The sequence below is a fragment of the Acomys minous genome (genome assembly GCF_964271855.1).
Source record: "Acomys minous genome assembly, chromosome: 17".
Classification (NCBI taxonomy): domain Eukaryota; kingdom Metazoa; phylum Chordata; class Mammalia; order Rodentia; family Muridae; genus Acomys; species Acomys minous.
In genome coordinates, this window is record NC_140500.1 from 23,103,956 (window position 1) to 23,219,588 (window position 115,633).

The 115,633-nt window shown below is 44.1% G+C and overlaps 2 protein-coding genes, 2 long non-coding RNA genes and 2 pseudogenes across 8 annotated transcripts; 3 read left to right on the plus strand and 3 right to left on the minus strand.

The window, feature by feature from the left end:
• Positions 1-2,091: 2,091 nt before the first annotated feature.
• On the minus strand, positions 2,092-17,624 carry MFAP5 (microfibril associated protein 5). Of its 2 annotated transcripts, XM_084766508.1 has the most exons (10): positions 17,474-17,624; positions 16,445-16,504; positions 15,525-15,560; positions 10,539-10,571; positions 9,989-10,021; positions 9,264-9,299; positions 6,297-6,326; positions 4,840-4,927; positions 4,031-4,104; positions 2,092-2,408 (listed from the first exon to the last, which is right to left on the minus strand). In XM_084766508.1, exons 2-10 carry the CDS (start codon positions 16,500-16,502, stop codon positions 2,296-2,298), a joined length of 501 nt encoding a protein of 166 aa, XP_084622634.1. In that variant the 5' UTR covers positions 16,503-16,504; positions 17,474-17,624; the 3' UTR covers positions 2,092-2,295. The 2 variants fall into 2 exon arrangements, with proteins under 2 accessions (XP_084622634.1, XP_084622635.1); XM_084766509.1 differs by lacking the exon at positions 9,264-9,299.
• A 9,345-nt stretch (positions 17,625-26,969) lies between these two features.
• LOC311588179 (large ribosomal subunit protein uL1-like) lies at positions 26,970-27,639 on the plus strand (annotated as a pseudogene). Its single transcript has one exon. The product of its transcript is annotated as a large ribosomal subunit protein uL1-like (transcript).
• Positions 27,640-57,491: 29,852 nt separating this feature from the next.
• RIMKLB (ribosomal modification protein rimK like family member B) lies at positions 57,492-95,252 on the plus strand. Of its 2 annotated transcripts, none has more exons than XM_084765966.1 (9): positions 57,492-57,628; positions 57,820-57,892; positions 67,722-67,935; positions 76,845-77,075; positions 80,624-80,710; positions 82,166-82,369; positions 84,492-88,693; positions 90,131-91,464; positions 95,090-95,252. In XM_084765966.1, the coding sequence occupies exons 3-7, from the start codon at positions 67,761-67,763 to the stop codon at positions 84,956-84,958; spliced, it is 1,164 nt and encodes a 387-aa protein (XP_084622092.1). In that variant the 5' UTR covers positions 57,492-57,628; positions 57,820-57,892; positions 67,722-67,760; the 3' UTR covers positions 84,959-88,693; positions 90,131-91,464; positions 95,090-95,252. The 2 variants fall into 2 exon arrangements, with proteins under 2 accessions (XP_084622092.1, XP_084622093.1); XM_084765967.1 differs by lacking the exon at positions 57,492-57,628 and having other exon boundaries at positions 57,672-57,892; positions 84,492-84,637; positions 88,485-88,693; positions 91,308-91,464.
• On the minus strand, positions 80,623-84,482 carry LOC311588410. Its single transcript, XR_014776191.1, has 2 exons — positions 83,644-84,482; positions 80,623-81,719 (listed from the first exon to the last, which is right to left on the minus strand). It is a non-coding gene; the product is annotated as an uncharacterized lncRNA (long non-coding RNA).
• LOC311588408 lies at positions 91,535-95,095 on the minus strand. Its single transcript, XR_014776189.1, has 2 exons — positions 92,307-95,095; positions 91,535-92,210 (listed from the first exon to the last, which is right to left on the minus strand). It is a non-coding gene; the product is annotated as an uncharacterized lncRNA (long non-coding RNA).
• Positions 95,253-107,316: 12,064 nt separating the features above from the next.
• LOC311588745 (dnaJ homolog subfamily B member 11-like) lies at positions 107,317-111,620 on the plus strand (annotated as a pseudogene). Its single transcript has 2 exons — positions 107,317-107,437; positions 110,573-111,620. The product of its transcript is annotated as a dnaJ homolog subfamily B member 11-like (transcript).
• Positions 111,621-115,633: the final 4,013 nt, after the last annotated feature.

A 115,633-nucleotide genomic window follows, 5' to 3' on the forward strand; every position in this document is an offset into this window, starting at 1 on the left:
CATTGCCCAGTTCTCATTAGAATTCCATTGGCTTTTGCAGAAACGTGTTGAGTTTTTCAGACAACAAGAGTTCATGGTATAGAATTAGTCACTTATTTAAGATGGGATTGGAGTGAGTATGACCCAGTAGTAGAGGTTGTGCCTAGCAGGCAGGGGGCTGTGGGCTTGGTCTTAGTGCCAGCAGAAAAACGGGGAAGCGTTTTGTTCTAGTATAACTGCGGGCTGCTGTCAATGTCTTGGATAAAGCAGACGGTTTATTATGATTTGGACTGCATCAATATCTAATATTCAAGAAATAGAAATAACGGGTTTCTATGCAGAGAACCGAAGAATCAGAACATCATACTAACTAACCGGCTTAAAGGTGAGGACGCTAACCCAAGACCTAAAAAGAAAAGGCGTTCTGTGAGAATACACAGCTGTCTCTAGAGTTAGGAGAAGAACATGGGTTGGAGACAGAGGAGGCAGCACACACCGGTAACCCCAGCACTCAGCAGGAGCTGAGGCAGGGGGACTGCTCAGAGCCAAGCTGCTCTGCATAATGAATTCCATGCCAGGCAGAGCTACATAGCATGGCAAGTGAGATAGATGAAGTGAAATAAAAACAAAGCCAGCAACACTAAGGAACGTGAGGTGTCTGGCTATGGTGCATCTGCCGCTGTCCACTTTAGCCACCAGCACGCAGTCAGCCTCCATGTCAAGGTTCAGCCATCTGTGCATTCGTTTGTACATCAAGTCGGGATATTCTAGGAGCCATCAGCACAACTCACTCTAATAACTAATAAACCAGATAAGTAAGGACAATGAGGGGAGCAGCAACTCCAGAATGCCCCCCCCAAAGGCCGTGGGGTCACATTAGGTTGTGTAGTTACTTTGTGGAGGTGGGCTGGCCCTTCTGCTGCCAGAGATGGGAGAGGAAACGAGTTTTATCTTCCATCACTACTTCCCAATTAGACAGCTCACCCAAGAAATCATATAGGAAAGTATGGGCCAAATTTCCTACCTGATATAGCTCTCTCATTTCTGCCCCAGAGTCTGAGCTTAGGAGAGGTGAGCATTTGGAATCTTTACGGATTGCCAGGTCCGAAGGCATAAATCTTAGTTCTGTTGGGGACTTTAAAAAAAAAAAAAAAGCCCATGACTTTTCTTTTTGCTTTTTAAAAATGATTTATTTTTGTGTGTATTTTCCACATGTATGTGTGTGTACCATATGCACTCAGTGCCCACAGAAGCCCGAAAAATATTTCAGGTCCCCCGGGGACAGCGTCTCTCCTTCCCCACCCGAGACCTTCTCGTCAAGAAGAGTAGGAAGCAAATTTTAGGATATTCCGTGTGGAATGGTGAAAGTGAGTGCAGAAGCGTATGCAAATGAGGAGTTAATGAGGAAGCTCCTAGAAAGATCTGTGGCTAGCCAAAATTGATGAAAGCCTCTTTCGGTTCCTATCTATGTCTGACATACTCAATGATTAAAATTATTAGCTGGGCGCGGTGGCACATGCCTTTAATCCCAGCACTCGGGAGGCAGAGGCAGGTGGATCGCTGTGAGTTCGAGGCCAGCCTGATCTACAAAGCGAGTCCAGGAGCGCCAAGGCTACACAGAGAAACCCTGTCTCAAAAAACCAAAACACACACACACACACACACACACACACACACACACACACACACAAAACAAGCAAACAAAAAAATTAACTTAGGAGATGAGGGGGGTAGCCTAGTAATAGAGCACTTTGATAGCACGTACAAGACCCTGATTTTGATCCACAGCACCATTAAAAAAAAAAAAAAAGAAACCCTAAAGAATATTAACCTAAAGTCTATTTACTTCTGAGCTTAAGGTCTCACACAGCCCATGCTGCCCTCAAAGGTGTAGCCAAAGACGAACTTAAAGTTCTCATCTTCCCTGGCCACCACGGGTTTTATACCATCAAACCCAGGGCTTCACAAGCCCTTGGTAAACTCTCTGCCGACATAGCCAAGGCACCCCGGCCCCTTTCTTCTGTTGGGGCTGAATGTAGATTGTTTGTACCTAAGTCCTGTGGCCGCCTTTTGTCCACCTTGTCTATGATACCGGAAATCATCAAAACAATGTAACAATTGAGACACTGTATTGTCAGTACTGCAAAATGAGACAAATGTTACCAGTTCCGGTGGAATTAGAGAGTAGGGTCAAAGCCGGGACATTGCAAAGGGCTTAGTTTAGCAATACATGTCTACGGGACAGATGACAGTGGTTGGAGGAGAAGGGATTTCTGACTCCTCTCACCCACACTTTTCTTTTTTCATCCTTGATGATCACAGACCGTTGGGTCTCTGCAAATTCATATTTTCACAGGGAGGAAGTCGGAAGTAGTTGGAGCGACGGAGTCGCCTCGGAGGCAGGCCTGCCATCTGCCGGCAAAGCTCATCTAGAGGGAAAACAGAGCATTATGGAGGCTGACATTGGAGGGGTGGGGGCGTGGGACGGAAGGCATGGTGGTGGACATGCCTTTAATCCCAGCACTTGGGAGGCAGAGGCAGGCGGATCGTTGTGAGTTCGAGGCCAGCCTGGTCTACAAAGCGAGTTCAAGACAGCCAAGGCTAACACAGAGAGAACCTGTCTCGAAAAACCAAAGTAAATAAATAAATGGGAGGCTGCCTGACGGTGACAAGGGCTCTTGTTTTTAGCACAGGAGAAGGCAATTCAGTGTGGTAGAATAAAGTCTAAGGAGGAAAAGACCTCAGCTTTGCTGCTTGCTGAGTCACTTACTAGAAAGTTTCCAGGCTTATACAAGCCTCATTGTCCCTTTCTGTAAGTAAGCATGAAGACCTGCCTCAGTGGTGTATTTGTGAGGACTGAAACGAAACGTGTGCAAAATTAGTTTCTTTTATGTACCCAGCTTCCATTTCTAATCATGGACCTACTGAACAGAAAGATGGAGTTCAGTCATTCAGCCTGCATTTAGTACGTGTTTACAACAGCTCGCTGCAGTAAATCCCCCTGAGGTACTTGAAAGTGCCTAGAGTCCCAAACACTGCAGTCACTACCAAGGTGGTTCCCTCCCAGGTGGCTTGCTCAGAGCCGATGGGGGCAAGCAGTAAGTTTCCTTCTGCGAAGTCAACTACAGCTCTTACTCACCGACCTAGCACAAAGCCGGCCGCTGAGTCAAAAGCGTCCCTGTCTGTGGTGTTGACACCAACCGCAGCGGCTGTTCGGGGCTGTCCATGGGAAAGGTGAGAAGTGTGTTTGTTCCCACCATGCACGGTCTACCGCCACACATTTTGGAGGCTTGAAAATTATGCTTTTAATGTCTCCCCACTTTCCTCTACCTTGGAGATCTCATGATAAGCAGTGTCAATGGGTTTTGGAATGGGTGGAGTGTTTATAATGTAGCCACTTGGTAAAGGTCTTACTTATTTTTTGTGGATCCTATCCATCCAAAGCCTACTGTCTCCAAACGTGTGTGCACATGTCTATATTCTCTTTAGAGCTGTGAACACACACGACTGATGGTCAACCTGGAGTCTATTATTTGTAATGATGACTTGCTATTCCCCAGAACTCCCAAAAGATGAGTTTTTAAATAGCCTGAGTGGGGATGGTTAAGAGCACAGGCTGCTCTTGCAGAGGACCTGGGTTCAGTTCCCAGCACCCACAGAATGGCTTACCACCACATGTGACTCCAGTTCCCTGGTCCTCAATGCCTTCCTCTGACCCCTATGGCTGTATGCATATGTGTACACACACATATGAGCAAAACACTCACACACAAAGGTCTTTTAGACTTAAAAAACAAAAGTTCTTTAAACAGCTTGAGCTTCAGAAAATTCTCTCTGTAGGAGAGTTGGGGGTTTGCAGTCTAGCTGGGGAGGGACTTGGTTAGGATGTAGACAGATTGTGATTTAAGTGTGGCTTCCAATAGAGGCTGATGGAAGACAAGAGAATTGCCCAGCACCCTCCTCAGACACCAGACCTTGGACCCAACAGCATGACGCTCTATTTACTTCTCATAACTGTTCCTGCCCACTGACCACCCAGACATCATCTTACCTTTCATAGCTTCATGTTCTTTACAGACAAGTCGGGAACAGATCTCATTATTGATGATGTACATGCGCCGTAAGCTGCCATGGTCCCAATGTCATGGTTAAGGAAGGAGACAGAAAAGGTGGTGAGTGGGTCTAGCCAGGGTCCCTCTTCAATTCCTGATTTCCTGCTGCCTTCACTTTGTCTAGATTTTTCTTAAGTATACAACTTTAAAAAACAAAACAAACAAACAAACAAAAAACCAAAAACCTTTCCTTCCGGGCGGTGGTGGCACATGCCTTTAATCCCAGCATTTGGGAGGCATAGGCAAGTGGATCTCCGTGAGTTCAAGGCCAGCCTGGACTACAACAGAGCAAGTTCCAAGACAGAGAAACCCTGCCTCGAAAAACCGAAAAAAAAAAATCTTTCCTTTGAGAACATAGGAGATAGAAATGGTTTTATTGATTAAAAACCAAAAAGAAATGGTACTAATTACTCTTCTTAGTGGCACTTTGCATATTTCACTTCTTAGCTTCAAGCCCTAACCCTCCTGCCCATTGTTTTCCACTTCAGAGCCGAGTCTTTGAGTCAGCTTTCAGTCAGCTGATGCTCTCATGATCGGCCTTCCGACAGCCCTCACCTCCACTGGTGTCTATTAGACTGCCAGACTCCGGGAGTTCCAGGCAGTACCTTCAGGAATAACTAAGAAGGCTAAGCTAACAACCTCTGCCCCATCAAAGGCTGCGGTGCTGTGGTGGGCGTTCATTAAAGAGTCCCCGACACAAACATGGCCATCATGGAATATGCTCTTTGGACATTTCGGCATCGCTCACCTGGTGAAGCAGACCTGATGAACACACTGTTTGACTGGCCGATGGACAGAATACAGTCTTGTGCAAGCAAATTTCTCGTACCGGCATTCTGCCCAACACACAAAAAATAGGGAATTGCAAAGAACAAAAGCATAAACAAAGGATTAAAGGGCTGAGGAGAAGGGAGACACAATGGAGGAAGATGGAGCAGTGTTTACCAAAAAAAAAAAAAAATCAAAGTTGTTTTTTTTTTGGGGTTGGGGGGTGGGGAACATGTCCTTCTTGCTTACCCAAAACAGAGTGAGAAGATACTGACTCAAATGAAATTTAGGTGCTTCCCTACCTGGAAGCAGAAGTAGGTAAAATAATCTCTGAGGACTCATCAAGGAAAAAAAAAATAAGTCTTTCTAGGACTATTCGTGTGGCGATGTGAACCATGACACTGAGATCTGACGGTCTGAAGAAGGAGAACTCCCAGGCACAGCTCACTTGCCCTGTTCTCAGCCACAGCTGCAGATCAGAGTTACCAGCAAGTTCCAAGAACCAACGTCTACCATCACATTCATGGTAACATGGAGTCTGTAGTCCAGCTGACCTGTCCTCTCATTCATTAGTCAAATAAAGTCCAAAAGGGGAGAGGGTGGTTTGAGGACCAGTCAATGGTGGCTGTTTCTTTTCCCTGTGGCTTTTAGGATAGAAGATCATTTGTTTATTTGTTTGTTTCGAGACAGGGTTTCTTTCCCTGTGTAGCTTTGGCTGTCCTGGAACTCACTCTGTAGACCAGGCTGGCCTCGAACTTACAGAGACCCACCTGCCTCTGCCTTCCAAATGCTGAGATTAAAGGCATAGGCCACTACGCCAGGCAGTTAGAAGATCATTTTTAAAATAAAGAAAATGGACTTGGGGCCAGTGAAGAGGCCTGAAACTACTCTTTGAATGAGAACTGGAAAGAAACTAGAACACAAAGCCCAATGGTCTTCAAAACACAAGGAGGTAAAGAATCTGTTGGAAGAAAAGCTTAAGAAAAGACATGTATAAAAATTATCATAGGGGGGCTGGAGAGATGGCTCAGTGGTTAAGAGCATTGGCTGCTCTTCCAGAGGACCTAAGATCAGTTCCCAGCAACAACATGGCAGCTCACAACTATCTATAGATGCAGTCCCATGGGATCGGATGTCCTCTTCTAATGTGCATGTAGACAAAATACCCATACACATAAAGGAGAGAGAGGGCGGGGGAGAGAGAGGGAGAGAGAGAGTTCACAAGACTGGAGAGATGGATCATTGGTTAAGAACACTGGCTGATCTTCCAGAAGACCCCAGACCTGTTCACAGCATCCACACTGTCTCCAACTCCAGGATCTGTCGCCATCTTCTGACCTTTAGCAGTACTGCATGCATGTGGTACACAACCTTACATGCAGACAAAGCACCCATACATCAATAAATAAGTAAACAAATAAATCATAATAGCCGTACCTGCAGTTGCATTCTTGTCACCAGCTGAGGCTGGAAGGCAGAAATTTTATTCCGTTACTAACAATTCTACAAGTCATCACCTCTGTAACTACCTTGTGGTTCACTCAGACCCAATCCGGACACTCAGAAATAAAGAACAAATACACTGAGGACCCTTAGTAATGTCTAGAAGGAAACCCACATCAGGCTGACTTCAGGCACACTAGCAAAGACCAGTAAGAATTAAGATGGAACCCTGGCTTTCACCATTCTCTCATGGAGGGTTAAGGAATTTGCTGAACTAAAAGTATCATTATACTAAGCAGGGCGTAGTAGCACACACTTTTAATCAAAGCACTCAGGAGGTAGAAACAAATGGATCTCTGTGAGTTCAAGGCCAGCCTGGTCTACAGAGTAAGTTCCAGGACAGCCAGGCCTACACAGAGAAATCTTCTTCAGAAACAAACAAAAAAACCTATTACTATATTCGTTAATTGGTGGAAAGAAATGATGGTGGTGTGTATCTAAATTTAACCCCAGCACTCAGAAGCAGATGGTGGGTCTCTGTGAGTTCAAGGTTAGCTTGATCTATATAGAGTTCCAAGTCGGTCAGGGCAACATAATGAAAGCCTGTCTTTTCCCTATGTAGCCCAGGTTGGTTTCAGTGCCCTGAGCTTAAGGGATTCTCCTGCCTCAGCCTCTCAGGTGGCTAAGATTACAAGCATGTGTGAACCTATTCAGCAGGAAGTAGCAGATTACTAGAAATGCAAGGCTAAAGGCCTTTTACCCAGAAGGCCTGCTTCCTAGAGCTGAGCAGGGGAGACCACTGCTGCCTGATAGTAGCTTTTCCCCAGACAAGGTCTCTTCCATGAGAGAGGTACATAATCACAGCCTCTGCAAGGAGAAGTTTGGGGTAAGGAAGGAGGGTCTGGCTCATAGCTCAAACTGACCTAGGTGTAAGTTTGTTTGATGTGCACTTAATTTTTTTTGTTTTGTTTGTTTGTTTTTTTTGTTTTTGTTTTCAGACAGAGTTTCTCTCTGTAACAGCCCTGGCTGTCCTGGGACTCGCTTTGTAGACCGGGCTGGCCTCGAACTCACAGAGATCCAATGTGTATTTAGTTAACAGGAAGGAGATAAAACATTAAGGAACCAGAGCATTAGGAGAGTCATCTGGGAGAGAGTCATTAGAGAGTTAATAGAAGGAGCAGGGGGCCGGGTGTGGTGGCGCACACCTTTAATCCCAGCACTTGGGAGGCAGAGGCAGGCAGATCACTGTGAGTTCGAGGCCAGCCTGGTCTACAAAGTGAGTCCAAGAAGGACAGCCAGGGCTACCCAGAGAAACCTTGTCTCAAAAACCAAAAAAAAAAAAAAAAAAAAAAAGAAGAAGAAGAAGAAGAAAGAAAGAAGGAAGGAAGGAAAAAAAGAAAGAGCAGGGAGAGGCTAGCTAACCTCATCTACTGCATGCTTTCTTTTTTTGTTTGAAAAAATGTAAACTCTACTTTATGTATATGGGTCCTCTGCCTGCATGACCCAATGTGTACAGGCCAGAGGAGGGCATTGTGTCCGTCCTGTTTCTCCCCTTAGCCCCCCACCCCGTCCCCCTGCAGGACTGGAGTTAGAGATGGTTGTTGTGGGGAAGCCATGCCAAATTCTGCCATGTCAGAAATCCTGTGCTTAGGCTGCACGCTGTGACCTTCGAGTTGCTGACCTTTACCTCATGAGGTCTTGTCTTCTAGGCTGTCCTAGGACTATTTACCTTTGAAAGAAGTAGGGAAGTCCCAACTTGGAACCACCCAGAGGATCTAGGAAGTTCTCACAGGGAACTACTCAGAGAACTAGGAAGTTCTACAGGGAGTGATTTAGGCTATTGTATTCTTGCCCGGGGGCTAGGGTGAGTGAGATTAGAATAGATCCTATTGACCTTGCTCTCTATATATTCTAACTAGTTGGGCATTAAAGTGAATCTTGATCAGAAATTTCCTGACTTGATCTGTTATTTCTTGTGTCTCTGTATCCTACTTTCAATCCCCACTTCCTCTTTCAGGTGAACCCTGATTCGATTTTTACCGTGAGCCATCATGTGCATGCTGAGAATAGAACCCATTTCCCGCCGGAAGAGCTCTCAATCACTGATCTCTCCAGCCCCTATTGCATGTTCTATTCATTTTTTTGGGGGGGGGGAGTGGTATTTGAGACAGGGTCTCTGTGTAGCTTTGACTGTCCTGGACTAGCTTTGTAGACCAGGCTGGCCCCGAACTCACAGAGATCTGCTTGCCTCTGCCTCCCCAGCGCTGGGATTCAAGACGTGCTCCACCACACCTGGCTCCCTACTGCATGCTTTCAGATGCGTTCCTGTGCAGATTGTTTCCCAATCCTGTGTTTCTAATTCAGACCTCATTCCCGAAGGTCTAACTGGTATCTTATGTGGGTTACTGTCTGTTTTCGAGAGTCTTCAAATTCAACAATCCATTACCAGTTGGAGCATGGCTGGGACCTGGCTGCTGTCATGGTCCCTGAGATGCTGCTGACATCTCACTTTCCCTTCCTTGGCCTTTGCCAGGCCATCTTTACTGGAACCACTGCTTCTCAGTTCCAGGCTGCTCCTGGTTAAGTTCCTTCACTTCCTGGACCCACAGGTTGGAAGCAGCAGTGGACTGGGGTAGTGCAAATGAGCGTGGAACACCCTCTTCCCAGTGCACAAAACTGACTAAGGCTGCACCCCCTTACCTAATGCTGCCCTTTAGGCTGCCCTCCCCACCCTAAGCTTTTTACACTCACCCTTGCCTTTCCTTGTAAGGGAGTCCCCTCCTACTCACTGGATTCCAAACTGCCATAAATTTAAATTAAATGGCTGGAAGGCTGCACCACACAAACTGGAGCCCTGTTTAGGACACTTCAGCAGGGCTCTGCGGGTGTTGCGGGGGGGGGGGGGCGGGGGAGAAGCCCAGAACAGCCCTAGTGGCCCTGTAACCCCAGATCTGAACTCACCCAAGTCATCTGTGGAAGGTGTGATATCAGCCAGAACTGAAAAGGCACAAAATAGTAGGTGTGAGAAGGGCCTGGAACTGCCAGGGGAAGAAGGAGCAGGACAGGGAGCGTGGCAGTCCCAGAGCTAGGACAAGGCTTATGTCAGGGGAAGAGAATTCATTGAAGTCCTCAGGAATTTTGTGAATGAATATTGGCGCTCTTAACATATGTATCTTGGATGTCTTTAATATACAGGGTTGTAGTGGTTTGTTTGTTTGTTTGTTTGTTTTTTAATGTGCATTAATGTTTTGCCTACATATGTGAAGGCATCAGATGCCCAGAAACTACAGATGGCTGTGAGCTGCCATGTGGTGTTGAGATTCGAACCCAGGTCCTCTGGAGGAACAGCCAGTGCTCTGAACTGCTGAGCCATCTCTCTGGCCCCATACAGGTCTTATTTTAGCTATTAATCCACATTGTTTCCTCTTTCTATTTTACATTTGTTTGTTTATTTTGTGTATGTTCATGCCCACATGTTACAGTATGTGTGTGTGTGTGCCGTCAGAGGACTAGCGAGTTTCTCTCTCCTTTTTTTTTTTTTTTTTTGTTGTTGTTGTTGTTTTTAATCATCACTGTCAGTCACTGAGGTTTTCCCAGGGCTGAAAATTTCAGGATTGAGTTGGGAGCTGAAATATTGTGAATATTCCAAGACCATGCCGTTTCTTAAGAACTTTGGTAAACATCACCTGTGTCATCTGTAGCAGGGTCATTCACCAGATCTGCAGAGACACAAAATGGGACAGAATGTGAAGGCAAGAGAAGAGCAGCAGGCTGTGGAGCTGGTTAGCTCAATGAGAGCAAAGGCACACACGGACTCAGGCAAACTAGCTGGAGGGACCATCGTTGAGGGAAATAAGAGGGGAGAGTGAGTGAGGCTGGGCGTGTTTGGAACGCCACTAAATCAGAAAGGTGCCGCATGAGTGCTTAGTGTCACCTCTTCTCTGGGCAGACATCACCTGCAACCCTTTTCTTTTCTTTTTTTTCTTTTTTTAAAAAGATTTTATTTATTTATTATTTATACAGTACTCTGCCCCCATGTGTGCCTGCATGCCAGAAGAGGGCATCAGATCTCATTATAGATGGTTGTAAGGCACCGTGTGGTTGCTGGGAATTGAACTCAGGAGCTTTGGAAGAACAGCCAGTGCTCTTAACCTCTGAGCCATCTCTCCAGCCCCACCCTCAACCCTTTTCATTCCCCAGTGGTAGTAAGTACACACCCAAGGCAGGCTGACTTACTAGGGTCTTCTGTGAATGATTCGGTCACATCATCTGGAAAATAAACAGAACAGAGGTTTTGGGCATTCCACATTCCACCCTTGCACTTCCGGCGAGTGAAGCTGGTTTGCCCAACACCAGATACCCAGTTCCAAAGACCCCGTGGCTGTCTTTCTCTGCCTGCCTGTAATCATTGAAGTGTGCTTTTAGTGCTGCCCAGCCTGGGAGATTTGCCTTGGCAAACTCAGCTGCAACGCAGTCCTGTCGGCCACTTCAGCCTTTTCCTCAAGCCTCTGAATAAAGTGTGGTTTATTCACAAATGAGTACAGGAGTAAAGAAAGTAAAATTAAAAACAAAGTAAAGTATTAAACAAAAATGTCTCAGCTGGGCCTGGTGGTGCATGCCTTTGGCAGAGGCAGGCAGATCTCTGTGAGTTCGAGCCTAGCCTGGCCTACAAAGTGAGTCCAGGACAGCCAAGGCTACACAGAGAAACCCTGTCTTGAAAAACAAAAACAAAAAGTCTCCAAATGACTAAGTCATTGATAACCTTTTTGCTTTTGTTTGCTTGCTTGGCTTTCCGAGACAGGGTTTCTCTGTGTATCCTTGGCTGACCTTGACTCACTTTGTAGACCAGACAGGCTGGTCTTGAACTCTGCCTCCTGAGTGCTGGGATTAAAGACTTCCTTTTTTTTTTTTTTTTCTTTTTTTGAGGGAGAGTCCCAGAGAGTCCAACTTGTTATGTAGCTGAGAATGGCCTTGAACTCCTAATCACCAAGTCTCTGACTCCTAAATGCTGGGATAATAAGCGCGTGCTACCACACCTAGTTATGTGGTGTTGGAGGTCAAACCCAGGGCTTTGCAAACTTGGTAACCACACTACCAGCTGAGCTACAATTCCAGCCCTGAAGTCTCTATTTAAAGCAAAAATATCAATGTATTATGCTTGCTTTTATTTTGAGACAGGGTCTTGCTTGGTAGCCCAAGGCTCACCTGAAATTCAAAATCCCCCCTTCTTAGTCTCCCCAATGCTAGGATTACAGGTGTGAATTTACTCAGGCTTGGCTGACTGGTAGTGTGAGTGCGTTAAGCTGTAGAGAAACCCAGAGCATCACACATGCTAAGCACATCCTCTGGCGTGCTAATGTGTATATTCCAATGTGTCCGGCTCAAAAAGTGTATATTTTTATTATCCATGTTTAAGATGTACAGCATGATGTTTTGACATACACATATAAAGTGAAATAATTACTGTAGCCAAGTAGTCACATAAATGTACTCATTTCCTCACATAGTTTTTTTTTTTAATGTGGGGGTAATAATGGTATTTAAATACTATATTCAGCAAATATTCCACTCGTAACTGTAGGCTATAGTTTAAAAAAAAAAAGATCCTATTTCCCCCACTAGAGGTCAGCAAATTCATGTAGTTTACTTTGGCTTTTTCTTTTTTTCTCTCTCTCGTTTTCTTTTGGGTTTTTTTGTTTGTTTGCTTTTTGTTTTTTGAGACAGGGTTTCTTTGTGTTATCTTAGTTATCGAGGCTGGCCGGGCTAGCCTCGAACACACAGTGACCCGTCTGCCTTTGCCTCCCAAAAGCTGGGATTAAAGGTTTTTTTTTTTTTTTCATTTTCTCATGATTCAGTTTCTAAATCAGATTTCCCCCCAGTCCTGAATATAGTAATAGTTCTATAGAAAATGTTCATTAAGCTAGACGTAGTAACACTCACTCAAAGATTGCATGGTAAAAACCTGTCACCCATCTTCCAGAATGTTCGTTGGTTGGCTGGTTGGTTGGTTTGGTTTGGTTTTTGAGCTCTAGCTGTCCTGGAACTCGCTATATAGACCAGGCAGGCTAGCCTAGAACTCCTACAGACATCCTCCTGCCTCTGCCTCCTGCAGGCTGGTATCAAAAAGGTGTGTGCCACTGAGCCTGCCTTCAGAATGCTTTTGAAAGGCAAAAGGTTACACTACTCCTAAAAAGGAAAAACCACACTTAAACACATTGTTTAGAGGCTGAAGCTAGCACAGCCATGCTGTTCTAGTCAGGCCCCATCTCAGAGCCAGAGTCATTTTCAGATGTAAAATCTGGCCCTGGCAAAGCCGTGTCAAGCCTTAGCACATTCCTTGGGAGCCAGCCCTGGACCCTGGGAGTTATGGAATGTTGCAGCTCTACCTGGCCCTTGTGGGACTCAGGCCTGTAATCTCAGCACTTGGGTGGTAGAGGCAGGAAGATCAGAGGTTCAAGGTCAGCTCACAGGAGACTTGTTGGTTAGGGGAGGGAGGGAGGGGGGGAGGGAGGGAGGGAGGGAGGGAGGGAGGCAAAAGACAATTACAGGCTGGAGAGATGGCTCAGGAGTTTCAAGCGCTTGCCTTCAGTTCCCAGCACACATATGGTAGCTCACAATCATTTGTACTCCAGTTTCAGGGCTCCACTGATTTTTGTTTTTTGCATTGCTGTTGTTTGTTCTTTCTGATCTCTGTGGGCCTGAGACACACCCTTGATACACAGACATACATACAGGATATGAATAAATCTGAAAAAAAAAAGTTGTAGGTAGGAAAGGTTAACTTATTTTAAATTATCTTATTTGTATGAGTGTTGGCCTGCATGTATGACTGTGTACCACACGTGTGCCCCATGCCAAGGAGGCCAGAAGAAAGCTTTGGATGCCCTGGAACTCAGTGTATCCCAGGCTTGCCTTGAACTCCTGCCCTGAGTCATCACACTCCGTTAAGAACAAATTTTGATAAAAAGGAGTCTATGTCTGCCCATTCCCAGAGGATGTTTAGGAAATCACAGACTGGGATGGTTGTAGTGGCCGTGTAGGGGAGGTAAGCCTTCCTGGGTCACCTCAATCTTTCCTTGTTCAGCCTCAAGAGGCTAGCACACATTCCAGTCTAGTGACGCCCTGAGGTCACAGGAGTGTCTGGCGGCTGCCTTTGGGGACTGCACAGCCAACTCCCCGGTGTTTGGATAAACCCCAGGTTGAAGAACTCTTCACAAACAGCCACCATCTAAATGTTCCCTTCAGGGCTGAAAAGTTCCTGAAAAGGAATCTCTGGACAGTTGCATCCAAACCTCTGCAGGACAGTCTACACAGGAGGGGTCCTTAGCTAGCCTGGAGGAGCCAGCTCGGTGTCAGTTTATCGTTTATTACTACCGAAATCTGTTGCTTCAGATACTCAGGTTTGAGTATAAAAGGAAAACAATGGGGAAAGAGTTTTAGTTCTTCTTCTTCCTCCTCCTTCTCCTCCTCCTCTTCCTCCTCCTCCTCCTTCTGACAAGATCTTACTACGTAATACTAGTACTGGCTTGGAACTTGCTTGCTTTGTAGACCAGGCTAGCCTCGAACTGAAAGATCTACCTCCCTTTACCACCTGAGTGCTGGGATTAAAGGCGTGCACCATCATGTCTATCTTTAGTTATTTTTTGTTTTGTTTTGTATTTACAACTGGCATTTTAAAAGTGAATTTAGAAGCTGGGTGTGGTGGCACACACCTTTAATCCCAGCACTTGGGAGGCAGAGACAGGTAGATCTCTGTGAGTTGGAGGCCAACCTGGTCTACAAAGTGAGTCCAGGACAGCCAGGGTTACACAACCAAAAAACAACAATAATAACAACAAAATGAATTCAGATAAATACATCAGAATATTCGTGTTTTTTTTTTTTTTGAGACAGGGTTTCTCTGTGTAGCCTTGGCTGTCCTGGACTCGCTTTGTAGACCAGGCTGGCTTCGAACTCACAGCGATCCACCTGCCTCTGCCTCCCGAGTGCTGGGATTAAAGGCGTGCGCCACCACGCCTGGCTTCAGAATGTTCTATTTTGCAAGTGTAAGGTATTATTTTATAATTTTGTTTCTGTTTTAAATACACCCTTAATATATGTATTTATTGTTGCTTGGTACTGGTACAAAAGATTAAAATATAGACATAAGATGTCTGTGATGGTGCACGCCTTTAATCCCAGCACTTAGAAGGCAGAGACAGGGGGATCTCTGTGAGTTCGCCAGCTGTAGCTCAGTTGGTAGAGTCTGTGCCTAACACATTTATAAAGCACTGGTTTCAAGTCTGTGTGTGTGTGTGTGTGTGTGTGTGTGTGTGTGTGTGTGTGTGTGTGTGAAGAAAAAGCCTGGGAGGACCTCCCACGCTGTCTTTACACTTTAGTTTTCTGTTGTTAGGTGGGTAGGAGAGTGCTATCTGGATGCTGAGTGGTGGGTCAGTGGTAGAGCGTCATCCTAGCGTTTGCTAGCTCTGGGTTTAATCCTCCGTATCACAAAAACTCACAAAGAAATAAAGCAGAGTCCCCTGGTCAGTAAGGAAAGAAATGGGTGTAGGGATGTAGTTCAGTTGTAAGGTACTTGCCTAATGTGTTAAAATCTGGGTTCAGTTTCCAAGATTACAGATAATAAACCAGGCATGGTGGTACACACCTTAAATCTCAGCCACTCCAGAGGAGGAGGCAGGCAAATCCCTGGGTTCAAGGTGAGGTTTTATGAATGGGACGATGAGACTGTGGGCACGGGTAAAGTTGATCCTACTTTTCATACCTTGGCAGTGTAGCTCTCTGTCCTAGAACTTTTTTTTTTTGTCTTTTTATTTGTTTTCATATAGCCCTGGCTGTCCTGGAACTCACTCTGTAGATCAGGCTAGCCATGAACTCAGAGATCCACCTACCTCTGCCTCCTGAGTGCTGGGACTAAAAGGCATGAGCCACTACCACCTGGAAAAATGTGTAGCCCAGGGCTGGCCTCAAACCCATGGGACCTCCTGCCCTCGCCTCCTTCAGCAAATCCTACCAAGTGTGTACCACCCCAACTGGGCTAGAACAGATGAGTCTCATTGTGTATCCCTGGCTGGCCTTGAACTCAGTTTGCTTGCTTCTACTCCCTAAGTGCTGGGACTAAGGTATGTGTCCCCCTTGCTTGACCCTAGAACAGATTCTCCGCTCCTGCTGTTGTTCTCCATTGACCAGAACCCCAACTAAACCAGTAAGAAAGACTTTACCTACCTCCACGTTGACCATGGACACCTAAGAGCAGCCAGTCTGTTCCAAAGGAAGAAAACAGATGTAACTTCGGCTTTCTTCCCTACACGCTTTTATGAGATGAGTTAGAATATAACGGAAACATTGTTGCATGCTATCTTTGTGGTTTTTTTCCCTATGTGTTTCCAACACAAGACAACTTCGGCTATGCACAAAGCTAATCCAACACTTAAAAAAAATCACCCCAGAAAGACACTTTCTCAAGAACAAAGCCCACTCTTGCTCTGCCCTGACTCAGTTTCCTCTCTTGCCCTCTTTCCCAATAAGGAAGGGCCATGATCCACAGAGGAATCCAGAAGCCCCTCCAGGCAAGGAGAACTGAGTCCTAGGTCTGCATCCGGCAGGGGAAGGGGAAATACAGTAACATTTCTTCAAAATCCCAGGCTGCGTTTTATGACCAATTCTTGAGCTGGATTCTATGCCACCTATGAAAAGTGCTTTTCTTTTGTGCATAGGTGCAGCAGGGGCTTCCCTCATGTATGTAAATATATTTGTGTGTCTGTCTAGGCACAGGTTAGGTGGTAAATGCATGGTTTTGCCACTTTGCTTCAAGGGTTTTAATGTGGTCCTGTTTCCTAATAGATTGTGTGTGTGTGTGTGTGTGTGTGTGTGTGTGTGTGTGTGTGTGTGTGTGTTACTCCTTTGAGATATGTTGAGTTATATGTCTATAGGCAACTCTTTTAGGCATTAGTAAGCACCTGTGTTTTAATTTCACATTAGCTTAAGTTCCCATCCCTAAGGCCACCTCTCACCACAGTCTGCACTTTGGTCTTTGACGTGAGCCCCTTCAGCCTCAGTACCCCTTGCTGTCTGACCCACAGCCCTGCGCACAGGGACTAAGGAACTGATGTGTTAGGGAGAAAAAAGTCAAAGCAGGGACTCACCAGCAGGGATGCCGAGTACCATGACAAGCAGCAGCACCTTGGCCCCAAAGATCGGCATGTCTAAGGGTGGGGCAGGGTGGGGCAGAGAAAGCATGATACTGAGAGACAGCAGCACCCCACTTCTGGGGAAACATGTCTCCTTGTCACCCCCAGAAACCTTGTTTTCTCTTTACAACTCAAACCCTTTCTTTCTTTCTTTCTTTTTTTTCTTTTTTCTTTTTTTCCCCCCCGAGACAGGGTTTCTCTGTGTAGCCTTGGCTGTCCTGGACTCCCTTTGTAGACCAGGCTGGCCTCGAACTCACAGCGATCCGCCTGCCTCTGCCTCCCGAGTGCTGGGATTAAAGGCGTGCGCCACCACGCCCGGCTTCAAACCCTTTCTTATCTTTCATCCAACATTCATTTCCCTCAAGTCGACTGAGCCACTCTTACTCTCACTACCATTCTCCTTTTTTTAAAAAAAATATATTTTATTAATTTATTCATAGTACACTCAATTGTTATCCCATCCCTTGTATCCTCCCATTCCTCCCTCCCATTTTCCCCTTACTCCTCTCCCCTATGACTGTGACTGAGGGGGACCTCCTCCCCCTGTATATGCTCATAGGGTATCAAGTCTCTTCTTGGTATCACTATTCTTCTAGAGAGAACTTTTTTTTTTTTAATATGAATCTCCTTATATTGCCCAGGCTGGTCTTGAACACCCGGGCTCAAGCCACCATCTCCTCCCCCCTTTCTCAACCCACTGGCTAGCTGGGAATACAGGCATGTAACTAGGAGGACTTTTGTGTTCTAATTAAGCCATACTCGGCTCTCCCCTGTAGCCTCTTTTATCCCCCCCCCCAATATCTAATCTTCCTTGTGTCTTTTAAAATATCATCTGCCATCTTGGTGCACCCTCTCTTTTGAATTCCATGTATAACTGGGAGGGGGCTCCATACTAAGTCATGGATGTTCTCCACCCTTGAGTGCACACATGCACACGCAGGCACACACACACATTCTTTCTCTATAGTTTGGTAAGCAACTCACTGTCTACAGTGTTCCACTCCGTCCACCGTATCCTCTGGCTGCTGCAACGTGTCTGCCCTTCTCACGCCTCTCCGCCGCCGTTCCACTTGGGCTGGGGAATAAGATGATGAACGCAGCCGCACCCTTGGAAAGACTTCAGATTTGGCCTATTCTGAAACAATGAGATGAGGGAGAGCAAGGAGGCGGGTGGGGGGGGTGGGGGGGGTGAGGGGTGGGGGTGGGGGGACACAAGCCAGGCCAGGGGCGTAGAAAGCAGTGTTACAATAAGGTTGGAATGAGAAGGGAGATGGGGATTTGCAGTCACTTCCACCCTCATTCCAAAGGTTATGACCACACTGGAGAGGGAGCTCACTGCTCCCTCGAAGGGCTGGCCCAGGCCCACATCTGCCCCCCTTCCGTCGGCCACTTTCCCTCACCGCCCTGCTTGGCCCAGCTTGCCCTCCTTCCTTGGGTTCCTGTTTATCTCCCACCCTTGGCGCTCTCTCCTGAATCTCGCCAGCCACACTCTGTTTCTAGCTCTCTGGCTTTCCTCCATATTTCAATTTCTCAAGTCTCCTCTCTTTTCTCCTCTCCCTTCTTGCCCCCTTCCTCCTCTTTCTCTCCTCTCCTTTGTCTGAGTCCAGGCTTTGCCCAGGTTGGCCAGGCTGGCCAGCGAACTCCCTACCCTCCCTGTTTGCTCCTGCCTCCACCTCCCTGGCCCAAGCTACTTCTGCCTAGTTTGTATAGTGCTGGGGATCAAACAGCAGGGCTTCACACAGGCTAGCCACTAGCATCCCATTGAGATCCATTGCCAGCCCCTGTCTTCCTGGCTGGCCTGGAACTTGTCATGTAGGCTAGGCCAGCCTCTGGCTTGTGGTTGCCCTTCCACCTGAGCCTTCCACGTGCTAGGATCACAGGCTCGCACTGCCTCGTCTGCTCCTTGTGTGTTTGATTTATAATTTTTTTAAATGCAGTACATATGTTTCCACTAATGCATCCTCGTGTTACAAAGATTAAGAATCTTCCTTTTCATATTTGAGTCATCCGAACACTAAACATCTTTTGAGAAGAAAAAAAAAACCTTTCACTTGGATAGCAGCAATGAGAAGACAAGTGAAACAAAACTTCCTTTTATACAGGTGGAGTGCAGGACCTAAGCCACTTTTCTTTTTTAAAGCCTCTGAAGACAGCAGGGTGGGGCGCCTTTAATCCCAGCACTGGGTGGGTGGGGGTGGGGGACAGAGACAGGTGAATCAATGACTTCAAGGCCACCGTGGTCTACAGAGTGAGTTCTAGGACAGACAGGACCACATAGAGAAACCCTGTCTTGGAAACAAACAAACAAACAAACAAAAAGGCTTCTGATGAAGGTGGCCATGGTGACAGGAGGCAGGAGGCAGAGGCAGGAGCATCCCTAGGAATCTGAGGCTCTCTTAGTCTGCACAGGGAGCTCCAGGACAGCCAGGACCACATAAAGAGGCATTGTCTAAAAACCTTAAAACAAACAAACAAACAAATGCCTCTGAAGTCAAAAGGCACCTTAAAATCCAATTAAGATGGATAAAATCATTGCTTACTAAACTAGTCTCTTGGTACCATTCTCTCGTTTCTTGTCTTGACATGGGCTCTTCTCTGTCTCTGCCCGTCTCTTGTTCTTTTCCTTGGTCCCATCACCGCCACATCTTTTTGTTTTGTTTTGTTTTTGGAGGCAGGGCTTCTCTGTGTAGCCTTGGCTGTCCTGGACTCGCTCTGTAGACCAGCCTGGCCTCAAGCTCACAGAGACAGGACTGCCTCTGCCTCCCAAGTGCTGGGATTGCAGATGTGTGCCACCTGGCCCGGCTTGTTCAGGGACTCCTGCTGGTCCGCTATGGATTTGTTTACCTGTTTCTTTCCCGTATTTCCTTTCCCCTCCTTGGTCCTCTGGCAAAGCCATCCCTTTCTCACTTCGCTGTGGTTTGAGAGAAGAGTGTAAATCTTCCGTATGTGTCTGGGCATCTAAATCACACGGAAACTTCAGTAAGCACCTTAGGGCTCCTTCAGGACATGTGAGCGTGGCGCTTTCTGACCTTGTCTTCCTTAGTGGTCTTGTGAAGTATAATTTAGCTTCCACTTCACTTTCTTTCCTCAAGGAGAATTATGAGGCTTATGTCTTTGTACTTCTGGCCAAGGGGTCTCTACAGACTTCTTTATAGAGTAGATACCATCAGACGCTGCAATTTATTTTATTTTTTTTTTTTTGAGACTGGGTCTCTCTAGTAACCCTGGCTATCCTGGAACTCTAATGTAGACCAGACTGTCTTTGAACTCACAGAGACCCGCCTGACTCTGCTTCCCAAGTATTTGGACCAAAGGCATGCACTCTAAAGGTAGCAGAGCAAATATTGGTCCAGTACTGCTCTGAGTAAAGTTCCTCTCATCTGAATATTTGGTATTTGACTTTTATCATCTAGTTGTCCTTTTATGTCATCAAAAGCTACATCAGTTGGAAAGCATTTAACATAAACATGGCTTTTATGCCATTTTTACGTCACTTTTACACTTGTCAGTCACTTCAGGGAGAGGTCTGCTTGGGGAGCTTCTGGTTTGGATTGTCTGCACTGACTTCATTGAGTTTTGTCTTGGATTTGCTCAGTGCTTTCTTGATTAAAGTCAATGTCATACCATACAGTCTGACCTCGTAACTTTATCATCATTTCCACAGGTACCCTCCTTCCTTCAGTTTGTTTTTTGTTTTTCCTGAGACAGGGTTTCTCTGTGTAGCCTTGGCTGTCCTAGACTCGCTCTATAGACTAGGCTGGCCTCGAACTCACAGCGATCCGCCTGCCTCTGCCTCCCGAGTGCTGGGATTAAAGGTGTGTGCCATCGCATCCGGCCCTCTTCCTCTAGTTTGATCTGTTCTTCCTTCCACCCCCACTATACCCCAACCCCCCCATCCCACCCCACCCCACCCCACCCCCAAGACCAGGTTTCTTTGTGTAGTCTTGGCTGTCCTAGACTCACTTTGTACACCAGGCTGGCCTCAGACTCACAAAGAACTGCCTGCCTCTGCCTCCCAAGTGCTGGGACTAAAGGCATGCGCCACCACCACCTGATCTGTTTGTTTGTTTTGATGGATAGGAGCATCTGTGGTTGCTGGGAATTGAACTCAGGACCTTTGGAAAGAGCAGCCAGTGCCCCTAACCTCTGAGTCATCTCTCCAGCCCTGTTTGTTTTGAGACAGGATCTCACAATGGTAACTCTGCTAGCCTGACACTCAATATGTAGACCAGGCTAGCCTTGAACTCGCTCAGATTGCTCCTATTTTGGTTTTCTTTATGCTTATGCTATGAATCTTGGATTTTGGAATGTCAATAACCAAATGTCACAGAAAGACCTCCAAAACTGAGAGGCAAGCCCAGTTTTCTTATTTTCTATCCATTTCCCCCCCACTGGTTTTGTGTTAGCTTGACACAAACTAGAGTCATTTGAAAATGAGGACTCTTACCTGAGAAAATGCCTCCATAAGATCCACCTGTAGACAAGTCTGGAGTGTATTTTCTTAATTCCTGATTGACGTGGAATCGGGCCACCCCAGGGCTGGTGGTCCCGGGTGCTGTAAGAAAGCATATTGGGCAAGCCAGTAAGCAGCATTCTGTCTGTTCTTGTCTCCAGGTGCCTCCCTTGCTTGAGTTCCTGCCCTGTCTTCCTTCAGTGGTGAACTATGTGTTACCTGAAATGTAACCTGGAAAAAAAAAAAACCCCTTTCCTCTCCCAGTTGCTTCTGGCCATTGCGTCTCATCACAGGAGTAGAAACGCTAACTAAGAACCTCCTTGTCATGGAGAAAATGCTTATCTGTGCACAGCTTGTGTCTATGTTGTGGACTTCCTTGATCAGCTAAATAGGAGATGAGTGCAGGGAGCAGAGAGATTAATGGACAGACAGGAGGAAGAAAGAATAAAGTGACAGAGGGGAGGGAAGGAGACTGGGTGGGTCAGCCTGGCTGGGGAAGACGGAAACCGTGGGAAAAGCCAGAAGGAAATGTTGATTGGACTTCACAAACCTTAAGACTCCAAGGGAGGGGGCTGGAGAGATGGCTCAGTGGTTGAGAGCACTGGCTGCTCTTCCAAAGGTCCTGAGTTCGATTCCCAGGAACCACATGGTGGCTCAGGACCATGAATGACGAGATCTGGTGCCTCTCCTGGTGTGCAGGCGTACATAAGTAGCATCCAGATTTAGTGCCTCGGGCAAACCTGACCGTCATGGACAGTTCTTGCTGGCGCCTCCGTCTAGGGTTCCCCTTTGCTCCTCTGTGGATGTGATTCTAGTCTGGGGAGAGTCAAGGAAGGAAAAGAAGGGTGTGAGAAAGAACCAGGAGTAAATGCGAAGCAGAATTCAGGCCAGGCATGGGGCAGGGGCGGCATGAAGTACGGCAATCCTGTTTTCCCTCAGACAGAGGAGAAAACTGAACCCGAGCCAATCGTCTGGCAGAGAGAGCGATGACCTCAATATGCTGGCCTACCCAGAGGCTACGGTTGAGGAAAGCCTCCCCAGACAGTAGGAGGGGGTGCTGTCCCCAGGTCCCTGAAGGAAGTCTGAGGCCCAGGCAGTGCAAACAAGAACAAAATGTTCAGAGCAAGGCTGTGGGAGAGGGCTCACAGAGGAGCACCTTAGAGGAGAGGAAAGGGAGAAAGGCAGAGACACAGGAGTAGAGATCTCCATGTGCTGTTGGGCTGTATAGACATTTGGAGACCCAGTCTATGGGCTGGTGAGAGGGCAGGGCACGTGCTGCCAAGCCTGAAGGCCCAAAGTAGAGTCTAGGACCCATGTCCTGAAAGCACAGAAACCACTCCCGAAAGCTCTGTTCTCACTTCTCATGATACATGAGATATACACACACACACACACACACACACACACACACACACACACACACACACTTCTGTGCTCCTGTACACACACACACACTTCTGTGCTCCTGCACACACACACTACTCATCACTATGTTCACCTAGATGTCTTGGAACTATATTGAAGTCCATGCTGACCTCAAGCTCACCAAGACCCACTGCCTCTGCCTACAGAGTTCTAGGATCAAAAGATTGGGCCACCATACACAACTCTAAAGATTTATTTATTTATTTTTATTTTTGGTTTTTGGAGACCAGGTTTCCCTGTGTAGCCTTGGTTGTCCTGGACTCGCTTTGTAGACCAGGCTTGGCTCAAACTCCTAGTGATCCACCTGCCTCTGCCTCCCAAGAGCTGGGGTTAAAGGCGTGCGCCACCACGCTCAGCTCTAAAGATTTTTTAAAAGTTCATTTTCTGTTGGACCATGCTTTTGATCTCAGCACTGAAGAGGCAAGGCAGGTGGGTCTGGGAGGGTCTGAGGCCATCATGGTGGTCTACATAGAGAGTTCCACGCTAGGGTAGCCAGGACTACACAGCGAGATCTTAACAACAAAAGAACAAAAATCCAGTTTTTTTTGCTTGGACTTCATAGCATGACCCTGTCTCAGTTGAAAAGCAAACCCAAAACAAACAAACTAACTAAAAATGTAAAAACCTAGTTTTAAGTTAGTTTGTTTAATTTCTTCCTGGTAACCCCCTTTTCCACACTTGTTTTCAAGGCCCAAGCTCCAATCTCTAGGTTTGGAGGGCATTAGATTTACCCTTCTGGGGCAGATGGGCCAGCTCTGTTTTATTATACTACCAACTTTACCATTTGATTACTTCAAGTCAGTTGCCTTTTTTTTTTCTTGTTTATTTTAATGTTTTGTTGTTGTTGTTGTTGTTATGTTCTTTTGGATAATTTTGCCTCTTGTTTTTTAGAGCTGAGGACTGAACCCTTGCTAGGCAAGAGACCCTACCACTGAGCTAAGTCCCCAACCTTCAGCTTCCTAAAGTCATAATTAGCAGCAATGATCAGAAATGAGCAAGAGGTCTCTAGGGATAGAAGCCCTAACCTTAGTTTTTGTTCTTCCTTTTAAAAATTAAAAATTATCTTATTTACTTAGTGTGTGTGTGCCTGTGAGCATAATGTGTGTGTGAGTGCAGGTACACTCATGACACAGTATGCGCGTGCATCTGGGAGTTAAAGGACAATTTTCAGGCATCTCCTTCTAGCCTATTCCAGGGATCAAAGTCAGATCCTGCGGCTTGCTCGGAACTGCCTCAACCCTCTGAGTCATGTCTCTGTGGCACGTCTCTTTCTTGTCTTAAAAATCCATGTTCTTAGCTGGGCGGTGGTGGCACACGCCTTTAATGCCAACACTCGGGAGGCAGAGGCAGGTGGATCACTGTGAGTTCGAGGCCAGACTGGTCTATACAGCTAGTCCAGGATAGTCAAGGCTACACAGAGAAACCTTGTCTTGAAAACCAAAAACAAACAAACAAACAAACAAAAACAAAAACAATCCATGTTCTTAGCTGAGGATAGAGTCACACCTGAGAGGCTGAGCCAGAAGGTTCGCCATGAATTTAAGGTCACCCTGGGCTGGGCTATGAAGTGAGACCTTGTCTTAAACTAACAGAGAAACCTACATTATTACAGAGGTGACCTTGGGTCTGGCCATAGGCTTCCCAGTAGCATTTCTGGTGGTGAGCACTAGGGGGCACTAGGGCCCTCTAAGCTTTTGAGTTGTGGAAGTGGGAAGTAGGGCAGCTCCCTTTGATTTCCTTCTTAGAGCTTCACACAGGCTAAAAAACCCTCTCTGCCGAGAAACAGAACTTGTACTGCTGTGTGGCTTAGTGACCTAGAGAGATGATTCACCTTGACAAGGCCTATTCTCAGGGGCAACCATAGCCTCCTTGCATCTGAAAAATCTGACTGCGTGGTTGGGTGTAGTGGGACTTGCACTATGTGGCTGCCAGCATGAGGCTACAGTTGAAATATGCTTTTTTGTTTGTTTGTTTTTGTTTTTTAAGACAGGGTTTCTCTGGGTAGCCTTGACTACCCTGGACTCGCTTTGTAGATTAAGTTTACTTCTAACTCAGAGATCCTCCTGCCTCTGCCTCCCAAGTGCTGGGATTGAAGGCATGTGCTACCACGCCCAGTTTTTTTTTTTTTTTAATCTTGAGGCTAAGTTTATTGACGAGCCCAGGTTAGCCTGGCGTTCAGGACCCTCCTGCCTCAGCTTCCCAAGTGCTAGGATCATTGGCACATGCTGCCACACCCTGTTTAAGCCTTGCTGCTCTGAGGTTCCCTTTGGCCCTGGGGAAGAGCTCCTTGGACACCAGACCATCCTTCCATCCCACACTGGCTGGCTCGCTGGCTGGGGAAAGAACATTTTCCAGTAAAATGACAACCCGCCTCCCTCCACCCCCTGCCCATGGATGGACTGGCCAGGGTAACAATGGCTTCATAGAGGCAATCAGGAAATTTGAGTCACTCAGGAAATGTTTCATTTTAAAGAAAGTACCACAAAGTATGGGTAAAAGGCAAAGAAAGAAAGAAAGAAAAAAAAAAAGGCAGAGGTGGGAGTTGGTCTACAAGCTGGCTTTATTCATTTGTTTATTGGCTTATAAAGAATACACCCATTAGCAGAGCCCCACTGGGCAAATGTACAGAAACATTACCACAGTCCAATCCAACGAAATGAAACCCAGGGGCTAAATACACAAAAAAAATTCCCTTAAAAGGCAGGACCAGACAGGAGAGCTGTATGAGGCGGGGTGGAGGGGAGGGAGAGGGAGTGATGTGTGTCCAGCAGTAGAGCAGCAGCCAAATGCAAAACTTGGAATTAGTTGCCAGCGCACATATGTCCTTAGAAAACCTGGGCTACAGACATATTTTGTTTGTCCGTCAAAACTCAGCCTAGATGCTGAACCGTCCCACAAACCATTCCTGCTCCTCCCTGTGTGTGTCTCTACCAAGCTAACTTTGTTTATATAACCTCCTCTGTTTCACTAAATTCTTTCCCATATCTCTAATCTCCATTAGGCTGAGGGTTTGTGGATGGCAAAGGCTGAGCCTTACTCATTACTGGCTGACATAATGGTTAGCACATGAGAGCTCGACCTTCGCTAAGTGAATTAGGTGGAGCTAGAGGCTGGAAACAGTAACTTCAAATACTCAGAGTCTTATTCACAGGCAGAGGGTGGGGGCTAGCGTTTTAGGGAAGCCAGTGATTTGTGAATATACAGGGGAGACCTCAAGCATAATAACTAGCTAACGAGTGCAGCGATGTGAGGCCAACAGAGCAGAAGCGAAGAGGTAAGACATCAGGCAAGAGCTACGACAGACGCAAAGGAACTGTGTCAGTGAGACTGCGGAAGCACTTCACGTAGAGCTTACGGTTTACCCCGATAACATTACAATCCGAGCACTCAGGACAATGACACAAGAAGATCACAGGTTCTAGGCCACTCGGGCCCAGTCTCAAACAAAACAACATAAAACTGATCAACCCACCAACCCAGCAAAAACTCTCAACAAGAAAAACACTTAAACCATTCTGACAAAAGTGGCAATATGCAAAACAGAATAAGTCCTAGAGAGCCCGGTTTCTGAAAGGGAAGCCTCCAGGGGTTGAAAAGATGGATCAGCACCTAAGATCACTAGTTGTTCTTCCTAAGGACCCAGGCTCGGTCCCCATCACTCACTGTTATGTTGGTGTGCAGGCAATTCAACTGGCCTGCCCTCGGGGGTCTTTAGGGTCCTGACAACGTCCTATGTCATCACTGTGCCAGGAGTGGAGGAGAAAAGAACCTGCCTGCCATGCCAGCTGCTCTCTGTCTCTCTCTGTCTATGTCTCTGTCTCTCTCTGTCTCTGTCTGTCTGTCTCTCTCTCTCTCTCTTCCTCTATCTGTCTGCCTGTCTGCCATAGGCGCCCTTTAATCTCTCTCCTCTTCTCCCATCCCGCACAATAAACCTCTTCATACCAGGCCTGTTGCATGGCATCCTCTATAATTGATATATTACAACACTCACTGTTATGTGAGTTCTGAATTGAGTTCAGGTATACAACCATCTATAGCTCCAACCCCAGAGGATCTGATGTTCTCTTCCTGGCTTTCAAGGGCACTGCGTACACACATGGAACACAGATACACATTCAGGCAAAACACTCAGACACATAAAATAAAAATCTCAAAAAAAAAAAAAAATGAGCCAGGCGGTGGTGGCGCACGCCTTTAGTCCCAGCACTCGGGAGGCAGAGGCAGGTGGATCACTGTGAGTTCGAGGCCAGCCTGGTCTACAAAGGGAGTCCAGGACAGCCAAGGCTACACAGAGAGACCCTGTCTCAAAAAAAAAAAAAGTCTTTAACAGAAGAAAGAAAGAAAGAAACTTCCAATTTCTTATTCCCAACTTCCCAGTGCTCAACTTAGAATGTAAAAATATGCATGAGTAGCCGGGTGGTGGTGGCGCACACCTTTAACCCCAGCACTCGGGAGGCAGAGGCAAGCAGATCATTGCGAGTTCGAGGCCAGCCTGGTCTACAAAGCGAGTCCAGGACAGCCAAGGCTACACAGAGAAACCTGTCTCAAAGGAAAAAAAAATGCATGAATCCTCTTTTTCTAGTTCTCAGGGCTGGAGCAGCCATGAGCAGCAAAGTCTCCTGCGGAGCTCTGTATGAGGCGGGCATGCGGGAAGCCCTGCAATGGGAACCAGAAGTTTCTGGAGATGGTGGAGTTACAGATCAGCCTGAAGAGCTACGAGCCTCAGAAGGTCAAACACTTCTCAGGCACCGCCAGGCTCAAGTCCACTCCTCGCCCCAAGTTCTCAGTGTGCATCCTGGGGGACCAGCAGCACTGTGATGAGGCCAAGGCTATGGATATACCCCCACATGGTTGTCGGGGCGCTGAGGAAATGTAATAAGAACAAGAAGTTGGTCAAAAAACTGGCAAAGAAGTATGATGCCTTTTTGGCCTGAGTCGTCTCTGATCAAGCAGATCCCACGGATCCTGGGCCCAGGCCTGAACAAGGCTGCCAAATTCCCTTCTCTGCTGACACACAGTGAAAACACGGTGGCCAAAGTTGATGAGGTGAAATCCACGATCAAGTTCCAGATGAAGAAGGTGCTGTGTCTGGCTGTTGCGGTTGGCCACGTGAAGATGACTGATGATGAGCTGGTCTACAACATCCATCTGGCTGTCAGTTTCTTGGTGTGCTTGCTCAAGAAGAACTGGCAAAACGTCCAGGTTTTGTACATTCAGAGCACCATGGGCAAGACCCAGCGCCTGTACTAGGATGCCCCAATAAACCTTAGTGCGACCACCTACCCCCCCCCCGAAAAAAAATGGGAGAAGGAAGAGAGGTGCTCAATGTATATAATCAATGCCAGCTATTATAATCAGTGATGTCATGGTATTTGTATAATTAATATGCAAATTGTATACGCACTAGGCAGCCTCTTAGATGGCACCCCAATGCTCCCCACCTCCCTCTTTCTTTGTGAAATTTTTTCCGTGGGAGTGTGGGCAGAGGGGCAGAGGCCACAGGGCATCCTAACCCCACTCTGGGCTACTGAAGGCTACTTTTATTTTTCTTTTCTGGCAATTAAAAAAAAAAATTACATGGTGTGGTGTGTGTGTGTGTGTGTGTGTGTGTGTGTGTGCGCTCGTGCCGCAGTGCATGTGTAGAGGTCAAAGGACAGCTTTCAGGTGTGGGGTTTCTCTGTCCATCATGATGGGTCCCTCCAGCTTTGTAGCAAGTGCCTTGACCCAACTGATCCATTTTGCTGATTTTCTTTTCTGAGAGTTTGAGGTAGGGTCATGCTGTGTAAGCCAGGCTGTCCTCAAGGCTGCAACTCTCCTGCCTCAGATTACTGCATCTTGGGGTTACAAGTGTGTGTTGCCGCACTCAGCTTGGTAGCCCGCCTTAAGAGTTTGCTCTGAGCCCAGGGGTCCCGCTCAAACTAAGGCACCAGCCAAGGACAATACAGGCCGTAAAACTTTAAACCCCTACTACCATCTAGCCAATGGTCAGAACATTCTCCACAGTAGAGTGGAGAGTGGGATATTACTTTCTCACGTACTCTGGTGCCTCACATTTGACCATGTCCCCTGGAGGGGGAGACCTGGTGGCACTCAGAGGAAGGATAGCAGGTTACCAAGAAGAGACTTGATACCTTATGAGCATATACAGGGGGAGGAAATTCCCCTCAGGAACAGTCATAGGAGGGGAATAAGGGGAAAATGGGAGGGAGGGAAGAATGGGAGGATACAAGGGATGGGATAACCATTGAGATGTAATATGAATAAATTAATAAAAAATTTAAAAAAAGTTTGCTCTGAGCAAAGCTAGCTGCTGCGCTGCGCTGTGAGCTCATCTGTACAGTGCCCGTGTGACTCTAGCCAACATCCAGGAACCTAAGGCCTTCCAAAAGTCACACAATCAAACTTGGAACTGGACCTACTGTTGCATAGGCCTTGAAATGTCCGTGGCCCAGACGATGCTTTTACAGACTTCATCAGAGATCCTGAGCCAGAGGTATATATGTTGGCTCTAGGCTGTAATCTAGAGAAACTGGGGGGAGGGGCAGGAAATAAATGTTTGTTGCTTTAAGAAGCTGAGTTCGAGCCAGGTGTGGTGCACACATCTTTGATTTCATCACTCAGGAGACCGAGGCAGGAAGATCTCTGAGTTCAAAGCCAGCTTGGCCTACATAGAGAGAGTTCCAGGAAAGCCAGAGGACTGCATAGAGACCCTGACTCAAAGGACAACAAAAAGCTAGGGTTTGGGGTAAATAAATAAATAGTATATTGAATAACTGTAGAACATAATTATTTCATTGACTACATGGGCATAATATTTATATCTTTGTAATTACATATAGTATATGATAAATGATAAATTATTATATATTAATGTAAAATGCTATATCCTGGATAAACTGGTTTGTGTCCGTAGTCCCAAGTGCCTAGGAGGCTGAGGCAGGAGGATTGCTTGGGTCTAGAAGTTAGAGGCCAGCTTAAGCAACCTATTGAGACTCCATCATTTTTGTTTGTTTGTTTTGTTTTTTCGAGACAGAGTTTCTCTGTGTAGCCTTGGCCATTCTGGACTTGCTTTGCAGACTAGGCTGGCCTTGAACTCGCATCACTCTACCTGCCTCTGCCGCTGGGATTAAAGGTGTGTACCACCACGCCCGGCTCTTTTTGTTTGTTTGTTTTGTTTTTTTCCAGACAAGGTTTCTCTGTGTAGTCCTGGCTGTCCTGGACTTGCTTTGTAGACCAGGTTGGTCTTGAACTCACAGCGATCCGATTCACCTGCTTCTGCCTCTCAAGTGCTGGGATAGGCATGTGCCACCCCGCCTGGCCTGTGAGACTTTGTCTTAAAAGAAATAACTGAGTGAAGCTGGAAAGACAGCTCAAAGGAAAGAGTGCTTGCTGTGCAAGCCTGGAAACTTGAGTTTGATACCCAGCACGCGAGGAAGGTGGAAGGGAGAGAGCTATTTCAGTTGTTCTCGGACCTCCCTCCACTCTGTGGCATGCCTTCCCACACGGACCACCTCCCACCCTTCTCCTCACAATAATAGATTTTAAAAATAATTGAGAGGCTGTAGGCACAGCAATTAAGAACATTTTCTATGGTTGCAGAGGGCCAGAGTTCACTTGTCAGCACCTACCCGAGGGCCTCACAACTGCAGATATTTAATTGTTTAATATTAATTAAGTTAATAAATACATATTTGCTTATATTAATAATAAATTAATATTAGTAATATCTGTATCGGTATCCTGCACCCCTCTTCTGGTCTTGGCAAGCACATGCATTCTCACGGGTACTCACAAACACACATGTACATATGTACAAATAAATGAATCTTTAAAATAATAATAATAATAATAATAATACTTAAGGGTCAGCAAGATGGCTCTGTGGGTAAAGATGTCAACCACCAAGGCTGATGATTTGAGTTCAGTCTCTGGGACTCACACGGTAGAAGGAGAGAACAGACTCCCCACAGGTGGCCCTCTGACTTGGCATGCCCCCCCCCAAAAAAAATAACCTAAACGTAATATGGATGAAAAAGAGAAATAAATAATTGAGTCGGATGTGGTGATATAAACCAATAATCTCAGTAGTTGGAAGACTGAGGCAGGAGGATCACAAGTTTAAGGCCAGGCTGGACCATAGTGAGACACTCTAAATAAATGAGTAAATTAAAGACAGATGGCTAACAAATGCTAAATACCACAAAGTGCTACTAAGATGTACTATTAATAAACGAGATTTTTAAAAAAAAGATTTGGCTAGGCATGAGGGTGCACACCTTTAATCCCAGCACTTGGGAGGCAGAGGCAGGTGAATCACTGTGAGTTCAAGGCCAGCCTGGTCTGTAAAGTGAGTCCAGGGCAGCCAAGGCTACACAGAGGAACCCTGTCTTGGAAAAACAAAACAAAAGAAAACCAAAAATAAATAAATAAATAAATAAAAGCAAGCTGGTGTTAAGCTGGGCGTGGTGGTGCACGCCTTTAATCCCAGCACTTGGGAGGCAGAGGCAGGCGGATAGCTGTGAGTTTGAGGCCAGCCTAGTCTACAAAGTGAGTCCAGAATGGCCAAGGCTACACAGAGAAACCCTGTCTCAAAAAATAAAAAACAAAAAACAAAAAACAAACAAACAAAAAAAGCTGGTGTTGAAGGTTTTTGTAGTGGTTGTTTTTTTGTTTTTTTTGTTTTTTTTACTTTATTAATTTATTCTTGTTACATCTCAATGGTTATCCCATCCCTTGTATCCTCCCATTCTTCCCTCCCTCCCATTTTCCCCTTATTCCCCTACCCTATGACCATTCCTGAGGGGGATTACCTCCCCCTGTAAATGTTCATAGGGTATCAAGTCTCTTCTTGGTAACCTGCTATCCTTCCTCTGAGTGCCACCAGGTCTCCCCCTCCAGGGGACATGGTCAAAGTTGAGGCACCAGAGTATGTGAGAAAGTAATATCCCACTCTCCACTCTACTGTGGAGAGTGTTCTGTCCATTGTCTAGATCTGGGTAGGGGTTTAAGGTTTACAGCCTGTATTGTCCTTGGCTGGTGCCTTAGTTTGAGCAGGACCCCTGTGCCCAAATCTGCCTATCATAATGTTCTACTTGTAGGCTTCTAGGACCCTCTGGATCCTTCTACTTTACCATTCTCCCATGCTTCTCTCATCTAGAGTCCCACTAGAATGTCCTCCCCTCTGTCTCAGTTTCCTGGTAAGTGAAGTCTTTCGTGGGACATGCCCCTTGGGCTAATATGCAGATATAAGTGAGTATATACCATTTGAGTCTTTCTGCTTCTGGCTTAACTCACTCATTATGATCATTTCTAGCTCAATCCATTTGTCCACAAATTTCGGGAATTCCTTGTTTTTAATAGCTGAGTAGTATTCCATAGTGTATATGTACCATAGTTTCTTTATCCATTCTTCTACTGATGGACACTTAGGCTGTTTCCATGTTCTGACTATTATAAATAAGGCTGCTATGAACATGGTTGAGCAAATTTTCTTGTTGTGTGCTGGAGCATCTTCTGGGTATATTCCAAGGAGTGGAATAGCTGGGTCTTGAGGAAGCCCTATTCCCATTTTTCTGAGATAGCACCAGATAGATTTCCAAAGTGGTTGTACTAGTTTGCATTCCCACCAACAATGAAGGAGTGTTCCTCTCTCCCCACATCCTCGCCAGCATGTGGTATCGCTTGAATTTTTGATCTTAGCCATTCTGATGGGTGTAAGATGGAATCTCAGAGTTGTTTTGATTTGCATTTCCCTGATGATTAAGGAGGTTGAGCATTTCTTTAAGTGTTTCTCAGCCATTTGATAGTCCTCTGTTGAGAATTCTCTGTTTAGTTCCAAGCCCCATTTCTCAATTGGGTTATTTGGTTTGGTGGTGTTTAATTTCTTGAGTTCTTTATATATTTTGGATATTAGACCTTTGTCAGATGTAGGGTTGGTGAAGATCTTTTCCCAGTCTGTAGGCTGTTGCTTTGTTCTCTTGACAGTGTCTCCTGCCTTACAGAAGCTTCTCAGCCTCATGAGGTACCATTTATTAATTGTTGACATTAATGTCTGGGCTGTTGGTGTTCTGTTCAGGAAGTTGTCTCCTGTGCCAATATGTTCCAGGCTCTTCCCCACTTTTTCTTCTAAGTGACTTAGTGTCTCTGGTTTTATGTTGAGGTCTTTAATCCACTTGGATTTGAGTTTTGTACAAGGAGACAAATAGGGGTCCAGTTTCATTTTTTTACACATAGACATCCAGTTAGACCAGCACCATTTGTTGAAGATGCTATCCCTTTTCCATCGAATGGAATTGGCTTCTTTGTCGAAAATCAAGTGACCATATGTGTGTGGATTCATATCTGGGTCTTCGATTCGATTCCACTGATCAACCAGCCTGTTGCTGTGCCAGTACCATGCTGTTTTAATTACTATTGCTTTATAGTACAGTTTGAGATCAGTAGTGGTTGTTTTTATGGTGTTGGGGATGGAGTTCTGGCAAACAGGCGCGCTCTCAGACCTGATGACAGGCAGGATTCATGGAGCATTTACCATATCCTGGTCATGCTAGTTGTAAACAGAGTTTCCAAGGGGTTGAATGAAAAGGGAGACACAGATAACAAGAAGGGGAAAAAATGAAGACTGTGGGGGAGCTTATTTACGAGTGAAGTTTATATGTTTGAGTAAGTTCCCAAATAATAACTGTGGATAATTAAAATTATGTTACTTGCCAGGCAGTGGTGGTGCACGCCTTTAATCCCAGCACTCTGGAGGCAGAGGCGGGTGGATCCCTGTGAGTTCGAGGCCAGCCTGGTCTACAAAGGGAGTCCAGGATAGCCAAGGCTACACAGAGAAATTCTGTCTCGAAATAACAAAAAACAAAACAAAACAAGACAAAATTATTTTTCTCACTTAATAAACAGGAGAATCTCTTAGACACTAGCCCTATTAGAATGTAGAAGAAATAATGCAAAGTCTTTTGCCTATATTGTTTGCAGTAAAAAAAAAAACACACTTTCATTTATTTGTTATTAGTGTGTGTGTGTGTGTGTGTGTGTGTGCGCGCGCGTGCGCGTGCGCACGCGCGCGCCACAGTTTGCTTGTTAAAATCAGAGGCACATTTTCAGTTAGTTCTTTCCTCTGCCTTTACTTGGATCATTGGGAATTGACTCAGGTTTTTAGGCTCATGGGCCAAGCACCTTTATACCCCACTGAGGCCATCTCTCTGTTCCCAACTCCCTTTAGACAGGACCCCACACATCCCAGTGTGGCCTTGATTTGGCTGTTTAGCTGAGGCTGACCTAGAACCGCTGATCCTCTTGCCTTAACCTACTTTGCAGTGGGATTGTAGGTGTGAGCACGCATGTCCAGCATTGCTTACATTTGCAATGAAAGAAGTGATTAATAAGGGCTAGGAGCTGAGACTTGCAGTTTAGCGCCACAAAAGCAAAACAAAAAGTTGGCATTGACCACCGTTCTAAAGAAATGCCAACTATGTCTCAAAAAACCAAAAAAAAAAAAAAAAAAAAAAAAAAAAAGCCAACTATTAGAGCTCCCCTGTGGACGATGGGCAGGAACGCTGCCCTTTCAAAGTCTGCTGGTTGCATAGCATGAATTTAGGCTTCTCTCCCTTCAAAGAGCCTTCTCTTCAGTTCCCTTAATGGGTATGTCCAATAAACGAGAGTGTGTTGGCTTGAATAGGCTTGGTCCCCACAGACTCATGTGTTCGAATGCTTGGCCATAGGGAGTAGAGCTTTGAGGAGGTACGGTCTTGGAGTGGGTGTGGCCTTGTTGGAGTGGGTGTGGCCTTGTCGGAGGATGTGTGTCACTGAGAGGGACCGGCTCTGCAGGTCTCATATACTCTCAAACTACACCCAGTGTGGCACACAGTCTCTTCCTGGCTCCTGATCCAGCACCATGTCTGTCTGGATGCTGCCACGCTGTAAGGCAGCCTCAGATGTTTTCTAAGAGTTGCCTTGATCATGGTGTCTCTTCCCAGCAATGAAACCCTCACTAAGACAGATGGCAAAGCATCCGTTTATTCTTTCCACCATTTTGTGTGGATGTGGCGGACTATGCTTTCCATGGCAGTAACAGGTCTGCAGGGAGAAAGAAAGGGTCAAAAGGCACAGTCACCGTTAGTCCACCAGAGAGCCTCTTAGCTTAAGTCGACTCTTTTCAACAGACTAGGGGCACGTGCCAAAAAGGAATATTTATATCTAGCCTCTTCCCTGAAACCAAAGTCACCTCTTTCTATACTTCTGAAGGAAACTGTTAACAGGGGGGCTCTTTGTTGTTCAATAAAAGGAACATTTCAGTATTATTTTCTTTAGTGTTAGGCACTGCTGGCTGCAACCCACATCTTTAAAAATAGCCTCTTTTCTTGACATCTATATTAATTATGTCTTGTTATAACAAATATACCTAGTAGCTTAAACTTCTTTTTTCTTTTTCTCTCCGCCTCTCCCTCCCTCCCTCTCCCTCCTCCCAGAGACAGTGTTTCCCTCTGTGTAGCTACTTTAGACCTCTCTGTGTAGACCAGGCTGGCCTTGAACTTCCAGAGAACTCCCTGAGCTCCTGGATCCAAGGCATGTGCCCTCATGCCCAGCTGGCATAAAGAATTTAATGGATGCTGGGTACGTTGGCCCCTGCCTTTAATCTCAGCACTCAAGTGACATGAGACATGTGGCTGTCTGTGAGTTCGAGGCCAGCCGAGTCTACATAGTGAATTCCTGGAGAACCAAGGCTGTTGCATAAAGAAACCCTGTCTTGGAAAAGCAAACAAAGAATTTAAAGGAGGGGACTTATTTTGTTCACCGTGTTAGAGGTATTTGCCCATCTTTAATGGAGAGGTGGGTAGAGGTGCTCCCTGCATGGTAGCCAGGAAATAAAGAAAAGATTACAGTGTAGATGCCTCTACTGCCTTCCTTCCTGCCACTTGGCCCCTCTGCCTACTTTCTAGAACCTGCCAATAATGTCATCTTCTTTGTTTCCAGACCTCCAACCATCACACTGAAGAATGTGGCACAAGCCTATCATTCTGGCACTCGGAAGGTGGAGGCTGGAAAATCAAAAGTTCAACGAGATCTATGAATTCTGAGACCAGCATGAGTGACAGGAGACCTTGCTTCAAAAAATAAATGGATAGGGCTGGAGGGGTAGCTCAGTAGTTAAGATCACTGGCTGCTGCTCTTCTATAGGATCCAGGTTCCCAGGCATCTAATGCCCTCTACAGGCCTCTGTGGGTACTGCATACACATGGTACACATTAACACATACAGGCAAACATTCATACACACAGAATAATAAATAAAATCTCAAAATGAAAAATACTCCCCAAGACAACAACAAAGATAACTGATTACCACATCACATGATTTGTTTTCCTTTTAATACCTTCCTGTATTGCTTTTACCTTTCCCTTTATTTTTTTTTCATCTATACCTATTTTTATTTTGTTCTTTTTTTTTTTTTTTCAAGACAGGTTTGCTTTTTGTTTTGTTTTTCTCAAGAGCTTTGGCTGTCCTTGTTCTGGAACTTGCTCTGTAGACCAGACTAGCCTTAAATGTACAGATCTGCCTATATCTGCTTCCCAAGTGTTGGGATTAAAGGAATGCACCACCATGTCCAGCTTAGCTCATCTATTTCTAAATTTTGGGAAATTCCATGATTGTGGTCCTAGCCCCCTTTCTGTCTCTGTGGTACAGGGGAACTCAACTCCAAGCCTTATGCATGCTAAGCCTGTATCTAGCACTGAGCTATATCCCCAGTCTGAGCTATATCTCCAGTCTTTTTCTCACTTGAGTGGCTCCATCTACAACCACCCCGACTCCATTCTGTTTTTTCCTTCATGCGTCTACTCCTGTGGCTTCATCCCAGCTATACTCCAGTCTAATCTCCTGGGTTCAGATCTGAATGCACTATAGCATCCCTTTACCAAGAGCAGGATACCTGAAGCAGAGAAGGAAAGCTAGAGCAGCATGCCCTATGCTTAGCTTCCAGTGAGGCCTACCAAGAAAATAAATCCACCCCCACCCCCATCCTCTGGAAGCTATCCTCCAAATCAGGGTGTGGTCACTTGGGCTCTAGAACCTTGGTCTGCTAAAACCCACACTAAGAAAATGAAATCTCGGTAGTCTGGTGATGCATGCCTTTAACCAGCCCTTGGGAGGCAGAGGCAAGTGGATCTTAATGAGTTTGAAGTCAGCCTGGTCTACAAAACCAGTTCCAAGACAGCTAGCTTGGGCTGTTACACAGAGAAACCCTGTCTTAAAACAAACAAACAAACAAAGACAAAACAAGAAAACTGAGTTTTCTGTCCTACACATCTCAATTAGTTTAGTTTTGTTGTTGATATTTTGAGATGGGGTAGCCTTGGCTTGCTGTATAAATCAGGCTGGCCTCAAACTCACAGAGGCTCAACTACCTCTATCTCACTGCGTGCGAGGATAAAAATCTGTGAATGACCATGACCAAATAGCTGGAGTTTTTAATTCTAGTCTCATGCTGAGACAGTTTTTTTTTTTTTTTTTTTAGTTTTAGTTTTAGTTTTAGGTTTTAGGTTTTAGTTTTTTTCGAGACAGGGTTTCTCTGTGTAGCCTTGGCTGTCCTGGACTCACTTTGTAGACCAGGCTGGCCTCCAACACACAGTGATCTGCCTGCCTCTGCCTCCCAAGTGCTGGGATTAAAGGTGTGCGCCACCATGCTCAGCTCTTTATTCAGCAAGCTTTAAGGCACTGGAGCTGGGCAGATATTCATCTCTTGTAACTCTCTATGCTAGTCTGGCTACTTCCCAGCCACACACCCTGAATTATCTGCCATATTGGTCCTGCCTGGGCTGCTTCTGCTCCATCAGGTCAGTCCCCAGGGCCACATCCTTCCTCTACCTCTTCTTCTTCTCCTTCTTGTACCTCATGGTCCCTCTCTGAGACCCCTTGTGTGGGAACGAAAGTCCTGCCTCCTCCTGTCTTCTCTTGCCCAGCTAAAGACTGAACAGCTTCTTCTCCTTCTCCTTCTCCTTCTCCTTCTCCTTCTCCTTCTCCTTCTCCTTCTCCTTCTTCTTCTTCTTCTTCTTCTTCTTCTTCTTCTTCTTCCTCTTCTTCTTCTCCAGACAGGGTTTCTCTGTGTAGCCTCAGCTGTCTTGGACTCACTTTGTAGACCAGGCTGGCCTTGAACTCACAGCAATCCACCTGCCTCTATCTCCTAACTGAAGAGCTTCTTTATTAACCAACCAGAGATCTTGGGGAGCAAAGTTTACACATTGACCAATGAGCATGACAACACTCACTTCCAGGACTGCAACCAGATCTCTTGGGACACAGAATTCCATACCTGAAAACCCAGCGCACCAGACCAACCCCCAACACCAAGCCACATTTATTTATAAGCCAGTCCAGGTTCCTCCATGGATAGATACTGCGGCACAAGCTGAAGGGAGATAGCATTGACCAAAGCTTGAGAGATGAGGCGGCCTAGAACCATCATCTTCCACAAATATTTTGGCTTTACAGTAGGGATAGTGTTACTTCCATGCTTGAGTTGTCAAGAAACACCAAAGTAGGGTGGAAGAAATGCCTGTTATCATGAACAATATGCCACGTTAATACTGTTTTACGGTCTTGGACAGAACGTTTCTCAAGTGATCCACATGTTTATATGAAGAACTCAGTAATCTGACTCAAAGGTTGAATCAGCAAAGGGAGCAGGCATCATGAGACTGAGATGCCAAACACTTTGTGCTACTTTAGCTTCCATCAGATAGATGAAGAGTCTTGTGCTACATACCTTTAATCTCTAATTTCTTTCTTTCTTTTTCATTTTTCCTCTGTGTAGCCTTGGCTGTCTTGGATTCACTCTGTAGACCAAGGCTGGCCTCGAACTCACAGAGATCCACCTGCCTCTGCCTCCTGAGTGCTGGGATTAAAGGCGTGCGCCACCACACCCTGCTCTTCAAGTTTTTGTCAAGTAATACTTTTTTCCTTCTAAATCCTATTCACATGACCTCCTTTATCCAGTCATGAGCCTGGTCTACAGAGTGAGCTCCAGGACAGAGACAGAGAAACCCTGTCTCAAATTAATAAAATAAGATAACTTCCCATCCATCCATTCTTGTCATTTTTTCCCATCCTTCAGTTTAGTCAGTGCTGTAAGAGAGATCCAAACAGTCTCCTGCTTCCCTCCCAATTTTCCCCCATCTTTGCTCCTAATACAAAGCAGAAATCATTTAACTCTCTTTAGCACTAATTCGATAAGTTACTTTCTGGTCCCACACAGGACTGTAATTAAGCTGGAATTTCTCAACATTTAGAAACTGCACCACAGGGGGCTGGAGAGATGGCTCAGAGGTTAAGAGTGCTGGCTGTTTTTCCAAAGGTCATGAGTTCAATTCCCAGCAACCACATGGTGGCTCACAACCATCTATAGTGAGATCTGGTGCCCTCTTCTGGCCTGCAGGAGTTATATGCAGGTATAACACTGTATATGTAATAAATAAAAAATTTTTAAAAAAGAAAGAAACTGGGCCACAAATGCTATTCCTAGCTTCTTGAGCTATTTCCCCAATTTTATTTGGGCCCCTACAAAGGTATTATTGATCCCAAATCAACCAGAAGAAACTTTAGGAGAATCCCCCATTTCCTTTAAGGGGGGTCGGGTAGGGTTTTGGTTGATCTCTTGGGTTCTAGAGGGTTATTATGAATGGGAGTTGGTTACAAGTTATTATTACTCTTATTTAGAGACAAAACAAGGTTAGACTTATCTTTATCTTTATTCTTTATTTTCCTTTATCTTACATTCTTAGCTTTAGAGATAAGGGTTGATAAGAAATAAGGAGGACTATAGAAATGTATAGGGAAGATAGAACAAAAAGTAGATTAGCAAATCTGCTCAACTTAATGCCTCAATTGTCACTCACAAGGTTATTTTTAACTCACTGTTATAGAATTTTTGCACATAGATGCAAAATAAGTTTAATTCTAGATACAGTGATATAGAATTCAAATGTACAACTATTGTTCACACATACACACACTATATGTGTGTGTGTATATATATATATATACACTCTAATATGAGGTATAGTACCCATATAACTCAATTATAATACAAGGTTTACTTGCAATAATTTGAAAGTGCTATTGCAGGTTGTTTAGGATAACTAAGTTATAGAAGTCTATATAGTGAGTTTCAGCCCAGCCCAGGGCTACACATTAAAACCCTGACTCAAAAAACAAAACAAAACAAAATAACAACCACCCAAATCAAACAACACCCCTCCCCCCCCATCCCCCCCCATCCCCCTGCCCCACCCCCACCTCCCCTACCCCCCACCCCAATGAAACCCTAACACTGTAAGCCCTAAGCTCAAGGGATGCAAAGATGGCTCCGTCATTATGAGCACTGGCTGCTTTGTGAAATGACCTGGATTTGCTCCTATGCACCTAGATGTTGACTCACAACTATCTGTAGCCCCGGTTCCAGGGGAGCCAACAGACACGCACATGATGCCCATATAGGCATGTAAGCAAAACATTTATACTCATAAGGTAAAAATAAATAGATCTAAGAATATTTAACTCTCATATCTGCTTCCATACCATCCTTAGTTTCCCTGGCTTACTTGTCACCTAGCTAATTTATTTGTCTTTCTCCTCCCCTCATTTCTAAGTCACATATAGACAACAATGGCCTCGAATTCTTCCTCCTCCTCTTCCTCCTCCTCCTTCTTTCCTCTTTCTTTTTCTATTGGATTAGGTTTTTACTCTTTAGACCAGGCCTTGATTGGCCTAGAACTCCCTATGGAGACCAGGCTAGCCTTGAACTCACAGATACATACTTACCTCTGATTAGATTAAAAACCTGCCTATTGGGGCTGGAGAGATGGCTCAGAGGTTAAGAGCACTGACTGTTCATCCAGAGGTCCTGAGTTCAATTCCCAGCAACCACATGGTGGCTCACAACCATCTATAATGTGATCTGATGCCCCCTTCTAGCCTGCAGGTGTACATGCAGACAGAGCACTGTATATATAATGACAAATAAATAAATATATTTTTAAAAAACCTGCCTATTGTGCCCTATTGACTTAGAATTCCTGATCTTGTCTCCACTTCTCCAATACTTACAGGAATGAATCACCTCATGAAACCACAACCTCTCCTTTGGTCTCTGTGTTGGAAACTAAACCATGAGTATTGTATATGCTGGGTCTGAGGAGGTGAGATTTGTACGTGCTGGGAGTATGGAGGCACATCCTAGCCTGTGGCTAATTTCTATCTATTCTTTGTAACTCTCTTGGGTAATAGCACTTTTTTGATTACTTCCTAAAAGCTCATCTACAATGTAGATTTACTGTAGACAGTCTTGTCCAATGCAGATGCTCCAAACCTAAGAGCTCACAGGATTTTGTGTACTCCAAACACACCATGAGTTGGGTGTGCTAATACACACTGGCGGATTCAGACCTGGTAGGGCCAAGGCAAGAGGATCTTGAATTCAAAGGCAGCTCTGTGTTGAGAGTTGGTCTGATGCTATGTATTCTAATGCTAATTATTGACCCCCAAAATCTGGTTGCTGCCCAGAAGGGCACATTCTCACTTACAGTGTATGCTGGTCTTTGTTGTGTAAATCTTGCTGTACCCAATTTAAAGTTGATTGGTTAATAAAATTGCTGATGCCTGTGACTGGGCAGAAGAGAAGTAGGTGGAGCTTAGGCTCCCAGGTTTGAGGTCAAAGAGGGGAAGAGAAGGCAGAAGTAGCAAGAGAGGAAACTGGGTGTGGTGGCGCATGCTTTTAATCCAAGCACTCAGGAGGCAGAGGCAGACAGATTTCTGTGAGTTCAAGGCCAGCCTGGTCTACAAAGTGAGTCTTGGACAGCTCTCCTGAGGCTACAAAGAGAAACCCTGGTCTCAAAAAACCAAACCAAACCAACCAACAAACAAACAAAAAACAGAGAGAGAGAGAGAGAGAGAGAGAGAGAGAGAGAGAGGGAGAGGGAGGGAGGGAGGGAGAGAGCCATAGAGAAAGAAGTCACTATGGAAGAATATGGACCATCAACTCATGGCCACCGGAAGTGTGACCTGAGGACAGACTGATGAGGCAGAAGCTGCAAGGGAGTCATCAGATTGGCCAGTGAGGAGCGTTTGCCTGAGTTTCAAGGGCAGTAAGATTAGAATAGCGCAGAACCTGCCCAGCATAGTGCCTACAGCTTAAAAATGAATCACAGTTTTCCTGTGTCAATCATTGGGGAATTAGCTGGTTAAAACTGCCAGAATATTAATCCCTGCATACATTATTATTATTATTATTATTATTATTATTATTATTATTATCATTACTCATTTTATAGCTTTGGCTGCACAACAAGACCAGGTCTCAACAAACAAAAGACACATGGAGTAAACATGATAGAATAAGTATATTTTGGAGCCGGGCATAGTGGCGCACACCTTTAATGCCAGCACACGGGAGGCAGAGGCAGGCAGGTCACTGAAAGTTCAAGGCCAGCCTGGTCCTACCAAGTGAGTCTCAGACAGTCAAGGCTACACAGAGAAACCCTGTCTCTAAAAACAAAAAAAAAACAAAATAAAATAAGTATATTTTGTCAGCTGTGCGTGGTGGTGCACGCCTTGGTGCACGCCTTTAATCCCAGCACTCAGGAGGCAAAGGCAGGCGGATCTGGACAGCCTGGTCTACAAAGGGAGTCCAGGATAGCCAAGATAACACAGAGAAACCCTGTCTCGAAAAACCTAAAAAAAAAAAAAAAAGTATGTTTTGTCTTGTTTTTATGCCTAAAATCATTAAAGTTCATGAGTATTAACAGTAACATTTGCCATTTATAATAAACTCATGGTCTTGCACAATGTTCACACCTGAATTTATGCTAAAGAGATTGCAGAGAGGAAGAAAACATTTGAACGAATTGCAGCAATGACCTGGAGATTAGGCTTGGGATTTGTAGACCCACCCACTGACTACCAGGAAGCTGGGAGCATATAAATTCTGAGTTCGTGCTGTGTCTGCCTTCAAAGAGGTTGGTACATACCAGCAGACACATCTGTGTGTCTTGAACTCTGCCAGACCCTGCCCTGCCCTGCCCGTGTGAGAACGGCAATAAACTGGTAAGTGAAGATCTCTTTGTAAGTTCTGTGAGAATGGTTGCAAATTATCAAAGACAAGGGAGTCCCAATACATCTGGCTAGTGAGAAGGGCCAGAGGTTTGGCCCTGTGATGTATTTCGTACTTGAAGAGGTGACGATGTCCTGGCACTAAACCATTAACTGCTGGGATCTAACTCAGGTGTATTGAATTGGTTTAGAATTGTAGGACACTCAGTTGATGAGAAATTGATGTGAAAGAAAATGAATATTGCGGATCTGGTGCAATATTCTGTGTTGAGACTGGGTGCATTGGCACAACACTGTAATCTCAGAGACAGAAAACAGGACTTTAAGGGTAATTTGCAAACGGCATGAGTTTGGGGCCAGCCTAGATGACAAAACCGGCAGTAGATGTTGGATCCCCTGGAACTGCAGTTACAGGCTTTAGCTTCTGGGAATGGACCCCTGGTGTTCCGGGAAGACCAGATAGTCTTCTGTAAAAATAACTTTTATTCTCCTGGTTCAACTGTTGTCTGGGAGGTTTACTGCCTCCTTCTGCTGACCTAGTCCTGGGAGCTTCTGGCCTCCATACAATCTAACCTAGGCCTAGAGTGTTTTCAGCCTCCGAGACTTGCTCCTTGATAAGCTCACCCTTACTTGCTCTTTCTGACTCTGGGCTGGCTGGTTCAACTCAGCTATTTTGGCTCAAACGCTTTTCCCAGCTGATTTATTTGATCTGGCTTCTCTCTCGGGCTGGAATTGCTCTGCTTGGCCTCAAACTAACTCCAGCAATCTCTTCGGCTCTTGTGAGTCCTTCACACACTCTGGCTTGTTCTGTCTTAATTTGTGTTCTCTATCTGCAACCCATCTCTCTCTTACTGTCCTGGTAAAACTGCCTCCTAATTAAGCAACTTCTTGTTCCCCCTCTGTTCTCATGAGAGTTGGGCGTATCTTATTCTGTCAAATCTTCTCTGGTTCATCCATCACCTTTTCCTGTCCCTTAATTAGACATCACTTCCTTTCTTTCTTTGTTACTTTGTGCAGCCTTGCCTGTCCTGGACTCACTTTGTAGACCAGGCTGGCCAGATCTGCCTGCCTCTTGATAACAGATTTTCCTGCCTCCTGAGTCCTGGGATTAAAGGCGTGCATCACTACGCCTGGCTAGACATCATTTTCAAACAAGGGTGCTTCCTAGTAACCAACTTTACCTTCCTTTGGGATTAAAGGCATGTTTGTTATACCACGCCTGGACCTAAGCTTTCCTTTATCTGATACTTTCTGTGAACCATGTCCCAGCTTTGTCCCAGGTGAAAGCAGTCTTGGCGGGCTTTGTCCTTGGAAACACCATGGACAGACTGAATCAGCCAGGCTATTGTGTTTCTAATCGAACATCGATGGGGACAGAGATCCTGAGCCAGACTGGCTGTTGCATGCCCAAAAGAGACTCTGGCAGAGGAGAGAGGAGAAGGCTACATCTTTTTATTTTTTAGGCTTTTTTTTTTGAGACAAGGTCTCTCTGTGTTAGTTAGCCTTGGCTGTCCTGGACTCCCTTTGTGGACCAGGCTGGCCTTGAACTCACAGTGATCTGCCTGCCTCTGCCTCCCGAGTGCTGGGATTAAAGGCGTGCACCACCACACCCAGCCAGAAAGCTACATCTTTTGGAGCAGGATCTCACGTAGATCTGGGGAGAGACCAGTTTACAAACCAGACCAGCATGCAGGTCAGAGACACCTGGAGACCCGGTCCATGAAACAGATACCGGAAGGTTTCTCTTGTTTCCCTTTAACCCTTTTTCCTTCTTGTATAGGATTGTTGGATTATATAATAAAGTCTAATTGTTAAGAAACAGAGCCAACAAAACCAGGCTGGCCTTGAACTTAGGTCTGCTTGCCTCTGTCTCTTGGATTAAAAGCGTGTTTGTATCCCAGGCAGATCACACAGACTTAGAAGGTCGTAGAATGTGAGTTCCTGCCGGAACAGCCAAGATAGGGTTCCACTATGTAGTTATGGCTGTCATGGAACTCACTATATAGACCAGGGTGAGCTTGAACTCTGACATCTGCCTATCTCTGCCTTCTGAGTGCTGGGATTACAGGTGTGAGTCACCATGCAAGGCCATATCAGTTATTTCTCCCCCCCCCCCCCCCCCCCCGCCTCCAGACAGGGTTTCTCTGTAGCCTTGGCTGTCCTGGACTCACTTTGTAGACCAGGCTGGCCTCGAACTCACAGCGATCCGCCTGCCTCTGCCTCCCGAGTGCTGGGATTAAAGGCGTGCGCCACCACGCCCGGCCATATCAGTTATTTCTTAAATTGTTGGTGTTGTAACTAAATTTTCAAAGTGGTACATAACATCCCGGGAGATTGTGGTTTTTGTTTTGTTTGAGACAAGGTCTCTGTATGAAGTCCTGGCTGTTCAGGAACTCAGACATCCTCCTGTCTCTGCCTCCTGACTGTCCCTGTTAAAGACATACACCTGATTTATACTTCACTTTTCTTTGGTTGACATGGTTACCCAGGCTTGTCTCCAGCTCCTCAATTCCTGTGATAATTTTATATCAGCCTTCTGCAGTTATAGGCTTACTTGGTTTACATAATTTGTGTTTGTTTTTTCCAGACAGGGTTTCTCTGTAGCACTTGGGAGGCAGAGGCAGGTGGCTCTCTTGTGAGTTTCAAGGCCAGCCTGCTCTACAAAGCTAGTCCAGGACAGCCAAGGCTACACAGAGGAATCTTGTCTTGAAAAACCAAAAAAGAAAAGAATTGTTTAGTTTGTCAAAGTTACATAGTGGTTAATGAGTCTTCCATTTCCCTTTTTCTTTTCCTTTTTTTCCTTCTCCTTCCTGTTTTGTTTAAAGCCTTTTCTGTTTTTTTGTTTTTTTCATTTATTTGTGTCTTTGAATGAGTGTGGATATCAAACGATAACTCATGGGACTTATTTCTCTCCTTCCACATGAGTTCCAGAGAGTGAACTCTGGCTTAGAGGCACATGCCTTTACCCTCACCTTCGCTCAGTCTTGTTGCTTTGAGACAAAGTTTCATGTAGCCTAGCGTGACCTATAATGCCTGGAGCCAAAGAGGACCAGGGGCTTCCAGCCTCTACCTCCCAAGTTCTGGGATTCCTTCTTGTGCTTGGGTTCCAGTCATGGGGCACCACACCCAGTGCCAATGAATGATCTTCGTTTTCTCAGGTTTGTCTGGCGGGATGATTTCTCTTGCAGTAGGCCTGGCTCAGGTGCGCAGGCTTCCCTACTTTAGCTTGCTTTCTCAGGCTTGAGCAGATGTCTGCGTCCCCCGAGGGTGTGATAAATACAGCTCTTGCCAGATAAATACAAGATGATCAGTTAAATGAATTCCAGACAGACGAGTACTTTTTGAGACTATGTCTCAAAGTACTGTAATGTTTGAGAAATCATCCTTATCTGAGACCAAATGTGCCTTCCTGCCACGCATCGGTAAACACCTTCAGCTTTGGGGTTTCGGGCCTCCCTGGAGGCTGGTACTTGGGATGATTATCTATATTGTCTTTTTAGGAAATTTCAAAACATAACAACAACAAACCACCTGAGGAGAAATAGTAGAATCTTTCATAGGCTTCACTCTTTTGTTTCTTAGTTTTCACTCCTGCCTCGCCCCTTTCCTTTTATATGCAACAGCTCATGAGCACCACCATGTGGACAGAGGTGGTATCTCTTCCTCCCCGCTTAAATATTTAATTTTTATCTAGGTGTTTGTGTGACCATGAAATATGAGTGCTGGGTACTGAACTCAGGTTCTCTGCAAGAACAGGAAGTGCTCTTAACGCCCAACTATCTCTAGTCCACTCTCCCACTCCGCCCACACGGTATTAGAGCTAGACCTCAGGGCCTTGCGTGTGTGAGGCAAATGCTCTATCACTGAGCTACAGCACCAGCTCCCCTCCTCCCTGGAGACAAAGGAGGACAATCTAGTCCTCCAGGCTGGCCTGGACCTTGTTCTAAGGCTGAAGAGGACCTTGCATTTCTTTTTTTCTTTTTGAGACAAGGTTTCTCTGTGTAGCCTTGGCTGTCCTGGACTCACTTTGTAGACCAGGCTGGCCTTGAATTCACAGTGATCTGCCTGCCTCTGCCTCCCCGAGTGCTGGGATTAAAGGTGTGCACCACCACACCCGGCTGAGGACCTTGAATTTCTGATTCTCTAACCTTTGTCTTTTACAGGTGTGGTACTGTGCTGGGGACCGAACTCAGGGCCTCCCGAATGCTTAAAAAACTTGCTCTACGCAAAGAATGACCTCCTCCATTTGTACGTTTTAAAATTTTGAGATGGAGGTTTCACTAACTTGACCAGGCTGGCTTTGACTTCATTCTGTAGTTCAAACTTTGAATTTTTGGTCCTCTTGCCTCAGTCTCCTTAGTAGCTGGAATTACAGGCCTGCACCAGACCCAGCTGTTTTTCTGGTTTTCTCCAAGTTATCTTAATATAGTGAACTTTCTATCAGGGCTCTCTCTCCCTCTCTGTTTTTGTCTACTTTTTTCCTTTTTTTTTTTTTTTTTTTTTTTTTTTGGTCTTCTCCAAGTGCTGTTTAAAAAATTAAAAGCTGAAGAAATAAGTCAGAAATAAGCATGGTCAGGGACTGTGCTTTTGCTAGATTAAGTTCCTGGTCCCGGTGAAAATGATCTTTGAGAAACGATTGCCTTGCTTGAGTATTTGTCGGGAGACTGATGGATGGCAGGCAGTTAGAACTTGGAGCTAAGGGAAGGACGGGGGTTGCAGAGCCGCTGCCAGGCAGCGCGAGGGGAGGAGGTGTCTGGAAGAAAGAGCCAGTCAGGACCGGTTAGGAAGGGGTGGGGAAGCATGTGTTTGCAGCCGGCAGAGACCTTTCTGCAGACATTGTGGCTTTGTGAGTTGACTGCAGAGGCCTTGTGTAGGCAACGTGTATTCGAATGTATGCGTTGTTTCTTTCCGATCATGGGTCTGTGTGAACTGCTGACCGCAAGAAACAGGAATGGGTTGCTGAAAAGATTTTGCAGTCCAGAGTGCTTGTTTGTGGTTGTGTGGTATGTGTGGCTGGCTTTTTGCCAAATTCACTGTTTCTGGTTCCAGCTCTCTCTCTCTCTCTCTCTCTCTCTCTCTCTCTCTCTCTCTCTCTCTCTCTCTCTCTCTCTCTCTCTCTCTGAAAGTTTAGTGGATGGCTAACAGATTAAGCCAAGACAAAACAAAGTCAGAATTTTGAGGAAAATTCAGGGCTGACGTGAGGTGGAAACAGAGGCTGGTGCAACAAGAGAAAGAATGAAAGGAGACTCAGAGGAAGGGGACCAAGAAAGCAGAAGATAAATAACAAATCCCTTCCCTAGGGAAGAAATTCCTGAGTGGGAGGGTTAGGAAAAGCATTGCACACTTTAGAAATGGGCCTCCGGATAAGCCCAGTTTTTCTAATACTGGGTGAGGGGTGGTGCTTGCTCATCTCCCTCGTTTTTTTGTTTGTTTGTTTGTTTTTCGAGACAGGGTTTCTCTGTGTAGTCTTGGCTGTCCAAGACTCGCTTTGTAGACCAGGCTGGCTTCGAACTCACAACGATCCGCCTCTGCCTCCTGAGTGCTGGGATTAAAGGCGTGCGCCACCACGCCCGGCTCTCCCTCGTTTCTTTATTGGCATGTTTCATCTTGAATTGTGGCTGTTTAATGTGTATATTTTGGTTACACCAGGGTGTTTAAAATCTTAACAATTATCGTGAGAAGAGTATAAACTCTTCCTCCTTCTCTTCCTCTCACCCCTCCCCCACTCTGTGTACAGGCTGGCCTCCAACTCAGATCCACCTGCCTCTGGTCTCCGGTGCTGGGACTAAAGGTGTTCGCCACCATCTCCAGGCTAATATAAGCAATTCTTAGGGGTTTGGGAGGGTGGTTGGACACAGTGGAAGGATGCTGATTTTGATGTGGGATTCAGGGAACAGGTAATTGCTTTGGTGATAATGTGTTAGGTGCATGGCTTATTTCAAAAGCAGAGATGCTGAAATGCCTCCACACTCCATGAACTGCCACTATTGCTATGATTTCTGGGAGATGTTCAGGGTAGTTTAAGACTGGGCAGTAGCCATAGGAAGTGGACCTTCTGTCTGGATCAGGGTTGAAGAGAGAAGCCGGAGATTTGTTGGGCTAGCTCTCTTTTTCAGACTGTTTCACTGTGTAGCCCTGGCTGGCCTCAGACTGACCATGTAAACCAATCCAGCCTTGAACCTCAGATTCACTTGCCTCTTCATCTCCAGTGCTGCAAGGAAAGGTGAGCACCACCGTGCCCAGCTAGAGACCAACTATAGTTTTTTGGTTTTGGTGGTTTGGTTTTTCGAGACTGGGTTTCTCTGTGTAGAGATCTGGAGGATTTTCTTTTCTTTCTTTTCTTTTTTTTTTCCAAGACAGGGTTTCTCTGTGTTCTTGGCTGTCCTGGACTCGCTTTGTAGACCAGGCTGGCCTCCCCGAGTGCTGGGATTAAAGGCATGAGCCACCACCACCTGGCTTCAACAATATACTTATATCGAATTTCAACTACTTGGTGTCTTCCTTCCCCAGCATTTTGTTTCTTAGTTTTAAGTGTACAAAACTAGAAATCCGCCACCTTACACACCCGAGATGACTTTTGCTCTATTCCCTTAATCTGCTTCTTCTTTTCTTCAGCCTTTCCCTAAGCTCTTTCCTTCCAGGCTCCTGTTTTTCTTGGTCACCTGATTAATCCATTTCCCTCTTCCTCTTTTTTCATTAAAAACCAACCAACCAACCAACAAACAAACCAACTTTTTGCAGGCTTGTCTTCCCCTTTGCTTTCACAGTGTCTCTGTCTCCAGCAGACTGGTTGCAGAGGTAGCTCACAGGCCTGGGAGGCAAAAGAGGAAATTCTCCTTCAACTATTCCATCAGCCTACAGAAGCCGGAATTAAAGCCGTCCTGCACATCCATCCCCTTTCTATCACGGACTCTCTCCTTAAATCCCACCCTTCCCCCCTTTATCCCATGACATCATTCCTCACCAGCTGTGACTGTCAGGGACACTGACCTACTTTCAGCCAGTCTGTTAGACACTAAATCCTGGTTTTTCTACTCAGCTGGATTTCCTGCCCTTCCTCCCCCACCCCCCCCAACCCCATGTCGGCTGGTCCCCTGGCACCTTGAAATATTTTATGGTCTCAGAAAAAATAGTTTTACTTTTCCTATCCAAAGAGCAAGAGTCATAATGATAAACAAAAGCAAATCTTCTGACTTAAATGGATTTACTTATCACTCACCAAAACAGAACCTATATGTATCTAAAGAATCATGCGCCTATTAATATTGCTTATTGAATCTTTATAGGTGATACTTAGCTAATGGATTCTTATGTCCTGTGGAAAATTTGAACATAATACCACTATTTTTCCTCACATTTTTCACTGCCATTAAAGAAATAGCCAAAATGATAAGCACAGATAACACAATTAAACCTAAGAAGTGAAAAACCTGAAGGCATCAAGTTTGTAGTCTTTGGATCCATGGCAAGAAGACTTGGAATAAATTATAGCAAACTTGGCCCTGCCACATACCAGCTGTGTGACTTTAGACAGGATATTTACCATCTCTGTGCCTTGGACTGTTTATTTGCAAAAGGAAGATACTCCAAACCAGGGAGGATTGTTAGCACTTTAAGGGCTTAATGTATGTAAACTTTCTTAGAAGGTTCCACATCCTAAAACAGGCTTCTTGTGACACTGGGGACTGGGATAACAATGCATTCCAAATACTTCTGTGGTTCTTTTGACTAGCTTAAGTCTGCACTCACTATTAACTGAGCCAGTATCTACCTTGAGTAACCAGCAGGTCAGAAAAGTTTTGCCTCAGGCTGGCTTTGAACAACTTAAGATGATCTTGTTCTTCCAGCCTCCATGTCCCAAGTACTGAGATTTGTGGGCATTTGCCACCATGTCAAAGTTTCTTGTATGTGTGGTAAGCACTATACCTACAGACAGAGCTGCACCATCATACGTATGTGCTGTATCTGCCCTGCATCTATGTGTGTGCTTCATGCGCATTCTGGGCATTCCCTTTAGGAGCCCCTCAGATGGAGCTACAGACAATTTTAAGCCACTATGTGGGTGCTGGGAAGTGAACCCTGGTTTTCTGGAAGAACTGCCAGTGCCCTTATACACTGAGCCCTGAATCTCTTGAGGGTCTTGCCTCTTGTTTCCTGAGTCCGAGATTACAGGTATGTGACACCTCACTGGCTAATCCTATTTAGTTTTACTACATTACTGGGTGTTTTGTTTGTTTTGTTTGAGAGAGGGTATCATGTAGTTTAGGCTAGCCTCAACGTCAATAGGCAGCTGAACATGACCTTGAACTCTACCCAAGCCCTTTTTTTCTTGGTTTTTTTGTTTGTTTGTTTTTTGTTTTTCCTCGTTTCCTCTCTGTCTTGTCTGGCTTAGCATTGGCCTGTTTAGAGTAAAACTCAAACTGAAAGAGAAGAGAAGCCAAGAAAAGAGGCAGTTCGGGGATTCTGGTGTGGTGGTGCAGGCCTTTAATCCTAACACTAGGGAGGCAGAGCCTGGTGGATGGCAGTGAGGCTACAAATAGAGTCCAGGACAGTCAAGGCTACACAGACAAACCCTGTCTCATAAAAACAACAACAACAAACCCAACAAAACAAAAAAAGCAGAGACAAAAATAAATAGCTCAATTATTTTTTTTTTTTGAAGCCAAGAGAGTAGAAACAAGTTTTTAAAAAATGAAGAAAGAAAGCAGTAGGGAAGAACTTGGAGATTACCTTCAATCCCAACGCTTTGGAGTCACAGGCAGGTTAAGATCTCCAGTGAGATCCTGTCTCGAGAACAGAATGGAAGGATTTGAGTAGAACAAACTTTCTTTGAATAGAGGACGAGAACATGAACTTCAGCAACCAGTGGTCCCTCCTTACATTCTTTTCATTATTTCAAAAACAGAAAGGAACGGAGCAAGCCGACCAAAAAAGGACTAGTGGCATCAGGTGGTGGCAGCCCTTTAGGATGCTTGAATTAATTAAATCTGTGTCTGTTCACTAGCCTTTCCTGCGCTTCTGGAGAAAGATGGCAACAGCTGTTCTGCGATTTGAATGGAATCATTTCTGTGTCCATAGGTCTACCAAGTCAGCCCTGTTTTCCTACACCAAGGGAGGCATCCTTTTCTTTCTTTTCTCCCCCTTCCACCTCCCTTTATTTGGCATTACATCTTACTATGAGAGAGCATGTTGCCTTCTAAAATTCCTTTATCCTGTTGTTTCCCTTCCAAAATTGATATACTTGAAAATACCCTGGAAGAACGACCAGTCAAGAGAACAGGAAATTATCACCAGTGATTTAATCGCATTGTCTCACCTTTCTCCTGTGTGTGTTTCTCCTATGTGTGTGTGTGTGTCTGGGGGCGGCTAGCAATATTTATTTAATCTAATGAGGTTGCTGGAGGCTTCTGAGATGATAAATGTTGAGTGCTTTTAAGAAATAAGAGGCTAGCCTGGTCTGCAAAGTGAGTCTAGGACAGCCAAGGCGACACAGAGAAAACGTTTCAAAAAACAAAACAAAACAAAAAAATGAAAAAGAAATAGTATTTTGCGGAGGAACTTTCTTGTGCGTACTAATTACTTGGCTTGGCTATTAAAAATGCAGAGTTGGGAATAGTTTTAGAAGCTTTATGGCTCCAGAACTGCAGTTGATTCAGGTTGGAGGTGGGGGACCACACAACCTGCATTTTAAGCAAGCATCCCAGGTGATTCCTGGGAGGGGGTAGGGGGTAGGGGGGAGGGGGGAGGGGTTTCACAACGGGATGCAATTAAAGAAAGGGAGGGCGTTCACTCCGCTAAGATGTCCGTTCTTTCAATGTTACCATTCTGTGTTTCTGCCACTCTGGGAGCTTCGTGCCTTTCCTGACCCATTGCTCTTTGTGTCTGCACTGAGCAGCAGCGCGGTTAGAGCGAGGTATGCAGTTTAATGTGCAGAAATGGAAAAGAGGAGGAGTGTGGGTGGGGCAAGGTTTGACCAGTGTTTAGCTATTCTAACTGCAAAGTCTGTGCCTGGCTGGTTCTAGCCGGCTTACTCCGGAGGAAGTCGCAGGGAGAAGTGGACTCAGCAGCTCCTTGTTTGCCAGTGGAGCTTCTGACCAGACAGACACTCGGCACTTTTTCTCCAGCCACATGAATTCTGCAGTTAGACAGGCCGTAAAAGAATACAGTTTTAGGTGCTGGTAACCACCCTGGGATTCAGAGATTGTATTCTGTTTTTGCGGTTCTCTTTTGCTATTTTGAGTGCTTCATTTTTAATCAAATCCCAGCTTGTGTTTCCTTGTCTTGAACCTCAGAAGGAGATTTGCAACAGATGGTGCCTACAGGGCATTTAAGATTTTTCCTTGTTTTACAATCTAGAAGGAAAGAAAAACCACAAAATTTGCTGTGGCTTAGTGTGTGAATTGTGCTGTGTGTGTGTGTGTGTGTGTGTGTGAGTGTGTGTGTATGCCAGAACACAGTGTACACTCATGCAGAGAAGCAGGATCTGGGCGGAGTGCTGCTCCATGCCTGTAACCCTTCCTCTTCACAGAGCTCCAGGCCTGCCGAGGCTACGAGAGGCCTTGTTTCCCTCCAGCCAAACTAAACCCCAAACAAAACAACAAAAACTAAACAAAGGAAAACACACACACACACCAGACTTGAGCCCAGTGTCTTGGCACCTCTGTGATTTCAGCACTGGGGAGGCTGAGGCAGGAGGATCGTGAGTTCCAGATCAGCCTAGGTTACTCAGTAGTGAGACTAAGTCTCAAACAAAAAGCAGAAACAAGCAAAAGACTAATAGATTTGGTTGGATCTGGGCTGACAAATCTTATATGGTAGTGAAGAGATCCGCTGGGCCTGGTGGCGCACGCCTTTAATCCCAGCACTTGGGAGGCCAGAGGCAGGCGAATCGCTGTGAGTTTGAGGCCACCCTGGTCTACAAAGTGAGTCTAGGACAGCCAAGGCTACACAGAGAAACCATGTCTTGAAAAAAAAAAAAGAGTAGTTCCTATGCATGGAGACAACTGGAGGAGAATGCTGAATGCTAGAGAGAAAGGAGAGGAAGCGAGGATCCTGAGGTCTCAAAGGGGAGAAAAAAGATAGGGAAGAGATCATCAGAGAGATCCAACTCTATGGGCAATATCTTTGAGCTTTTCTCAAAGTTCATCTTTCCCCTGACCAAACACTTCCAGACTTACTAATGGCTTCACACCCAAGGGCAGACATTCAAATATAATTATCTGTATTTCTGTCACACATACCTAAACATGTCTCCCTTTGATTGCTACTCAACTATTTTGGTATCAACTTGAATACTAAGCAATGTTTATTGAGCTCCTACTATGAGTTATGCATTACGTTTGGGTAACTCCATTAACCTCACAATTTAATAGCACAGCGTTAATAAAACCATTATCTTCCGGATTGGGGGGGGGGGGAAAGCTTAGCTGGGCATGGTGGCATACACCTTTAATCCCAGCACTCGGGAGGCAGATGGATCCATGTGAGTTTGAGGCCAGCTTCGTCTACAAAGTGAGTCCAGGACAGCCAAAGCTACACAGAGAAACCCTGTCTCAAATAAATAAATAAATAAATAATTAAATAAATAAAACAAAATAAAGGCTTATGGAGACTAAGCAACAGTCCCAGGTGGATTTAGCTGACCTGACAGCCTCCCGAGCAATATTAATTCATCAGTGGGAGGCTGGGAAGCCTTGTGCAGCAGTTAAGAGCACCCGACTGTTCCTATAGAGAACCTGGGTTCAATTCCCGGCACCTACACTTCGGCTCATAACCATCTGTGGTCCCTATGGGAAAGCAGGTGATACACAGGCATGTAGGCAAAACAGCCACATAAAGTAATAGTTAAAAAAATTTTTTTTAAAAAGTGGGTACATAACTAAATCAAGTCAAGCCACCCAGAACACTTATAATGAAGCGTATCTTCAAGGATGAGCTGCCTTTGAAACAGCAGGCAGGAAGCCTCCACGACAATGTTGGAGCCTATGCGTGGCCATTGCTAGCATTGGGCTCACAGACGGGAACCCAATTTCAGCACCACCACATCTAAGACAAACCTGACTCAGGGTAATCTTGAATTCTCCTGAGAATTCTACCAGGAAGCTCTATGAGTCCAGTTTAGGGGCTGACTGTCAAAAGTTGGGTAGCAGCTTGTATGAAGCATTGGTTACAATGTTAAGGCCTATCTGAAAATGGACTGGGGTTTGTAAGACCTGGGGGCTAGGTCCTACTTCCCGGAGCCCAATGAGACTCAAGAGTCCAGTCTGATGCAAACAGTAGGGGGTGCTTTATTGATCCATCGACAAGGTCTACAAAGCTCTATTGCGCTGGAGACCCCGAGTAAGCAAAGCTTGGGTCTTTTATCCCCTTACAGAAGCAGAATTGGTGGTTAAGCAGAGTTCTTGGACCATGGTTGGTTCTTAAGAATGTCCTTTAAAATGATTGGTTACTAGTTATTTTATCCCGCAAGGGGGCAAGAGCTCAGCTTGGGACGACATGTGCCACCAGGTGCTCAGGACAGGTATGAGGGTGTGGCTTTACTAGGAAAGTATAGAACAGCCCCGAGGCCATCTCAGAAGGTGCCGAGTGGCTGGGGTTGAAAGACAACTTTTCTATCTTTTCTGGTTTTGCTAGCATACATTAAACCTAATATTCCATACATTGAGATCATGTAGGGGCAGCAGCAACACAGTGGATGATAGCAATTTAAAACTGCAAGTGGTCAGTGAATCGATAGAGCTTCAGCCACACAACCTACTTTTTCTGGAAGGTGTATGGTTAATATCAGCTGGATTCTCTCACAGTAGAATATTCATGCTCTGTGCAACTTTTCCCTCTGCCAACTTCCGTGCACGTTTGCGTGTTTGTGCGCGCGCGCGCACTCACCCACGTTTCGTTTGTCTGCTAGCTTTTCATTGTGGGTCAAATTTCTCCTTATTACAAAATGCTTTAAGAAGACGTGCTCTTTGGCTGAACATGCTCTGTGTCCCAGGGGACTGACTCTTGGAGCCAGCTCCTTCCGTGCTTCTTCTGAAGGTAGTGTGTGTGTGTCATACCACACAGTTGCTCCTCTGGATGTGTGCTTTCTGAAGAGGGTCCGATACCTTAGGCTGCTCTCAACGGTATCACAAAGACTAGCAAGCAGGTGCTCTGAGTCAGGCAGCGCTACGTACAGTCTTTGAGTTTAACAACTGTATATTAGAAACACTTAAAAACTGCATCAGTACCTAACGTGTTCAGGCTTGTATGGTATTTGTTGCATTCAGTGTGTCTTCTAGCCATGCTTTAGGATGCAAACATTACCCACCGTTACACAATTTGGAATATCCCCAACAGCGTCCTAGGTCCAGTTACCATGGATATTGAAGGACTGTTGTGCTTAACTAGCTCCTTATGACAAACACTTCTAAATAAAGTAGGTCCACCTGCCTCTGCCTCCCCGAGTGCTGGGGTTGAAGGCGTGCGCCACCACTGTCCGGCGGTAACTCTTTTAAAATCACCATGGTGGCAAGTTTATTTCAGAAGATCACATCGGTAGTGGAACCAGCCATCCAATGCCAGTAGTGTGGTACAGCTCTTGAAGTTTATATACTCTCTGAGTATACACATATAGAGAGAGGAAGAGGCAGAGACAGGCCACACTTGTGGGAAGTGGTCCTCCAGTTTGGCAGAGGCGGACAGGTGCCTTTACTTATCCACTGAGCAATTTCACACCCACCGTCTAGAGCAGCGGTTCTCAACCTTCCCAAAGCTGTGACCCTTTATTTAATACAGTTCCTCACGTTGTGGTGGCGCCCAGGCAGAAAATTACGCTCATTGTTACTTCTTCACTGTAATTTTGCTACTATGAAAGGGTTGAGACCCACAGGTTGAGAACTTCTACGCTAGGCTACGCTACTGGTCTTTAGTAGGACTCAGTACCTGAAATCGGCAGCGGTGGCCATACTCCCCCTAACTGTCAAGATGATGAAATAACGTAAGAAGCATGGAGGGACGTTGTTGGCTGATGATTTGAGATGCGGATACAAACTGCTGGACCTGTGTTTTTTTTTTTTTTTTTAATCTGGGATCTCTGGTGGCTGAAGTTATTTAGGGACGAATTTCAGTGTGAAGGGGCGTCACTCCCTTCCCTTGGTCTCACTTATGGTTAAGTAGTGGAGCATGGTCAAATGTTTAGCCTCTTTTTTGACGATGATTTTTAAAGTTTCAGGATCTAGGAAAGGTGCCTAAATACATGACCGGTTTATTCTACCAACTCGGCGAGATCCTTGTAGGTTCATGATGGCTCTTAAGAGGCCGAGCTGCCTCTAGCTTCCTTGTGTGTCTTTGAACCTGCTCGGCCCACAGAATTTATGGTGTTGTTTCCTTTCTTTTGTAGCACAGGGTCGCCTATGACCCTCCTGCCTCAGCCTCCCTTAGCGCACTACGCTCGGCTGGGGCTGCAGTTAAGGCGCCTTTCCAATACAGAGAGGTATTGTCCTGGGTGCGTTCGCGGATCAAGTCTATTACGGTTACCATCATCTTTGTCCCCAAACCTCTTGCCTTCTGGTGAGGCAGGACGCCAGGGAGGACTGCTGGCGCCACTGCGGGCGGCTCGAGTCCCCAAGCCAGACCTGGCGCGGGAGGCTTAGCGGGGTCGGCGGGCATCAAAGCGCGCACCGGCCGCTGCCCGAGGAGGGGCTGCGCGGGCGGGAGGGCGCACAACGGCAGGGCCTATTCTCGCGGTGCCGAGCAGAACAGACCTCGCCCCCCGCCCGTTTTCCCTGGCTCGGAGAAGACGGTTTGGGGGGGCGGGGAGGGGGGCCCCGAGGCGCGCCATCGGAGCGCCCGCGTGCCCCCTTGGCGGGCGGGCTAGGTCGCGCGCCCCACGGCTCTCCTCCCGCCCGCGAGGCGGTCTCCTCCTCGCAGGTGTCAGTCCGCCCGGCTGGCGCGCTCGCCGCCCCGCCCCCCGCCGCCCCCCGCCCGCGAGTGCGGCGCCGGGGGGCGGGGCCGCGCGGGTCCTCGGCTCGGGCGGGGGGCGCGGGGCGGCCTAGCCGGCGTCGCGCGCTGTGTGTGTCTGCGTGTGTGTGTGTGTGAGAGAGCGGGGTCGCGCGCGCGGTCGGCCGCCAGGCGAGTTGAGTGAGGGAGCGAGCGAGCGAGGGAACGAGCGACGGCCGGGCGTGAGCGTGTGGGAACGGGAGTGCGGGCGAGGGGCGGGGAGGGAGGGAGGGAGGGGGAAGGAGAGGCCGGCCGACCGCGAGGCCGTGAGAAAGTGGGCGAGTGGGCGCGGACGCGCGGCCTGGCTGCGGGAGCCGGCGGCGAGGAGAAAAGGAGGCGGCTCCCGGCATCCCGCCCCCCTCCCCCTCCTCAGCGGACTTCCCGCGGCCCGCGTTAGCTCGGAGGCGGCGGCCTGCGGGGCAGGCGAGGGAGGAGCCGGCGGCCAGGTGAGCGGCAGGCCGCCGGGGGCGGCGGCGGCGAGGGTGGGGACGTGGGCCGGGGGGCGCGCCTTCCAGCCCCAGGCTGAGGCTGCCGACCGGGAGCGGAGCTCGGCGGCGGGGAGCGACCGCGGCGCTGCGCCGGGGCGGGCGCTGGAGGCCGGTGGTCGCTGGGTACCAGAGTCGGTGGGGAGCGAGGCGGAAGCTGGGAGTCGGCTGCGTGCGGGAGGGGGCGTGAGGCGGTGATCGCGGCGTGAAATTGTCTGGCTTCCCGTGTCGCCGAGGGGGTGTGGTAAGCTTGGGAATGCTGCCTAGTGTAAAATCTGCGGGCTGCTCGCTCGGCAGTCCTCAGGGGTGTGGTTGTCGCCGCTGTCCCTGATTCCTGCGAAGATTTTGATGTGGCCGAGGCAGGAGGATGCTGTGAGCCTCACCCTGATGTTACTACGTCCCTCCCAACGTGTAAAATTTAAAGAGGCGGTCAGCTGCTTCCATTAAAACACACACACACACACACACACACACACACACACACACAACAAAACAGCCTTCTGAACAAGAAGGAGGTGACTAAATAATTGAATGTTTGACTATAGGAGAAATGCCCCATCCCCCCAAATCAGATAAAGGACAACTTCAGTCCATTTAATGTTTTTCACCCCGGGTTTGTCATCTCTGTATTCTGTTCTGTTTGTATTCATGAATAGAGATGGGGCGTTAATTCTGTTTCATTAACCGGGGTGGGGGTGGGGTGGGGGGGTTAAGCTGTGTGTAAGGTGAATGTAAATTAATCAATGTAATTTTATATTTCCAGCAATTGCCTACATTTTCCCCAATGTCTCTGAAGTTGGGTTAAATTCCACATCTATGTGGAAAGTGTATCAATGTAGTAAGGAAGATTTTTGTTGTTGTTCTTGTTGGCTTTCTTTCTGGACATTCTTAATCATTAAATGCCATTTAAGGCTTTTCTCTTTCACAATGGGTAGCTTGAAGGTTATTTCCTCTGTTTTAAAGTAATCTCTTAAGCAATTAATTGACAATACTTTGTAAGATACTTGGAATAAAACAAGGAAATTTCAGTCATAGAGATTGGAGATTTAACTCTTTACTTTTCAAAAGAAGCCTAGTAGTTTCTTGTTTATTTTGTCAAGTGTTTTGAAGTAACCTGTTTAGTCTTTGTCAGTATTCTCATTATTTTGGTTGTTAGTTTGGCAGACTTTCTTTTTTCTGTTTCTTTCTACTTGTTGATAGCCTCTAGGTGCTGGAGTCCATGTGTTTTGTCCTATTCTGACAAAACAATTAAGAGGTGAAGACCAAGTCCTGTTACATAGTCTCCCACTCAGTCAAGAACCACTGCCTAGTCCCCTAAGAAGCTCAGTCTTAGCCCATGGCCCTGCAGCTATCAGTCTGGCTCCTGTTAGTTTACACTGGACGCTTTTATGGGAAACATTTTTGAGTCCCTATTGGATACATTCACTTCAGTGCTTGCATAGGGCATAGGGGTAGGAGAATGACAAAAAGACCCACCCACCCACACCCACATTTCGTCTTTGGCAGTTGAACCGCCCGGCCCTGAACATTGAGGCAGGGTCTGAGGGCAAGGAACAGTTTCTTCTCTTTGAGAATCAGGAGTAGCTTTGCTCATGGGGAGTAGGCATAGTGCCAGAAGGTGGGTGGAGGGAAAACTGTGACTACTTGTGAAGAGTGAGAGAAAAACCAAATATAAAGAGAATGGATTTTATTGTAAGTTGCTTGCGATTGATGTTTTGGGAGCACTTTAGTAATGTGGATTCCTAGGTAGGCTTTTCTGGCAGGAGAGTTTACAGAGCATTCTGTAAATGGGATTAAGTCACAAAGATTAAAAAATTAAGAAACCAAAGTCAGCGCTTCAAGAGAAGCTGAGTAAGGTTAGGTACATGTTAAAGAAACATCTTTCCTTGCTTGGAAATTGCTTGCTTGTCATATTCAGATCTTTGAGAAATAATATGAAACCCCCCAATTTACCTGTATCTAAGATCCCATGTGCCATTGGTGGCTGCACAGGTTAGATTTGTAGAAAAGACTTTCTAGCTTCATAGTAACGAATGCCAGGCTGTTACTTTTGATGTTTCCCAGTGTTTTTCCTTTCTCACAATTGGCTTAAGAACAAAAGTTACAATCTAGACACCCCATTTCCTTAGAGGCTGGAGTCAACTGCCCCCCATGTGCTCCCCCTTACTAAAATGCTGGTTTTGTTCTTCCAACTTTAACTGAAAACCAAGAAAACAGTACCCCACCCTGACCCTCAGAGTATTTCTCTGTATAACTGGCTGTTCTGGAACTCACTCTGTAGACTAGGCAGGTAGAGTTTTGTTTTTTGAGGTGGGTCTCACTATACAACTCTGGCCTCAAACTCAGGTGAACCAGGTTGCTTGAATTCTGCTTCACAGGTTGCTGGGATTAAATGTGTGTGTCACCATGCCAGCTGTATTAGCCTCCCACACCAGCCGCTAATGTTGTACCTGGGGCTTTGTGTATGTTAGGCAAACTATCACCCCCTTTCATTAAGGAAAATTGGAAAAATTTTAACTATTAATGTTGAAAGTATATTGTTTTTTGTTGTTGTTGTTGTTAAGGTGACCAAGTTAAGTGACCTGACTTGAAGAAATTTAAAGCTGTGGCCCTTTAATACAGTGTTTAGCTTACTTCGTCCTTTTTTATTCAGATCTAGATTTAGCCATGGAATACTCATGCTGCTGGTATGCAGGGAGGTTCTCCCTCTTTCAGGTGAACCTTCTGGAAACATGTTCATAGGCACACTCAGATGCATTTCCAAGGAGATTGCAGATGGTTAGGTTACACTTGCATCGCATGGGGAGACACATTGTCTGGTATTTAACTTCTGTTTCACACAGCTAATTCAAGCAGATTTCTTCTCAGATTTTCTGTAGCAAGTGTGTGTGGTGCTTTCAGAGGCCAGAAGAGGGTATCAGACCTGAAGCTGGAGTTACAGGTGCTTGTTAGCCAAATCCCACATGGCTGCTGGGAATCAAAACTTGGTCTCCACCTGGTTTTCATCCTGGGTTCCAGGGAGGGAAGATGGCAAGTACTTTTACTGGTCAGAACCTCTTGCTGGCCCACACAGTGGCAGTTCAGTATTGAGTTGTTTTGTCTTTGTATGTGGTGACACTGTGTCTAGTTCTCTATCTTTAGTTTGGTATCTTCAGGTAGAGTATATCATATTTAAATATTGATTCCATAGTTGAATCCTTTGTTCATTCCACTTTTTTTTAAAAATTTGATAGAGGGTTTCTCTATGTAGCCTTGGCTGTCTTGGACTCACTTTGTAGACCAGGCTGGCCTCGAACTCACAGTGATCCACCTGCCTCTGCCTCCTGAGTGCTGGCATTAAAGTCGTGCACCACCCTGCCTGGCTTCCACTTGTTTTCTTATTTGGTTGCATGGTTAATTTTTGGGATAGAACAGTTTGTTCTTCTAGTAGAATTTTGTTCTCTACATAGCTCTACATAGTGCTAGCTGTTCTGGAGCTCACTCTGTAGACCAGGCTGGTCTCAAACTCATATCTGCCTGCCTTTGCCTCTCAAATGCTGGGATAAAGGTAGGCTTTAGTAGTTTTGTTTTGTTTTGTTTTTTAAATATAGGAATGCTCAGATGCCATGCAAAAGAAATGGCAACATAAAGAAAAATGATGGTCTTGTTAGTGTAAAGAGAAAGTTGTGTGTGTGTGTGTGTGTATATATATATATATACTTGATAACCATTTCCTTTTTTAAAATGTATACAGTGCTCTGCTTGCATGTACTCCTGCAAGCCAGAAGAGGGTGCCATATCACATTACAGATGGTAATGAGCCACCAAGTGGTTGCTGGGAATTGAACTCAGGACTTTTGGAAGAGTAGGCGGCGCTCTTAATCACTGAGCCATCTCTCCAGTCCGATAACCATTTCTTGCTGACATGTAACACAAGTGGTCAAGGAAATCATAACTTTCTAAAACTTTTGAACATGGATAGGGTAAGATAGAAAGTTAAGTAGCCCGTAACAATTTCCAGATGGCATTGTCAACGCGATAAGAGTGTCTTTTCTTATAAGAGGTCCTAGACCAGTGGCTCTCAACCTTCCTACATGAATCGTAGATATCTGTGTTTTCTGATGGTCTTAGGTGGCCCTTGAAAAAGAGTCCTTTGCCCCAAAGGGATCATAATCCACAGATTAAAAACTACTGTCCTAGAGGCTCCTGGCTTTACACAGCCATGAAGAGTCAAGCTCCAGCACAGCAGTGGCTTTGTTAAGGTTGACCTCTCTCCTCTTCATTCAGGTGGGCTGCCAGGACTATAGTCACAACACCCATATTCTGGTGCATGATGAAGGAAGGGCTAGAGAATAGGCTGCTAAAATATGACTTGTAGAAGCTGCAGTGTAATACTTTAACTCATTCAAGTCCTATTGGCAAAAAATTAGGACCATATTTAGCTTCAAGAAAGCCTATAGAATATAGCCTTTTGTTTACATGGCAGTAAACAATTGACCCTTGAGAGTCACTTAAGGAGCAAGTACAGCCGTAACTGGCAGGCTCTGTTACAAAGTAAGGGGTTTGAAATCACTCTGAGCTCTACTGCTTTCTGTGTCTTCAGGCCAGTTATCCAGCCTGTCTGCTAACCAGCTTCACTGTCAGATGAAGACAGGACTGGTTTTGTTGGTTCTCTGTGTAGCCTTGGCTATCCTGGACTCACTATGTAGACCAGGCTGGCCTCAAACTCACAGAGATCCACCTGCCTCTGCCTCCTGAATGCTGGGATTAAAAGTGTGCGCCACTATGTCTGGCTCATCCTTAGCTTTTATGTGGGTACTGGAACTCAGATCCTGTTCTTACAAAGCAAACACCTCAACCTTAGGCCTCCCTACTTAACTTACTTTTGAGATAGGGTCTCAATTCCAGCCCCATTTTTCTTTTAAAATTTATTTATTGTCTATAGTGTTCTGTACTGCATGTACACCTACAGGCCAGAAGAGGGCACCAGATCTCATTATAAGTGGTTGTGAGCCACCATGTGGTTGCTAGGAATTGAACTCAGGACCTTTGGAAGAGCAGTCAGTACTCTTAACCTCTGAGCCATATTGGCAGCGCCGCGCCCCCCCCCCATTTCTATAAATACCATTTTCTTTTAAAGCTGAATAAAGTTCCACAGTATTATGTATGTATATATAATATATTACAATTAATTAGCTACTCATTTGTACTTTGTTCCATTTCTTAGCTCCTTTGAGTTATGTAGAAACAAACACGGATCTGCAAGTATGTATGGTAGGACTTAGAGTGCTTTGTGTATTTACACAGACGTGGTATGGCTAGGTCATATAGTACATTTTTGTTTGTTTTTTTAAAATTTCCACCCTGATTTCTGTAATTGCTGCACCTGTTAGTGTTCTTAGAGAAGTGAATAACCGTTTCTCTTTTCACCTCTTTTTGGTTTGGTTCTTCGAGATGGTTTCTGTTGTCCTGTTTGTCCTGGGCTCATTTTGTAGACCAGGCTGGCCTCAAACTCAGAGATACACCTGCCTCTGCCTCCAAGTGGTGGGATTAAAGGTGTGCGTCTCTTTTCATCTCATTATTATTAGTTGTTTCTTGGCAACCATTCTATTTGAAGAGATGGACTCAAAGTATTTTTAATTTGCATTTCCCTGAAGGTTCACAATATATTGGCCATTTTTATTTCCTTTTGAGAACAGACCAATGTCCTTTATGCCTCCCTCTCCCCCTTTGTTTGCAACAAGGTCTCTCGTTAACCCATTTATTGTTTGGAAGGTTTTCTAAAAAATTATTTCTATTTATATGTATATATGAGCGTGTGCCTGTATGTATATTGATGCACTATGTGTATGTTTGGTGCTGGTAGAGGCCAGAAGGCATCAGACCCTCTAGAATTAGAGTCATGAATGGTTGTGAGCCGCCGTGTGGACAGTGGGACCCGAACCCATGACCTCTGTGAAAACAGCACATGTTGAGCCATCTCTTTAACCCAAGATGTGCGTGTGTGTCTGTCTGTCTGTAAGAGCTTTTGTAGTTCTTTCTATAGTCATCATCTGAGGTATAATTAGCAAAGATTTCCTTCCATTCTGTAAGGCTGTCTTCACTCTGAGTGTTTGCTTTGCGGTATTTTTATTTCCATATAATCCTGTTTGTGCTGCTTGTGCTATTGGAATCCTTGGCAAGTTCTAACTTAAGCCTATATTTTGAAGTTTACCCTATGTTGTGAAAACATAAAGTTTAAGAATTACTCTTGAGCACTGGCAGATCCTATTTATAGAAACTTGAGGAGGCTGGAGAGATGGCTCAGAGGTTAAGAGCACTGACTGCTCTTCCAAAGGTCCTGAGTTCAGTTCTCAGCAACTACATGTTGGCTCACAGCCATCTATAACAAGATCTGTATACATAATAAACAAATGTTTAAAAAAAAGAAAAGAAGCTTGAATCTGCTGGGCATAATGGCTGCTGAGCTAGGCGTATTACCAGCTCTGGAAGTTTTTTTTTTTAAATGATTTGAGTCCTTACAACTGAGGACTAAATCATTAGATTCACTAGATACAGCTTGTAGATTCATAGGGTTCTGCATAAGCATTTGACCATCTGACGTATATAACTAGTGGAGAAGCCTGGTAAGGTGGCACGTGCTTTTAATCCTAGCCTGGTTTATATAGCAGGATTCAGGCCAGTCAGGCCTACATGGTGTGACCCTGTTTCAAAAAACAAAGCAACAGCAAAAAACATGGTTGGCAGGATAGATTAGCAGGTATAGATGCTTACTGCCAAGGCCAGCCACCTGAGTTTGGAAGGAGAGAACTGGCTTAGTTAAGTTGTCCTCTGACCTCTGTATGAGTGTATTGGCCCCTAAGTATCCTTTCTAACAATTGTAATAAAATGTACTCTCCAAATTATAGTGTGACAGTGCTGTAGGGTGGGTGTGGCAGTAGGCTGTGCATGTCTAGCATATAGACTGTTAAAGGAAGGGAGAGTCAGGAAAAAAGAGCTTTGTAAACATTGCAGTCCAGAGTATTCTAAGTAGGTAGGTCTAAGAATACATTTTTTAAGCAACAGGAAGTATGAGAGAATAGACTGTCAGTGTGGTGGTGCACAAGGGAGGGGTTTATAATATTTTGGGTAGATGATGAGTGAAGAGACCAGCAAAATTTAGGCAACACAAAAGTAAAATTAACATGTGTGCATATGCGCCTTTGCAGAAGTACCAAAGGAAGATGGAAGCAATAAATGGAAGCAATAACTGTCACAGTTAGGATAGGTATATCAACCCCTGTTGACCAGAAAAACAGCAGCTGTATGAACCAGTGACTTATATAATTGTGAGGTTCACAAATCCAAATCTGTCAAGACAGCCAACAGCTCATAAACACACGAGGAGGTGGAAGCTGCTATCTTCGAGCACACTAAGCAGGCTAAAGGTGTGGCGGGAATGTTGTGACCCTTTCCTGTGAGGCATGAGTCTTGGCAGCAGTTTGCACTTTGGCAAGGTCTTCAATTGATTGGATCAGATGTTTACACATCTTAGAAGATAATCTTTAAATTGGTGGATTATAGCTGTGAATCACTTCTACAAAATACCCTGAACATACAGACCAGTATATGATCAAATAGATGGGCATTGTAACCTAGCCTGGCTGATCCAAAAATTTCAATGATTATGATGGGGGTACAGATATAGGTCCTAAAGCAGATGTAAATTAAGAAATTATAAGCTCAATGAGGCAAGAGGGGTTGACAGAGAAGTCAGTGACTTCATTTCAGTGCAATTTGAAAGTCAGTGATGAGCTCATAATTGGAATGAGATACTTAGGTCCATGTTTCAGTAATAGCTAGAATCTGGGTGAAATGACATTTCTAGGTAGCTGAAAGTGGTTTTAGAATGAAAATCTGAGGTTTGTGGACAGGAGAGCTGTCAGGAATGAAGGAGACTCCTGCGGGAGGGCCTAAAACTCAATAGATAAGATGTATTAAGCTACACAACCAATCTAGCTCCCATTTCTCACAGACAAGTGGATGACATCATTTGAACAAGTCTGTAGCCTTTTCTAGAATTTTATCATACATTATAATAAAATAATAAACAAATTCTGTTCCATATTAATATACATATACACCTAAGGATCCCCCACTGTGTTGGACTTGTGTCTCTCTGGAATTCCAAGGCCAGATACACTCTTTGTTTACATCCAAATACTATGCCACTTTATGAGTGATGTCAGTCTCGAGAGTCTGAGTGGTGGCTACCAAGGCATGGGTGTATATTTTCCTTACCCAGGCTTTATTAAACTCTAAATCTATGTGTTGTAGCTTGTAGCTTTATGGAATGAAAGATTTACTGTTAAAATTTATTACTATTTTTTTGTATATGACTGTTCTGTGTAGCCCATATGTGTGACCCCTGCATATGTCAGAAAAGGGTGACTGGAGCCTACATGTGTAAGATAATAGGTCCTCAGTAAGAACAAGTGCATTTAACCACTGAGCTGTCTTTTGCTTGGAGCGTGTTAGCATCTGTAGAGGCACATTATGGTTCTCTTCCCTCTTTGCCTTTCTTCATCACGTTTAAAATTTATTTTATTATTATTTTTGCATATATATTTATATTATTACACACATATACAATAAACTATACACAGCAAGAAGAACTATGAAACAACCAGGAATTATATAAATGTTCATTCTTCATCTCCTCCTTAAAGGGTTTTGCTAGTGCTGCTGTACCTTGCCCTGGTCCCTTACTCCTTTTTAAACCCTTGAGATGACACACTCAGTGGGAGAGGGGAGGGGAAACATGGTATCCTTGATTTTTTTAATTGAATTTTTTTGGTTTTATTTATTTTTTTAAACTCATCATTCTGTAATGGATAGTTCAAGGATTTTAACTTTGAATTTTGATAATATTTATTAAAGAACTTGGAAATAAGAACTAGGATGCTAAGCTTAGATCCTAGAGTGTTTTAGTTTAACACTAAGATTGAAAGGTTGAAAGATTGAAAAAGAAACTACTCTTAGCTTTAGTGTAGTATGAGAATTAAAATTTTGAAAAAATAAAGTCTTACTCTAAAAGAATCCAGAGCATGGTGTGGTAACATTTTGCTTATATTCCCAGTATTGGTGAGAGCAGAGTTAGGGTGGATTGACGTCAAGCCCAGTTTGAGCTACACATCGAAATCCCTTTAAAACAAACAAAAAATAGAGCAGTCTTATTACTGATAAAGGAAATAAGTGAAGAAGTTTATCGCCTTTTTCTTTTTTTTTTGGGGGGGGGGAGGGTGTTTCGAGAAAGGGTTTCTCTGTGTAGCCCTGGCTGTCCTGGAGTCACTCTGTAGACCAGGCTGGCTTTGAACTCACCGCGATCTGCCTGCCTCTGTCTCCCAAGTGCTGATTAAAGGTGTGCACCACTGTCCAGCCAGAACTTCATTTCTTTAGCCTTGTATTCTAGGCAGTGGCGCTTTTTTTTTAACTTGGCATGCAGATGCTGAGCTTTGCCATGGAAAATTACTAAATATGTAGCTGGCTCAGCAGTCACAAATACTTGGTATTCTTGCAGAAGACTAAGGTTTGGTTCCTAGCACCCACATGGCGGCTTACAACTATCTGTAATTATCTGCTTTCTTCCAGCCTCCAAAGGTACCAAACATACAGACACTCTTACTTTTTTCCACTAGAGTTTAGTATTTATGCAGTGTTCCAAAGTCCTTGATACTTTGGAAGAAAGTTGCATAAAACTACAACATTTACTTGTGAAATCCAAGATCCTACACAATCTCATCAACTCATGTGTATTTTCTTTTCCATCTAGATAAAATAATTCAGAAAAGGAAGAAGCAGCAGATCCAAGATGTGTAGCCCTGTGGCTGCCAAGCTGTGGTTTTTGACCGATCGTCGCATCAGGGACGACTATCCGCAAAAAGAGATCTTACGAGCTTTGAAGGCCAAGTGTTGTGAGGAGGAACTGGACTTTAGGGCTGTGGTGATGGACGAGGTGGTGCTGACGGTCGAGCAAGGAAATCTGGGTAAGATGCTACAAGAGCTCTTATGTGGAACAATGAGGACAAGTCACGTTGTAATAGCCTTGTCGTAAGTGCCGCCACTCACACACATAGCCAGTCTGTTTACAGAGCACACAGAACACTAATATTTCCTCAGTTGTGACACCTTTAATCCCAGCACTTGGTAGGTGGAACTCTGTGAGTTTGAGGTCATACTGGTCTACAGAGCTAGTCCAGGACAGCCAAGGCTACAAAGAGAAACCATGTCTTTTATAAAACCAAAAAAGTAACAAAATTTAAGTAGCTTTTCTTAAGAAAAGTACCTTTAAGCCGCAGAAGTTCTGTTGATGAATTAGTCTTATGAGGTTCTTATCTCCATTTTCCTTTAGATATCATCTGCAGATCTGACTGGCATGTAGCACATTGTGTTTCTATAATGCTTCATACATGTGTGCAGAAGGTAATGGGCATAGTGGTTCATGCCAGTAATTTGAGGCAAGGCTCAAGGCCAGTCTGAGCTATGAAGTAAGAAAGAACCTGTCCCCACAAACAAAAACAGGTATAATAAATAAATAAACAAACTTACTTTTTTTTCCACTCCGAAGACAGGGTTTCTCTGCGTAGATCTGACTGTCCTGGAACTCGCTCTACACCAGGCCTGCTTCCACCTCCCTAGTACCGGAAGTAAAGGCATATGCTACCGCTGCCCAACACCTTCGTTTTTCTAGCCTTTGAAAAAACGTCTGCTAATAACCAAGCTTTGGGAGGCAGAGTTAGACATCACTAACTGTGCTGGATAGCCTTGTCATTCAGAGTTGCCCAGGAAGGGTGGTTCTGTGTGTTCCCGCGAGGCATCTTCATAGCTAGGTTACTTTATACAGTAAAATGCACTTCACTGTTGGCAGAGCCGCTCCCATTGCAGGGCTCCTTCACTGATGTATCTCTTGTGGATCCAGGCATTTTTAGTCTTAAATTTGTTTCATTTTGTTGGGTTTTTTGAGACAGGGTTATCCTGTGTAGCCTTGGCTGTCCTGGACTCCCTTTGTAGACCAGGCTGGCCTTGAAGTCACAGAGATCCGCCTGCCTCTGTCTCCCAAGTGCTGGGATTTTTGAAGGTACTACTTTATGTGCACAGGTGTTGTGTCTGTGTGTATGAGTGTGTAGCATGTGTCTGGTGTCTGCGGAGGTCAAAGAAGGCATTGGATCCCCTGGGAAGGTTGTGAGCCATCATGGAGCGCTGGTTGTCTGCAAGAGCAACAGGTGCTCTTAACTGCTGAGCCAACTCTTCACCCTATATACTGTACTAAATGCCATCCTCTTGTAGGGAGGTGATGAAACAGCTTCTTTCACAGAATCTCTCTCCTTTTTATTAAAAATAATGTTCTTGAAGATTTCCACTCGTGGAACATTTTCTTCAGTACATACCTAATTACAAAGCAAAAACCAAACTGTACCGTTATACTAATGTGGAGTTGGTTGGGCCAAACTTGGCCTGTGGGCCTCTGTCCTTGGGCTGCAGTATTCTATTTTTCTTCTTTATCTCTTTACTGACTGTGGTTTTGATTTCAGGCTCCCTGCTTCATCTCAAAGCCACCCTATTTGATAGCAAGGCTCCTTGTTTTCAAAATTGACATACTTGGGTCAAACTCTTGTGTCAACTGACCTATGAGGGTAGAAAGGGTAACTAAAACAGCCCTTCTCAAACAAGTTAGGATTGCATGCTTATAATGTGGAATATTGTAGCTCAGACTGGCCGTACACATCTAATCTCCTTTTTCTACCCCTCAGTGCCGAGATAAATGGCATGAGGTACCATGTGTGGCTCTCCTAGATGTAATGTATGTGGTACTAACACTTGGTTTTTTAAATGAGCTTTCTGGTCTGAAATGATACTTGACATTAAATTGAGGAAAATTCATAGTTGTTTAAATACTTATGTTTAATTTTCGGTTACATGTACTATCTGCTACACATGAAATACATTTCTTGTTGCCATCCTGTGGTTTTTTGATAATCTCTTTAAAAAAAAGTTACCAAGTTCTGAGATTAATTTTCCAGCTAAGTGCAATCTAGTGATGTTTCTACCAAAGTCCCTTTTTATTGGTTTTCTTTTTTTTTTTTTTAACATTTTTTGAAGATGTATTTATACACAAATAATTATGATGTATATATACAAGTGGTCTGCCTACATGTACACCTTCAGGCCAGAAGAGGGCACCGGATCTCATTATAGATGGTTGTGAGCCACCATGTAGTTGCTGGGAATTGAACTCAGGACCTTTGGAAGAGCAACCAGTGCTCTTAACCTCTGAGCCATCTTTCCAGCCCTATTAGTGTTTTCTTAATGTACCATTTTTTGTTTGTTTGTATCTGTTCTTGCATGTTCCCACAAACTCGTCAAACTGTTTTTTACTCTTCTTTTGGTTTAATAAAATATCCTCTGCAAATATCAACAAGTTACCGGAGCAGTGGGTTTATTTCAGCCTACTGTTGTCTAGCGTTGCGGACAAGTCAAGGCAGGAACTTCAAATTGCTGGTCATATCTATCCACAGTCAGAGTGAATGCATGAGTGTTGATTTGTTTGCTTGAACTCAGCTTGATTTCTACGCTCAGGAATTCTACCTAGGGAATGGTGTTGCCCTTAGTGAGTTGCACCTTCCCAGGCTAGTGAAGACAACAAGACAGTTCTCCACAGGCATGCCCGCAGATGGGTTCCTCATCGAGACTCTCTAGACACCAGGTGATTCAAGGTTGTGTCAAGTTGACAATTAACACTATGCGACAATGTCTGTACCGTTCTGTCTGGTTTATTCCATTTAGCGTGTTTTTATTATTATTTATTTATTTATTTGTGGAGGAGAGGGTCTGCGTGTAAACCAAGCTGGTCTGGCACTCACTAGTGCAGGCTGGCTTTGAATTTGGCTCTCAGAGAGTGCTGTGATTACAGCCTGAGTGACAGCCTGGCTAGCATAATGATTTCAGCAGAGTTTGATCTCCTATACTATGTACATATCAGACTTTACTTCTAAAGGCCAAATACTAATGTTTTACTCTACATTTTATGTATTTGCATTCACATCAGCAGTGCACAGGGTTCCAGTTTTGTGCATATGTGTCAACTTGTTTGGTTCCTAATGCGCACTCGTGTGTGTTTCTATGCTATAAGAATGCACAGCATTGATTACATTAGATGGTGCCCATTCTAATGAATATGAGATACTGCCTTCTTAGAGCTTTTGATTTATATTCCCCTAGTGATTAGTGGTATTGAATATCATTTCAGTTAGCAAGATCAGTAAGGCATATGGTATACAGGCACACACGAAGGCAAAGTACCCACACACAGAGAAGTAATAATACATGTAGAGCTGGAGAGATGTGGTTTAGAGCACTTGTTGCTCTTGTAGGGGACCAGGCTCAACCCTTAGCACCCAGATGGTGGCTCATGTGTGTCCAGGGAAATACCACTGGATATAGTGGTAACTGGGCACAGAAAGGTGATTATCTTTTCTAGGGCTGATGGTCTACTTGTATGTTTTGGAGAAATACATGTTCAAGTCCTTTACATTGGCTTGAGGAGAGTTTTTGACAATTGAAGTCTTTTTGAGCATGTTTTGCTTAGTCCTGTGAGTATTTTGACTTCCTTTCTATTTTGGATGACTGTTTTCCAGCTGTTCACGGCAGCTTGGCCTCGGCCAAGGTTGGCTCGGCTCCTGTAATGGCTGGCTTCAGATAGCTGCTGGTCTTTAGGTTTCCCTGCAGCCTTTCCTACCTGGAAACTTTTGTAGAGGAAACAGAAACCAGCTTTTTAGCCGTGCCCTGACAGATGAGAGCACTGATAGTAAGAAGTGTATTACTTTCCGTTCCCAAGGAGTTATTGTGCCACAAGGTTCTGTAGGAGTCAGCGCTCCACCTAGAAAGGAGGGCATGGCAAGATAAGATTCCATGAAATGTATGCTTTGTTTTTTGAGGCTGTGTCTGTCTGCTGTGGCTGAGGTTGCTTTCAAATTCAGTATGTAACTGAAGTTAGCCTTGAACCTTTGCTCCTCTTGCCTTTACCTTGCTGCTAGGTTTACAGCAGAGTTCCAACATACCTGGCCCTTATTTAACTTTCAACATGGCTGACTATATGTATTTAAGACTGTTCTCTCAGTGTAGCTCTGGCTAGCCTTAATTTGTATACCCGGCTGCCTCAAGATCTTCCTGATTCTGTCTCTTAAGCGGTGGGATTAAAGGCATGCCACATTCTGCCTGACTCTCTTTATTTTTAAAAACTAATATGTATGGCTGTTTTGCCTACATATATGTATCAGAGTCCAGAAAAATGTGTTGGATCTCCAGGAACTGCCACATGGGTGCTGGGAACCAAACACAGGTCCCCTGGAAGACCAGCCAGCTAACTGCTGAGCCATGTCTTCAGCCCCACCTCTTGGAAAATACTTCACTTTTATAGTGAGTAAGTAGAGTTCAGTTATGCAGAATAGTAATTTTGACATTAGAATAATTTTTAAAAATGTTTATTGAGTGTTTGTTTGCATCTATATATGCATGTGTATCACATGTATGCCTGGGGCACAAAGGGGTCAAAAGGGTGTTAGAAGCCTGTATGTAATAGGTTGTTGTGAGCCACCATATGGATGCTGGGGATTGAATCCAGGTCCTCCACAAAAACAAGTGCTCTACACCACTGAAACATCTCTCTAGCCCTACGTTTATTTTTACTTCTGTGTATATGGGTGCTTTGCCTGCATATGCGTATATATGTCAGAATACAACATCTCTTGAAGTGCCTGCAGAGCCCAGGAGAGAGTATTGGATCCTCTGGGACTGGATTAGAGATGGTTGTGAGCTACCATATGCGTGTTGGGAATTGAACTCAGGGCTTTTGGAAAGAGCAGCCAGTGCTTTTGGCCACTTAGCCATTTTTTCCAGTCCCTAGCTTAAAAATTTACCTTGTTTTGCTGAAATAGTTTGCTATATTCTAATTATAGGGACACATAACACAGAAGTCATGCGTCCTTCTCACTACAGGATGTGAGGCAGGCTTACACGATGCCATTATGGCCTATTGCTGGCAATCTTAACTTCACCAGTTAGGTGGCTTTGTTTCCCCTTTGTAGCTAATAAATACTTAAGGTAGGGAAGACTCCTTTGAAAGATGCAGATATCATTTCTCCCTAATGAGTGGGTGCTAGGAACTGAAACTGGGTCCTCTGGAAGTGTACCCAATGTTCTTAACTATTGCGTCTCCAGCCCCAAATTAGAGGGTTTTTTTTTGGTTTTTTTAATTTTTCGAGACAGGGTTTCTCTGCATAGCCTTGGCTGTCCTGACTCACTTTGTAGACCAGGCTGGCCTCGAACTCACAGCGATCCGCCTGCCTCTGCCTCCTGAGTGCTGGGATTAAAGGCGTGTGGCACCACTGACTGCCTGGCACCAAATTAGAACTTTTAACAAAAGTATATACTTTGCTTTACTCAAACTTGATGTGGCTGTACTTTTCATGTATGTACGTACGTACGTACCTCAGGTTATTCTGGAGCTCACTATGAAGATCACGCTGACTTCAAACTCACAGAGATCTGTCTGCCTCTGCCTCACAAGTCCTAGAATTAAAGGTGTGCCACTCTACCCAGGCCATACAAAATTGATTCAATCCTTTTAGATGGATTATGGATGAGCTCAGCTGATTGCTGTTGAAATTTTTCATATTTACACAGAGGCTTCCTCCCAATTAATTGACAGCTAAGTAATTTGATAGTACTTACACTATACAAATGTGTACACACACCCTCCCCAATAGCATATGTAGAGGAGAAAGCTTTCATATCTTAACTTTTCACAAAGCAACGTCTTTCCTCATATCTTCACTCCTCACCACCTCTGGGCTTTGATTATAGTCTGATTGTTGCAGGTAAATTACCAGTATGGCCTAATAACAGACACCTGCTATATTTTCAAATAGCCTTAGTTAACCTGGGGCAGGGCAGATATTAATCCCCTAAACTACTTCCCATGTGGGGCAGGTATGGAATATCTGTCTCAGTCCCATGCCATCTGCTTCTAATAATTCTATCAAGCGACCTCCCATCCATAATCCCAAATACTTGCTAATGTTCTTCATCTGGGCCAAATCCTCCATCCACACCGGCCATGTGCTTCTCCTCCACCTAGCGCATGACGGCCTTCCTTCTTCCTCCCCTCTCCTCCGGTCTCTCTTCCTCTCAAGATTCTCTCTGTCTCCCCATGCCCTGGAACCTTAGCCACACCGATCCCATTTGTCCTGCCCAGGTGTGATGGCCTTTTATTGGTCAAACAGGTTAGGCTCTTAGGCAAGGTACAGGTGGGTCACAGAGACAGCAAGCAGTAATTCGCATCAAAATACACCAGAACCTTCAACACTGAATACTAAATTAACACACCTTTTTGAATGGGACCTTGTCCAATCTTTCAGCACTCAAGTGCCCTATCACTCTCTCCCCCCCCCCCCTCTGTCATGTTTGTCATTTAATGGGTGAGTCTTCTAAGCCCCTTTCATGCAGAGGAGAGATTAAAAAGTGGAGAAGGTGTGAATTAGGAGCAGTATGGACTCCTTTATACTGATTCAAGTCACAGTTGAGGCATATGGCTTGTTCTTGCTTTGCCCTGTGATTTCTGCCTTTAACTTGTACCCAAAGCATCTTTTCTTTGTTTCTTTTCTTTTCTTTTTGTTTTTGTTTGTTTGGTTTTTTTTTAGTTTTTTGAGACAGGGTTTCTCTGTGTAGCCTTGGCTGTCCTGGACTTGCTTTGTAGACCAGGCTAGCCTTGAACTCACAGTGATCCGCCTGCCTCTGCTTCCCGAGTGCTGGGATTAAAGGCATGCGCCACCACGCCCGGCTAGTATCTTTTCTTAAAACACACAAAACTGCTGGTTTTAGTGCCACTTCAGAGAGTACAGTGAATGGGCACACAGTGTGTATCTCTTCCCACTAGAATCGACTCCTGAGAACAGCATCACCTCTGTCTTACTCATCAACTGATAACTGATAACTTGGAAGAGAATTGTTGCATATAGTGATTACTAATATTGAATGAAAGTCATTCAGGAAGGGATTAATCATGGAATATCTTTAGTCCGACCCATTAAAAAAATGAAAGCAAACACATGCACCGACAATGAAATATCTACAGTGTAATTTTAAGGGATAGGAAACATATGTTAAACAATATGCAAAATCTGATTTTAAAAGATAAGAAATAGGTATACTTAGACCATAGAAGAGCCCAGGGTGGGGGGCACCTTATACATTTTACAGCACATATAGTACATTTTAAGCAACACACACTATTTTAAAATTAAAGATTTTAATTTACACAAAAACCCCTTTGCTCTGTATTATTTACTGCCTTCCAGATAAACTCACTAATATTATCCACACAGAACATGAAGCAGAAAGAAAGCTGCATGGAGCACATTCCTACTTTGTCATCTAGTCAACATCCAAAGCAACCAGGCTGTGGTGGTTTGAATAGTTTGACCTATATGTCATGTATTTCAGTGCTCGGCCCATAGTGAGCGGCACTGTTAGGAGGTATGGCCTTGTTGGAGGAAGTGTGTCACTTCAGGAGTAAGCTTTGAGGTCTTCTATGCTCCAGCTACACCCAGTGTGGCCCTCTGTCTCCTTCCTGGGGATCAAGATGCAGAACTCTGTTCCTTCTCCTGCGCCTTCTGTCCCTCCTGCATGCTGCCACACTCACTGCCTTGATTATATTGGACTAAGCCTCTGAACCCGTAAGCTAGCCCCAGTTAAATGTCTTCATTTGTAAGAGTTGCTGTGCTCATGTTTCTTCACTGCAGTATAACCTTACTAAAACACAGCTCATTCTTTCAATAATTTTGTATTTATATATGTGCAAATAAAACGTATTTCAAAACTTTCCCTTAAAATAAGTTCCTTATAGTTGTGCTTTTTCATTTCTGAATATAAATGTTATGCCTTCTCAAAAGTTTATTATATTGCAGTGTACCCCATAATTTAGTTAATAAGTCAGTGTAGAATTTTTGCTTTTCTTAGAGAAGAATGTCTCTGTTCCAGTATATTTACAACAAAGTATATTTGATTTTGTGATTTAAGCTTTGGTGTTTCTTTATATTATTGCTTTTATTACATTTTAAAAATATTGTTTAAATTTCAGATTATGATATAGTTAGAACATTTTTCCTTTTCTTCCTCCAGACCCTCATATACCTTTCTTGATCTTTCACAATCATGTTTGTTTGGTTTTTTTTTTTTTTTGGTTTTTCGAGACAGGGTTAATCATGTTTGTTTTAACTTTTAGTATGTGTATGTGTGTGTATTATAGAGAGATGTATCTATATACCCCTATATATATAGATAGCTAGATATACAGACACACTCGTTCATGTACCAACGGTGTATTTAACTAAAAGAGGTATATAGACACATATGTATGCATATTATTAGATACATAAATACAACCTACTCAGTCTATATAATATTACTTGTATGTATGTATGTTTTCAGTGCTGACCATTGGTATTGGAAAATTGTGTGCTCTTTCCTGGGGAAGTCTTTCCTACTCTCAGTATACTTTACTTGCCTATAGGTCTATGAAGGACTAAGGCCTCTTGAACGTTCTCCTGCCCGCTTTAGCATGTCTGTTGCCATTGTCCTTATTCAACTCATGTCTAGACATGAAACCTAATGGTGTAGCCTCTGACACAGTCTCACAGCAAACTCCCTCTCAGTTCCTGGCCCTGCCCTTCCCTGGCTGCGACCCTCAGGAGAGCAGGCCCTGCACCTCTCCCAGGCAGCACAGTGGAGCTGGCCCTAGTGGTGGAGGGGTTGGGCGAGCAGGTCCTGAGGGCAGGAGAGTGGGCTGTTTTTATTGCGTAGTCCTTCCAGTAATTTTAGCTTCATTATTGTTTTTCAGGTCTGCGGATCAATGGAGAGCTAGTCTCTGCCTACCCACAAGTGGTGGTAGTGAGAGTTCCAACCCCGTGGGTGCAAAGTGATAGTGATATCACTGTTCTGCGCCACCTAGAGAAGATGGGGTGCCGATTGATGAACCGACCTCAAGCCATCCTGAACTGTGTTAATAAGTTCTGGACATTTCAAGAATTAGCTGGCCATGGTGTACCTCTACCAGATACTTTTTCTTACGGTGAGAACACATCTAAGAATGTATAAATTGGGGGACTAGAGAGACCTGTAAAGATGGATATGGCCACATGTCCTGTAACCACAGTGCTGTGGAGGGTCGACGGGAAGATCACTGGATATTGCTAGCCACCAGCATATCTGGTTCCGTGAGAGACAGTGTCTCAGGGAGTAAGGTCCTTTCTAGTGCTAGAGCAAGACACCTAGCATCCTTCTGTGATGCATACATGAACTAGTGCTTGCATCATACACATACATAGAAAAGTGTTTGGCACCCCATATTTAAGTAATAGGATAAATAATTGAATCAGAAATAGCTTCTCTTATACAAGTAACTTTCCAGATGTCTGTGGGAGGTAGAGGCAGGAAGATTTAGATTCCAGGTCACCCTGGGTTATGTAGCAAGGCACAAACACATCCTAGGAGTAATCATTTGGTTTTTTTGTTTTTTGTTTGGTTTTTGGAGACAAGGTCTCTCTGTGTAGCCTTGGCTGTCCTGGACTCACTTTGTAGACCAGGCTGGCCTCGAACTCACAGCGATCCACCTGCCTCTGCCTCCCGAGTGCTGGGATTAAAGGCGTGCGCCACCACACCTGGCTCATTTAGGGTTTTTGAGACAGGGTTTCTCTGCGTAGCCTTGACTGTCCTGGACTCACTTTGTAGTCCAGGCTGGCCTCGAACTCACAGCGATCCTGTCTGCCTCTGCCTCCTGAGTGCTGGGATTAAAGGCGTGCGCCACCACGTTCGGCCAGAAGAGTAATCATTTTATTTTTTAGAGATTTATATGTGCAAGTGTCTCCATGTATGCATGTGTATCGCATACATGCAGCGCCCTCAAAAGCCGGAAGAGGTCATGGGACTTCCTAGGGCTGGAGTTACAGACATTGTGGGAGCTGGGAATTGAGCCTGCGTCCTTAACTAGTAAGCCACCTCTCCTACTCTGTGAATCACATTTGAAGGTTAGCTTTGTGACACGGGGTTAAAAAGGGTTAGCAAAACCTTTCTGTAAAGGCCAGTTAGTAAACATCTTTGGTTTTATAGACCAGAAGGTCTTTGTGGGGACTATCAGAACTAATCTTAATGCGAAAGCTGCTAACTGCAATGCTTACACAGTGAGTATATCTCTGCTCCAGTAAAACTTTATTGTAAAATCAAGCAGTGGGTCAGAAATAGCCCACAGGCCTTGGGTTTTTCATAACATAATATTTTATACTATATAAGAAGATGACCTTATCAAAGATTGTATACTGTGACAAAGAATCATTTTAAGTTGATTTGATGCACATTAACACTAAAGTGAAATACAAATCTCACAGCTATAATAAACTTGAAAAAGCTAATGCTTTTTGTACTTCATCACCTGCCAATAGCAAACATATCACAGAGGTGCATTTTGAGTAGCGCTGCTATAAATATTACCACGCTAGTTTTCTGGCCTCACAGTTGTTAATTTTGTTTGTTTTGAGCATTCATTTTTTTAAAAATTAATTTTCTAATTTATATAATCACTTTACATCCCCATCATAGCCAAAGGAGGTGCCCCCACTACCCTCAGGAGTATATCAAGTCTCATCAGAACTGAGCTCATCCTCATCCACCGAGGCCAGGCAAAGCAGCCCCATTAGGCCCATACCATAGACAGCACCTGCTCATCCTACTTATTACTAGGGGCCCATATGAAGATCAACCTTCCCATTGGTTACATATGTGTTGGACCTAGCCTAGGTCCAGTCCATGCATGCTCTTTGGTTGATGTTTCAATCTCTGTAAGCCCCCATGGGCCTATGTTAGTTTACTCTGTTAGTCTTCTTCTGTGTTCTTGGCCCTTCTATCTCTGCCCCACCAGCTCTTCCACAGGATTCTCCAAGCTCTGCCTAATATTTGGCTGTGAGTCTCAGCTTTTGATTCTGTCAGCTGCTGGGTGGGGTTTCTGAGAGTTATATTATTAGGCTCTGTAAGCATAGCAGAGTATCCTTAATGGTTCCAGGAGTTGGCTCAGGCTAGGCTGATGGTGTTGAACTTGCAGTGTAGACCAGGAGTCTGCTTCTCCAGTGCTAGATTGTGCCACCTCACACAGCTTTCATGGAACTCACTCTGTAGACCAGGCATCCTTGAACTCATGTTTCCCTGCCTCATCCTCCTGAGTGATGGGATTAAATATACTATAATTTTCTACAAAAGATTTTCTTCAACAAATGCTCAGTAGAATGCTTGAAGATTTAACGAGGTTTTAGGATGAATTCTTTATCTTACTGTAAAGAATGGAACACCATATGCATGTGTTGAAGCAATTATTTCTTTTAGTATTTATACAAAAGTACAGAATTAGTGTGAATTACTTTAAAAAGGCTGATTTTCTAATGTACTTGGGGTTTTAGTTTGGGAAGGAGAAAAGTCTCACTAGACAGTAAATATGCATTTAATGTTGAGGGATTAACATTTTATAAGTGGATAACCTTGACTTATGTAAATTGTTTATATTGTACAGATATCACAAGCCTTTTGAATTTTTTCTATTATCAGCCTGATTCTTTACAGCTACAGACCATTTTTGTTCTCATCTTGCTGCTCTGTCTTTTTTTTTCCCCCTGAGCAATGAAAACATAAGATTTACAGTGAGTGCTAAAAGCCCAGGGTAGGACACCTCTGACTCACACTAGAGTTTTGAAGAGAGGATGTCAATGCCAGTAGTCCCAGCTACCCAGGAGGTGGAGGCAGAGTAATCACATGTTGAAGCACAGCTTGGACTACAGAGTGAATTCAAGGCCAATTTTGGTAACTTAGTTTTAAACTTTGTCTATAGTGAAAAATAAAAAGAGGATTGGCGATACAGCCTGGTAAGAATGCTTGCTTAGCACATGTGAAACAGGGCCAAGTCCCCAGTGCTGCAAACAGAGCAGAACGGCAGCACTGGGCAAGGGCAGATGTGTAGATCTTGGAATGGAATAGGGCATTCAGGCAAACTCATTTAGCTACGGCCACCTGATTCTCAGAAGAAAGAATAACCAAGAACATGCATTGGAGGAAAGACAGACTATTGGATGCTGGAAACGCTGGATAGGCACAAGCATACGAAATTAAATCCCTATCTCACCCTGCAGAAAAGTCATTTCAGAAGTGATGAGACCTGAAACTATGCAACCACTAGAGGAGAACACTTTAAGATACACGTGTCGAGTCATAGTCTCTTCCTTTCCCCCTCCTTCCTTTTCTTTCTCTTTCTCACTTACTCACTACAGTTTTTAAATTTTTAAGTGGATGTTTTGTCTGCACACCAGGTAAGTGCTGCCAATGGAGACCAGAAGTGGGCCTTAGATCCTGTGGAGTTTTGGATAGTTGAGAACTGCCTTGTGGGTGCTGGGAACTAACTAGGTCTTCTGGAGGAGCAGCCAGTGCTTTTAATGAGCAACTTCTCTAGCCCCCAGGTGCTGTTTTCAGCAGGTAGTTACACATAAATAACTCACCAGTCTCTTACCATCTTACCTCCCTCGTGCAATTGGTCCCAACATACTTTGGCTGTTAGCCTTAAGTTTCTTTTTTTCCTCAAACCAGGTGGCCATGAAAACTTTGCTAAAATGATTGATGAAGCCGAAGTGTTGGAGTTCCCGATGGTGGTGAAGAACACTCGGGGCCACAGAGGTGCGTGAGATGCGTAGATACGGGGTACCGTTCTGAACTTGTCTTTGCAAATTAATGTGGGGTACAGCTGAAGAGCAACCAGCAAGAGCCCCACAACTTATAGGGATCTGTGTGCTTCTATTTAGAGGTTACGGCAGAGGTATTAGCATGCATAACTAAATCTCAAGTTAGTATTTCTCTTGAGGAGGAAATAGTGCCGGAAGTTACTCCAGCCTGAATGCTGGCTTCTTTGAGATTTTCTACATCACACTAACTATTCAGTGACTCCAGGATGTGGACAAAATGCAGATAGTTCTTGCAAAATGTCACATCTGTTCCCAGCATTCTTCATTGCCACCTGAAACTTCATGGGCATAATCTGTAGTCTGCTTTAGTGTTCATAGCGCTAACACAATGAGCGTGTAGCTACCTACATTTCCAAACCTTCCACAGGAACAGTCCACACACACTACCAGAACAGCCACAGCAGTGTGCAGAGTCCTGGTTCCAGTGTTCTCTACTAGCCATTTCTCATTACTTTGATAAATGTTTGATCACAGCATCCAGAGTTGGGGTAATATTTTCATGGGTTTTATTCTCTGCCTCAGACTGCTACTTTATGAGCAATACAGCTTTCTTTACTCAATTTTGAGAATGTTGTTTTGCAAGGTCTCTTCTGGATCTGTCTGGTTGTCATACCTCAATATTTGTCAATATAGTATATGACCTCCTCTTTAAAGAACATGGTTTTTATAAACTTACACTGTGATACACTGACTGGGACACTTGGCTCAAAGTTCTGCTAGAGCCATTGAGTTGTTGTGAGAGCTAAGAGCCTGGGGCCTCCCATGGTAAGTGCTCAGTCAACAAAGAAGCTGCATAACCACCTGAGACTTAGTGTTAGAGGTCAACAAAAAGGAACATAGACTCAGTTCCCCCAGAAAAGAACTTAGTGCCATATGTTTAAAACAGCAACCTCTGGTGGCGCATGCCTTTAATACCAGCACTTGGGAGGCAGAGACAGGCGGATCTCTATTCGAGGCTAGTCTGGTCTACAAAGCAAGTTCCATAACTGCCAGGACTACACACAGAAACCCTGTCTCGAAAAACAACAAAAGATCTACTTCCAATGGCATAAAGATAAATGAATAGAGCAGCGGGCTGACTTAAGAGTTCAGAAACAAATCTATGGTGTTGCTATTTTACTGTTACTATGTAGTGGTTGTGTGTATTTAACTCAACCACTTTTCTAAAGCGTGAGCCAACATTGGCTAACCTTTGGGGGAGTACAGTGCAGGTCCTCCACGCCATAAGCCTAGGTGGGATAGTTAATACATTTTTCACATTATCTCTAAACACATACAAGTATACCTGGTTCTGCAAGAATATATTGGGATCCAGGAATCTATATTTATCAGCTATCCACAGTTTCATGACTTTTATGTATTGTATATTTTAATTCTTTTTAAATCCTAGGCAAAGCTGTTTTCTTGGCACGAGATAAGCACCATTTAGCTGATCTAAGCCATCTTATTCGTCATGAAGCTCCATATTTATTCCAGAAATACATTAAAGAGTCTCATGGAAGAGATGTACGAGTCATTGTTGTGGGAGGCCGTGTAGTTGGCACCATGTTACGTTGTTCAACAGATGGAAGGATGCAAAGCAACTGTTCACTAGGTAACGATAATACAGCGCCTTTCTGTCGGTGAATAAGTGAGTGTGGGTTGCACGTGGAAACTAGTCCTGCCACTGTGGCTAGTGAATTAGGTTCCACTGAGCATGAATTACTTTTTTGTGATAACTTAAACATTTTCATTTCTTTTCAAGTGTTTCATGCTTGCATATGTTGTATGTTTAGCACACTCCTCATACCTAGCCACTCTTGCTTTCCTTGTCTCTCTCTTTCATTGGTTCCCTTGTCACTTTAAAAGTAACAAGTGTTTTTGACTTAGTGGACCTTGCCACCTCCAGTGCTAGGATTAAAGGCATGTGATCCAAGCCACCCTTGGCCACCATTCTCACTGTTAGCTTGTTTTTTATCTTTTAAAAAAAAAGATATATTTACTTATGTATACAGTGTTCTGCCTGTATGTACACCAGCATGCCAGAAGAGGACACCAGATCTTATTATAGATGGTTGTGAGCCACCATGTGGTTTCTGGGAATTGAACTCAGGACGTCTGGAGGAGCAGTCAGTGCCCTTAACCTCTGAGCCATCTCTCCAGCCAGTTAACTGGCTGTGTACTATGTGTCCACAGAGACCTTAAAAGGGCATTGGGCCCCTGGAAATACAGTTGTAAGTGGTAAGCTACTATGGTGGGTGCTGGGAACCAAATCTAGGTCCTCTGTAAGAGCAACTAGTGCTGCCAACCACTGAATCTCTCCAGTGCCCCCTCTAAATTTCACTAGTTATTTCCTTTCCCCCTCCCCTCACTGAATTTCTCAAGATTTCCTTCTTTTTGATTTTATGTTAAGTTTTTTGTTTTTTGGTCTGTGCTTCAAAAATATTTCCTAACATTTGATTTCATTAATTCTACTTTTCTTTTTTGTCTTGGTTTTTGTTATTGTTGTATTTTGAGACATAGTCTTGATAGTCTTGATGGGTAGCCCAGCTGACCTTGAACTCACTATAGCCCAGGCTGATCTTGAGCGCTCTCCTCTGCCTTTTCCCCACACCCAGCTCCTCTGAGTTAACATCCACAAACGACTGCACTGCTCTTCATTTCCCCTGTGCTCTTAACTGCTGGGCTGTCTCACCAACCCACTCTGTTTCTATTTTATATGTATATTAAATTAATTATTTTTTGAGACAGAGTCACACTATGAATAGCTTTTGCTGGCCAAGAACTGGGTGGATCAGATGGTCTTTTTTTTTGTTTTGTGTTTTTTCGAGACAGGGTTTCTCTGTGTAGCCTTGGCTGTCCTGGACTCGCTTTGTAGACCAGGCTGACTCACAGCGATACATCTGCCTCCCAAGTGCTAGGTTTAAAGGCGAGCATCACCACACCCAGCACAAAAGCTTTTTAAAAAAACATAACCATGTCAGCAGATTCAAGTGATTCAACTGGGGACTTAAAATATTAAAACAAAAACAAAAAGTTTCAGAGTTGGTGAGTAGATCTCAGGTGTATGTTGCTTCCTACAGTTCCATAAAAAGCAAACCCTGTGCTGCTCATCAGGGTCAGGTAATACTCAGCCTCTTGGATCCTTGCCCTTTCTCTGGCATCCTGAGAGTGGTGTTTGTATTGAGTCTAGGAACTGGAAAGTTGAGCCTCCAATGGTTGCACCTGCATTGAACATTTATTATTGTTCCTAAGCAATAACATTTAACAACACTGTATCAGGTTTTATACTCTAGACCTGATTTAAAGTATGCAGCAGGTTATAGGAACTACAGACTCGGTTAAGGGCTTGTGAACTGTAGGTTTTGTTGTCTTTGGTGGGGGTGGAAGATTCTGGAAACCTTCCCTTGTCATACTGAGGGACACTATTTGGACCATATTATCATAGGCAAGATAGACCCTAAGGAAAGTTTAATGTCTTCCCAAGACTTCCTCACTTTTCTTTACTCTCTGTCCTGGAAGATTAAAAACTTAATTTTAAGCTAGTGGTGACAGTACATGCCTATAGTGCCGGCACACAGGAGGCTGAGGCAAAGGGTCCTGAGTGTGAGACAGTTGAGACTACATAATTTGATCTAGTCTTAACAGGGTGAAACAAAACCCAATTTTACGTTAGAATTGTTTGTATTAAATCTACTCCAAACGTCCGTAACTCTACCTCTTCTCTTACTTGCCAGGTGGTGTGGGGATGATGTGCTCATTGAGTGAACAAGGGAAGCAGCTAGCCATCCAGGTGTCAAATATCCTGGGGATGGATGTGTGTGGCATTGACCTGTTGATGAAAGATGACGGCTCCTTCTGTGTCTGCGAGGCCAATGCAAATGTAGGTTTCATCGCCTTTGATAAGGCTTGTAATCTAGATGTAGCTGGTATCATAGCAGACTATGCTGCCTCCCTTCTGCCCGCTGGCCGGCTCACCCGGCGCATGTCCCTGCTCTCTGTGGTGTCCACGGCCAGTGAGACTAGTGAGCCGGAGCTTGGTCCCCCTGCCAGCGCTGCTGTCGACAACATGAGCGCAAGTTCCAGCTCTGTCGATAGCGACCCTGAAAGCACCACCGAGCGAGAGCTGCTCACCAAGCTCCCAGGGGGGCTGTTCAACATGAACCAGCTGCTAGCCAATGAAATCAAACTCCTGGTGGAGTGACTCCACCGGTAAATAATTAACCAACAAAATCCTTGTAAAACTGTCTCCCTGCACCCCATCCCCTTCCCCTTTAACCAACTTGCAATGCTGTTCATGGAGGCTGCTCAAGAGGTTGAGAGAAAGGTATAGTAAGATTGCTTAGAAAAAGGGAAAATAGATGAGACCTCTGGTAGTAATGCTTAACTCACCCATTTACAGAGCCTACAGAGAGGAAGTAATAGGCGATACACAGAGGAATGGCAGGCTCTCTTGTTAATTTTTTAGTTACTAAAACTCAGCTCCTAGGCCATGAGGATTGTGAAAGTTTTTTCCTCTCCGAGGTCTCTTGCTTTTGTTTTTATGCAGAATGGTTTTAATCCAAGTACTTGGTAGCATGACTTTACCCTTTCAAGATAAGAAGAACATTTGATCAAAATACAGAAATGTTTTAGTAGTAGTCTGAAAATTCTGCCGTTTCTCTCAGCTAGCATAGTTGAACACTAAGGGGCTCTGACTGGGATTTCTTACTTTCATGTTCGTCTTCTGTTTTTTTCCTCTTAATTTGGGTGGGTGGGTAATGTGACTATAATCCAATAAAGAATTTTAATAACAAAATTGGCATGTTTGCATGATGAAAGGGAAATGAACAGTATTGCAATGTCTGGTATACAAAGTAACATTTACTCAATGTAGATAAAGTTACACTAGTTAAAGTTTGTGCATTGACTTGTATTTGTTAGTGTTTAGTCTTTTTTTGAAAGATACATGCTCTGTTAATGTTAATTTTTAATACATACTGGTAACATCTCTTGCTCTATGACTGCATCTTTAACAATGGCCAAAGTAAACAAAATGCTACTTTTTTTGGTTAACAAGACACTTGGACTCAAAACATACACATTTAAAAAAAAGTCTCCCTGCCCACTCTCTTTCTCTTTTGATGGGTTCGGTATTTAAAGGATGAGGACAGGGACATTTTGGGGAGGCAAGTCAAGGTTGTTAGGTATAAAGATGAAATGATTTCTTAATGCTAATTTTTTGTATTTGCATTTTTCACATTTTAGAAAGGAGTATATATGTCGCATGCAAGTGTACATGTTTTATCTTTGTTTACACTAAACAAGTAATAGATTCTAGAGAATGGCATGATGGGAAACAGTTTTTACTTAAACAAAACAGCTGAATTGTCTTCGACTCCAATAGTATAGAAATACTCCCCTAGAGACACAGGACAGTAGATGTTTCTTAGGCTTTGTGTGTGTGTATGTTGTTTGTTTTTGTAGACTGTTTGGTGTGTGATTTTATTCAAGGCTACATGCTTTTATTTAATCTTATGGCTGTGCATTTTCTTTTTTACACTTAAGTTCTGGAGGGAGGTGGACTGGATGTTTTTATTTGGAGATTTAACGCACTGAGTCTCATATAGCCCTACTCCTAAGCCTTCAGTACTGACCCAATATGAGCCTTTAAGACAAGGAAAAAACTATCCCAGTGATGAGTCCGGAAGATGTGTTAAGGAATGGAGATGCTTCAGGGCGCAACATAATTTTTAAACAGCAAGTTTCATCTCCCTACAATGCTCTGCAGCTTTCCCCAAGCTTTTCTTGCCTCTCCAGTGCTGTTTTTCTTCAGATGGACCTTAACATAATTTCTTGGACACTACTTTGAGACTTCAAGGCGGGAATAAAACATCAGTATTATCCAGCTCTGACAGAGGTTTGATCATGCTTACCTGTATAGTTCTCCCCATTTTAAAAAGGAATGTAATAAAACTTGGTTTCCCCCATAGAATTAAGTAATATTAAAATGGATTGAAAGGTTTTGTTGACAAATAGAATAGTACCTGTAATCTGTGAACTCTCATTTCACTTCAGAAGAAAGATATATAAGAAGTTTCTAATTTAATCTTTAGGGCACTCCAATTTCATCCGTATGTTTTAATTTGCACAGGGTTATTGGGAAACATACGTACCTCTGATTAATAGAATAAAAGTACTTGGTACTTTGCTGAATGATCATATTTTGGGTGCATATGATTTGGCACAGACAAATAAACGAACAGTTGTGTAATCAGATCCTAAGACCATCTGGTTGCCACATACATTATGATGTATATGTAAGTTCATGCTTTTAAGAACAAAGAGAACATCTTCATTTGATGAGAAATTTATTTCTTATGGTGGGATAAAGGAACAGGAAAATTATAGTTAGCCATTTTTCTCAACCAAGCACTATTACAAGAAGTTTTCACCGGCAGTTTGTCCTCCTGTTGATGCAGCCACTGTGACTTCACAGTGTTGAAGTGTAGCTCTTCACCAGCTACCTTCTGGGCATTACACTCACATGTTAGATTAAAATCAATAATAGGGTTGGTCATCTTGGATTCTCTCAAGTTAAGGTAAAGAATAAGAACAGAACATTCTGGAGGAACTCAAAGGAAACACGTGAGAGTTGACTTATTTTCAGAATTGTTTTAATAGCTTTTGTATAGTCTTTACTACTATCAGAAAATGTATAAAATGTGTGTAATCATGCCAAAAAAATCTGAATTACTGTAAATCTTTTGTATGCTGTTAAATTTGTAATTGTTAATCATATTTTAATGATGCTGGTGTTTTTCTGTTAACCTGTGATGAAAATTGGACTCTATGCATATGAACTACGCCACTTAAACTTTCTAATAAGTATTTTTTTCTTTTGATACTTATAATTGGTCATTTCTTCTGGTTTTTCCTCAATGAACTTTGAAACCTTTCTTTATGCTATCAATAAGAAACTACCCTGGAACATTAGAAAAAATCCAGCAAGAGACTTGCTTTCATCAAACACTTTATCAGACTTTAAGGAAAAGGCCACTGACTGTCATTCATCTCTTTTTCGCAAGAAGGAAATCAGTGGAAAAAGAAATGCTCGTCATTCAGTTCAACCCCCCAGTTTGGGTTTGGGGGGTGTTAGAGAGACATTGTGAAATCAAATCTTGTGTTATATTTTTCTCCTGGTCGCTGTTTTTGAGAAGGTTTATGGGCTATTTGGCTGGTGAGACACGATCCCCTCCTAAGAAAATGTAGGTGCTCAGACAGGTAACCTCTGCTGCTGTTTGTTTGTCTGTTTGTTTGGTTTCATTTAAAATTTAATTTTGTTGTGCTAGGATTTTAAAAATTGTAATATATTGCAGGATTTATAACCAGGTTCGCTGCTTTCTTTTGTTTCTTTAAAAAAAAAAAAAAGAAAGAAAAAGTTTCATTTAATACAATCTAGGCGCCTTGGATTTGTAATGTTTTAGTGATGGACAAAGTCTGCTGTTGGAATCATCTAGTCTTTCAGATTAGAATTGAAATGTTTTCATTTTGTTTTGGGGTTTGTGTGGTATTTTATTTCCTTTATCCCAGTACACTTTGCCATGCCTTTTGGGGTGGCTGCCTAACTTAGTGAAAAATTTTTTCTATGTTAACAAAAGTTTGCTTCTTAAATTCCTTAATGTTTACATTTAAAAAATTGTTTTTCAAGAAATATTCTAATATCTTGCACTGTTGCTGTTCTTTGCCAGCCTTTTCAGGAGCCAAAATATACAAATACAAACAAACAAAAAATACTCAGAGAAACACTTTCCTTCTTCCCCCTTCCTGATGATGAGTGAGACGTTTTGAGAGCTTTGGGGTCAGTGCCCTTCTAAACTTCCCCTCCCCCAGTAATGCAGCTGTGCAGTGAGTGCTCAGTGCAGCGGCTCGGACCAGGCACAGCCCAGCCTGCCTGCAGGTAATTGGTTTCTCCTTCATTTCTATCAGAAGGCTAACACTTTACTTTTTAAAATTTTCTTTCTGTATCACCTTAAAGGCAAACATGAGTTTATCATAACTTGGTTTTTACAAATAATGCATAAATATGGTAGCAAGCAATGTAAAGAGTGTATGGGATAAAGTTTGGATAGGTTGGGATGAACTCAGGTCTGATTTTGTTTGGCCATTAGCCATTTAGTTACTCCATTCCTTGCATATATGTCTATAATTACATGTTTCAGAGTGTGACTTTTGGCTTTGTTTTGTTGTGGGTTTGTTTGTTTCTTCCATTGTGCTACTCTGGCTTAAGCTTTTTCAGGGGTTGGTGTTCCGAATACACAGTGAGCTCACAATTTAAAGACATCAATTAGAGGAGTTGACAGGTATGGAAAACTAGAGTTGTGTAAAGGTAAACTAGGTTCTAGGTTCTATATAAGGTTTTAAAATACACTGCAGTGTTCAGCCATAGTGAAGTGCAAGGGTCTTGTGAAGCAAAGGGGAAAGCATTGTAATCATTGTAGGCTAATGTATACAGAAGTAATGGCGGTAGCCTGATACACTAGTCCTAACAGAGACTGTCAAATCCTAAAGCATCCACACTATATATAGATTTCAATATATGGGGGAGGATTTCTGAAGCACAGCATAGTTAACCAGATTAGCTAGGGTCATAAAACACAGTTAGTGGCAGAATAGAAGCATAGCTGTGCAGTTTGCTAGTCTTCTGCTAGTTTCTTCTTCCTGTCTACTGCTATCTCCTCCCTTGTCCTTCTGCAGCTCTTCACTCTGAAAGCTAGGCCGGGTATTTTACATTTGGGGCAGTAATCTCTTTTCTAATAAAGGATTTCAGGGACATTAGCCAACACCTTTTCTATATATTTTTTTTGTATAGTTTATCTGCTAAATTAATAATGTCTTACACAAAGAATGAATACATTCAGCCAACTGCTAGTTAGTGAATAAGAAACCATGGCCCTCAGTGCTCTTTCTACAGCTAGAGAGAAGCTGTGATAAATCATCATTAGCCTGTTCTGTCTGTGCTTCAGTGACACATGAGGTAGGGACATCCGCCAGCACCTTAAGATGCCATCTGTTAAATAAACTGCAATTTACTTGTCCAGGATCCCAGCTGCACTCCTGCAGGGATGTATGAGGTGTTCTGAGAAGGACTCCTTCAGGAGACTTACTTTCTGGCTGATAAGAATGGCCACCATTAGTATGTTTGCATTGTGTAGAGTGTGGAGAGTTTAAACAACCTCCATTCTGCTGCCTTATTAAATACTGTGGACTGCTTTAGATCTTATTGTACTAAAAATTACTAGGTGGACCTTATATAGTGTATATATCTATATATATACCTGGCTGCTACTTGGGGTTCGGGGAACATGAGGGGCGGGGTGAACTGTTGTTGTTTTAGGTTTCAGTCAGACAGCCATCCCTGTGCCTCAGTTCCCAGAAGCACAGCAGCCCTCTAGGAGCATCCGTGGGAACGGCGCAGTCCTGACATCACCAACTTCTCCTGCCAGGCTCATCCCATATGCAGAGGTCAAAAGGGTGGGGCTTGAGATGGGGGAAGGAATGAGAAAGTAGAAGCGATGTCATTGCAGTGTTGCTGTTGACCAGCCTTTGGTGCTTATGTCAGTGTTTGCTTATTGTTTTAAGTTGGCAAGTCTGTACATAACATTTATTTGGGGTGAAGGTAATGGGAGGGTGGAAAAAACCAAGCCATTATTATTGCTAGTCTGGTTTTGGATATAGTTCCAGTTTGGTAGTTTGATATCAAATAGATTTCAAATGTAGGCTCCAGTGGCAAAGAATAGGAATAGAAGTGAACTGGAGAATTTTTAAAAACAGAAGACATTGTGGTGTGTTAGTTCCCAAGAACTATTACTTTTTGTCATTCATTTCCCTTCCTCCTAATTTTCCTATGTATATAAATAGCTTAGCTTAAGGAAATGTACATTCATGGCCAGTCCTTTCTAAGGGACTCATTACATATTAATTCCTTTACAAGTAAATAAATAAGTAAATACCCAATGCTTATATGGGCATACGAATGCTACCCTATTTTACATGTAGGTGGCGTGTGTGTTCGTGTCTTAGTGTGTTCAGACCCGTTGGGCAATAAGCAGCCCAGAACACTGAGCTCTCAAGCAGGCAAAGCACCTAATAACCTTAGTTTCTAGGACTGATTTAAAGACTATATTGGTGTCTTTCACGGTTCTTTGGGCAGTCTCTGAATTTGAAATTTGTAGGAATTGTAGACCACCTGATAAATTTAAATCATATATTTATTAATAGCTCATAGGGATATATATACAAGGAAAACAACAACAGAACATGGGCTCTAGGATAACAACTGCAGAGTGTATAGCTCTTCTTCCATTTTTAGTTTCCCTAACTTACCATGAACACTGACTATACATATACACTATTTGATTTTCGGTGGTTGGTTTTTTTTTTCCTCCTGATTATTGAGGTGGGATGGGCAAGATGTGAGAATCTTGATTCACACGTGAATATATGAAATGTTAAAGCTTTTGTTTAATTTGAACAATAAGCAAGGCCTTTTTCTATATACCCTTCTGCTGCAGCAGAGAGATAAACGGGTAGGTGGCAGCAGAGAAAGGAATTCTTCAGACTGATGGCTAATGACAGTAAACCTGCATAGGAGAAGATAGCATGTGACACAGCAAGTGGAGCCAGGAAGGGCAGCGGTGAAAGCTGGATGGCTGCCGCCGTACCTGAATGGTGAGTTGTCTCCAGCCCAGAAACATGTGCATATCTAACTGGCAGAGCTGTCAGTCAGTTGCTTGGTTACATCTTGTGCTGGTTTGTAACTTGGACACTTGCTATTTTCTGCTTCAGGCAGAGTCCGACCTTCCTGCTGCATTGGCATTCTTTATTTTGAAAACATAACCCCCCATACATTGACACATACTTACCTTTAATGATGGCATAAATTGAATGCAATTTTATTTTAAACTATTTTATGAAATTAAGTCCTCCCTCTTTAGTAGGAGTTCTGGAGAGGGAGTTGGAGGCAGCTAAAAAATGTAATATTTAAAAGTTACAGAGCAGTAAGATCAGTTCTCTGCTGGCCACCCAGTGCATGCTCGTGAGCTCTGCTCATGTGTCTTTTCTTCTTTTTTGATTTCTCACTTCAGTGTTTCTGTCTGTCTCTCCTCATCTCCTCATCTCCCACTCTCATTTTCCCCATTGTCTCAAGATTTTTACTTATTTGGTGTTGTCCTGCCCCCTCCCATCTATTTTTCCTATTTTTTTTGTTTTGTAACAGGTCTCAACATAGCCCTGGCTGTCCTTGAACTCACAAAGATCAACCTTCCTCTCTTCCAGAGTACTGGAGTTAAAGGAATATGGTTTTTCTGGGTTTTGTTTTCTGGCTTTGAGATAAGGCCTTACTATATAACCCTAGCTGGCTAGAAGTCACCCTGTGGACCAGACCTACCTCAGAGTCACAGAGATTTTTCTGCCTTCTCCTGCCACCATGCCTGCCTTTCCTTTTTCTTAAGGTTTAAGGGAAATTGTATGTGTTGTTTTCCTCCCTGCCTCTCCCTCCTTTTCACTTGCACAGCCGCTTGGGCCTCAATGCTGCATCTCTGCCATTCTGTGATTCCAACACTTGGGAAGCAGAAGCAGAAGGAGCAGGAATTTAGGGTCCTCCTTGGCTACATAGTGAGTTGAGACCAGCATTTGCTATATGAGAGTGAGCGAGAAAAGAAATAAGAAAAAAAGGGAAGTGGATGGAGAAGAAGGGGAAGAAGATTTGGCTAAGCTGAGTAAAAGAAAATAAATGGTATTTTGAAATCCCCAAGAATTAAAGAGTGTAAAAAAAAGTTAGACCTATTTACCAAAACAGCTGTTTAACTAGGCTGTCTTAGAGAAGTTTTAGTCTTTCAGTTAAAACTTTGGTTTAAGCTCCTGATCCTTCTGCTAGTACAAGTGAGCGCAGGCATGCGCACTGAACAGCACCAATAGCGCTTAACGCCAGTCGACGCCAGCTGGGACCGTTTCCCAGCAGCATATCCATGGAAGGAGTTGTTCTCAACTTATTCAGCGATAGAAATAGGCATCCAGAGAGAGCTGATTGCTAATGGCTTCTCCTACCATAGACATTTGCAAAGATTAGTTATTGAATGCGTTCTTGAATTCAGGCTTGCACTTCTAGCACCTTTACATGCTGAGCCATTTCCCCAGTCCTAGGCGAGCCCTCTACCTTGAGCCTCTGAACTTGAGCTTAATTCCCCAGAACCCATGGTGGGAGAAGAGAACCAGCTCCCAAGCATTGTCCTTTGATCTCTGCATGTTCGTGTGCTTTCATAATGAATATAACAATATATTCATTTTCCCAGAATTACAGAGCCAAAGCTAAACCCCAAACGTTCTTTTCATGTCATACCACTGACTCCATGGTGGGAGCTGTGCTTACCCAGTGTAAGCGTGGGGGAATCTTCAGAACGCTTGTTGAGGTGACCTGTAGGAAACCACCACTGTGTGTTTACAGGCCCTTTTATTTGTTTACATGTGTGTTTACTATTTACATGTACTTTCACTTGTTTACATGTATATTTACTATTTACATGCCCTTTAACTTGTTTACATGTGTGTTTACTGTTAATATGCACTTTACCTTGTTTACATGTGTATTTACTGTTTGCATGCCCTTTAACTTGTTTACATGTGTGTTTATTGTTTGCATGCCCTTTAACTTGTTTACATGTGTATTTACTGTTACATGCACTTTTAGTTGTTTACACGTGTGTTTACTGTTTACATGTACTTTACCTTGTTTTCATGTGTGTTTACTGTTTACATGCCCTTTAACTTGTTTACATGTGTATTTACTGTTACATGCACTTTTAGTTGTTTACACGTGTGTTTACTGTTTACATGTACTTTACCTTGTTTTCATGTGTGTTTACTGTTTACATGCCCTTTAACTTGTTTACATGTGTATTTACTGTTTACATGTACTTTACCTTGTTTTCATGTGTGTTTACTGTTTACATGCCCTTTAACTTGTTTACATGTGTATTTACTGTTTACATGTACTTTACCTTGTTTACTGTTTACAAGTAACCTTACTTGGCTTAGCAGTTAGAAGTGCTTCCTGTTCTTTGCAGGCCTGAGCTTGGTTCCTAGTGCCCCGTCAGGTGCCCCACGCCCTCCTGTAATGCTGGCTGCAGAGGACTCAGCTTCTGCACCTGCCAGCGCGTGCACACGCGCGCGCGCACACACACACACACACACAACTAAAAATAGAGTCTTTTGAGTAAGGGGAGATGCAGAGATACCATCGTGCTCTCTAGACGTTCTGTTGAAAGGAGAACACATTAAGACCATGAAACTTCCTCTCTCGTCATATTCCATTCCTATTTCAGGAAATAGTCTGTCACAGAGATGAACCCTAGGATGAAGTTCTCTTCCTTGTAGATTTAAAAACTAATAAAAGACGGACAGGTAGAGCCAAGAGGGTGAATAATAACATATGGAACAACTGTCTAGTCACAACTGCCAGTGAACTTTGTAAAATTTGTTTAAAGTTATCACTTTGGATTTATAAAAAATATCCTAATATTCAAAAGTAGTCCACTGTCTTAAACAGTTATGTCCTGATCAGTAATTTTGGCTAGTATACACAAATGTTAAAAAATTTAAGGCTGAAAAATAAATGACCAATTGAATATTAATCTGAAGTAAAAATGTATTGTGCGCTAGAGGACAAAAGAGTGACAGAATTAAAGTTGAGTTGTGTTTTGGAGGACCTTCTATAGTAGTTTTGTTTAATATGTAAGAATTTTTATTTTTGCTTCAGGTTTTTCTGCTGCCACAACTCTTGACTGCAGCAACACATTTATCTACAGTAGCACTGTTAAGAAAACCCAAATGGAACCTTAAACTAATATGACCATTCAATACCTCAGAATGGATTTGAGTTTTGTAAAATCTAAGTTATTTCCATTGAGTATCTTAATATACTTAGCTAAATAGGAAAGGGAGAAAAGTAATAATAATAATAATATTATTATTATTATTGTAGCACTGTGCTGGCAGTGTCTTCTTGGTCCTGTGAGGTGCAGCCTTCTGTGTAGCCCTGGATGGCAGTCCTCACTGTAGCCCGGGTACCCAGAGCTTGCAGGCTGTCCTGTCTCCGCCTCCAAGTGCTGAGGTTGAAGGCACACAGCATTTATAAACGTTAAATATATTTTATGTTATATATTGTATAGAGTATCTTTGTTAACTAAGACACCAAGTCAGAGAATGATGGTAACAAACGCCGATGTCCTTCCTTCCCTTACCCCCGTGCTAGAGACTGTTTACATGTGTGATCTCAGCAAATTTGTTTTCCTCCCAGGTTCTCTTGAAGTAACCAGTGATCTTCTGGATGGAGACAGAGTTGAGCTCCTGTTAAAGTGGAGAGAGAAATAATACAGAATAAAAAGGCAGTGGATCTTTTTAACCTTGCTGCATTCACTGTGGTTTCCTTTTCTAAAATAAAAACACTGAATGGAAATGAAGCATGTGGAGCGTGGCTTGTTCTTTTAGCAGCTCTTGTTTCCACCCACCCCGCCTATGTATGCGTTACCCACCTCACTCACTAAGCCTGAGTTGGCTTAGTGGCTAGTCCTCTCCACTAGTTGGCTTTTGCAGTGAAGTCTTCTGTCCCTTGCTTGTGCAGTGAGCGCTCCTGGTGCCACACAGGCAGGCCTGCAGCAGTATGGGATGGTGTCCTCCGGGTCTCTTTCCTTCACACACTGAATGCTCATGTTGACTAATTTCTGTTGTATGTTGTTAATTATGGAAGAATACTTTAAAAAAAATAGTCATATTGCCTCAGATTTCAATTCTAACACATTCTGGTTATATAGACTTGGATATATTTCTCTACATAATAGAAAATAAAAGAACTTAGTTTGTTAGAATAGTACATAAGGTTTACACACATTGTACAACACCCATTGTAAATATTTAACCCTGTCAGTCTTATGCATTGGTTATTGATAGCTTATTCAGAACTATTGAATATTTAATGAAGATTCAACCTGGGGTCTTGCCTACATTGGCAAATGCTCTGCTACTGAAATAAATGTATTCCTAAGATTCTGTTTCTATTTAAATTCTTAGAAGAATTTGTGCTTAGATTGGACCTTGTGCTGCTGTATGTACTTGTGACTTTTTTTTAAAAGACTCAGATTCTTTTACACATTTTGTTGGCTGAATTGTTTGGAACAGGCTCATTTTATTTAGGCCTGGCATGGTGGCACATCCCTTTAATCATAGTACTTGGGAGGCAAGCAGGTGGATTTCTTGGGTTTGAGGCCAGCCTGGTCTATATATATAGAGCAAGTTCCAGGACAGCCATGGCTACACAGAGAAACCCTGTCTTGAAAAACCACCACCACCAACAAAAGCATGAAACAAATTAAGAGCGGAACAAGGTAAAGGTAGTTAGAAAGTTCATGATCGATAAGAGCAAGTGTATTGTTCGGGAAACGCAATGGTTTGAATGGTGAGGCGCCTTATTTACTGGTTGTCATCGCTGTAACAATACACCCAACCAGAGCAGTTCAAGCACGGGAAGGTTTCAGGCCATCTTGTTTGTTAGGGCTTACAGTTCAAGGGGATGCAGTTCATCACAGCAAGGAAGGTAGAACTGCAGGTCCTGGTGCATCCTCATCAGAATCAGAGATGGGTCTGGCCCACATGCTTTTCAGGGCCCCATTGAAATGGTGCTGCCCTTACTTAGTATGTGGGGGAAGAGGGGAAGAGCTACCCACCTCAGTTAAGCCAATGTGGGAAACCTCTCACAGGCATGCCTCCAGGCTTAACTGTTAAACTCAGCAACCTAGATGAGTGTAGCCCTACGGTAGCAGTCATTACTAGCACTATACAGTGACAAGTATCCTAGAACTAGCAATATCACAGCACTGGGGCTGTTTCTCTGGGAAGTAATGCAAAAGTTATTTTAGGTCCTGTTTTGTGGAGAACGTCTGTTGAATGAGTAGATTGAATGTCTTATGAAACGACAAATTGGGATTCTGCTAACACCGCCCAGCCCAAAAGAAGTAAGATGGAGTTGGTATTTCATAAAGTTAGCCTAACTGAACCTGTAAGTAGAAAGCCAATGCTTGAGTCAAGCAAAAAGTACCAGGGCATCAGATCACTCCAGAGTTCTTAAGACATCAGTTTGCTTATTCAGGGTGGGGTGCTTGCTGTCAGCCTCAGTTGCACAGGAAGACTAGATTGAGGGCAGGCTTCATTAGGTAGGCAGCAACAGCCCTCAGCTCTGTCTATGACATACCAATACATGAGAGCTGATAGTGAAATGTAAAACCTAAGTAGTCAAGAGATACAGTTTTGAGGAAAAGACACAAAGGGAGTACAGAGAGAACAGACTTGATCTGCAGGTGAGCCTACCGGTCTGAGCAGGTTACCATTAGGATGCTCTAGTACTGCCTGGGTAGAAATGGCAATAGGAAACGCTGATCTCACTGGTGTGGAGCTCAGGAGTGCTAGAGGCTGTCAGCCAGATGTTGGTCCCAACCATTTTTCTTTGAAGAGACCTGAGTGCTGTACCCAATTGCAACCATGTCCCCCGACCCTACTTTACACAGACCCACTTCAAACACTTAGGGAACCCCTTCATGGTTATACAATCCACTGAAATTGCTGTGCCACTAGCAACTGACCTTTTCTGTGCTTAGAATTTGTGGCAGGCAGTTTAGCTTGCATGACCATTAGCATCTTGCTTAGAATCTGCAGCTACCCATTGGTCTTGGTTCCTACTGAAACTTAACCGTGTCTCTTAATCTTTGAGTACAAAGAGAGGTTGAAGCAATGTTTCTGGGTAGGTTTGTCACCTCTACACCTGGAATGATTCACCAGGTAGTGTTTGCTCAATTTTCTTAACAATATTACTTTATTATGAATTCACTAACAGAGCGTACCTCACAACTTGACTAACCCAAGCAATAGGAAAAGGAGAACACACTAATAAAACCTTAAGGATATCAGTTTGGAGGAACGGTTCTTCCGGCATAGTCAGCAAGCCCTCAGCAAACCCGCAATTCAACCAAGGTTGCTGCTGGAACCTCGAACAGCAGCTGAGGGCCAGAGCCTCAGCCAGAGCCCAGGAGCAGTTCTCTCTAGGAGGCCCTCGAAGTGCAAGGATGAACAGCCAGAACAATCCCAGGTCCTCTCGCAAACCTCTTGTTTTGGGCATATATAGATATATCCTCCTCAGTCTCTACTAGGATGTCAGTTTTGATCTAGGTTGGACAGCACAAGATTTTGTCTTGATACACAGGTATGCAATTTAAATTTTATGAAACAAGTCTGGAGTACTGTGGTAGAGGGCACACCTACCTTGTACAAGTGCCTGGGTCCCAACTACATTTTGTATAGTTTGCTTCATTTTTGAGGCACAGTCTGTGTATCTCCACCGGTCTGGAACTGGCTCCGGGGACCAGGCTGGCCTTAAACTCACAGAAACCTGCCCCCAGAGTGCTGGGATTAAAAGCATGTACCCACGTGTCTGGCATAATCTTCTCTTTTGTCAATATTTTAAAAAATAAAGGGGTTGAAAAAACTGACTCAGTGGTTAGGAGCAATTGCTGCTCTTGCAGAGGACCCGAGTTCTGTCTCTAGCAGACATAAAGTGCTTACATCCACCTGTAACGCCTAACTCCATAGAATCAGATGACACTTCTGGCTTTCACAGGCACTGTATTACACACATTTTAAAATTGTACGTGTTTAACTTGATCTTACAACAACATGAGATACCAATGGGTCTTTTCTGTGTGTAACCATATTGCTGCCTATATGCACATTTCTAAAATTTATTCTATGCAACTAAAAATTTATATGTATTCATTGCTTGTCACTCATTTACTACTACCCCGGGCTTGGTGGCCATTTCACTCTGCTTCTATCCTTTTGCACAGCATATCTCAAGGTTTATCAGGTTTCATGTAACAGCATTTCCTGTGTGTGTGTTGAGGGCGGTTATTTATTTATATGCATCCCTAGCTGTCCTGGAATTCCCTTTGTAGACCAGGCTGACCTCAGAACTCTGAGATCCACCTGCCTTTGCCTAACGAGATATAATGAACTCTCAAGGCTGTTTCCATTGTTATGCTAAAAAAAATGTGCAAGAAACAAGAGAACAGATAACCTCTTCAAAAAAAACACCTGATTTCAGTTCTTTTGGGTAAATACTCTGAAGTGCAATTGTTGGATCATTCAGTAGTTGGATTTTAGTACAGGAGTAGGGGAGGGGACTCTAAATTCTCTACACTGTGGTTCCGCTATTTCCCAGAGTTTTATTACAGGAACCATCAGTGCTTAGTGGTAGACGGTTTTCAGTAGGAGAGACTATTTTAAAGTCGAATTGCTACTACCTGCCTCCTGTTGACCTTACTCTAGAATAATGGTTCTCTACTCTAGTAACCTGTGGGTCTTGACTGATTTGAGATCAAGTGACCTTTCATAGGGGCCATCTAAGACCATCGGAAGATGAAGGAATTTACATTTCAATTCATAACAGTAGCAACATTACAGTTATGAAGTAGCAATGAAAATAATTTTATGGTCTGGGGTCACCACAAAATGAGGCACTGTATTAAAGGGTCACAGCATCAGGAAGGGTGAGAATCTCTACTTAGAGAAAGTCACTTTTGACATTTTCGCGCATATTTTTCAGCATGTTAATTTTTTTTTTCCTTTTGGGTTTTTTGAGACAGGGTTTCTCTGTGTAGCCTTGGCTGTCCTAGACTCACTTTGTAGACCAGGCTGGCCTCGAACTCATGTCAATCTGCCTGTCTCTGCCTCCCGAGTGCTGGGATGAATGATGCGTGCCGTCACAATCTGTGTGTTAATATTTCTTTATCCTTTTTTCTCTTTTGAAGACAAGACCTCACGTATCCCATGCTGGTCTCCAACTCACTATATAGTGAGGCTGACTGGTCTAATTGGTTCCATATCTCAGGTGCTAGAAGTGCACGGCTAGCTCACATATAACTGTTTGTCCCCCTCCCATATGTAGGAGTGTTTTAAGGCAGGGTCTAATGTAGCCAAGGCTGGCCTCAAATCACTATATAGTTAAGGATGCACTTGAATTTCTTGCTTTCATGCCTGCTTCCTGAGAGCTGGGGTTGCTGATGTGCTCCCCCCCCACACACACACCTGTGTGGGGTACTTCTTAACCCAAGTGGATCATTACAGAAGCAGTGTTCTGTAGCTTACATCCTGATATTTCATTATAGAAGCAGGTATACTGCTCGACATTTTAGATAACGTGATTGTCTGTATTTGCTTCTATTATAATTTATGTTGGTGTAGCTATATATAGTATCTTGGTTCTACTTTAATAAATCTCTTTTTGTCTAAATCTTTGTTATTTTTAGATTCATCCAAAAATTCTAATATAAGAAAGGACATTAGAAGCTGGGCATGGTGGTGCACGCCTTTAATCCCAGCACTCAGGAGGCAGATGCAGGCATATTGATGTGAGTTCAAGGCCAGCCTGGTCTACAAAGTGAGTCTAGGACAGCCAAACTTACACAGAGAAACCCTGTCTCGAAAAAACAAACAAACAAACAAAAACAAAAAAGAAAGGACATTAGCTTTAGTTAGCATCTTTAATTAGGGTGGCCAATTGAAAATTATTTGAACATATTACCATTCCTGAAGAAATAAACAATCCTTGGGGTTGAAAATCTGTATACTTATGTTTGAAAATTAGCACCTGCCTGGGTGGCTCATGTCCTTAATCCCAGGAATTAGAAGGCAGACGCAGGTGGATCTCTGAGTTTGAGGGCAGCCTGCTCTACAGAGCAAGTTACAAGACAGCCAGGGCCACACAGAGAAACCCTTTCTCAGTAAAGCAACAAGAAAAAAAGAGCACCTGGAAATCTGGAGAACAACAGGAATCATACCATAGTTAGGTCTCAAGGGAACTTCAAAATATGATCATATGGTCAGTTACCAGAATCAGGAGGGAAAACATGGGTTTAAAATAATAGTGATTGCTTTTCTCTACCAACATAGTCAGAAATTGCCCTGGGATCTGGCCCAAGACAGCTGGCGGATAATGGATGTGACAGGAGTAAAGAACTGCCAAGTCTAGTTAACATCTCGGGCTGTAAAGTACCAGCATAAAGAGTACAACCATTTGCACTTGTTTAATAGAATCCGTTGACTATTTGAACATACACTTGGGAAATGTAATCAAACCTTACGTTTAGTATAACAGGATATGAGATCATAATGAAGGCCTGAAGGAAAGAAAGTCTGCCAAGAATTCAACACAATTCAGTTCCAAAGCTGCTTTTGTAGTCTTAAGTATTCACTGTATTCCCCTATTTCATCCCTAAACCTACAAGACAATCCATTGGAATGAAAACACAACGCTAAGATTTGTCAGTCAACAGCAACATGTGTTTGTGTTAAATACTTGTTAGCCACACGGAACAAATTGAGTTTATGTTTCAGCTTAGGAGTCACCACAGGTCTAGACTACTTCATGTATGGAGTCACTGTCAAGGAACCTCAAGTCTAGTTCTAAGTGGCTCTCAGTCTGACTGAGCAACTCTAACTCTTGGTAGTAAAAATATGTTATTCTCAGTATGTGTATATAGGCTTCCCAGCTCGAGGAGTTCATGATGAAGCCAGGAAAGCCAGTCAGTTGCCTTTGCACACAAGTCGTCAACATCTGACCTAATTATTTGACAGATTTAGTAAGCAAATTTCAGTTAGAGTGGAGTCTAAATTTCAGCTTTGTAGCTGGGCATGATGATGCCCACCTTTGGTCCCAGCACTTGAGAGGTAGAGGCAATTAGTTGGGTTGATATGAGTTCAAGGCCAGCCTGATCTACAGAGCAGGTTCCAGGACAGCTAGGGCTACACAGAAAAACTGTCTTTAAAAACAAAAACAAAAACAAAAACTGAAAGGGAAAATTTTTAATTAGCATTAAAGCAACCAGAACAGCAGAGCTCTCTAACTCATAAGTGCAGGTCGACAGGTATTCTAGCCCAAGGTCCCAGATGATAAGTCACAAAGAATGCGGAGATAAGAGACAAAGGCCTACTGAGTGTTCCAGGGACCGGCTAGCCATAAAAGATAGGGAGGATACATACACAAGGACAAATTCCTGAGAGAAGCAGGTACCGGACATGATCAAGTGAGTAATGAGCCAAGACCCCTCATCCAATTTTATGGTGTTTGCTTAGTCCTCTTTGAGGCCCGCACACAAGGTTCCAGGTTTGAGTTTAACCAGATGTGTTGTCAGCTCAGATAACACATCTACCCTCAGGTTCCAAGAAAGACAGGAACCAAGGACTGTACCCATGTGATTAAGTCTGAGCTTACCCCAGATCTGCCTATGCAATTTGCTGATGTTCAAATGTTTGAAACAACCAATTGTGTGTGGCCGCGCCAAAACTTCCCACTCCTCCCGACACTTGCCCATATAAACCCCTAACCCCTGGGCTTCTGGGTCGACCCCTCTGTCTCCTGCGTGAGATACGTGTCGACCCGGAGCTCCGCCAATAAACTGCCTCATGTGTTTACAGCAAGACGGTCGTTTGTGTGTCTTTGGGTGCGCGCCATCCCGAGGCTTGAGTGAGGGTTTCCCTTCGGGGGTCTTTCAAAACAACAACCAAACTAAAAACAAAAACAAAAACAAAACAGACAAACAAACATACATAATCCTGGCAAACATAATTTAAGATCTTAAAAAAAAAAACCAAAAAACAAAACAAAACAAAACAAAAAAAGTCACTTGTCACAACCGAGTTGACTTCATTCCAGAACGCAAGAATGGCTGATACATGCAATATGTGCTGTCCCGTCGCATGAATAGGCTCGAAGACAGAGGCCATGTCATCATTTCAGGAGAAGCACAGACATCCTTTGACAAAATTCAAGACTCCTTTGAAATAAAAAGTCATGGAGAGGCTAGGAATGAAGGAAGCGTATCTCAACACACTAAAGGACAAGTCCATGGACAATATCATGCTAAATGGTGGGGAAACGCAAAGCATCCTCACTAAAGTCAGGAATAAGACAAGAGTGTGCACCTTCTCCACGCTTGACATCAGAGCTCGAGCATTACGAGAGGGGAAGGGACTGCATCCCATTTGCATATCATTTGATTCTGTACATAAGAGACCTGAAAACTCAACTAAAACTCTTAGAGCTAATAAATGCTTGCAGCAAAGTTCAAGATACAAAATTAACGCACATAATCAGTAGCCTTCCTGCATACCAATGTCAAATACACACTGAAAGCCGTACCAGTCTCATCATTCACAGTGGCTACAGGAATAATTAAATGTGGGGGCTGCATAGATGGCTCAGTGGTTAAGAGCACTGACTGCTCTGCTAGAGGTCATGAGTTCAATTCCCAGCAACCACATGGTGGCTCTCAACCATCCACAATGAGATCTGGTGCCCTCTTCTGGCCTGCAGGTGTACATGCAGGCTGAACACTGTATACATAATAAATAAATACATATCTAAAAAAAAGAATAATTAAATGCACAGGAATAAACCTAACTGAGGACACAAAAGATCTCTACAATGGAAGAAGTAGGTGCCAGTGAGGGACTAAGATGGCAGGTAAGGAGCCACATGGCAGGAAATAGGTTAGGCCCTAACCCTGCTCAACTGTAGTACCTGAAGCTTTTAGTAAGCATAAAGGTCTCCGTGTCACTACTCAGGACCTAGGATGGGCAGAGGAAAAAACTTGCATTTCACAGTGCACTGAGGATGGTGTGAGGCTTTTGTAGCCTCAAAGTCCAGTTCTATAACACACTTCCTGAAACAAGGCCACATCTCCTAATCCTTTTCTTTTCTTTCTTTTTTTTTTTTTTCTTTTTTTTTTTAAACAGGGCTTTTCTGTGTAGCCTTGACTATCCTGGACTCACTTTGTAAACCAGGCTGCCCTCACACTCACAGAGATCCACCTGCGTCTGCCTCCCAAGTGCTGGGATTAAAGGCGTGCGCCACCACAGCCTGATTTTCTAATCCTTTTTTTTTTTAATTTATTATTATGTATATGGTGCTCTGCCTGCATATACACCTGCAGGCCAGAAGAGGGCATCAGATTACATTATAGATGGTTCTGAGCCACCATGTGGTTGCTGGGAATTGAACTCTCAGGTCCTCTGGAGGAGCAGACAGTGAGTGCTCTTAACCGCTGAGCCATCTCTCCAGCCCCCTAATCCTTTTCAAACAGTTCCATCAACTGGGACCATCTAGTTCAACAGTGAGCCTATGAAGGTCGTTCTCATCCAAACTTCCATAACGTTTCTTTATCCCAAGTTTCTTTGGGAACATTTATGAAGGGATGTTAAATTTTGTCACAGGCCTTTTCCATAACTATTGAGATGATCATGTGATTTCTGCTATTAGTGTACTTAGGTGCTATTTTACACTTGCTAATTTGTATATGTTGAACCATCTTTGAATTCTTAGGATGAAAACTACTTGGTTATCATGTATGATTTTCCAGTATGTTGTTGGATTGGTTTGTGAGTATTTATTGAGAAGTTTATGTCTATGTTCTTCAGGAGAATTATTGTGGTGTTTTCTGGGTTTGAAATTGAGACAATACTGGCTTTATTAGGTGTTTTCTATTGTTCTTTCCATTCTGTTTTGTAGGAAAGTTTGAGACTCATTGGTTTCTGTTCTTCTTTAAGGCATGGTAGCATTTGGCTTTAGCTCTACATCCGTGACTTCTTTGTTGGTAATTAAAAAAAAAAAAGATTTATTTATTACATGCACAGTGTTCTGCCTGTGTGTACACCTGCACACCAGAAGAGGGCACCAGATCTCGTGATAGATGGTTATGAGCCACCATGTGGTTGCTGGGGATTGAACTCAGGACCTCTGGAAGAGCAGACAGTACTCTTAACCTCTGAGCCATCTCTCCAGCCCTGTTGGTAATTTTCATACCATTTCAGTCTCATTGTTCATTACAGATCAATTGATATGCTTTTTTTAAAATCTAATTTTGGTAGAAAATATGTAATTTAGAGCTTATCCATTTCTTCTAGATTTTTCCATCATTTGTTTAATACAGCTTTTGAAAATATTCCCTAGTGGTCCTCTGAATTTGATCGGCATCTGTAGGCTTGAACTTTTAAAAATCTACTTTATTTAGGGGTTCCTTAATGTTTATATCTCCCTTCCAACCCACCTACCCTAGATAGGAGAGAAAAGAGGTTAATGGGGACAGAAGCAGACCTTTTTAGACTCAGTTCATTGGAGCGATTCCACTCTGCATAGTCAAGATTTCAGGAGACCCGTTAAACAGCTAACCCCATCTGTCCACTGTTGGGGATCAAACAAATGAGACTTATCCTAAGTACTGCCATTTTGTTTTCAGACTCCATTTTGATAATAAGGTAAAATTAAGGTCAAGCTCCCAGGCCTTAGGAGAGCGTTCCAGATGGCTAGCCAACTTCTTTTTTATTCTTCTTTTGTTCCCCCAAAACATAATGATTGTTCCTAACCACAAAGGAACAAATGATTCTGATTGATGAAAAATTGTAACTGTAGCTTGGCACAGATATTTATGGTCTTCTAGCTTAAGAACTCTGTAACATCCTGGCTCGGGGTCACAGTTCAGCTCCCGAGTCTGTTCTCTGGCCCTGATAGATCAGTAGCAGCCTGAGTACAATAACTTTTTGTCGTTTGCTTAAATGCTTACTAAGATGAGCATTCAAAGAGAGTCAGCTCCCAACTCTGTGCTGTTCCTGCCCCTCACTATCTGCAGCACTCAGGGGAGTAGGCCCTGGTGACGTGAGCGTAGGTGAGCCAGCCCCGAGCGTGAGAGCATAGGAGTACTGGCTCCACCATTCCTATGTTGTGAGGTGGCACAGGCACAGAGGTGATGCCCTAGCCCCTGGCCAACTGTGACAGTCTAATGAACTGGCCCTACCACTAGCCTGGGCAGCACAGTAGAGGTGCTCCTGGTGGAGGGAGCACAGGTAAGCCTGCCTCCATGGGTGCAGGAGAGCTGGCCTGACCCTTCATCTGCCATGAAGTGGAGAGGCATGGGAGTAATGCCTTCCCTCACCTCGCTCCCTGGCCTCCTACAGTAGTCTGGAGAGCTAGCCCCAAACTCACAAGAGCAGGAGAGCTATCACAGTACCTCACTGGCTGTAGCACTCAGGAGAATGGGCCCCTGAACCTTGCTCGGTGATTCACTTTCCCCAGCAAGGCTATACCTCTCTTTTGTTTTGTTCTTTCTTTCTTTCTTTCTTTCTTTCTTTTTTAAAAGATTTATTTATTTATTATGTATACAGTGCACATTAGATCACATTATAGATGGTCGTGAGCCACCATGTGGTTGCTAGGAATTGAACTCAGGAACTCTGGAAGAGCAGACAGTGCTCTTAACCCCTGAGCATCTCCAGCCCCTTCTTTTGTCTTTTCAAGACAGAGTTTCTTTGTGTAGCCCTGGCCCTTGGCTGTCCTGGAACTCACTCTATAGACCAGGCTAGCCTCAAATTCAGAGATCTGCCTGCCTCTGCCTCCCAAGTGGTGGGATTAAAGGTGTGCGACGCCGCCGCCGCCGCCGCCGCCGCCGCCGCCGCCACCACCACCTGGCCAAGGCTATGCACCTTTTAAAGATTTTACCACCTCCCAAGATAGCGCCACCAGCTAATGACATAGTCTTCAATCCGGTAAGTTGTGTGAAACACTTCACATTCCAACAGTAGCATATTACCTCTGAGAGCTGTCTTTACTGCACCCCCCAGTGTTCTGATAAATTGTGCTTTTATTTTATTTGATTCTAGGAATTTTACATTTTCCTCTGATTTCTTCAGTAACCCGCTGACTATTCAAGACAATATTATTCATTTCCCATGTATTTGTATAAACTCTGTAGTTTTGGGAGTTTTTTTTTTGTTTGTTTTTGTTTTGCTTTGTTTTGTTTTGTTCTTGTCATTGATTTCTGTAGAGATTCTGCTGCTGCAGTGGCAATGGCAGCGGCGGTGGCAGTGGCAGTGGCAGTGGCAGTGGCAGTGGAGGTAGCAGTGGCAATGGTGGTGGCGGCCAGATCAAAGCTGCTGCTGCTGCCTCCTCCGCTGCCTCAGCCTAGGCTGGATCAAGGCCTCTGCCACCTTGGCAGAGATAGATCCGAGCTTTGGAGTTAGGGTTGGGGGTGGGCCTAACACCAGCCCCACCCCCTCCCACAGAGGCTAAAGCCGTGGTGCTTCAGCCTGGGGTAACAATCATAGTCTGCCCCAAAGCCATGACAGTCCATCCCCAAGCCACACCTCCAAGCTGTGGTGGCCTGCTGCTGTCCACTGCCTCATGCCCACCCCTGTAGCAGGATGCCTTCCCCAAGCTGCAGGGAGAGCCCACTGCTCCCCCACCCCACCCCCACCCCCCACAACACACACACACAGTCCTTGGGCTCACTGTATCACCACCCCCAGGAGCTACGTCTGGCCCTTGAGCAGCGGGCCACTAAAATTTAAAGTGACTCACTGCCACTTCCCCTTCCCTCCTCAGAGCAGTCAGCCCCTCCTTCCCTCCCTGGGGCTGTGGCGACTTGAGACAAAATGGCACTGGCTCCTGACAACGCCTCCGCGGGAGCTGTCCATGGTGACTATTCCTGCTTCAGCGGACTGCTCTATGAAAACCGGACACCTTTCCTGCCTCAGAAAGCCTGCTGCCTCTGCCGTGGGAGCTGTTCATGATGGCGACAACCTTTCCTGCTTCAGCCTACTGCCTTCACAGTGGACTCTGTAAATTTTGGACACATTGTAAACTTTATCACTCACCAGGGCAGAAAAGTGGCTTTCTCAGGCTTCCTCTGCCTGAGAAAGCTGCAGCAACGCAGCCCTGCCACCCCCAGACCTCTGTAACTGCCATCTCCAGACTCTCAGTAGGATTTGCCTCAGATTATGCTAATTTTGGATGAGAAGTCTGGACGGGGGGCGGGGGGGGGGGTGCCCCACCAATCCCTGAGCTTCCCCCAAGCTCAGGCCCAGAAATCTCCGCCCCTAAGAAACCCTATATAAAGGCTGTGTCTGCACAGTTCCCTGCTGTCTCCTCCCAGGAGCAGAGGCATCACTCGTGGATTCGTGCCTCCAATAAATCTTTTAAGAGATTTACTGCCTGCTGTGCCCCCCCCCCTCTCTCTCTCACACACACACACACAGAGCTCAGGCTGTAGGCTCCTCAGCTCCTCAGTGTTGGGGCAACCCTCCCCTGAGAGCTGCACCATCTCTGTTGAGGAGGCTTCCTCTCAGAGCTGTGAGGTTCCTGGGCTCTGTGTCTCAGGATAACCTTGGGACACTGTTCCACCTCAGAGCTGGGATACTTTCCCAGCCCTTGGAGTTGGAGACACCCTTCCACCTGAGTACCGGAAGACAGTCCGCCCAACACACAACCCACACAATAAAAATTTCTAGCCTTACTCTTAAAAAAAAAACACACGCGCACACACACACACACCATGGCATTCAGAGGACAGCTTTGTGAAGGTGGTTCTCCCCACCCATTTTTCTGTGGTTTCTGGAGATCAAACTCAGCTTGTCAGCAAGCACCTTTACTTACTGAGCTATTTGCCCAGCCCAATTTCTGGTCTTGTTCTTCTACAACAGAAATTAGTGGGTTTTTTGTTTGTTTGTTTGTTTGTGCTTGTTTTATATGTGTTAGTATGTCTTTTACAGTATAAAATGAGATTCGCTTTAGAGACAGTTCCACAGCCGGCTGCTAAGAATGTGTATTCTATAGCTGCATAGAACAAATGTATTTGTTAAGTTTATTTGGTCCGTAGGTAGTTCAGATTAGCACTAAACTTTTTTAGTTTGTTAGTTGGTTGGTTTTGATTTTTTTTTTTGGCACATATTATCTATTACAGAGAATGGAATAGTAAAACCACTACTATAATTTTTATGGCCCTATATGTTCCTTTACATCAAGTAATGTTTGGTTTTTGATATTGAGTACATCAATACCTGCTGAATATGTATATTTAAAATCATTAATTTTTTAGACAGGGTTTTACGTTGTAGCCATGGATGGCCTGAAACTCATTATGTAGACCAGGATGGCATTGAACTCACAGAGATCCACCTGCCTTTGCTTACCAAGTGCTGGCGTTAAAGGTGTGCCCCACCATGCCCCACCGTTATATCTATTACATGATTGTTCTCTGTATTAATATGTAATGACCTTATTTTCCAACGAAGACTCTTTAATCAGATAACAGCATCACTATAGCTTGCTTCCAGCTTCCATGTTCCTGGTATATAATGCTTCTTTTTTTTTTTTACTTTTGGTCTGTAGGTGGGAGGTGAGGTTTATGTAGACAGCAAACAGCTGGATCTTTTTTTTTTCCCCTTTATTAATTTATTCTTGTTACATCTCAATGGTTATCCCATCCCTTGTATCCTCCCATTCTTCCCTCCCTCCTCTTTTCTCCTTATTCCCCTCCCCTATGACTGCTCCTGAGGGGGATTACCTCCCCCTGTATATGCTCATAGGGTATCAAGTCTCTTCTTGGTAACCTGCTGTCCTTCCTCTGAGTGCCACCAGGCCTCCCCATCCAGGGGATGCCATTGATGGAGAAAACAAAATATTCCACGACAAAACCAAATTCAAACAGTACCTATCCACAAATCCAGCTTTACAGAAGGTACTAGAAGGAAAACTCCATCCCAAAGGGTCAAGCTACAACCAAAACTACTTAGGAAATAGATAACTATACCATGGCAAAAACACAACTACACAAACGCTCGACTGGAACCAAAATTAAGACTTTTTTTTTAAGATTTATTTATTATGTATACAGTGCTCTGCTTGCATGTACACCTGCAGGCCAGAAGAGGGTGTCAGATCTCATTATAGATGGTTGTGAGCCTCCATGTAGTTGCTGGGAATTGAACTCAGGACCTCTGGAAGAGCAGTCAGTGCTCTTAACCTCTGAGCCATTCTCCAGCCCCCTGGATCTTGTTTTCAATACAGTAATTCCATTTACATTTGAGGGCTTTTTGTTTTGTTTTTTTGTTTGTTTGTTTTTTTACTAATTTTTAACGACTTGTTTAGAGGCATTTGCTGATGCCTGTGGAACTCACTATGTGGATCAGACTAGCCTTGAACTCAGAGAGATCTGCCTGCCTCTGGATCCCAAGTACTGGGATTAAAGGTTTAGCAATGTGTCTGTCTTCCTACAATTTTTTAAATTGCTTTTCTTATTGGTTAGTTGGATCAGTATTTATTCCTTTATGTCACCCCTCCTATTCATATTATGGGTTTTCTGGTTTATGAAATTGGGCATTATTGGTCATTTCCTAGTTCCCCTTTACTCATCTATTCTTTTATCAAAAGCTTTTTCCCTGTTGTGTTCTCATGGTTGAGGCTGTCTTTTATTCTTTTCTGTGCTTAGGACTCCTTTAAGCATCTCTACAGTGCTGGCTTGGTGGCTCACAGACTGTCCTGAAATGTTCTTATTCTCCATTTACTTTAAAAGATGACTTCTCTAGATACAGCAATCTTTGCTTGGTGGCTACTTGCTTCTCGAAACACACCACTCCATGCCCCTCTTGGTTTTATTATTTCTAGTGAGACCTGGGTTTTGTTCTGCTGGATTTACCTTAGTCCATCAAATGACATTTTCTCTTGTAATTTTTAATGTTTGTCCTTTGTTTCGTAGCTTTAGCATCTTGACTACGGGTCATGGAGACCTTCTTTTCTGGGAATGTCTACTTGGAGTTACAAGTACCTCTGTGGGAAAGGGCTGGCCAGCTGACAGCAGGACTAGAGGCTGAGGAGAGTGTGGGGGCAGGAAGTGCAAAACTGGCCCTGCAGAACCTGCATACCTTCTGTTGCTGCTGTGTCTCATCTGGGCAGTGATGTCCAGGAGAGGTTTCTATAAGATCTTAGAGGGGCCTTGATAGAGGATATTTAAGTGACCTACGAAAAATTAGTTCTGGAGCTTCATCCTTACTGGATGATCCCCAAACCAAGAGGAAATTCCAAAATCTGGCCTCTGCTCATGAGGTTCCATCAAACAGTGAAAAACGGAAACAGTGGGACACTTATGGTAAAGAAATCTTGAAAGATGGTCATCGGAGCACTGGACACGCTTTTTCACACTTCTTTATGCTCGGAGGAATCCTGTGTCGGCGATACAGAAATAGTCTAAGAGGAAGTGACACCGTCATAGATCTAGAGGTCACTTTGGAAGCAGTGCATGCCGGAGGTTTTGTGGAAGTAGTTAGGAACAAACCTGTGGCCAGACAGGCTCCTGGGAAACAGGCATGCGGCTGTTGACAGGAGGGAGTTGTAAACCACACAGTGGGGCCTGAGGTGCTTCCAAATGACCCAAGAGGTAGTTTGTAAGAAGCTTCCTAAAGTCAGACAAGTGAATGAAAAACAAACACCAGAGGTAGAAATAGAACTGGGGTGAGAGACAGAATGGATTACCCTTTTATTGGAGAAGCCGAGCCTTGCGGATGGGGAACCCAGAGACCGACATTCCAAATCAAGTTGTCAAGCACAGAATATTTGAAAGGAAAAGAATGATTTGCACACAAATGTGGTCATCTCACTAGTGGAGGCTGTGGCTGGCCCTGAGCTGGATGTTACCTACCTGGATAGTCACAAGGTGCACACTTCCCTGGATAAACTTTGCAGGCCAGGAGCCAAGCCATGGAAGGAAGGGGAAGAACCGCTTCCCAACCTTGACAACAACACCAAGGGCTCCTTGATTATCACTTTCAATGTGTATTTTCCAAAAGCACAGCTGACAGGAAACATGGGGAAGTATCACGCAGCCTTTTCAAACAAGGATCAGTGCAGAAGGTCAAAGTGGACTGGAGGGTTATTAGGAGTGGATAAAAATGGACTTGGTTGAAATAGGTAGATCAGTGGTATTTATTATCTACAGGTGGTGTGTGTGTGTGTGTGTGTGTGTGTCACGCGCGTGCACACACATTTTCATCATTTTCAACATGCAAGTTTGATTTAAGTTCCCTGCCCTCCTCTGTAATCGTCATAACATGACTAACAAAGAGGCGTGAGAATCTGTCTGTTGCGAGTAGGATGATCAGCAGACTAACACTTGGCTGTCCCTTTTGAGAGATAATGCCTGAGACTTTTACCTGAGTTTCAAAAACTCTCAAGAGGGCGCCAGAGAGAAGAAACCAGATGAAGGTTAGAGGCGGTTGTTAGCTACTTCAAAGTGTCAACAGAAGTCTATTTTTTAAAAAGATGTATTTATTATTTATACAGTATTCTGCCCACATGTATGCTGTAGGCCAGAAGAGGGTGCTGAATCTCATTATAGGTGGTTGTAAGCCGCCATGTTGTTGCTGGGATTTGAACTCAGGACCTTTGGAAGAACACACGGTGCTCTTAACCTCTGAGCCATCTCTCCAACCCCAGAAGTCTATTTTTAAATACACCTTGGTTTGGTGGCTTGTTTGCTTGTACTTTCCTGACTCCTGTTGCTTTTTCCTGTGAACTGGATGGGTACTCCACCCATCAGGCAAGATGCACACACAGCATGCAAAGGAACGATGACAGTCCAGCCCCCAGTTCCCACTAAACACACATGGTGTCCAACAACCAAGAGCTTAATGAAGCTGAAGAGAGACTGAGCTACATGAACTAAGGTTACAAGAAGATCTCATGGCCTTTGAGAGAATGGCTTTTCTCATTTTATTTGGTAATAATAAAATCTGATTTGGGTATTTTACTGTTAAAAAATAACTCGAGCTTGAATGTTGATCTCTTTCTCTAGACTTAGAAAAATGTTCATTATAATTTCATTGAATAGATTTTCTATGATTTTGGTTTGCATTTTAAATTCCTTCATCTACTCCAGGGATTCAAGATTTTATCTCCTAATTATGTCCCAGCGTTTTTGGAACTTGTGATGGTGACACTTGCTTGTTATTTTTCATATATATAATTTTATTTTATATGTGTGGATATTTTCCCTGTATATATGCCAGTTTACACAGGCTTCCTGATGCCTGTGGAAGCCACAAGAGAGTTTTGGATCCCCCAGAGTTACAGACAGTTGTGAGCTACCACCTGGGTATTGAGATTTGAACATGGGTCCTCTGGACGAGCAGGCAGTGCTAATTGCTAAGCTATTTCTCCAGCCCCAAATCCGTTAAAAACAAAAACAAAAACAATCTATTTGCTGTTGTATTGACTTTTCTCTTTCCTTCCTTCCTCCCTCCCTTCCTTCCTTTCTTCTGAAACAGGGTTTCTCTGTGTAGCCCTGGCTTTTCTGGAACTTGCTTTGTAGACCAGGCTGGCCTCGAACTCACGCGATCTGCCTGCCTCTGCCTCCCGAGTGCTGGGACTAAAGGTGTGCGCCACCACGCCAGGCATTCTAACTCTTCTCGACCAGCATGTCGCACGGAAGTACCTTCTAATCCACTGTTTTATTCCAGAAATCCCAAGTGGTAGACGCCAATAAGGGTGACTTGGAAATGGATGATAGTACATCTGAATAATGATTACAGATTGAATATATGCAATCCTTAAACCTAAGGCCATAGACAGTACATGTTAGCGTTCTGTCGCTATAACAAAGCACGTGAGATAGTTGACCTGTAAAAGGGAAACTTTCGTACTTGCTGATGGTTTTTGAGGCTTCCTGTCCAGCCTGTCCTGTCTGGGAAGTCGTATTCTTTGGGCATCTGTGGGCCTGATGGATGGAAATGACAGAGGATGTCGTAAAGAAAACCGCTTATGTCATCGCCAGAAACAAGAGGAAAGCTAAGGTCCTACAGATAGCACAAGAGCACTTGACCCAGTGACTAAGAAGCTCGCACTCTGCCCCACGTCCTCAGAGTTTCACCCTCTCAATAATGCTGCCTTTAAACACAGACTCGCAGGGAACTTGATGCTCCATAAGTTTTGTCAGCCATACAGAACCTAGAGTCAGTCACCTTAGAGACAAAGCTTTTGCCATATCTGTGAGTGAGTTTGTAACTGGGTGAGTGGAGGTGGGAAGACCCACCCTAGGAATGAGTGGGGTCATTCCATAAGCTGGGGAGACTAGACTGCATAATAAACAGAAGGCATTCTGGACACCAGCGTTCATCTCCCTCTCTGTCCCCTGACTGCAGATAAAAGGTGACCCAGTTGTTTCGAGCTCCTGCTGCCATGATGCCTCTGCTGTGATGGGCTGTACCCTGGAGCTTCACGTGGAAGGAAACCGTAAGTTCCCCTCCTTAAGTAGCTTCAGTTACGTCAACAATAAAACTGACTGATATACACAAACTTACCCAAACCGTAGCATAAGAAAATATACTATTATGATAGTACAGAATTTATACAATTCTTGTTCTATAAATATATTTTTATAGCCAGGAGGTGGTGGTGCATGCCTTTAATCCCAACACTCAGGAAGCAGACGCAGGTGGATCTCCATGAGTTTGAGGCCAGCCTGGTCTGCAAAGTGAGTTCCAGGACAGCCAGGATTGTTACACAGGGAAACCTTGTCTTGAAAAAAAATGTGTGTGTGTGTGTGTGTGTGTGTGTGTGTGTGTGTGTGTGTGTGTGTATTCCAAGTAAAAAAGCTCTTCCAGATAATGGCATGTTGGCACGTCTGCGTATGTTAAAACTCTGGTCAGAGTTCTGTTGTTTTCTCTCTCTGGATGTCTGTTTTTTGAAACAGGGTTTCTCTGTAGCCTTGGCTGTCTTGAAACTCACTCTGTAGACCAGGTTGGCCTTGAACTCACAGACATCCTTTTGCCTCTGCCTCTTGAGTGCTGGGATTAAAGGCATTTACCACTACCACCACCCATCTAAAGTTGGAATTCCCAGAACAAAACCATCTGTGCCAACTCCTTTATAGAAATGCTCTTAATATTGCTCAGTATTTTTACTGTAAGATTGATAGATAAAATTTTATACACTATTGGGTTAACATGTAATTCTTATTCATTTATACATCCTCAAATGATTATATCATGTTAGACACATCTGTCTCTTAGAAGTTTATGATTTCTTTAATATTGGAACTCTAGGAAACTTCTAGCTTTGTGTGTGTGTGGTCATCAGAGTCACTAGTCAGGGTTTGCTAGAGAAACAAAATTGACAGAGTGAATACACACACATACATACACACACACACACACACACACACACACACACACATGATTTATTAGAGTGTTTTACAGGCTGTGGTCCAACTAGTCCAACAATAATTATTTACCAACAACAAGTCCAAGAATCCATAGTTGTTCAGTCCATGAAACTGGGTGTCTCAGCTAGTCTTTAGTATACTGAGGCATCCTGAAGAAGTGGGTTCTAATCCCAGTAAAGGAATGGACTTGCCAGTGAGAGTGAGGGCAAGCAGGCAGAGAGAGCTTCCTTCTTCGATGCCCTTTATGTGGGCTGCCAGCAGAAGGTGTGGCCCAGATTAAAGGTGGTGTTGGGTTCAAAGCCTTGGCACCCTAACCCTGTTAATATACAGGCAATTCCACTGGTCTGCTCTCAAGGACCTAACAACTGCTTATGCTAACCTCCTCTGTTGCCAGGTGTATGCTCCAGATAAGGAGAAATGGATCGGGAGGTGACAGAGGCTCCACATGAAGACCAACAGCGCCAACTAACCAGGACCCAGAGGGGCTCGCTGAGACTGACGCACCAACCAATGCCCACACATGGACTGGGTCTAGGCCCCTTACACAGATGTAGCCGATGAGCAGCTCAGACTTCATGTGGGTCCTCTAGTAATGGGAGCAGGGGCTGTCTCTGACATGGACTCTCTTGCCAGATTTTCAGTTACATCCCCCTGGCGGGACTGCCTTGCCAGGCCACAGGGAAGAGGAAGAGCTCAGTCCTGGTGCAACTTGATGAGCTGAGGTGGATGGGAGAGGGCTCCCCTATTCTGAGGAGTAG

Excerpts from the sequence above, each read along its gene's own strand:
- MFAP5 (XM_084766508.1), bottom strand. The coding sequence starts at position 16,502 with ATGCCGATCTTTGGGGCCAAGGTGCTGCTGCTTGTCATGGTACTCGGC. Across the intron at positions 9,300-9,988 it reads CCCTGCTACAGATGACACAG|TTCTGGCTGATATCACACCT; the intron begins GTGATGTTTACC and ends GTGCCTTTTCAG. Across the intron at positions 4,928-6,296 it reads TGACAAGAATGCAACTGCAG|AATGCCGGTACGAGAAATTT; the intron begins GTACGGCTATTA and ends TGTGTTGGGCAG.
- RIMKLB (XM_084765966.1), top strand. The coding sequence starts at position 67,761 with ATGTGTAGCCCTGTGGCTGCCAAGCTGTGGTTTTTGACCGATCGTCGC. Across the intron at positions 77,076-80,623 it reads ACCAGATACTTTTTCTTACG|GTGGCCATGAAAACTTTGCT; the intron begins GTGAGAACACAT and ends TCCTCAAACCAG. Across the intron at positions 80,711-82,165 it reads GAACACTCGGGGCCACAGAG|GCAAAGCTGTTTTCTTGGCA; the intron begins GTGCGTGAGATG and ends TTTAAATCCTAG.